This window comes from Leopardus geoffroyi, chromosome A3 (assembly GCF_018350155.1).
Source record: "Leopardus geoffroyi isolate Oge1 chromosome A3, O.geoffroyi_Oge1_pat1.0, whole genome shotgun sequence".
In the NCBI taxonomy this organism is placed as follows: Eukaryota; Metazoa; Chordata; class Mammalia; order Carnivora; family Felidae; genus Leopardus; species Leopardus geoffroyi.
This window is the reverse complement of record NC_059336.1, coordinates 78,555,702-78,697,289: the sequence shown is the minus strand read 5'-3', so window position 1 is coordinate 78,697,289 and position 141,588 is coordinate 78,555,702. Positions and strand designations below refer to the sequence as shown.

Here is a 141,588-nt window from a genome sequence, read left to right as displayed (position 1 = left end):
CATCCAAGTGCTGATTAGAATGTCATCTGCTACGGTCTGTATGTCTGTGCCCCCCCCCCCCACCAGCATATATGGTGAAATCCTAACCCCAAAGATGATGGTATTAGGAGGTAGGACCTTTAGGAGGTGCTTCAGTCAGGAGGTAGAGCCCTCATAAATGGAATTAGTGCCTTATAAATGAGGTTCCAGAAAGATCCTTAGCCCCCTTCCATGTGAGGACACAGCAAAGAGGCCCAAGCTATGAACCAGGAAGAAGGCTTTTACCAAAATGTGACCATGCTGGCACCTTGATCTTGACTCCTTGGCCTCCTGATCTGTGAGAAGTAGATTTCTGTTGTTTATGAATTACCCAGTCTGTGGTATTTTGTTATAGCAGCCCAGTGGCCCAAGACCTCATCCAAATACAAATACAGTACTGAATAAAGGGATCGTGGGTGGTCAGCTGTGGGAAGGATCAATCTGCATTGACCTTTGAGTTACGGGTGAAGACCTCAGAAATGAGTTGATATTTAAGAAGGGCTCTGAAGGTCAGGTGGAATTAGAGCATCTGTGACAAGTAGGATCTGCAGGGGCTTGTTCATCTCCAAACATTTTCAAGAGCCACTTAAAAGTCACAAATCCCTAACCATTTTCCAACAACCCACACAGAGACCTCTCAGCCTCCTATGCACATCTAAGAATAGCCTACTTGGCTGCAGTTGGCCTGAAATTCTTGCTTTTTGCGTCAAAACACTTGGCCACTATTTTCAGGCTGACGCTCCCGTCTACAAATGAGAAGAGGTGCCATTGCTCGTTGGAAGTGTTCTCACTTATTTGTTGTTGGCAGAGGAATGTGTCAGAACCTGGACAGTAAGTCAAAGAGTTTGCTGAAAGGAATCACTTTGGTTCTCTGCCTGTGGGAGAATCTTGATTTCAGTAGCTCAAGAACAGGCAGAAGCAGGATTAAAAGATTAAAAAAACCCAAAAACAACAAAACCAACATTTAGTTTATTTAGCTTCCAAATATTCCAGAAATCTCCAACAGGACTTTTCAAACAAAAAAGCATCCTCACTTATAAATGTGCCATTTTTCGGGAAGCCCATTTCTGCACAATGGAAGACTGGATGAGAAAGAAGGAGGCAGACCCAGTCTCCCTTATTATAAATAAATCACTTGGATGTGTTTTGGTGAATAAATTTAGCACACTTTAAAATTCTATTTAGAGGGGCGCCTGGGTGGCGCAGTCGGTTAAGCGTCCGACTTCAGCCAGGTCACGATCTCGCTGTCTGTGAGTTCAAGCCCTGCATCAGGCTCTGGGCTGATGGCTCAGAGCCTGGAGCCTGTTTCCGATTCTGTGTCTCCCTCTCTCTCTGCCCCTCCCCCGTTCATGCTCTGTCTCTCTCTGTCCCAAAAATAAATAAACGTTGAAAAAAAAAATTAAAAAAAAAATTCTATTTAGAAATATTAGTTTTTGAAGGATTTACAATAAGCAGCCAGAATGGCTGTTTCAAGATTGGTGATCAAATGGATGGTTTAGTTCTGCATCAGATTGTGCTTTCTTATAATCACTAAAGGACAGGGTGGGGGTGGGGGTCCTCGTGATCAGTGCTACTAGAATCAAGGTCGCTTGTGACTTTTGTAGGCCCTGGCACTTTTGCCTTTGTGGACCCCTTCCTCCATTAAAAAAAAAAAAAAATCTATTCTATAACTGCATTGGTATAAAGACAACTATGTTAAGATTATATGTTAAAATATTTTCTTTAACCTAAAGAATTAATTTTTTTCTTCTGAAAAGAAATTAAAACTTTTTTGGGGGGCGGCATGTTAGTTTCTTATCGCTGCTGTTGCAAATTACCACCAATTTAGCAGCTTGAAACAACACAAGTTTATCATCTTACAGTTCTCATCAGAAGCCCAAAATCCATCTCATCACTGGGCTGAAACATCTCTTTCAGGTGTTCGCAGGTCTGGTTGCTCCTGGAGACAATCGGGGAGAATCCGCATCTGCTGTGCTGAGCCTCTAGCGGCTGTCCACATCCCTTTGCTTGCGGCCTCTTCTTCCATCTTCCAGGCCAAGCAGAATTAATATCTTGAAACCTCTGTCTGACGCTGAACTCTGTTCCCATCCTCACATCTCCTTCTCTGACCCCTCCCCTCCTACCTCCTGCTTATAAGGACCTTTTCGATTATTTTGGGCCTACCCAGATAATCCAGGATAATTTCCCCATCCCCAAACCCTTAATGTAATCACAACTGCAAAGTTTCTTTCACTATGTCGTCCCTACGAGTTCTGGAGTTAGGATGTGGATATCTGGGTAGGGGGGACATTACTCAGCCTACCTCTGTCCCTAACATTATGGTGGGGCTGAGGCAGTGTGCCTGCTGTGACTAACGGACAGATTGGTCCTGACCTAACACGCCAATCCACAAACTGTGTGCAGCAGAATGTAAAATGCGCTGCTTCCTTCACTGAGAAAGTCTTGCTGTGAACAAACCACTTAGCGACACAGTGTCTTTACAGTTTGGTTCAAACTCCTCATCTCCTCGCAGACCAGTAACTGGCAATTAGGGGGCTGATAGACTGACTCAGGTGGATGAGGTCTGTGTTAAGTCGCTGTAGGAGCCTTCCCATTATTGTACTCGTTCTCTCTTTTTATACTGGTTTGGGCTATCCTCTGGTACACCTGTGGGCACACTGTGTTTTCTCCCACGCAGACTGCATGGGCCATAATTTAGAATGATGCGGAGCAGGCCTGATCTCTGGTCGGTGCTGGACGCTAATGGAGGGTTTCCACTGAGGCCTGTGGAATGAATGAATGAATGAATATGTTCAAATTAATGGAATTCAAGTATCCAGTGACTCTGGGCCCACCAAGTAAGTGGTCTATTTACAAGTTGGTCCACAGTGGTCTCTGTGCAAATGCCTTAGAGGCCATACGTTGTGGGACAGGGTGACCTTCTTTGTCGCCTGGAGCAGAGGCTTCAGTGTGGTGGTGCAAGGGCCCTGGGAGCCGCTGCCTCCCGGGTTCTGTCTCTGCGCGTGGAAAGGGGCCTCCGGATCCGCGAGGCGCGGGGGAGAGTGATGAGTGGCGGCGGACTGCAGTGCAGGGGGTGGGAGCCCGGAGGAGTGGGCGCGGTGGCAGCGGCGGTGGCCGCGGAGGCCTAACGACACGTAATTTTCTTCTCACTTCACGCGTCCCTCTCCATCTGACGTGGCAGGTGCGCTGAGAAGGAACGGTGTGTGAATCGATTCGGAGAGGGTCAGGGACACGGCAGCGAGCCCGGGCCGCGCCCCAAGCCATCGATCGCCTCCAAATCAATTTGCACACCGCTCCCACTTAGGTCACCTGCCATTTCAGACAGGGACGCAACCGTGAAGTGAGAAGGAAATTATGCCGGGGAGTCCGGGGACCCTCTCTCAAGAACGTGGGGGTCAGCCTTTAGCTGCCCTGGCATCAGCAGCCTTTGGAGGAGACAGAGCTCCCCAGCCCAGGCCCCTCACTGTCACTCAACCCCGCCCTGAAGGGAGGAGAAACTGGAAGGCTGCAGCAAAACGGGGCCACTCCGAAAATCTATCAGCCTTGAGCTCACCTCTGGGGTTTGGGCTGCCACAGTCATAATCCTAAGAGCTATTTCAGAAAACCCAAATTGCCAACAGTAATAATCTCTCCGCCGCGGGACTGGTTTTCATTTGTGCCTCTCAATGCACTTTACAATTAATTCTCACCAACCTCTGCCTCCCACGAGCCAGGAGCCCAAGGGGAGCCCAAGGCAAGGATTGGAAGCTTCATGGCTCCCCCATTGAGAGGGCAAAGGGCTTTCCCACTGGGAGACAGGCACCAAGGCCCAAGCCTTCCTCAAGGACCCAATGACAGCAATCTTTTTTGGAGAGGAGAGAAGGGAAGGCAGCATGGGGGGCGGATAAGGAGCTAGAGGATGTCTCTGGCTCCTGGTGTGTCCAATCAGCCTCCAATCAGTTGAGGCAAGAGGCATCTTAACCACTTACCAAGGCAGAAGACTTGATCGGTAAGCAATTTTCAAGGATGCTGTCCATCCAAACCCTGACTCTGCTGTGGAAATGCTGTCTTCTCCAGAGCTGTGGAGAGAATGGGGTCACTGCCGCCCTTGTTAGGTCACAGGAATCCCAACAAACACAATGGAAGATGATTCCCTGCCTGCAAGTGGTCAGCACAGTGGAGGACACGGAGTGGTACTCAAGAAATGGACCCTGAATCTGAATCTGCTTCCTGTTGACTCGGTCCCCTTTCCCAAGTGGATGGTTTAGATTATAAATACAATCCAGTTGGCTAGGCAGATTTTCCAGGCAGTGGGCTCCTTACTGTTACTAATTCCTTTTGTCCACTCCATAAGAAGCAGGACCAAGGCAGGTCCATGAGAGGTCTTATGGCAGGAGCAGAGAACGTAGAAGGATGCACCCATCTTGAGTTTCAAGAAGAAAACAGGAAAACCAACTAAGCCACCTCATACCTCATGAAGTGCTCAGGTACACCTGTAGTGCTTTCCCTCGCTGGGAAGGAAATGCTGATCATGTTCTTGCCTTCCTGCCAAGCCCCTCCTGCCCGTGCTTCAGATCTGTCAGAGCTCCAGGAGAGGGATGAGGTTAGGTTTTTCATTTTTGGAATTTGTATCCTGGGAATGGCAATAAAGCAGTAGAGACTGTGGCTCAAGAAGGTCTCACTCGCCTGCTCCCCAGATCAGACCATCTGTTCCAAGCAGGTTGGTGAAGCAGGGTCTCTGAGTGCTTACTACCCGGATCCAGCCACACTGGCACATGCATGCATGCATGCACGTGCACACACACACACCCTCTCCTCAGCCCAAGGTCATGCCTTTCCAGCCCAGCTTGAATTTTCTCCTGGGTGAGGCCTTCTCTCTGCAATCCTTGCTCTGTTTCCACTTTGTATGCAGATTTAATCTTCTTTAAAATCAGGAGGGACTCTTTCAGATCCTGCTGCCCACGATACTCCCTCCTCCCCGCCCCCCCTCAACTGCAGGGAAGCTGGTCTTCCTGTCCCATCATTTTCTTTGACCCCAGGGAGCATTTCCAGAGAAAATATAGAAAAAGTTTAGAGTTTAGTTCAATGAAATTAGACTGGGCCTTGGGGTCACCAAGAGGCTGATGGTGTGGTCCCTGCCTGGAAGAGCTTTTACTGGTCTAGTGCATATGCCTTGACTCCTTGGCCAGATTTAACACTCTTGGGGGCCAGGCTTGTCTGCATCCGTGCCACCAGGCCCAATTCAGTAAATATATGACAGAATTAAGGTTTTGGGAATGGGAAGTTTAACTGTAACCAATTCTAACTTGGTAAATGACCTCGTAGGTTAAATTTGTTGGCCTCCATCTTGGGAGACGGAGTTGGGTGTTGAGGAGAGAAGACTGAGTTGAAAGAAGATAGAGCATCATTTTTAAGAGCTTCAACTCTATTCCTGCCTTCTAAAGTAAGTGAGGGGGCAAATGCTCCTTTTCTGCTTATCTTCCCCAGTGAACATTTTCTGAGGGAAAAACCATGTAAGAGGAGTTTGGTCAGGAAAGTGAAGACAACAGATACATTTTGCATCCCCACCAGGTAAGACTGCAAGACTTTCACCTGCTGAACAGGGTCATTCAACCCAAGAAAACCTCTACTTGACCAAGGATCATGGGAAGTGTGGGTTAATTCCCTTTCTGTGACTTGTTGGTTTGTCTGTGTAGACTCAGGGTCCCCAGAGGGCAGGAGACTGGCATACTTAACTATTTACTTAATCTTTGGTTCCAGCAACATTTGCACATGGTATATACCACAGACGCATTTTATTAAACATATCTTTATATTATTAAATGCTTTAGTTTTGAACAGGAAATATGTGCATCTGGCACAAAAGTCCAAAGAATCAGGAGCCTCCCTTTCACATTTGTTCCCTAGACACACTGATCTCTTAGGTCACTGGGCAAGTACTGTAACCAGTTTCTTTTCTTTAAAAAAAAAATTGTTTTTAATGTGTATTTAATTTTTGAGACAGAGAGATAGAGAGACAGAGACAGAGCACGAGCCGGGAGGGGCAGAGAGAGGGAGACACAGAATCCCAAGCAGACTCCAGGCTGTGAGCTGTCAGCACAGAGCCCCGGCCCTGGCTGAACTCACACACCTGACTCATTTGACCTGAGCCAAAGTGGGCACTTAACCGACTGAGCCACCCAGATGCCCCGTAACCAGTTTCTTTTGTGACGTTTCAGAGATATTCCACACATATGCAAGCAACTGTATTAACAAATATTCTTGATCTGTCTAGATTATTTTAATTCATTATACATAAACAAGTATGTCCACTTCCTTCTACTTTTTCTGACATTACCTCCAATGCCTTTATTAGAAGTGTAATCTGTTCACCTAACGCATAGTATACCTAACAACGCAGTTGAAGCAGTCGCCATCGCGATGACACCGCGGTCCCCGTGAGGATTCCCGCCACGCTTGTCGGTTCAGGCCGCGCGAAGGTCGCGCCGCGCCTCCGGGGGTGTAGTGCCAGGCTCCGGTCGCACGATGGCGCGCGCTTCCTGCGGACCCGGCCCTCGGCGGCGGCGCAGACAAAGGCGGGCGCCCGGCCTCCCCCGCCGGGCAGCGGAGGCGGCGGGCGCTCCGGGTGGCCGCGGTCGCCCCTGCGCGCCGATCCGGGCAGCTGCCGCCTGAGCCTTTGTCCTGCCCTGCCCGCCCTTGTGCTAAAGGATAGGCGAGAGGACGCCGGGCGCAGGCGGCGCCAGCGGGCATCCACCCGAGTCCCGACCCGGCTCCCACGCTCGGAAGCTCGGCCCCACTAGAGCTCGGGTTAAGGGCAAGAAGCTGGAAGCGCCTGAGTGGGACCCAAACGCCTGCTCAGGAAGCTTCGAAGCCTCCCCTTCCACCCCTCTGCAAAGAATTTGCCCCAGAATTCCACCCTGTGGAGGATTTTCACCACTGACTCTCCAGTTGAAATGCTCTAGGGCCTGGGTGTCACAAATTCAGAGAAGGTACTGGCATTTAGATTTACCAGGAAACTAGTGAGCGCCTGGGTCTGGCTCCCAAGCTCCTGTCTGCAGGACCCAGTAAAACTTCTCTCCACTCTTGCCCTCTAGTCCGGCAGTCGAATTGAACTTTCTGTGGTGATGGGAATGTTCTGTATCTTCACGGTCCATAATTTGGTAGCCATTAGCCACCTGTAACTATTGAATGCTTGGCGTGTGGCTGAAGAACTGAATTTTTAATTGCATTTAACTTTAATGAACTTGAAGTAGCCACATGTGCTTGCATGTGTGTAGAGGTCCACGGCTACCCCCTTTGGACCATGCAGCTTTAAGGGCTCAAGTTCCATCTGGGCGGTTGGATATGTAGTTATGTTGTTAACAGTAACATTTTATAAAGATTCACCTAAAGGATAGAGCATGTGGCTGTTGCATCTGAAAAGGTGCCTGGAAGTAGGTGGCCTGGGAAAAAGAAGAAGTGGGGAGTTTATTTTGGCTGTTGGGGGAGATGAGTAGGGGGTGAGCTCCGTGCAGGGTGAGGTGGCATGGGAAAAAAGGTGAAGAGGAAAGGAGTCTTTAAAATCCCCTGTTTCTATTGCAAGTGGGACTGGCCCAACTTTGATCTGTATTTAGAGAAAATTGGGGGGCATAATCACCATCATGTGGCTGAATATACAACTCCCACATGCTGGGCTTCCTGGGACAAGGTTTAATCAAACCCAGAAACAACTTGGACAGAACTTGGGTTCTTCTTCAGTCCTATGTGTGTGTTACCAGGCCTGGAGGATGGCCTGGGTCTGCATCACTGGCCAGTGCAGGTAGGGGTTCTGCTGCTGCTGTTTTCCCTGGATATGTGATAAATATTAAACAGAGACTGTATTGCTGTGGGTTAGGAGAGTGTGTGAATGGGGTGGGAGACAATCCCCGATAGAGAAACCAGAGGATTAGAAATGTTTCTTCATGGGAAGAAAGTCTCAGGTGGCAAGTTGACTTCTCACTCTTCATCATCCTTTTACATTCAAGGAGGTATTTAAACATAAAATTCACAAGTTACTTGCAGCAGCAATCATCAGGGCCTCTGGTACCTGAAGACTGCTTAGTCACCTGTCTCCTCCAAGAGTAAACCAATTGACAACTTCCATTTATTTTGAGTGAAAATAAACATGTACACCTGTAGGGTTTCCCTGGTCTAGCTTATTTATTGAACATTTCTGATAGCATTCCAATGATGTGACCATTTTCTAAAATCCGAGGCGGATGCTCCCTTTTGATCTTCTAAATGACATTGGTGTGTGTGTGTGTGTGTGTGTGTGTGTGTGATGGAGGTAAATGGAGGGAAGGGCAAAAGTGACCAAGAAATCTTGTATTATCTTTGCTGATTCGATGTGCCCTTTAACCTGTTCTAAAGTACCCAGAAACCTACCTGTGGACACGGACATCCTGGTAGAGTGGAAGCTGGCTGAAGTGTTCTGGCCGGGGCTCCTTCCCATAGTCAGCATTCAGTAGATATTTGGTGAATTTTTATGAGAATGGACAATGGGCCATGATACCATATCCAAACTGTGTGGATTGTCCATCCCTTTTTTGTTTTGTTTTATTTTTCCCCTGGAGATGTTCCCGACCACAAAGAAAGGACAAGGGGGAAAATAGTTAAGCACACCTAGAGCTGCGTCCAAACAAAAGAGGCAAGAGACTAAACAAACCCAAGGTTTTCTATTTCTCCCTGAGCCACGTAATCCCTTTGATTACATCTAATACCTGCCAAAACCCAGATGGTGTGCCCACCCATCTCCCGTGTGATAATGCCACATTGTGAAATCTACCCATTAATATTAATTGTCAGCTAGAGAATCTGTCTGAACTACTAAAGCTTGAGATTGCCTTGAGAAAGCAGGCCCTGCTTTAGCAGGGATTTTAAGATAATTCTCATTCTTTCATTCTGTATCTCACATATGTAGAATGTTAAATAATAGTCAGAGAATGCTTTTCTAATTTTGGCACATGTCTGCCTCTCACAATCCAGGTCTTAAACCACTGTTCATTTGGGGTCTACACCTGCTGACCAAAATATTACCTTAAACTGCTGTGGGCTTGCCAGCGACATGTAGGCACCCACTGTTCTCCATGTAGAGAGAATTTTAACTCCCTGGGAGCTGTTTGAATTGAATGTGCCCTAGCATGCGATGCTCAACTATTTCCCCTTTATTTTTCTCCCTCTCAGTAATTGACTTGGTAATCCTTGAAAAGTATTACAAAATCTCAGTTTTTTTCAATTTGTGCTTGGGCCTTCCTGAGGAAGGAAGGCAGGGGCAGAGGAGAAGGCCTAGGAAGAGAATTGAAGGTCCACGTACCTTTGGGGTCCCTCTCCTGCCTGATGATCCCACTGTAGTGCATTTTGGACTATGACCCCAAATGTGCCCAGGTCGCCTCCATGATCTGATCTGAACTTCCAGCTCTCTAGCATTGCAGTTTCTGCTGCGTTCACTGAAGTTGTTTTTTTTCCCCCTCAAGCCACAAAATTTTAGAATCCATTTATGCCCGAAATAGATATGAAAATTAGGTAGGTGTGAGATTGAGTTTTTCCTCTGGAGTCTCCCCCCCCCCCCACCTTAATTCTCATGGGTTATGGTACAAACGCCTTTTGACAGTCGTTCTTATAGCCAGCACCTTAAACTTTATGAGTAAATGCAGAATCCGGCCCACACACTGTCTTTGTTTTTTTGCCAGGAGCACACAGGGGTGGTAAAATGAATTAATTCAATATTCTGTGTCCCCTGTTCAAGGAGGGAACTTCCTGTTGCCTTGAACTTGATGTTAGCTCTGGTCAGAGAGGCAGCCATGCTCATTGCTGACTGACTGGGACAGAGGGACAGTGCACAGGTGAAAACTGGCAATGTTCTGTTCTTTTGGGTACATAAATGAATGTTGACTTCAAAGTCCTGACAGTTCTTTTATTAGCAAATATTAATTTCAACTGAAAAAAAAAAAAAAAACCAGAAGACCTTCCTGGAGCAGCATGTCTAAATAGACATTGAGATAATTTTAAAAACACCTATTGGTATGTAAAGCAACCTTCCTCATGAAAAGAAGTCCCTGCACAAGTGGCAGAAGCCAGTTTACACAGCTAAATATTTTGATTATTTAATTTATTGCCACTATTTTACAAAATGTAAAAAAGCCATTGAATTGCAATTTTGTTCCCATTCCTGGCCAGCTTTGTGATTCTATTTTATGAGAATGCTGCTTTTGGAAAGAGATGAGGAATGAGAGAGCAAATGGCTTTCTGTAGAGAGAGGTGAGTCCTCTTGGCTACTTAGGCTTCTGTTGATACAGGACTGGTAGAGGTGAGTTAGGGTCCTAGTGTCATAGACTCGGTCGCTGGGTGTTCATCAGAAGGCATTGCAAAATAGCGGTGGTCCTCTGCTTCTGTCCTGCCTGTGGCGATTCTGCAGATAGTTCTCTGACTCCTTCATGGACAGTATTAGATGGGAGGCATGTGGGCAGGGAGAGGGGGATGGCTCTCTCTCTGTTTCCTCCCCTCACTGATGCCAAAGATTGGGACAAGTTGTTCTAATGGCACTCAGAAGGCAGAAATCAGCGCTTTTAAAACTGAAGGTGAATCAGAAGGCCTATTTCTGCCTCAAGTGTTTCTGTTCAACCATTTAAAACAACCAAAATTAACTTCTGAACACACCCATTCTTTGCACAAATAATAGTGGGAGGTAGACCAAATCAGTGTGCAAAAGAGAAACCCCCCCGGAGAGTTTGTTTCCAGTGTATATGTTTTCAAATGATCCAAATTCAGGTTATTATGGTGTTTGAAAGGATTCACCTGCAGGATCAGACCCCAACATTTCAAGCTTAGCTTTGAGCAAATTTTTATGAGTGGCTTAGAGACCTTTGAAAAATACACTTAATTATAACAAGGCAGCATTGTGCAAACATGCTAGGGTGATGTTTACACTACTCCATTCTTATCAGTTAGAAGAAACACAACAAAAAATATTAAAGAGCAAATAAGCCAAAATCAATGTGAGAAGAGATGAAAGTGTACTTAATTGAAAAAGAGAGTGTATGTGAAAATACTGTAAAAATTGTAAAGTATCACCACACATAAGGTAATATCCTATTATAATTATCTCTAAGCCTTAAGAGAGAGCACAGTGTCGGCACAATGTGTTTCCTCGTGTGCTGGGGCTGTCTGCTGTTTTGTGTATTTATGTATTTAAGCTGCAAGGGCAGTGAGCCATTTTAAACCCCTTTGTAAACCAGTTTGGACCTTCGTTTTATGCTGTGCCTTCTCAAAGGACTTTCCTGAAACCTGTAAGCGTGTCAGATGCCCCTCATGAGAATTCTGGATGGGAAAGCCCAAACAGAACCATGAGTGGTTCTAACGAAATATTCCTTTTTAGGGATATGTAGCGTGTCTTGAGATGAGAGGGTCAATTTGAAAAGCATTATGAAGATTTACTAAAGGTGCATTATGTCTGATGTCATTCAACACCCTCCCTCACCCCTAGGCCAGTTTATTTGATTTCCTCTGTAGAGGTCACCTACAGAGGTACAGTGCTAACCCTTAACCATAGCACACCCAACATCCTGAAGCCAAAGCTGAAGATGCAAAATTCAAATGTCCCGGAAGCCTCAGGTTTTCAACATATTTGCTTGTAGTTCCAACTCTGGTTGGAACAGAACCCAACCAAGGGCCTCTGAACTGACACCCTAGGGATTCCAGGGGCTCCCCCCTCTGGCACGGAGCTGCTGGTATGTTCTTATAAACACAAATGAAAAGAAATCTCTTTGGTGTCTAATCTAACAGCATCTGAAACCAAGTTTTCTTTTGCATGAATAAATTGAGGGGTAAAAACTTTGAAAAAAACCTACTTCCTCCCAAATCAGAAAAACAGACATGAAACAGATTTCTTCTATTCTTCATTGCCTAGGACCCTGACATTTTTAATTGGCTAGCAGAAAGTTATTTAAATATAATGGGCAGGGCAAAACAAATACATAATTTGATGGTCTGTTAGCAGCTCCTTTTACTTATCACATGCAGAAGAACACTTTCTAATTTTCCCTTTGATTGTAACTAGAAATCTAGTTTATTAAGCAGAAACATAGATTATTAATAAATAAACCACTTGATGCCTGTAAAGCACTTTGAGGGTGAAAAACCCCTACTAAATGGCAAATATTATTATTTTTATTGCAAGCTAACGGGAGGAAACTAAGCTAATGAATGCTTACAGAGCCCAGAAGTAGTCATCACACGTAAATTGCCACATACTGTAAACTATTAAACTTGTTTCTTAGATAGAGATGCATTTAGATTTTAAGTTGATACTTTTAAATTTTTGCCAAGGATGAAAAGCAACCCTTATGGGCCTGTAACTTAAATAAGAATAACTCAAGGGATTAATCAGTTTTCACATTTAAACAGAAGTTGCCTAAAACATATAACACTTTTGAAAGTACAGCTAGCAGAAAAAGAAAAAAGAAAAGACCACGGTTAATTTTCTGAGTTAAATTGTTACCGAGGGATATAGCTTTTTATAAGTATCACTTCTTTTGAATAATATCATATCCATACACCAACCTGCGTTAAAATAATACCCTAAACAGATAAAGTGAAACCTGATGTTTTAGGGTTCAGGCTCAATGGTTTCTCATGCTATACTCTTTTGCATTTGGCCTTGACACTATGGTATATATGATATGTAAGATGAATGAAATCTTTTACTATCTGCTATTTGAAGTAGGGAACCATATAAAAATAATACCAAGTCACAACGGAATAGTTCAAAATGGAATTATGGATGTAAGTCTGATCTTCCTCTTAGCATTTTTCAAAAGTCAGATCATAATTATTCACTTTTGATGTTAGTGAAAGTGGACATACTGTATGTTTTAATGTATTATGTTAAATTTGCTAATACATACATGAATATGTGTTTACATAAATGGAATCCACACTTTTTGCTCATTCTTCTTGACAGTAGATTTAATTTAAACCAAAACACATAATTTAACAGAGAAACCGATAATAATTGTAAAGTTTCCAATAGAAACGACTTTGTTTAAATCTCATATAAATATATATTTTGGCTAAATCCTGCAGGAGAAATCCATATGGGTTACTTGAGATTTTCCTCACTGAAAATGTCAAAGCAAGTCTTCATTCTCAAGAGAACTAGGTTCTGATCTGGGATCACAGCGAAGGTGCGCTGAAAGGAAAGCATTTAAAGACAATTTTCTTGTCTCTCCCCCACCTCCACACACACACACACATTCCAGGCATTTTAAAAATGACACCATTATGCTCCATGTCCAGGACTGGAAAACAAAGTCTCCTCCTGTTTGACAAGATTCAGCCTGCAGTGATTTTAGCAGCCAAGATACAAGATTTTTAAATTAGGGCCTTCAGAATGGAATATTAGCAGACCCATATTAAAACAATGCTGGCAGCCCTTATGATGAGACAGGGTAATTTTCTAATTAGCAGAAGGCTATTTGAAATGCAGCATGGTGTCCCATTTTTCATACTGTTATTTTCTACTGGGTAGAGCTAGAGAAGTAAAACAAAAGCCACAAAACCTCACAGTCAAAGTTCTATAAATTGGTCTCTCCAGCCCTGTAAAGACAGAATCTAATTTTAAAGGGTTTTTAATTCACAGAACTTAGCTTTGCTGCACTAGGAGTGTTGCGCTACTCAGAGCACCATCCAAACGGTTAACAGATCACAATAGCTACTCATCGGTTGTTTGATTTTATGGTTTAAAAAGACGTATAATGGCCTGTCTTATTCATCCTTGTTACCTTATTATCTGTGTTTGGGTTCATTTTTTTAAAGAGGGTTTAGCAAAGGGTTGTGTGTACAGTGAATGCCAAATAAATATGATTGGGTGGTTAGAAGGCTTAGATACTTTCCGGCATTTATTCTTCAGAGGTAGAAAAGAAGGGTTTCCTCCATGAGTTTGGGTCGTACTTTTTGGCAAACTGGGTCAGGGGAAGGAGTGAGGGTTGGAGGTAAAAACTTTCGGGACTCACACGGGAAAAGGCAAATTAGATTCTTGACATTAAGATTTCAAATATAGAAGCATTCAAAGAACAGATTTTTATATGTGAAGATTTCGAAAGTCAGTCATCCTGTGCATGTAAATAGAAATCACTGTGGAGAGCATCATCTTCAATTATGAAGGAGAAAGCAACGGTAATGTTCCATCCAAGTTGTGTCATTTGCATATGGACCTCTTCTGCAGATTGGCGAACAGGAAAATAGGTTCAATGGCAGAGAACAACTTGCTTCAAGCCATCCTCCAAATTGCCTCCAGGTTTTATTTTTCCAAAGAACATGTCACCCCCACCCTTCTCAAAAGCCTTAAATGGTTTTCCACTGCTTATAGAATTTGCTCAAGATTGTGAAGCCTGACATTCGAGGCCCCTCCCAAACTTGCCCCAACATCTCTTTCCGGACATCTTGCTGCCATGCCAGTCTATGCTGTAACTACACCAGGTGAACTGCAGCCCCAAACTCATCACCCCTGTTGGCTCAGGCCAATGCTTCCACTCTGAATGCTCTTCCTGCGTCTTCCCACCAACCAAAGCCTTACTCATCCTTCCTCAGCAGCTGAGCAATCCCCTGCTTTGGGGTGTTTCCTTGATCTCTTCTTTATTTCCTATCCTCAGCCTGACTGGTTTTGTAGCCAGATGGGTGTAAATTTCTCCCCCAGACTATGAACCACTTGAGGACACGGGGACATGAAACTTTTTTTTTCTTAACTTGTCTTCAGCCCCCTCCACACCTGGTACAGGAGCCTGGGTGTGGTAGACAAAACACCTGGTATTCCATTGACCCTAAAGAAGGGGCCTGCCTACTTCACATTATACATAGCGTTCGATATTCTATACATTAGAGAGATCGGTTATGAATTAAAAGCAAAACAAAACAAAAGCAACAGCTGCTGTATTCCGGGAATCACACTTGAAGCAGAGAGAGAGAGAGAGAAAGAGAGAGAGAGAGAGAGACAGAGACAGAGGCAATCTCTGTCTTCAGAGATCTCTCTTCAAGAGAGATCTGTCTTCAAGAGAGAGAGATTGAGAAAGCAGCTGATGTTTAGGGTTCTCTGGAGCCATTTCTTCATTCCCTTCTACCTCATTCCAACGTGATGAAAGCAACTTCCACATCCTTCCCAGGGCCCGGGGATTCATGGCCTGGCTTTTACCTGCATTGAAACTGGACAGTTTTGGCCCACTCTCCCCTCTTCCTGGCACAGCCTGATAAATGCAGACACACCTTATAAAGTTTTGGCTTTTTGATCATGGTGCAAATGTTTCTCTACATTTGGGGGCACTTCCCCTCCCACCCCCTGCCCCAGAACAGTCAAGGTTTAAAAAAGAAAACACAAAGGAAAGAAAAAAAAAATACTGTTCTATGATTAACTGAATAGAATTGGAAGTCTTTATTTTTAGGGTGATTAAAAATCAATGTGCTTTTCTGTCATGTCTGAGACTGGGATATGGTTTAAAAAGCAGTATGTTCAACTCTGTATCAGATCTCCTGTTCCAATTCCTTGCCCTGATGATTCCTGCTTGTCTTGTTCCTTGCCTGAATGCCAACAACTTGGTCCATCCTAGATGATTTTTCACTGTTGCTGCTGGTGGAATCATAAATTCCATTGGCTCCTGTTTGCTGGGCCATCAACGATTTTCAATAGCCTCAGATGGCAGATGTCTCTACCTGCTTTGTTTCCCACAAGTAATCAGCTAAATTGTTTATCATACTTGTTTGCATGTCTATCTCTACTCAATGGGTTATGCTTTTTCCTCTGGGTCTGGGTTCATGGAATTAAAAAAAAAAAATTTCTCTGTACCCTCAGAGGATACTGTCAGTGTTCTCACAGGTCTCTGACATGGTTGACGTCTCTGACCACGGTGGGGTCACTGACTGCACTGCACGTTGTCGCAGTCTACCATATCCACCCAGGGGCTTGCTTAGAATCTCCTAGATAGGGCTAAACAGATTTTCACAATATGCAGGAAAAGCACTAGAACCTGCATCTTCTGATAGAACATATGTAAGTAATTAAGAAAAAAAATAATTGCACGTTTGAGAAGGTGGACTCACCAAGCAGTTGTTGAACTATAAAAATGCATTAAGTGTAGTCAGTTTCTTTTTTTAATTATTCAGGAATGTTGTTTATGTTATCATGAAAAAAAGAGGTGAGAAAATATATTCGGCAATTTTTGGTTTTCCCCCATTTGAGCAGATGGCGATTTGTAGTTCAAAATTTGTAACTCAAATTATTTCACATTTTTATTAATCAGTACAATATGTTTTTAAAACAACAAACTGCACTTAGAAATATCAGTGTAAGTTCCCCAATTTGCCTAGTTCCAACAGAGAGCAGTTTAAGAATTTGAGATTTTGTTAGCAATATTGGGAAACAGGACATTCTAGTTCAGTATTTCAATGGTAATTATTTGTATTCCAGTGTTCAGAGTATCTCATATGGGGGAGGGGGCAGTTGAAAATAGTACAGAAAATTGCAATGGGAGCTGTAAAAAGCTGGGAGAATCTGTTTCAAGATGTTTGCTGTTTTGAGAACAAAAAGTGCATTTTGTTAGAGACAAATATTTTTGTGATAAAAAAACATTTTATGTGAAGTGTAGATTGGACTTTTAATATAAAAAAGAAATGTTAAGCCATTCTATTTTAGGAAGGTTTGCCATCTTAGAATGAAAGCTGTTAGAACCGCATAGATTGGAATGTTCTCACAACTGTTGTCATCCTATGTTCCTCTGCAAACCTGTTAAATTACATGAGTGTAGGAATAAGGGATCTTTTTTATTATTATTAATTGACACTCATTTTTAGCTGGCATGTGCTGGCAGGTCTTTCCAGACAAACCTCAGACCGTATAAGACAGAGCTTCAATCTGAAAGTTTGGGAGTATTCTAAAGCTCTGTAATATGGAAGCTAGGAAGTGTAATATTAAAGTGATAAACATCTTATATTCAGTGTAATTCACAGTTTCTTTCATTCTTTTTACTATCTATAGATCTAAATCAAAACAAATTCCATAAAAGAGGGGGTTATTTTCAAGCACATTTTCCTTCAGAGAGCTCTTGAATATTTTATCATATCTATTTCTATACATATGCTATACATTTCTAGATCCCTGTTGAACAAAATCCAAGGTGATGATTAAAAAAAAAAAAAACTATGACATTAGAATTCCCAGGAGACATAAAGTTAGCCTTTGTAAATGAAATAAACTTTTGTTTGGGCAATTAAAGAATACACAGGGATATTAAGTCAAAGAGCAATATGTCTGAACTATTAAATTGTGTTTTTTTTCCAGGAGGTTATTAAAAATGTATTTCAAATTACCAGAGTGGCAGGAAAAAATAAAAAATAACAACTTAAAACGGTTACATTTTCCTTTGCTGTTGAGAAGGCATATTGGATTTCATACGATTTGATTTCCAAGTACAATATTTCCAAATATCCACTTTAGGACGCGGTGAGAGGTTCACCCCCCACATTCCCAACAGTGAGACCTTTTGAGCTGTCACTGCAGCGAACTGTGAATGGGTGGGCACTTCAACTGTCATCTGGCAATGGGAATATATGGATTTTCTGGGCGTCCCTGGAATTGTGCAGAATCCCGGGATTTAGACAAGCTCTTCACAAGGTCAGACAAAAAACCAGACCCGGATCACGGTGCCGCCCAGCATCAAATGGGGCAGGAAGTATAAGCTTATGATGTGAGGAGGGAATCTGTGGTGTCTGAACAGCGTCTGCGTCCTCAAATGGTTAATTCCCCCAGGCTGTCATATTGCATAAACAGATCCTCCTTTAATAAAATTAATTAGGTTCTGAGCTTTATAGGGTGATGCCCACTGACCCTTTACATGCCTATTGTTCCCAGATCCAAGCGAAAGAAAAAACAGAGGCTGCCCAGTCGACAAGAGAGAGTCCCAAGTTGAAAGATTAGAAATCTCAAGTAGGAGCTGCGAGAGGGGGTGGAGGAAGCTAGGTAATGTTTGCTTCTGCACCGAACTTAAAAAAACAAAACAAAACAACGCAAAACCCAGCGCTGTGATGGGGTTTTGTTAATTTCGCTTTTTTGCAAGCGCCACGAAATTCAGGCTGTGTTGAGCTCCTGAGAAACATCCAGAGTCATTGCAGATTGCCGGGATGCGCAGCTTTAGTTCAAAAAAGACCCGAGGCATAGGGGCAGGGTTAGGTGGAGGGCACCACAGGATCTGCAAAAGAAAAGCAGTAACCTGCAAACCCACTTAGATTCCCACTACATCCCTCCCTTTTCTTCTGGCTACCCCCCAGCGCTATCCCGGGCATTTCACCGCACAAGTTGCTTCTGATATTCTTTTAAGTTTGCTAAGGGAACTCCTCGAGGGTGGGAGCGGGCGCTGGGATGGGGAAAGGTGAAATGAGGACCGTGGTCTTTTCTTTTCTTCTTCATCACAAGGGGCTTGAGGTCCCCGTCCTGAGGATTAAGTGAGCGCATCCCGGGCGCCTGTGGTCGAAGAAAATCTGAGGCACGACAGCAAACACTGCCCGATGTTGTTAGAAAAAAAAAAAATTTTTTTTTAAGGGAGGGAAAACAATCGCCGTCGACCGGATGTTTCCAATTACAAGGGAGCCAGAGAACAGAAAGTGTTTGGGCGAGGGGGAGGGGGGGGGGACGTTTAGAGAGGATGGGCCAATATTTGGAGAGGATGGGGGAGGGTTGGAGGTGAGAAGAGACGCAGCGGGGTAAAATCCAAGCAATGAGGCTTCTGCGAGAAGAAGAGGAAAATAGGAAAATGAAGCAGAACTAGAAAAATGACAAAGTGTTGAGTGCTGATTTATTGCAGAAGCCTCTGGTCATTTCCATATATTGAAATGCGCCCAAGCGGCCAGTCAGTCAATTTCTTTTGAGCTGCTGCCGCCGCTGCCCACGGGCTGCCCACGTGACTCCCCCTCAGTCAGCCTCTTTGCCACCCAGCCCCTGAAACAGACAGAAGAAGAGGAAAGAAAGAGAGTGTGAGGCAGAGGAAGCATCTGTGTACTGTAGTGGGTGATTTGAGAAGGAGCCATTTGGGTGGGTTTGGGGAAAGGAGGAATGTGGTCTGGGGAGGGGAGAGGTAGGTTTCAAGCTCCATTCAGGTGTTACATCCAGTGACTTCTCTGTTTGGCATCTTTCCATCTCTCTCTCTCTCTCTTTACTCTCCTCTTTTTTCCTCAGTCTCTTCTTTTCCTCTTTATGTCTACCCTCCTAAGCAGTTAAAGGGGACAGAATACACCGATAGAAAAAAAATCTATCTACAAATACATAATGGGGATGGGTGTGGGTGGGGATGTAGGATATTCAAGTCAGATTTGATTTTGGTGTCTTTGATACTGTCCGTTGCTTTCGTAGATTTTCCTTAAGGAAAGGCGTGCACGCGCGCGCGCGTGCGCGCGTGTACACACACACACACACACACGCACATACACACACGCACATACACACACAAATCCTAGATAAAAGCCAGTGAGTTGTTAAAAATGAATTTGCAGCATTAGAGCTGTTAGCATCATTCAGCAAGCAGCAAGCTTGATAATTTCCAGGTGTTGGGGAACGCCGTTGTCCGGGAGCTCTTACAGAGCTTATAAATCCCTGTTGGGAGGGAGAAAAAAAATCTTTAGAGGTGAATGAAATATCAAATCACAAGACTCCTATGTAGATTTATGATTGCATAAGAAGCTTGATCATTTCCATATACTGAAATGTGCTGTCCTCCTGAGTCTGCCCAGCCCTTCCAGGAGACGAGGCGCTCCGTTCTGCCTTGATCAATGTTGACTATGAAGCAAGAAAGGAAGGGGGGGTGGTGGAAAGCAGGCTGGCACCAGATGGAGCGGGGTCTCGGGAAAGGTCAAGGTTAGCCCAGGCTGCTATTGAGTCGGTAGCAGCCTCACAGATAGATCTCTGCCTCGAAGGCACCCACTGGGGCTTCTCAAAATCAAATCTAATAGAAAAGGCAGTCACAGAATGAAATCGCTTCATCTGAATGCTAAAATTGTTATTAGGCTACATTAGAGAGATATCAGGCACGTGGTTACCAAAAAAGGGAGCATGCCTAGCAGTTTGTGTCTGAAAGAAAAGCTATGAATATGTTGATAACATCAGTAATGGGCAAGTAGAAGAGATGGTTATCTTTTTTTTTTTTTTTTTTTTGGTCTGAAGACCAGATTAACATATTAAATGAACATTTTTCCCCCTCTTTTCTGCAGAACTGCCTTATATTTTGAATTGCTTGGAATTCTTCTTTGGGAGGGGAGTTGTGGAAAAAAGTCATTCAATCCAGAAATAGGTGATCCTACTGACCAAGAAGTTTGACTCGCTTAAGGAATTTTGTTAGCATCTTTCACCAGGTGTGTGCCTTTGGAAATTTATTCCTCAGGCATTACATCAGGGGTTGACACTACCATGGAACTAAGTCTTTCTGGCTTTGGACCACTGGAAATCTGTCAGAGGCCTTCCTCCTCTCCCACTTCTTCCCCACCCTCTTTTTCTGTTTGTATTCTTTTTAGAGACAGAACTGCTTCTGGAGAAAATTTCATCTCCCAGGCAAACCCAGCCTAGGAGAGCGCTTGAGACCAGACACACATAGCCTGTTAGGGTAGCCGCACTAGCATTTTTCAGTCTCTCCCCCCAATTATCATAATGAAACCCACATTAGCTGTTTTTAACCTACAGCACAGCCATATCTTAAAGAAGGATTTAGTCTTGTAAAATAAATGTGGGCTACACTAGATTAAACACGATGACTGCACTCCAAGGGTTAATAAATTTAGAATTAACAGATCATCCCAGCTTGATACAGCTACTATAGATGATTTAATATGCAGCCTAAGTAGGTTGACAGTCAGCTCACAGATGCAGATAAGATCAAACAGTCTCTTGATTCAATAGATTGAATGGTTGTACTGAGTGTCTAGAAGGTGAGTGACAGAACATATATGGCAGGGGTTCTGGTAAAGAGGAGCTTCGATTCCCAACTGCTGTTTTGTGCACTGGTTTTCTTTCTTTCTTTCTTTCTTTCTTTCTTTCTTTCTTTCTTTCTTTCTTTCTTTCTTTCTTTCTTTCTCTCTTTCACAGTTAACCTGTAGCAATAAAAAAACCCAGAGCAGGGAACAGGGGTTTAAAAATTCTCCTCCTCATATAGAATAATGGGAGCTTGTTTAAGTTTTGAGTAAAGAAAAGATGGATACCTTTAATATCAAGATCTATTTCTAATTAGTTCTGCCTGGTAACTAATATCCACTGGTTCCTGTCCTTCTCTCTCCTTACAGGCTCTCAGGTCAGGGCTCCACAGACAGGATGCAGGATTCCTGGATGATGCAGATAAAGGCAGGCTCATTGCTAAAATTATATAGGTAATTTCCTCAGCCCTCTACTGTGCTCTAGCTGTGAAGATCTGAATATGGAAATGAAGTGCAAAGCTAAGGTGAAATTCAAACTCCAGTACATAGCCACTGCAAGATGTTTACACTAGGAGAGAGCTTCCCTGTCTGAAATGGGTGGTAAAAAATAGCAAAACTGGGGGGTGGGGGGCTGGGGAAGCTTGGGGAGTGTCCAACAGAAAAAGTTACGAGTATCTGTGCATCAAGGCTTGCCTTGGTGGCTCTATCTAGAGTTTCTAATACCTAACTGAGCTTTTTTTTCCCCAGTTTAATTTCCTTTATGTATTCTGACTGTACTATTTAAACAAGACAAAAACAGTTTTAAAAGAAGTGTGTGTGACCTGATGTGATAGACAAGTTTATAACAGTTTTATGATTTGATCAAGAGCAAGGGCTTCTCCTAAACCCATTAGATTCTGTCATGTGAATATATATTCAGGCAATTTAAAAATGCATATTATGTATTCAATAGACCGGCACAGGTCTGAATTGTATCATGTTATTTTGTTCTATCCGCCCCCCCTCAAGTCTTAATATGAAAATCTCTAATAGAGTGACTATAGAGCTATGGCAATCAGTTTTCCAATGTTCCTAACTTGCTTGTTTCATTTATTTATTTTATTTCATTTTATTTTTGAATATCAAAATGTCCAGTCCACCACTATGAGGTAATGGCCCACAAGTTTTTCTTCAATAAATAAAGCCATTTGAAACTGAATAATAGCTCTACACACAGTTAACACCTTAACTTTTCCCTCTCTACTCAAATGTCCTAGTGGGTAGCATGATATTCTTCTAATTCAGAATTTATTATCATTAGGTAACCTCTAGAAAATTCTTAAAATACTTCATTCTTTAAAAAATGCGGTTTCAAGTCTTGGTGTGTTTTTTTTGTTGTTGTTTGCTTGTTTTGTTTTTTGGGTTTTTTTTTTTTTTTTTTTTGAGAACTAAAACCTATTTCAATGTAACCTGCATATTTAAAGGTTTTGAGATAAAAGTAGATCTTCCCATTTTAGGCCAGGGAAAGTGTTTAAAGTGTATTTGTGATAGGCAGAAGGAACTCTGAACGTGGGAATGGCTGTTTCTGGAGCAGGGATGGTAGGCATTTATTTCACATATTAACCAGATCTAAATGCCTCCGAATTTTATTTTCCCTTTCTTGGACAACCTGTGATTGCAGCAGGGGGCACTACCAACATACGAATTACTTGGAAGTAGGGAACTCCAGCTCTCCTGTTTCCCCGACTACTTAGAGGCATAGCCACTGAAAACAGTTATCTCTCAGAAATTTGCATATTTATGGTGCCTCCTGCAGGTTCCTGTGATTGCTTTACAGTCAGGAAAGGTAACAGAAAAATATATATCCTCCTTTAAAACATGAAAAAGGATCATATAGGAACAGTGACTCTAATAGGAGACTAATCCTTGCAAAGCCTGTAGCATGAAATTTGTTTCTGGAACATTTTTGTTTTGGTTTTGTTTTAGGATTTGAAGGGAATATTTTGGAAGTTATTGGACGAAGTCCCTGATTCCTTGAAAATAGATATAGGAAAATACTTAACATCTTGAGAAAAAAATTAGCATAGACTTACTTATTCATTGAATGAATACCTCTAAAGAACAGAAAATTCCTTACAGACACAGAAAAGCCACCCAATGGATCATTTAAAAGCCTGGTTCCATGGCATATCTATTTTTTTAGTCCTAGTCATAAGCAACGAACAAATGTGCAGCACAGCTTTGGATATAAAAGTTAATTAGGTCTCAGAAGAGAATAGTTTCATTTTTATTGGCTCTGAGTTCCAAGGATACCTTCGATACACCTTTTCTTTCAGCCCTTTTTGACCTTCTTTGTGGAAACTGTACATGGGCCACTCAGGCGTGTTTCATTCTGGATGCCAGATTTCGGTGACTCTGCTCACCTCTGAAAAGCACTCCACCAATGTAAGCAACACAACTGAAATTACACCCAGAAAGATCTAATGTTATGTTCACCTCAGGACCAAGATGCAGTTCACGTGATCTTTTAGTAGGGGTTTTAGTTCAGGAAGAGATTTCCTGCACTCCTCAGCGGGCAATACCTGAACACAGGAATATGGAGGCTGAGACTTTAATTCTGAGTTGTTCAGTTTCCATGTATCTTCATCAGGGCCTCATCCTTATTTTATCATGAGTGTATTCTGCTTAATTTCCTTCCCTCTTAAAAGGCCAGTGTACAGGGCTCCTAAACCATTACTGCAGTCCTTAGCAAACCTCCTTAGTGATGGCAGAACTCCACCATCCACAGCCTCCTCTGTAGCCCGTCTTTTCCTATGGAAGTACCTATCAAAATCTAGGGGATGAAAATAATTTTTCCTGCAATTAGACTTTACATAATAAAGACACCATGTAGTAAAAATAATATGTGCTATCAATAATACGTGGTGACATAAATGTCCAAACTGTGAGCAGAAGGATTCTCTTATCACACATTAGTCACCACAGCAGTATGTCTACTTATGTACTACCTTTCAGTGCCGCATTAGGCGATATATCTGTTTGTTATTCTGGGTAGGGAAATTCTCATTAAAATAATTACCGCCATCATCTTATTATTTCAGTGCAAGTGTATCCACAATGTTTAAGCATTTGGTATTATGCTGAAAAAAATATAGATCTCAGGATTCATATTTATTTACTTGCTGCTGGTCAATCCCTTGTCTCTAAAAAAATGAAGAAAAGCTACCACCTGAAAATCATGGCTCGTTTGCCCCTCTCGGCTCCCACAGTGGTAAGTGTCTTCCTTCTACAATGTTTAAAAATTGGAAGTAATGAATCACAACTTCTTAGTGTTGTCAGAAGTGTATTCACTTTGAACGTTTCTATGAATGAGATATCATGTCAGTCTTACTGAGGGTAAACTAGCTGAAAACACAAGCCTGGACTCAGCTTAAAAGTGTTCTCTTGTCACGTTAATTTTAAAGAAATTGAAACACTTCAATGTGAAGACCAGTGGAAATAAAACAATCCAGCTTGGAATTCTAAAGATGTTAGTAAAACTAAAGTTATACCAATTTTTTAAAAAAGTAGTTCCTCTTTGGTTTGCAGCTGCTTTTCAGTTTGATTTATTTATGCTAAAATAAAAGAAAAAATTGAAACTTGCAAGTTCCCATGAAGAAGAGTTGACTTCCTGTAAAACATATGCTTTAAAATGAGCATATTTTAAATGTTCTAGAATCTTTAAATCAACACATGCAAAAGAGCTATAATCTTTAGCAAACTCATTTATGGGCTTAATATCCAAATAATTAATATTCAAATAATTAATAATATAATATATATGCTTTCCCCCCCTCGTGCTCAGAGTCCGAGAGGGAGTTTATTTTGAAAATCCACTAACCTTGTGTTTTCTCCTACTAATTAAGCTTGGAGTTCAAGATTCAATATGTCGAGGAGAGGGCCATGATTCTTTTTCCATCTTCTTTTAAGAGCACATGCTGATATTTCCCTTGCTCCCTGAGCAAGGCCACAGAAATCACTGTTTGTAAGAAGTAGTAGGGCGGATGCCAGTATAAGTCTCTATGAGCCTTGCCTCCTTCAAATAAGAACCAGCTAGAACAGGTCTTGATATTTGAAGAAGGTAGTATTTGAGAATCAGGCTCCAGAATTAATCTCTCAGAGTTACTCTGTGTTATAAAGCACTTGGATTTGAGCTGTTTGAATATTTTATTGCATTTCAAAATCTGAGAACTGAGAATGATAAAGAAGACATTTGAATTTATGGTAGAAGAGATTTTGAAGTTCCTGAAAATCTAAGCGGTCTACTTTGTAAGTCTTTGTTCCTGGACCAGACATTTTCCTAAGGTCCTACTCTGTGCTAAGGGCCGGGGACGGGGGGGGGGGGGGGGGGGGGGGGGGGGGGGGGGGAGAGGGGGAATGATGAAAATGGCAGAAGTTCTGCCCTCTAAGCACTGACAACCCAGGACTTGAGTCAGGTAGTGGTGGTGGTTTTTATGACATAACTTATTAAATGAAATATACACAGAGAGACATGCAATTGTTTCCACCTGATACAAATGGGCTCGCGGTTTATAATGTGTCAGATAGTAGTGCAAATGGCCTGTACTTCTTAACTATTTAATAAGTGAAATAATATGATTTTCCACTGTATGCATATTTATTAGTGAGCAGACACAAATACTTGAATCTTTTTCATCTGCAGCAGCAACTGAAAGTGCATCTGTGGAATTCACTCCTTGGTTCAACAAATGTATTAAATGTCCACTATGCATTAAGGAAGTGAAATAGCATCATTTTAAAAAGGCTACATTCACAAATGTATGCTAGAAATAGTCTATAATATTGCCTACAAAACAAATGTAGTACAGAAAACTCACTTCTCAAAAGTAACTATTTAATAACATCATAAAACTGAAAACGATAGATTATCACAGATGTTCATGACCAAACCTTATTATTTACCATTCTTATTTATGGGAAACCAAGTTTCTTTTTCTAGAAAGTAAAAATTCTTGTGTCAGAAGTGACCAGAGCAATGTTCCCCGAAACCAGGTCCTTGCTAAAGGCTTAGAATTATTCAAATCAGAATAGTGAAGCCAGGGCTATACAAAGCAAGGATAATAGTGTGCATCAGGATGGCTCTGGCACGTGTGACTTGTGAACTTTATGTGATATGCTTGTGCCTGTGGACGTGCATCCTAGTGCCTTAAAAATAAAAGCCATATAAGAGCAGGAATCATGTCTCATGACTGCTCAGTGCGGTGCTCCATAAACAAAGAAAGAATAACAATTCTTGGGACCAGATTCTTCCTTTTATAGGAACCTGGAGGTTTAGATAACTGACCTTGTGCAAAGGATTTTTTTTTAAGAGAAAGAGAGAGAAAACAGGCAAACTGTGTACAAGCAGGAATGGGAGACTAGAGAGATTTCTTTATCCTCCACCAAGCTGCCAAAGAAAGATGAAATAAGAATAGGCATTTTCTACCAGAAAAGTTCCCTTTGCTGAATTTGGCAGCAAAAACAAATACTTATGATTAACTATCAGAAGAAGAAGGTGTCTTCGTTTCTGGAAAAAGGACCAGAATAGTCCCAGCTATTTGGTGATCTCTGGGAATGGTTGGCACACATCCAGAGAGGTCGTGGGGCTAGGCGTTTGTGGGGTTTATGAGAGATTGGCAGAAAAGGAACTTGAGCCTGGTGACACGTCTTGATGACTACTTCTCTTTTGTCACCCAAGTAAAACTATTGTGAAGTGAGAATTGTCAAGGCCATAATGGTATATGATGGGCTGGTTTGGTGATCTGATTTCTGTAAGAGAGAACAGAGAAAATGAACTGCTGCTCTTCTTCTGGAAGAGAAAAGGTTTCTAAATGGAGATATGGTGGCTGCACAGTGCTTCGTGGGTCTTCCTGTATGAAGTCAGTGATCTTCCTGTCTCCAACAACACCCAGCCATGGCCACATCTTGGTGTGTGTGTGGGAAGGGCACAGGGGAGCATGCATTTGAAAACTCCACTTGAACTCATCTACCACCTGTTTTTTATGGAATGGCTAAAACAAGAAGGATTGGAGAAGCAAGGGTTTGAGCTTTCCACCTTCATCTTTCATCCTGTTTTTACTGCCCTCTCATGGACATATTCACCCCTATATCCCACTCCTGTGTATATCACTACCATCTCAACCCCCCTAACCTCCACCCCACTACCATTGCCTCTGTTACCGCCACCGTCCTTGTTTTCCTTATCAGCCACATCCTCACCAACAAACATTAATGACATATTATATTGGTGGCATATCAGGTTAATAAAACATATTGCAAAACTCTGGTCCATTAGATAATCCAAGGTACATTCTTCATCTATCTGTGAACAACGTCAGGCAGAGAAATATTTAGTGATTTGTGTGTATGTAGTCCTTGGGTAGTTCATTTTTTTTTTTTCAACGTTTATTTATTTTTTGGGACAGAGAGAGACAGAGTATGAACGGGGGAGGGGCAGAGAGAGAGGGAGACACAGAATCCAAAGCAGGCTCCAGGCTCTGAGCCATCAGCCCAGAGCCTGACGCGGGGCTCGAACTCACGGACCGCGAGATCGTGACCTGGCTGAAGTCGGACGTTTAACCGACTGCGCCACCCAGGCGCCCCAGTCCTTGGGTAGTTCAATGCTGACTGTACCATGCTTGCTGTGACTTTCTGAGCAAACCAAGCGATAGCAGGAAGACTACAACTTTCTGAAATAAGATGTTAATACCTCTTTTTTACCACAGAGTAGATAGACTAGGTAAAGATAGAGGTGCTTTATTTCCTTTTGGTAAATTTATACTTTTTATCAGAATGTGACTTAGAATATATACATCTGTGTATGTATATGAGGCTGCAACATTCCTTGACATATAGTCTGAATTTTGTTTCTTTCCATTTCTCTCTTCCTCCCTCCCCCTCTCTCTTTGTATGCATATTCTAGGATAATAAAATAATAAAAACTTATTAGAACAACAAAGACTACTTGTCCAAATAAAGGACTAACTACCTATAAAATTTCCTTTTAGATAGCGAACTCATAGCTAGAAGTTGGCAATAAGACCGTCTGAAACCACTAAAAATCATTTCTGTGATGTTCTGTAAGGAAGACAGGGAGGATAGGAGGAAAGGAGTGGGGATGGGGGGGGGGGGAGGAAGGGGAGGGAAGAGAGAGAGAGAGTTTGTTCTCCAAAAGCTTTCTCAGCTGAGTTATTCTGTCTTTTATAAAACAACTTCACATCTGGACTGATAAGTTGAATTCCACCCAGTGCCATTTAAATAGCCCAAGTTATAAACCTCTTAAACTTGAGGTTTATAATAGAAACACTGACAGACCCTTAACTATAGTGCCTCTATAGTAATGAAAGCACAACTATTTCATTATAGCAGTGTCTGGCAGGGCCGCTATAATTAAGAGTCTGTCAGCGTTTCCATTATAAACCCAAATTTTAAGAGGTTTTTAACTCACATTGTTTTAAATCACATTGGGCTGAAACTTGCTGTACAAAATGTCAGACCAGATGTGGCGTGTGTGTGTGTGTGTGTGTGTGTGTGTGTGTGTGTGTGTGAGAGAGATATGTTGCTTTTCCTCTTATTTACCCCTCCCCCTGCCAAAATAAGCCAATAGGTGAAGCTTCTTTTTGTGATTGGGTGTGAAAAACATGTACTGAAAAAAATTATTCCCTTGTTAAAAGCAGAAGATTCAGAGGGTGGCAGAGAATTAGGTTTGAGATACTTTTAATTTTTGGTCGTTTTGATCGTATTTTTTCCTTTAAAAGTGCTCTCATTTGGGAAACCGGATATGTTCATATCCAAAAAGCAATGTTAAAAAGTGAATCTTTTGATATTGGATTCCTGACATTCGTTTATTTGGAAGATATCTGATAATGTAGGCTGCTGGAGATGATGGAAATATCTTGCGTTAGTACTCTTAATTTTTCAGTTGCTCTAACATTTGGGATAATCTTTTTGAACTCACCATCTTTGGTGGGAATCACTTTTAGGCTAAAATTAGCTCTTACAATAGGGTTGCCTGATGAAAGCCTTACTGGTCTCTGGGGGAAACTAGTAGAATTTGAATGGTTATGCTGGTTTCACTTACGTGGTAATAGGATTTATTCACTTATTCTCTCAAAAACCATTAATGGAGCATCTACTGTGCACTGGGTATTGAAATACTGTGTATTCACATACTGTGGAACTAGTATGCTTCCATTGCAGTACATTGGACTGGCTTTATTGCCCAACACCTATGTGTCTTCGATGCCAACGTTTGGGAGCTAAACTGAGTATTTTACCTAGCAGTGTTCTAACCAGAACTTGTTGTCTTCCAAAGGGCTTCTTGCTTAAATGGTGAGACTGCTTCCCCCTACCCATACATTATTGACTCAGCACACAGCAACCCAGTCTGGAGGCAAGTATAGACTTATTTAGAGCAGATTCAGCTTTTTCCTTCTTTTCTTCCCTTTCTCCATTCCTTCATTAGTCCCTGTTTCCCTCCTTCTCTCTTCCTTCCTTCCTTCCTTTCTTTCTTTACCTTTCTTTCTTTCTCTCTTTCTTTCTTTCTCTCTTTCTTTCTTTCTCTCTCTCTTTCTCTCTTTCTTTCTCTCTTTTTCTTTCTTTCTTTCTTTCTTTCTTTCTTTCTTTCTTTCTTTCTTTCTTTCTTCTTTCTTTCTTTCTTTGCTTTTTTTGGACAGAAACATCCAGGTATATGAAGTAGCCTGCCTGCCAGCCAGCTAAAGGCCCAGGGAGCCTCTGGAGAAATACCAGACTAACTGCTCCCCCAGGAACCTCCCTGGGGAATGTTTGCCTTTGCATAAGGTATAGACACAGTCCTGGGGTGGGGGGGGGCCTCCTTAGGTCCTAGGCTCTGGATCACACTGGCAGTAGAGGAGGAAGAAATGTTATAGGGAGGTGGGGGCTGAGGGAGGCTGGGGAGAGGAGGGATCAGTGGTCCTTCTTCTCACCTTTCAATTTAGGGGGCCCACTTAAGGCCCACTCTCTTTCTCACACACAACTCCCTTCATTTTTTTAAAATTAATTTTCCTTTGTCTTAAGGACACCCTAGCACTCCTACCCTCAAGAACCCCAAATGTAAAACCTATGCCAAATATTGAATCTAAGCCCAAGTTTTATTTTTATGAAGATGACTGCCCATTCTCTATTTTCTGAATGGCTATTAGGCCAAAAAAAATAAAATAAATAAGAAAAGAAAAGAAAAGAAAAGAAAGAAAGAAAAGAAAAAAGCAAAAAAAAAAAAAAAAAAAGAAAAGAAAAGAAAAGAAAAGGAAGAAAGAAAGAAATAAAAGGAAAAAAAGTAAAATCAAAAGCAAGGTGGAACTGATTGTAACAATTTTTTAACCATTCATTCAGTCATTCATTTATTTATCTTTAAGCCTATAAAGGTGTTTCCCCCTAAAGGCAGAGAGTGAATATTTTATTTTAATCTTGTAGTTTCCAGTGAGACAGACCTTTTAACCCTTCATTCTCCAGCTCAGCCCGAGTTCCCCGCGCCAGGCGATCCTCGGCACGAGGGCTGGGACTGTATTAAGTCTCTCTCTTGGAGCTGTTTGTTGACCACATTCACGTTCTGAGCCCTGAAGCTAAAAGCACTTTACACCATAAAATAAAAGCACTGTCTTTTTTTCTAAAAGGTTACGTCTGGAGGCCACGCGGCTCATACTTCATACCGAAAACTACTGAAAGGACTATGAAATCCTCTATGATTTACACTCTCTCACTGCATTAGGGTATAGATCTACTCGGCTCTAAAAATACGGTGGGTTTCTAACCGACGTGAATATATGTGCATTATTTCAGAAAGTCTGTTAGAAAACTTGTCAACACATTATAAAGCATAAACCAGGACTTGGCTATTAAGTACGGAGATCAGAGGCAGAATATATACTGCAGGAAGTCCTGGGGAGTCTCCTCCGCGGGCAAGATAAAAAGGGGGAGGAGGGGAGAGGAGGGGTCGTCTGTTGCCCTGGAGTTTACATTCAGTGTCGTCACCAAAGGTTTGGGAAAGAGCTCACGGAGCATAATTAGCAAAGATTCCACAGCTCCAAATGAAGTTAACTGAACGGCCAGAAAATAATTTTAACGTTGTCATAATTTATTACTTTCTTAAAGCCACTTTGGTAAAGGTAAATATACTTATTGTGTATCCAAGTGTGCGCGTTTAAAGTGAACTTTCACCCCTCTACAAAACCACCTGCATCATTAATCAATACTTATGTAATATTTTTAAACCTCTTAAAACAACACATTTTTCTTTCTTTAAACACGCATACAAACCCTTCCCCACCCCACCCCCCACTTTTGGGCTCTTTAGCGAGCATCCAGCAGCAAAGAGGGAGGGGGCATCACTCGTAGGGGCGAGCACAAGGGACCAGCAGTGGGGGTGCGCGACGAGGGGGGATCAAATGCCAATACACAGCCCAGGTTTTCTGGACTGGGTGAAATCAGGCTGGGGGAGGGGCGGGAGCGGAGGGCAGTTCCTATTTCACTCTGGGCATTTTATGATGGTGGAATTAAATATATGTTAATGGTGGAAACGTCGCTGCTTACCTCTCCACTGGCACCCAGAGAAAGCAGCTGCAAAACTGGGTTTTTAATGTATGTTTTAAGATGTGGTTTCGGAAGGAACCCCCTGGAATCTGAAACAAGTGCAATAACATAGCAGACCTACTTGTAACTAAGTGCTTAATTTCCTATGATTTTTTTAAAAAAGAAAATCAATAAAATGTTGCCAGTTATTTATTGGAAATAACCACAGATAGCGGCCCTGATGGGGTGCCGGTTTTAGAGAGCACACAATTGTGTAATGAATTGTAATTCAGAAGACTGTTAAATGTGAACCACAGAACCTTTCAGAGGTAATAAAGTCATTACTTTTTACACTACAGCCAACCCTGAAAAGCTTTATACACACCATTATATATAAATCATACATATATATTTCCACAACACACATTCGCCCATTTATATACCTTCTCTATATATAGACTTTCATGGATGGATGGATGGATGGATGGATGGGGGAAATATTTAAATGTGAAAACTCGGTTCCGAAAGAATCTCACTATTGTTACCTGATGAGGCTTTTATCTTATTTATTTATTTTTCAAAGACCTCCCAGTTGCACTTTCTTCTTCCCTCTCTTCGCCTTCCCTCCAACCATTCATTTCTACGCACCCCCTGTCTCTTGCAATGACACTCTTTTGGTCGCTCTAAAGCTAGTTTAAAAAGATTAAAAAAAAAAAAAAAAAAAAGACAGTAGTGGGAGATGCCGACCTGCTCTGAAGAACTCATGAAAAAGGGGAAATGGTGTAACGCACACACTACAGAGCTTTACTGCAAGTGAATCTTCCTGCTTCTTAAACAGGATTTGAATGCCTCCCCCCTACCCCTAAGCTGGAGGGGAACAATAACAACAAAACACATTTACGCAAACCCAGTTCAGCACACATCTCTCCTAATGTTGAACATCAAACCCTCCCTTTCTTCCTTAGTGGGGCCCGAAGCTTCGCCGAGCCAGGCAAGCCAGTCATTTTCCAATAGGTTTGAAACTTTACTAAGACAACACGAGAATAAACAGCCATTTGCCTGTGCGGCAGGGAGGTGGGTGCGCGCTTGCAAGCCGGGGGCTTTAGCTTAAAACAATAAAGCCCCCAGCCGGGTGGGTGAATTTACAGAAACGACGTCCCTTAGACTGAGGAGGGGGAAAGAGAAAACGCGAGGGGTTGTGGAGCCGCTTGGAGGAGAGGGAAGGAAGGCTCCTTGCTCTGCAGACACACACTCACACACGTCCACCTGCAGCTCCGAGTCTCGCGGGCCACAGCGACCCGCCTCCACCCTACACCCCCCACGCCTTCCTTGGACTTGAGTCCATTTGCTTCTCCCACCCCCCCACCCCCAGCCCCCCCTGCCCTTCCGGATTTGGAATCGCAGCTCTGGCTCCTCGGCGGCGGCGGCGGCGGCGGCGGCTGAGGCTACAGGGTGGCGCAGGCAGGCGGGGAGGCTGGGAGGCGGGAGACGCCGGGGGACTTTGCAGACACGTTTCTGAATAAACTTTCCAATCGCAGGGGGTGCTGTTGCTGTACATTTTACGTAAAACTGAAAGTATCCCACGCCAGAGTGAAGCCCGCTTTTTGACAGCGGCAGCACGCGCGCGCGCGCTCGCGCGCGCGCGTGTGTGTGCGCGAGAGCGCGTGTGTGCATTAAAGAGACAGGGGTTTATTTCCAACAGGTCTTCCTTAATTTCCCGGGAACGTCTGTGGAAAGGCCAGAGGGACCTGCAGACTCTAGGGTGTATGCCTTGGCTCTGGGCGCCTGAGCAGCACGGCGTTGACCCAGGGTAGTCACCCCACCACCGTGGTCTCCCCGCTGCTCCTGCGAACCAGTGGCTGTCTCTCCAATCCCCATTTTCTTCCCCCGGGTAACAGCACAGGAATAGTTGTGTCCTGCCTGTAAGAAACATTTTTCTTTCCATTCCTCTATGCTCTAGCAGTTGCTCTAGAGTGGGAGGGGGTGTGTCCATCCCTGGGACCTGGCTCGAGGACCTCCCGCGGCGCCGGGAGCACGTTCCCAGGGACTGGAACTCTCGGGACTGCCCATGCTTTGTCCTCTGGCCCGCGGCCGCTCGGTGAGGTGGACGCCTCGGCGCCTTCCTCGCCCCGGGCCCCGGTACTCCCCTCTGGGGACTGGAACGTCCCCGAGTCTGGCTCCTCGTTCTTTATTCCTTGGCCTCTGTCTCCGCCACCCTGGGGAGCCTAGACTCCGTGCTTCCAGTTGGCAATCACTTGCCAGGGTGCTCAGATCCCAGCACCCCCCCCCCCCCGCTCGGCCTTAGGGGTGCCCTCTGGCCGGGGCCTCTTCCCTTGCCCTTGCTCCCTCTCTCCAGGCTACCCCGGCCGCGGGAGGCCCCAGAGCTGCCTTTCCGGACCCGTAACCCTCCAAACTTGGGCTGGACTCCGTTTTGCCGCGCGCTCCCTCCCGCCTCCCCTCTCCGGCTGCGGAGCTGTAACTTGGAGGCTCAGCTCTCAACTTCGGGTGATTTTTCTTTGCTATCTTCTCCTCAGGCAAAGTTTCCCGAGCGCAGCCGCGGGCTCAGGGCTTTCACTACGGCCCCGGGCATCCGCACGCGGAGAGCGAGCGCGGCCGTGGCGCGGCGGTGAGGGGAAGTGGGTGTGCGCACGGAGGAGGGTGTCCGGGAGCAACTCTACCTGGCTTCCCTCCGCCCGCGCTTCCCCGGACCCGGGCTGCAGTCTCGCTGTACACTCTTGTCTTTTTTTTTTTTTTTAAGTAATCTTTCATTTTAGGGTCCGCGTCCGGGGGGGAGCAGGGCGCACGTCTTGCTCCCCCCCCCGCCACCCCTTTCTTCTCTCCCGGCCACGCTGCCGCCACGGCGCTCGCTGCGGCCACTGGTGAGCCTGCGGCCCCAGCGCCCCCTCCCCTCCGCCCGCCCCTCCCCCGGGGGCCGCGTCTGGCGTCTGCGGAGCCCCCCGCCCCGCACCTCCCCCGCCCCGCACTGGCCATTGGCTTGTCCTGGTCTCTTTTTCATGTCCAGCCCCTGATGTGTGTCCATTGGTGTGAGCTTCCCCTTCCCTCCTCCCCTTCTCTCCTGCTCGCCCTGCCCATGTTTTGTGTGTCTCTGTCCATCCAGACTCCTGACGTTCAAGTTCGCAGGGACGTCACGTCCGCACTTGAACTTGCAGCTCAGGGGGGCTTTTGCCATTTTTTTCATCTCTCTCTCTCTCTCTCTCTCTCTCTCTCTCCCCCTCTATCTCTCTCTCCTCTCTCTCTCTCTCTTTTTTTTTTTTTGCTTAAAAAAAAAAAAGCCATGACGGCTCTCCCACAATTCATCTTCCCTGCGCCATCTTTGTATTATTTCTAATTTATTTTGGATGTCAAAAGGCACTGATGAAGATATTTTCTCTGGAGTCTCCTTCTTTCTAACCCGGCTCTCCCGATGTGAACCGAGCCGTCGTCCGCCCGCCGCCGCCGCCGCCGCCGCCGCCGCCGCCCGCCCGCCCCGCAGCCCACCATGTCTCGCCGTAAGCAAGGCAAACCCCAGCACTTAAGCAAACGGGAATTCTCGCGTAAGTAACCCAATAATAGTAATAATAATTATTAATAATCACGAGAGCGCGCAGGACGAGAAGTAAGAGCGAGGGGGAGAGAGGGGTGTGTGCATGCATTTTTTAATTTTTTCACGAGATGAACCTCCGAGAGTCGGGAGAAAAGAGCTTAAAGGGAGAAAAAACAAACAAACAAACAAAAAACAAACCTCATCCTATCCCGAACCACAGCCGTACGTACACTTTTGGGATAGCACGCACCTTTTATTTTTATTTAATTTACAAAAATTTGACTCCTCCTCTTTCATGCTTTCCGCTGCTTTATTTCGCTTTTAGAAAAGGAACGCAATGATTTCCCCTCCAATTTTGCAAAATAATGAACAATGCTATGGATGCGAACAACTCTCTTGCAAACCTAGGGGAGGGAACTGGAGGGGAAAAGGGGGGTTGCTTCCACTCACCGAAGGAAGGAAAACGGGGCGGGAGGAGGGAGCCCAAGCCAAAAAAACAATTCCCAGGGAAAAAAGAGGTGAGAATGGCCCTCGGACAGCGGCGCGCTCACGGTCAAGTGTGCACTAGGAAGAAAGTAGTCATCTCCACAATAGTGAGAAAGTGGGATTGTGGGAGGGGGCCCCCCGGCGCTCTGGAGTCTGCAGAGTGTGGAGAGGGGCCGCGGCGCCTGGGAGAGCCTGGCGACCGCGAAGGACCAGAGCCTCCGCCGGCGCTGCCGCCTTTTGTTCCGGCCCGAGGTGGGTGTTTGTCCCGCTGCCTTTTGTGCCGGCTCCTCGCGCTTGCCCTTCCGCGCCGCCGCCGCCGAAGGGCAGGAGCAAGGGCCCGGGGCGAGCGGGAGATGGAGGGAGGGCGCTCGGGCCGCCGTCGCCTGGGTTCCCGCTGCCCGCCCCTCCCAGCCGAACCTCAAGTGGAGGCGAGAAGACGTGAAAAATAAAATAAAATAAAAAATAAAAATAAAACAAGGCAAGAGGATGTAAAAATTTTCTTGCCCCAAAACAGAAGCCGAACGCTCGGCCAGCCGTTTTCTGCAATGCTCTCCTCTTTGACTCCCCCACCCCCCCTGCAAAAATCTCAATCTCTATTAGAGGAGGAAAAATACAATTACCCCCTTCCCCAAAACCTCTTTAGTTGCAAACTTAGAGCGCCGGCGGCATGGAGAGGGAGCGAGGAACTCCCTCCTCTTACTATTTTTTGGAAGATTTTCAAAAAAAGTGGAAGTGGATTTTGATTGGGAAAAATCTCGTGTCTGAATGTTTACAAGCACCGCGTGTGCGGGAGCCTCCTGCCAACAAACAGACAGAGGACCGAGCGCGGCGCGGCAGCCCGGGAGCGGGCGGCGGCGGCGGCCGGGCCTCGCCGGGGCCTCGCCGGGCCTCGCCGCGCCCCCGCCCTGCCCAGGATCGCCCACCCCGCGCCAGCCGCCTGCCCGCCGGCACAGCGGCAGGCCGTGCCGCGACTCCGCGCCAGCCGGGTCCACAGTCCATTTTCGCCCCCAGCACAATACCCAGACCTCCTCCCAGCCCACCAGACTTCGAAATCGGCTGGGAAGAAACTCAGCTTTGCGAAGCATTTTTATTTTGTAAAGCAACTGAAAAAGCGCGTCTGTTTCCCCCCCCCGCCCCCCCCCCGACATTCTTGTCCACCGCGCCGGACCTTGGGGAGGTCACCACGTGCTTTCCTTGACCCCCTCCCACCCGGTCTGGCCACTATCCCCCGCCTCCCGAGCCTTGCCAGGCCAGGTGGGGGGTGAATTGGGAGGGGTGGGGGTGGGGTGGGGAGGTGAGCAAGGGAGCAGTATGTGCGACTGTGTGTTTTGGGAGTGCTGGATCCTGGTACTCCTTGCACCCCACCCTTGAGTTTCTGCCCTCTAACCCGGGTCTGGCTCGGTCGGGGGTCGGGGGGGGGGCGGTGGTCCTTTTGAATCTTTATGAGGTGGTGGGTGGGTTACTGTGTCCTGGCTAACCGAGTGCGTCTGGGAAGGCGGGCGGTGGGCACTTAGGAAAGTTTGGCAGCAAGGGAAAGAAAGGCGTGAGAGGGCCCACATCCCTTCCCCTCCTCATTCGTGACCCTTATTTTAAATTTTGATGTAATTTTAAAACACCGTCTATACCCAGTTCTGTATTTATTAAAGGGTTGGGGGGGGTGCGCATAAGGAGTTGAATTTTTCACTGGGCTCTGGAACTTGTCACACACTTCGGAAGCTGCCCCCGCCCCGGCACGTTGCGGGGCCCTCCCTCTCCCCACCCCCGCGGATCCCTCCCTCGCCGCTCTCCCCCGCCCCCCACTCCCCCGGCCGCGCCGGATGCGCAGCAGACGCGGCGTGCGGCGGTGTGAAGTTACAGCCCGGCCAGGTACCGGCGGGAAGGAAGGGCAGTGTTCGCAGGACTCGGGAAAGCCGGAACCTTCTTCGGAAGGATGCAGTGGGGGCTCAAAGGACGGACTGAGGCGTGCAGTCCAGGCTGCTTCCCTATCCCCCACCCACCCCGGGTCCACCTCGGGACGTTCCAGGCTGGGTGGGTTTAGCTGGCCTCTATCCCAGTTTCAGTGCGGGCTTTGGGTTAAGGGAGTAGTATGGAGGGGGTTCAAGGGCCAGTTCTTTCTCATTTTCTGGGTGCGCAGAGGGGGCGGGAGCCATTCCGGTGTTCAGGACCCCCCCTCCCCCCCAATCCTCCGCTTCTTAGGCTGAATGAGCCATTCGGTCGCTAGGAGGCAGAACAAGATCAAGAAAGCTCAGCGAACTTGAACCTGTACCAGAGCCTCCCCCACTCCCTGCTTTGCGTTTCTCGGCCGGGGAGGGACGAGCTTTGCGAGGGTGGGGGTGGGGGAAACGGACGGTTAGGCAGAATTCCCTTTCTCCCCCCATCACCCCTTATGTCTTTGTTCTTCATTTTGACTTTAAAAATGCTTCTGGCCGGGGCTGCGGAGAAGCGCTCGGGAGCGCGGCCGACAATCCCGTGCGCCGGGCGCGGAGTGGGGTGCAGTTTTCGCTTTCTTTCGGGGCGGGCATTTTTGGTAGGGGGAAAAGGGGGGTACGCACTCTCCGCCTTCGAGGCAAGGCCAAAGGGCGGGATCCAGCAAGTTTGCACTCGGTCTTCGGGTTCACTTCTTCCACCCCCACACCCCAGCGCAAAGCACGGACAACGGCGGCTACGTTGGGCTTGCACAGCGGCTCTACAGCCCGACCCCTGGCTCCCCCGCCTCCCGCAGCTCTCGCCTCGGAGCCCGAAATCACAACAATAGTAATAGTTATCATCATAACGATGCGGGCTAGCAGCGTCATTAATAATGAATAACCGCAGCCGCCGCGGCGCTGCGCACACTCGTGCCCGGAATTGCGGGGGAAACGCATTTGCAGAGATCCCCCAAAGTAAAAAGTGTGAGCCTGGGGACACAGAATGAATTTCAGGGCCCGCTCTTGAGGTGTGTGTGAGGATACCGAGACTGCACCAGGTTAACCAACCGAGTTTTCCCAGCCTCATTTCCCATTTCTCCAACTGGCGGGGCCAGGGAACGGTTGTCACCTTGAGGCCGGGCTGGACCGCGGGTGGAGGCGGCAGTCGGGGCCCCTGGCTGCCCGTTGCCTCCCGGCCTGGCCCGGGCCCCACGGCCCGGCAGTCGCCGCTGCACGTGTTTGCAGCAAGCGCGGCCGGAGGCTGCAGCCAGCGAGCTGCTCGCTTTGTGCCTGAGTCCCGGCGCCCAACTTCACTTTCTGCAAAGCCCGCCCCCACCGGGCCCCGGGCCCCGGGCCTGTAGCTTTAGCCTTCGCTTTTGTTTCTTTGCTTTTCCTCTCTGCGTTTCTGACTCGGTTTGCTTCCTTACCCTGTTAAGACAATCAAAAGGAAGGACTTGGAAAGCAAAGTTGAAGGCATAGCTCCTTTTCCCCTCCCCCAACAGCCTTCCTTTCCCTCGCTTCTTCCCTACATTTCTTCTTGAGCTTTTTTTTTCTTCTTTAAATTTATTCCTTTGCAACTGCAGAGAGGAAGGAGATCTCAGTCAGCCGCTGGGGCATTGAGACGTTCCAGTCTGTCTTGCTGTTTGAACGCAGAAGCATTTTATTTTCTATTTTTCTCCTCTTGTAGAGAATTCGTGGCTAATTATTATGATTATTTGCCCACTCCCTTCCACTTCAATCCTGGACTCCCCGCTTTGTAGCGGGAGGTTTAGGCCGGAGCTTAGAAACGTTGGTATTGTGGGGGCGAAGGAGGATGGAGTTGAATTGAGGGAGGGGGTAAAATGGCTGAGGTTAGGAATGTTTTTAGGGAAAGAGGAATTTGCATTAAAATACAGAGAAATTAACAGATGCCCAGAAAGGAAATGTTGATTACCACTGAGAAAAGATGTCAATGCAAATCAGTAGACTACACCAAGAGAATTGTATTTTCATATTTTCTTTGTGCCCCACTTCGTCTTATTTTTAATAATATAGCAGCAATAATAAACACGTTTTGATATTTCTCTGAACATTACTAGCCAAATGTTTTGCAAGAAGCCCGATGTTAGACGTATTTCATACATTAGGATATAATTCTTGTTAATTAGCAATAATTTACGTTAAGAGCATAGAAAATGTTGAGGTTACAGGTTTTATATCTGTACATTTGATCATCTTGTTATTTTCAAGAACTTTGCCTCCTATAAAATTAATTAGGTGAAATGTGGAGGTGTAATCAGCAACCTCTGAATTACCACTTCATTTCCTGGTTTTGATTGTAAATCAGTTCAGTCACTACATTTAGAAGACTTTAACCAAGTCTGTTTTGTACCGCATTACCTTTAACTATTTGCTACCTAGGAGAATATTTCCTTTTGCTCCTAAATAATATTTCCACTTTCAGAATATGTCAGGCCTTGGGGATGAAAAAACAAACAAACAAAAAAATGAATCTTAATGGTGGAGTTTAAAAAATGTTTTTTGGTTTTTTTTTTTTTTTTTTTGCAAAGGTTCCACGTAGTACTAACTTTAATGAAACAAAATATTATTCCTGAATCTTTCTTTAATCTGTAACCTTCAGAACTCGCAGTTAATGCTGAACAACAACAACAAAAAGCCACATTTGTCAATGTATACTTAAAAATCCTTAATTCAAATAGCAGGCATCTTGGAGGATGACTTCCCTATTCAGTGCCTCACTTGGTCAAAATGAAAGCAAATGTAGGAGAAAAATGACACAGAGGCATAATGCAAAAGCACTTCCATTTGTGTCATTTTATTTGAAAAGCATGCATGTGTTTTTTGTATTTATCTTTTGGTCAGTATGTTGGGCAAAGAAACATAAGTGCTTACCTTGCTGTCTTTATTAGTGGGAATATAACCTTCATATTCCTGTGGTGACCTTATGTTAAATTAGGAGGAGTACCAGAGGCTAGAAATTATGACATGTCCTACTTGAGCACAGGTGCAGCTAGGCAGGGCTCTCTCAATATTATTTCACCCAGCACATCTGGGAGTTACTCCAGATCTTCCCCCTCAATATTCAGCCTGGGTAGGGTTGAAATAAATTTAACCTGAGTTCACTGGATTTTTGCACTTTATCAAAATCGGTTCCAATATTCTACACTCAAATTAAAATCTATTTTTTGATTCTCTGTGGCTTTAAGTTCATTAAATGTGAAATTGGCAGCTTGCTAAAGAAGGTCAGACTGATTAACTGTTTAAGACTTGTACATTTTCTGCTTCAGTTTTATTAACTGGCAGCATCCTGGATGTGTTTTGTATTTTGTGATTTTTTTTTTTTTTTTTTGATAGGGTAAGCATACAGTTTCAGGAGCAGATACTTACCAACTCTTTTTTCCCCTTTGGAAGGTTAAAAAATCATAGAAGCTGTTCAAATGAGACGCTAGAGTATTTTGGTGCAAAGTTAAAAAAAAAAAAAAAAGGAAACGGGAATGAAAGACATATCTACCTTGTTATACCATCCGCTGGTGATTATGTGTGTAGAAATAGTCCCATAATGAAGCGTTTTGGAGCTCATTCAGAAAATTAGTCAACTTTGACAACATTAGGCGAAGTATTTCAAGTCTAAAGAAAGGACTTCTCAGCCTTGTTCTGAGATGTGGCATTTGCTTGACCATTCTGATTTTTATGTGATGGGAGCCACCAAGTGCAAACATGTTTAGAATATTTTAGGCATTCCTTTCTTCAGAATGAAAAAATGACTAATTGGCTTATTTTCTTAAGTACTCAAAAGTATCCCATTTAGCTAATGTGTCTGGGAAGAATTGCCAGTGAATTTGGTATTTCTTTGATTTTGTGGCACTACTGAGAGTGAGATCAGAAAGGTTTTTGGCAGTATGAATTATGCTACGTTATGATTATTATTTAGATCCGTTTCACAGGTGAATGCAGTCGTTTGCTTATTATGGCGGTGTAAATGTGGCACATTTTGTGTGTGATATAGTAGCTTTCTAATTTACGAAGCTAAGTCTCTGTATACTTCGAAGTATATACACTGACACAAAGGGTGTGTGTGTTTATTTACCTCTTCTTTTATTCTTTGGCACAATAGACAACTTTGTAGGAAAAAAGAAAGAAATTTGGTTTCAATCCATGTTTTTACCAGTTTTGGGGGTAGTTATTATTTAAGCTTTCTTTATGTCACCTGTGTTAACTATTTACTTAACAGTCAACATTGTTTCTAAACTTGAAAACCAGACAGAATTTATAGTGTGTGTGTGTGTGTGTGTGTGTGTGTGTGTGTGTGTGGTTTCTCAGGAGTTATGCGAGTCAAATAGTTTTCCTTAAATATATGATGATTTGCCTCATTGATAAATTTGCTTTCTTGTTGATAACCTCCATATCCTTACATGTTTTAGGTGCTTACATTTTCTGGGTATTATATGAAGGAGGCTAGAAACACTTTATATAATGTGGTGGGATGGGGTGGGGTTGAGAATGTATTTCCCCTTTCTCTCTCTTCTCTGGTGCTCTAATAATTGTGCTTTTGTTTCTCCAACCACAGCCGAACCTCTTGAAGCCATTCTTACAGATGATGAACCAGACCACGGCCCTTTGGGAGCTCCAGAAGGGGACCATGACCTCCTCACGTGTGGGCAGTGCCAGATGAACTTCCCATTGGGGGACATTCTTATTTTTATCGAGCACAAACGGAAACAATGCAATGGCAGCCTCTGCTTAGAAAAAGCTGTGGATAAGCCACCTTCCCCTTCACCAATCGAGATGAAAAAAGCATCCAATCCCGTGGAGGTTGGCATCCAGGTCACGCCAGAGGATGACGATTGTTTATCAACGTCATCTAGAGGAATTTGCCCCAAACAGGAACACATAGCAGGTAAATGAGAAGCAAGGAGAAAAGCTGTTTGCATGTTTTCTTTTCATTTTCAGAGGTGCTGTAGCCAAGCACTCAGGAGTGGTGAAGAGCTTTCTGTATTTCTCCATGTGACTGTCCACGACAGCCCTGTAATGTTAAAACAGTCATTCCTGTTGCTTACGTCCAGAACACAAAAAAAATAAATATTTTCCACTTCACTGAGTCAGATATAGGTGGAATAGGTACACACACCTGATACCCTCTCTCTGGATCTGTTGATGCTGAATTTCTTTCCTTTTTTTCTCCCCTTCTCATTTTTAAGTGTTGAACCTTACTATACCTGGCCCTGTTTCCAATGTTCATTTCCAGCCATGGTGACAAGTCAGAGGCGAAGTGGCCATATAGGCATTTTGTAGTTTGGCCAATGACCTGTTTGAGTCAGAATACCTGGTCAGACCTCCCTAGGGGTGCTGTCAGTTCTCAAGGCTTCTGCGAAGGAGGGTGGGCTGACAGGGCGTTTGGGACTGGGTAGAAAGAGTTAACTGAGCTTCAGGGCTCGCCTTGGATCCATATTGGCTGTCAGCCCGTATGGGGCTGTAATTAAACACAGCCCCGTGGTGGGATGACACCGTGACCTTGACTTTAAGATGCCATTTTCGACTGGCCAGGCCAGAGTAGAGAGGGCAGTTGCTGAAGCGCACAGACATGCTTACTCGAAAAGTTTAAGGGCATGTTGGAAATTTCAAAAGGTTGGTTTGACAGGAACGGCTGCTCCCTGCAGCCTGCCTCCTCAGCTAAATGATAAATGCTTCTCTGTGCTCTCTCTTGTCTCTGATGTGGTTTTGACAGATGTATCTTGATTTTGTTTGTGGTTTACACAACCACATGTCACCCTTACAAATGTCCAGTCCAGACTTCCACTGTTTCAGCTATAACACAATGTAAAAATTCTCTTGGAAAAATACACACACACATTCAACAGCTCTCCTTCCTTTGGTTAATTTTAGCAGAGAGGTAGTTAGGTGTGTGGGTTTCTCAGCAGCTCATGGGAAAAGGAATTAACGGCTAGCAGAGGGACTTAAATCCTTACCCTAAGTGATAAGCAGCAACACTATATAGTGACCCTTAAGACATTTTTTTGTGAAACCAGAGTGATTTAACACACAAGACAAAGTGAATGCAGAGTCTATGGTGACAAAAATGCTAAGCCTGCTGGTGGTTCCATTTCTTCTATTTCCCCCTGCCCCCTCCCCCAAAAGGCAGAAGGTTTATTCAGTTTTAGGAAAGATAGTGCATATAATCAATTGATTCACTGGAACTTGTCTTTCTGACCTCGTTTGACCACAAAGTTGAACTGTAGTAGGTCAGTGGTCCAGAGGGAATTAAATGTCGTATTATTTCTTCTTCCCGCCCCCTCTGGAATTTGATCATTAAAATCAAACATGGCATTTTCTTTCTTTCTTTCTTTTTTTTTCCCCATGCTTCCTGCAATAACACTCAGATACTTTTCCTTTAGTGAAAAGAGAAATCTGTACCAGGGAAGCTGCATTTACAAAATATTTTTCTAGAATTCACCGCATTTAGCTTATGTGACGTGTAGGTTAACATTTCATCCCCCCCACCACACACACAAGTAGGCAATGGCAGTGACCATTTCCATGTGCTGTCTTGTGACTGGAAGGAAAATGTAAGGCATGATTAATGAAGCAAGAGCAAGCGGAAGGGGATTTGTCGTCTTCGGAGATCCAAAGCCTTTCTAAATCACCAAATATGGAGTAACACTTGCGTGATGTAACATCGTATTTACATATCGGGCCGCTCGTTTAAAAGACAAAACACAGTGTCTGTCAAGCAGGAATTAAAACCACACTTCTTACTGAGGTCCCAAATAGGTTATTCACTCTCGGATTAACCAGCTCCAAAATTCTGTGCTTCTGTACTTAGAAGAGGAATCTAAAAGCTAGGGGGTGGGGAGGAAGGCACTATAGTGGTAGCTTTTTACTATTATAGTTGTGAATGTACATAGAGAAAGAAAAGAAATTTTCCTTAACTTATGGTTGTCATAAAGGTTTTTTGTTTCTAAGACCCAGTATAATAGCAGAGCCCAGAGAAGCACCCCCTCCCTGCCCTGCCAAAAACAAAACACAAAAGAAAGAAAAAAGAAAAGAAAGCAAATTTAAAAGATGTTTTAGAAGGCTAATACTAAATAATTTCACTGAGATGAAAAGCGTTATAAGGTATCTAAGATATTCAATGGGTGCACAAATGTAGCAACCCAGGTGAGGTAAACCTTTCATGCACAAATAATTACAAAGCCTTGATTCATTTCATTGTGTTTAATCACCTGTTCCCACCCTGGAATTGGCTGGACATAAATAGCGTGGTCACATCTCAAAGCGAGATGTCAGTAACTAGAATCATGACTTCTCATAATTCACAGTAATGAATTAAGAGTTTCCTATGGTGAAATTAACATTCTACCATCGCACATAAATTAAGATGCCCTGGCCCTCAGGTGTCTCTGAAGGGAAGTTCTGGAAGACGGCTGTGCACACTACCAGCCCATTTCTCTCAAGCACGCCTTTACAATTCCAAGTCTGCTTTTCTTTTTATGGCGAGGAAGGAAACAAAAAGAATAATCATCCAGTAGATATTTGAATTGTGGTGTCACAAAAAGAAAGGCGAAGCAATGCTCCATATTAGTAGAGAGATCTATTGATGAATCTCTAGAAGAATATGTTTGGCAACCACATAAAAGGTAGTCATTTAAGTGCACTGTGTAGGAAAGGCTTTATTAAAGTGATGTAAGTTGGATTTGAGCTCCCTGTGTGTTCTGTGCCATTTTATAGGCAGGAAGCAGGAATAAAACAGTGACAGATTTTGAGATAAATAAAGCTTAGCATTGGGGGCTTTCAAATAGGAGAATAAGGTAGCGTTCTTTAAGTCTTCAGTAAAGTGATCTGCATTTTGACTGGACATAGGCCGCACGAAGAGGAGTGTGGTTTGGAAAGGGTGATTCTTTTTACCTGGAGTATAGATGGTTACGAGCTTCAGCACTTCACCCATGTACATGTGTGTGTTGATCAGGTTGCTTTTTTCATTTCATTCACATATTCAAAATACTGTGTGGCTGTGATCCAGTGAAACCATTGACATAGTACGAATTTAACTGGAAATGAGCAGGTCATATTGTGTGGGGCCCAGTGCATCTATTTCTATGTCAGATACTCACCATCAGATGTCAGCAGCCTATGACTGGCAGTCAGGGCTTTTAACAGGGCTGTTGCTGTGTTTTGTAGTCTCATCTTTTATGATGGGGGAAATATTCATCAGAGATTAGTGAATGTGAAACTGCTGTTCACTTACAGAAAAGGCCAAAAATATTATCCCACAATGTCAGATTTGAGATTTTGGCTTATGACACATGGAAATCTTTAAATTAGGGTTGGGCTGTCATGAAGTTAGCTTTTTAAGAGAATGGGGGAGAATAGGACCAGTCTTATAAAATGTACTCAGATCTACTACTATTGATACATAATATTTTTTCTCCTTAAAATCATGAACATAGACGTCTATATCAGGATATTTAAAAATTAATCTGCTTAGGCAATATACTTCGTAACTAGATAAAAATATATAAGACATTTACTTTAATGGAGGGGGAAATACTAATTCAAAAACAAACATGTCAGCATGTTACTTAAAGGTAAATCAAGTATAATATACTTAACGCTTTTCGGAACTTAGCAAATCAACTTGCCTTTTCTTTTTGTACCCATTCTAATTCTTTCCTAACTCAGCATGAATTGGGGATGTATTTGTGTACTTCATGGTATAATTGTAAATGAGACTATAAATTATAGTATCCTAATATGACTACTTATTTTTAATTTCTCTTTATTTGTGTGATTCTGAATAAAAACCACTGACTTCTGAAGTGAATTTTTAGCATGGCAGCTGAAAAAGAAAACAACAAACAAACAAACAAAACCCCAATATACTGGTGAACATTTTATTTACCTTCAGTATGCAGAGAATAGAGAATATTGTTTCCTTATATATATATCTAGGATTTTCACTGGGAGCCTGTGTTTGTGAGGCCACTACCCAAAGACTCATGTTCATGAGTCTGGGAGTCCTATATACAAGCTGTATTTGTAAATAAGACCAAGAAAGGTTGTGAACTGGCAGCTTGGATGTTTTGTCAAAGTACAATGTCAGAGAAACTCTCTCTAAGACAAATTGTAAATAGAACTGTCACAGTGATTGCATGATTGAGCCACAGAAGTGTCTTACAATTGTTGGCATTGTCAGAGGACTTTTGAAAGCTTAATTAAACACAGTGGCCCGCATGGCTGCTAAATTTACTTCGGAAAGCCAAAAAGGAAAAAAAAAAAAGTCTAAAATGTGGAAGATTCCCAAAGATCTCAAAGTTCTTCAGACATTACCCTTCCGGTGACACAGAAAAGATGCATTGTGCATTTTCCTAGTTGTCTTTTATAAATAATAGTTTTGAGAATAGGGCCACGTGATATGAAGATCATCCTGTGTGTGATGTGGAGATTGTGTTAGTTTTTCTGTCTCCTGCTGTTACAGACAGTTAATGTAAAAATGGCCTTTTATTGGAAACACAAATATGTATTCACTTCAAGAACAGGAGCAGAGGGGGAAAGTTTCCCTCCCATTCTCTGTGTTCATTCTGTGAGATCTTAAAAAAAACAGTGCTGTAATTTCTTAAATCACTCCATCCTTGTATTGCAAGTTGTGCCTTTTACGTTAAAGAATCTGAAATCTGTTTTGCACACCTTTCTCCTCGTGCATGTGGCATTTAATTGTGGAGCTGCCCATGGGCTGGAAAATGCAACTGGGTGTAGAAACGTGCAGGCAATGTCAGGACAGCGAACCTTAAGCTCAGGGAAGAGGAGAGTTGGATGCATATTAATGGCACATTTTCAAGTCCTGGAAAATCATTAATTTCACACCACAGCCCCCATGTAGTTTGGCTAATGTGGGAGGACTAAATTGGAGCATATAACTAACGTGCAAATCCTAGGGAAGCATTTTTCACAATTTTGTGATTTCTTAAGTGAAAGTGTTTAATAAAGGAGAATGGATGAATGGTGGCTTTTCAACACTAGTCAGGGAGAAAGGAAGAAAGTTTGGCTTTCCTTGGGGGAAAACATGAAATTGAACCAAAGTAGCACAGCTAGGGAGATGCACCGAGATCACGGCGTTCAGTGTTAACTTAATTTAATGGACTTTGGTTGGTCTGTTCACACCCTTTACTGCACAAAGGAATCATTTGACAAAATTTACCCCTAGCCCAAGTCTGTTTTTACATACCGTAGTACCAGCTTTATGCAGTAAAAAGCACTTAGCATCAAACTGGACCCAGCCTGGCACCTTGCCACTTTTTTAGCAAGAGATTTAATCACCAAGGATCTTTAGTACCTTTCTGCTTGTTCAGATTTCATTTGGGTCATGGTTATGTCAGCAGTGTTGTTATTACAAGGATTAAAAAAGAAAAAAGATTTTAACTTAGTGCCCATTTTTAACATTGTCTCAAATCAAGCAGGTTTTTATTTTATGTGTCAATTTGGAGGACATTAATAAAGTTCATAAATATGTTCAGACTATATAATTTAATGGATAATAACCAGTATTGTTATTTGTAATACAAATAGAAAATTGGCCATTGTATCCCTCCCTCCTCTGTCCTTTCCTCCTCCCCAGGTAAATAAGCATCCTTAAACTGCTTCTCTTCTTTACTTCCAGGGTATAGAGGCTCTGGCCAATATCAGTAAATTTACCTTTGTAATTTGCCATGTAGTTTTTACAACAATGACCTAATTAATTTGAGCACGAACCATATTATTGCTACTAGAGTCATTTTCTGTCACAAACTTAATTTCCAGGAAATGTAACCTGACGAATAAGAATGCTTTAGCTCTCCTAGAATGCTTTAGGTCTCCTAGAGACCAAAGGCAGATTTAAAATAATAATAATAATAATAATAATAATAATAATAATAATAAATGCCAGCATTATTAAAGCCAGTATGCTTGATGCCAAACTCACTTTGAAGCCAGTAAACATCAGACTGTATTTCTAATCAGTTTTAGAATGTAACGTATTCCATATTGGGTTCACTGGAATCTGCCTTTCTGCTTTTTACTGGCCAGCTGCACTCCCTATGCATTTTTAAAACATTTCAGCAAAGGCTTTTGCTGTTCTTAGCAGGGTTAGTAACTTGGGGTCTATTTCTGAGCTCATTCGTCATTCTGCGATGGCATTGAGTTAGGTTGGCAAGGGAAGGATTTGAAGCATGGGGGGTGGTGAGGTCACTTCTGACCCCAGCAGGGAATAGGTGAGCTTCATTTGCCTTTACAATAGACGCACAGTTACTGCACCTTGGAGGAGCTCTCAGGTGCCGCTCAGATGGGCGCATGTAAATGCCCTGTCAGATGCGGAGCCGGAATATTAATGCCTCTTCCACCACCGCACCATAATAAAGCTGTACACAGCAAGCTTAATATGCAGCTAGTCTGGGGAATTGTGTAAACTTAGGTAGCCCAGTGTGAAAGACAGCGATGTAAAAATGCTCGATATGCTACAGTTTCCATTCTTGTTCTCCTTTGATCTATGGCAAAATGAAAACATCATCCTTTCCTCCTCTTGGAGTTGTCTCCCCAACTCTGCCACCTCCCAATCCACCACCAGAATTTTTTGCATGTGTGGTATGGAGAAATGCGACATAATTTGTTTCGTATGGTTAATTACAGGCGTTTGAATATTTAAAATTTTAAATAGCCGCTGTTCCAGCTTTTCCTGTTAAAAGTATGTGATTTGAACAAAGGGAATACAGTGTAAATATTTGTGGTGATTTGCAACACCCCTCTTTCCCCATTAAACACATACACACACACACACGTGCACACACACACAGACATTCAGTTTAGATGTAGTGCTGACTTAAAAGGCTTCTGTACCTTCATTTGTACTTAAAAAAAAAAAATCAACTCTCAACTGGAACTCCATTAAAACATTTTGCCATTATTTTTGAGTCCACTGTTGCTTGAGGTTTTAAAGAGGATTTTTATAATGTGTTCATTTAACAGAATCAACAGCTGTCAGAACCAGTTGTGGTAAATCCACAAAACGTACAAAGAAAATACACACGTTTCCTGAAACAAAACACTTGGAAAAACAAGCTGCCAAGAACTGGCGAATGAGAAGTCTGCAGACAGGGAGCCGGAGTGTTTCATCTCTTGGTTCACCCTGGAGACTGATGTGAGCGGATCTGATGCAATGCCCTGGAAGGTTTACCTGACCAGGTGCCTGCTTTGAGGCAATGCACCGGGCAGGAGGGCTGGACGGGGCTGCGAGTTGCTCCCTATTCTGCCCTCCTTTTTTCTTTTTGATCTCTCCACATAGATAAAATACCAAGTTCATAGAGTGCTACACAACAAATTATATCCACTAAAGGTGAGATGATCAGATTTAAACTTCCTGTAAAAGAAGCAAGAAGGCGCCTAACACACACTTTTCCAGATAGGGTTGGCAGCATGTTATGCAGAATTGAATCGGCCCCGCCAGGAAATTCCCAGTGGGACCCTGGAGCAGGCATGTTGATGAAGGGGATACCTGGGGACCTCTGGTCACTCACAATGAGTTTCTGTTTGTATCTTCACTCTTGTTAGCCTTGGCGATGAACAATTACACCTACAATTTGATCTTAGTTTTAGATACAGGTGAGTCCGCTGATTAAAAACTCCCATTAAAATGAAGAATGGAATAATTGTGAAGCCCACGAAGGTGCTTTCAAAACAAACACAGGTGCTGTTGTGTCCCCACCCCCCCCCCCCCCCCCCCCGTACAACGCTCTCTGGTTTCTGTTTTCTTTTTGAATTTTCTAAAAAAAAAAACCAAAAAACCAAAAACCAAATAACACAAGGAAGCCCCATGCTAACCATCAGGGCATTTAAATTTATATTCATCAGTTGTTCATTTTCTTGATATGTAATGATGTATAAAAAAAGCTGCAAAAAAATCACATCTGTCAATTTTTAGAGAAATAAGGTGTAGCTTGGGTTCTTCTTAACTTAGCTGGAGTACAAGGCTCTACATGCCACGACTGATCTCTTACGTTTAAATATGGAGTTCTCTTTTTGGGCCAAAAAAAAAAAAAAAAAAACCTGAAGCATTTCCCTTTACCGACTCAGGGGATGCCGTGATTTCATGATTTATTTACATTTAGGGGGCAGCTCACAATGAGCCATTTACTGCTCATCTTAGCCCCCTCCTCCACAAGTCTTTGAGTTCACAGTTAAAACAATACATTAACCAATGTTAAATTTTAAATCTCATGAGTTTCTCTCTCCTACTCCATCCCATCCTAAGATTAAAAAAAAAAAAAAAAAACACAACAACACAACTATTCTTTTACATTTAAAAGTGAACATTGGCTACTGAAGAATGATTTAAAGACTGAGAAAATTTTTAATAATAAATCGTAACCTTCTCATGTTATGTTTTTGTTATGTTAAGGGGAAAAAATCAATAAGGAAAAATTTAATTCTGATAAAGATACTCTTGGATCTTTGAAAACAACTGCTGTCCTTTTAACTAAAACATTTGAGCAGCTTCAAAGACTATGTATTTCTTCTGATCTTGGAGCTGTGTGACTGGTAGCAAGAAAGAAAAAAAAATCTTATTCTACATACAAGTGGATTGCTTAACAAGTCTGCACAGACACGTACTTGTTTGTACAATAGAGATAAAAATTCCTGTATAAAAATAATTCAGCTGCTGACAGCAGGCATTGTTGTTGGACCTGTCTTTTGTGCCTGTCCCAGCTCTGGGCCCCCTCTCCCCCTCTATCTGCTTGGGACAGCTTGCTGCCTATAGACTCCTGACCAGAAGTTAATTGCTATACATTAAATATATAGGTATTGTATCTAAAGAGGAATATCTTGAGCCTTCCTGTATGCATTCCACTCTACTTTCTGATGTGATTGCAGTACCGCCAGCAAGAGGGTGGCAGGCAAACGCTCTAATAGGGAAAATGACTTGAAGGCAGTTAAGGGAAATTTGGCCTTCAGGTCCCATTTGCTCTGCAGTGTAGCATCAGTTTCTAAACTTTTGTTTTTAATCTAATTCTGATTTACTCTGTCACATCCCATATCAACCCTCATTGAACTCTACTCATGTAGAGTAACATTAGTGTCAAAGGGAATTGGTCAGGACTGTGGACCTGTGGCTCATACAGATGGTTGTGGATGTGAGTTACACACAGCTCTGCGTCGTTTTCTTTCTAATAAACGTCAAAAGGGGGCACATTTCTGAGCACGGGCCGTGGATAAGAGAGCCAAGGAAAGAGGGATAGTACCTGGATTTTTTTTTTACCCCCTTCTCCCTTCTCTTTCCCACTTCCTTGGGATACCTGCATTTTAGGTAGTAAGATCGACTTTAGGAAAACGTCTGAGGCTGGGGGTTGTGGGGTGGGGATGGGGGGAGAGTGGCAGAAAGAAGTTACTCGCATATTTTCAGTACGGGTTCAAACACAGTCACCAAAGCAGAGTCTTCTGGGTCCAGGAGCGGAGCAGTATGCACAGGCACGTGGGCTTTTCAGAGCTGTTTGTTCCCAGTCAGACTTGTACGCCAGCCGAGCTGGGACTTAACATGGGCTTTTCCTGGGGCTGGGTGTATGGGATGGGGCCCTAGGAGGCATTCACTGGGAATTCTCTCACAAGAATTTCTTAAATACCATGAGGTGAATAAGGTGTGAGTTAGCATTCAAGGTGTGAGATAGATTCTCCTCCATACTTGTCACAGGGAAGCACGAGAATCCAAATTCCCACTAGGCTCTGTAGTAACTCGGGTGGGGGGGGTGGCGGTGGGTGGACATCACAACTTTCTGAATGTCAGCTGATGTCTGCATGACCTGTTCCTCCTGAATTAAATGCTGCCAGTGCAGGATCGGAGGGGGGGACCCCCAGGAAGAGAACTCCCCAACGACAGGCTTTTCACTCCCCAGAAGTAAAGCAGATCTCACTCCCCTGCCTCATATCCTCTCCTTTCTTGTTCTTTCCCTTTTGGAAGCAGAAACTTCTAAAATGAATGCCACTCCAAGGCGACGAAAAAGCTGTTTTTATACCACAGTGGATGTTTACACAGGAGACTCAACTTGAGGGGAAAAAGGCTTTTTGGGAGGGTGGTGGGACTCGTGTTAATCTGTTTTGTTGGAGGACTGTGCAGTATATTGCCTGTGAGCAACTCTGGGCTGTTTTTGATAAATTACCATGTTTAGAGATAGGTTTGGCTCTTAAGGGCTTAGTTTTATGAACAAAGTCCGTAACGATGTTTGCATCCTCTGTTTGTCTCTTAGCCCCCTTTGGCTTCACTAGAAGCTCAATGTTTAGTTTAAGCTCAGTCTGGAAGATATAACAATTTTGCATTAAAAAAATGAGGAAATCATAGGAAGAAAAACCCTTTGCTTTTTGGATGAATCTTACTGATAATTTGCTAAAGCTCATTTGAATTTTAAGCACTTCTTTAATCTTCAAAGGCTAAATTGCTTTATGAATATGCATGGTGTGGGCAGACTTCAGTTCATTACCTAGTTGTAAATTCTAATGACCATTAGGTCCTTCCAGTAATTGCGAATTGTTTTGCATTTTTGATTGGCCTATTAACATGTACATTCGGTGCACATCAGGCTGGCCTGTCAGCCTGCTGAAGGAGAAAAAAAAGGTGAAAATTGTTTATAGCACCAAGATTCTTAGATTTTCAATCTTGCAAAATTGATGATGTAAAAAAATTAAAGCAGTGTTTTTTCTTCTCAAGATTGAAAGTTCACCAAGAGATTTGACATATTTAATTTACATGATGACTTTGCACTCCTTCATTAATGCAATTTGCATATGAAGCTGTTGTTAATCACTTTTGATCATGTTTTGTGTATTAGCTGCCTCAGTGGCTCTCCTCCTCGGATGCCCCAGTAGAAAGGAGCAAAATGATGCATCTTCTTGCCAAGTTTCCTTTAGTGAATTGAGGAATTAGAAGTCTAACCTTGAGTAATTACATATGTTTTATCCGTTTTCTTTTAACGTTAAGTACAGTTTGTGGAAGTGTTGGCTGGAAGTCGTTCTCATTTGGGGAGAAGGCTGTAAAATTTAAGTGTGTGATTGAGGCACATCCCGATCTGTACAGAAATATGCACTGCCTGTCCCTGTTCCCCCCACGAAAGTTGTCGGGCAGTTGCATTGTTAAGCGGCTTGGTGGCCGGGAGACTTGAATTTTCCAGCGTATTAAGACATCAGGCTTCTCCTTTGGAAGAGAGAGGGCTACAAAGTACAGACCTGTGCTACAATGCTTTGGGTTTCTTCTTTAAATATGTGCCTAGCACCTATGCGTCTTGGGCCTGGGCTTGGCTGACTTATTTACCTTTGAGCTCGAGGAAGTCTTCCTGTGGCCTCGTCCAGCTTCTGTTCTCAGCTGCTCGGTCTGTGTCCTCCCCTAGTCACGAAAGTCAATCATGGTCTCTGGGCTCCTGGGTGCCTCCCTCAAGGTACACAAGTGCCCTGGTTGTGAAAACAAGGTGCTAACTAACGGTTTCCGATTTTTGAGAGCCTGTGATTTTGGTATTTGCCTTTGCTGTTGAATAGCCTGTGCTGTATTATTGATGCTCATCTTTGGTCTATGAGTTTATCACTGGTTAACAAGCAGAATCAGAACACTGAAACTGATATTCTGATTAAAAGGAATGTTTAATGAAAGAAAATAAATTGTGATGGAAAATGAACAGTGTGTAAGAAACGTAACTACAATTTTAACCTCCGAGGGACCCTAGCACTGCCCTACCGTGACTTCCATCCATACCATGCTAAAAGCATGCTTCAGTTCAAAGTTGTTAATATTCAGCTGGGAAACAGTATCCAGAACACAAATAAATTATTAAGTGCATGAACTTTTTAGGCAGTAAGATGAACTGATGGGGTCCATCTGTGAGATCCAGGGGCTTTTTATTTGTGTGTGTCGAGCGATTCTGCCCTCTCCGACTTCACAGCCTTTGGTCTCCGGCCAACTGCATGCATAATTGATTCCACACGCACTATCATTTTCTTGATGTAATTGCTTTACTAAGATATGATGAAATCTAATGGATAATTTGCTATTTGAAAATGGGCAAAAAAATGTTCATACTTTTTATTGGGGGGAGGGCAAGAGAGAAGGGGGAATTCGGATGACCTGGTATTTAAGAATACAAAACAAAACGAAACCGGCAAAACGAACTTATGCACTCTGCTTCAATCACGTTGGTTTGGGTAGGAAGGTCTTTGTGACATATGGAAGCCAGTGTGTAAATCTCTTTCTATCTCATATCACCCTCCTTCATTCCTTCTTTCTCTGTCTCTCCCCCAAACTTTACAAGCAAGGGATCCTAACAAGGTAAAAAGTAAACAATTTAGTCATCACCAGCCTTATTATTCAGTCTATCCAGGAGTTTTGCCATGTCGGTTTATTTAACTTCCAGGAATGTAAACACTGACACAGCCCTAGAAGCAGCAAGAAAGATTACAGTATTAGAGTTAAAAACCGTGAGCATGGAGGAGCTGTGCTTTATACTCAGCTATAATAACACTTTACATTGAAACATAGTGTTAAGTCAAAACCGACTGGAAACTTGTGCTTATATGGAGTACAAATTTCATTCTAATAGATTGGCATAATCTCATGTACCCAGAGTAGATTGTTATATAATGGAGAAACTGTATAAATGTCAAGTACACAAATAATTCTACAGGAAGTAAATGAGAAGTATTAGAATTTCTTAAATCACCATTAAATTTTGTTGGTGGGACAGTCTCATTGGGTGCCTCAAAATCATGTGTGGCTTTGCATAAGTCTTTTAAAAATGTATTTTGAGGGGATTTACGGACATTGAAACATTGTTTTAATCCAAACCAGTTCATGCTTTAAATGTACCTTAAAAAAAGTGTACTGTTTTTTTTTTAAAGTACTTAAAGGGAGTGGAAGCGTAGTAAGCATATAAAGTGAATCCATCTCACTGTGGCAAACTGTTTTTCAAGTAAAGTCATAATAATGAACAACACATGATCTGAAATTTGATCAGCAAACATGTACTTATGCCAAGGAATTTTCTTTCTTTCTTTCTTTCTTTCTTTCTTTCTTTCTTTCTTTCTTTCTTTCTTTTTCTTTCTTTCTTTCCTTCTTTCTTTTCTTCCTTTTCCTCCCTTCCCCCCTTCCTTCCTTCCTTCCTTCCTTCCTTCCTTCCTTCCTTCCTTCCTTCCTCCCACCATTCACATACCAAGGTTCTGTAAATCAGTAAAGTAGGGGGAGATCATATCTTAATACATGTAATATACAGAATGGCACAGCTAAACTGTCTTTTGGAAGAAACATTAAATTCACCACTACTAACAACAACAAAAAAACCTTTTTACAAAACTGGAAATGACAGAATAGTTTTAAAAAAGAAAAAAAAAAAAAACCCACCCTACCTTCTGATGCTCAAAACTTCAAACTATTAATAGACCACCAGTGAGATAGACTGTCTTTGTGCCTTGAAATGCAAAATGAGGGAAATAATTAGCAGAGGAACAAAATTCTCAAAATTTGAAGAACTTCTGTGATTACTGGGGGTACAGTGAAAAGAAAATGCAAATTTCTTCCTGATCTTAATTAGATTCGATTGTGCGGTGGGTGTGTTGGATTTGGGGGGAGAGGCGGGGGCAGAGAGCGGGGGAGGCTGTGGTGGGGGTTGAGGCGAGGGGCTGTGTGATGTGGAGACAGGTTAACAGGGGCCTGGTGGTGTGGCAGGAGGAAAGGTGGCTTCCGACGCTGGTGCAGTAAACCAGTAAACGGTGTGCTGATGGGGCTAGAATCCTGAGCCCTTAATTTAGCTGGGCTCATTTCCCTTGGGTCTAGGGGATTCATTGGAGGGGAGGGGTGGGTACTGAAATAACAGCTAGGCTGCCTTAGGAAGGGGAAGCAGCCTGTGGGTTACTTTCCCCGACCACAAGGGAAAGCTGTGTGAGACGTTATGGGCTCTGCCTTGGGCTCTGTGGCCATCACTCAGCCTCTTAAGGGGGCATCTGCACAGAACCCCCAACACCAGAGCACCCCTGACCGGCCGCCCTCCAAACGCACTCTTTAGAGTCCACTGGTGGTGGTTGGCCAGAGTCCCGCCAAAGTATGTGCAGCAAGTTTCACTGGCTGGATTTCCCCTTGCGTGAAATAATAAAAGCCCTGGCCAAGGCTTATGAATCTATTTTTGTTTCATTAATATTATTTATTATGTATTTTATTAATATTTTTAGGAGGGACTGTGCTCTCATTTGACCATTTGTAGTTATAATTAATACATTCCGTACTGGTTGTAAAAAGTGTATTTGCATTTAATTGCAAGTCAGGCTAAATTAATGGATATGATTTAAAACAAAACTCACTTAAAATATTCTTGCAGGGAGCAAAAGAAGGGACAGTCCTTGCATTAAATTTGTTTCTGGGTGTCTGTGGTAAGAGGCTTGAAAGGATTGTGTGGGTCTAACAGGAATCGGGTGTGTGTGTCCGAGAGACATGGGGGCCACGCAAGGGGGAGGAGTAAAACCTGGGCAGGGGGAGGGGCAGCCGGGAGCTCCCATCTTTTCTTTAATTTCTGAGGTTACCAGGAGGGGCTTAAGCAAAGTGGTCAAGTCCATCTGCTCCAGGGAAGGTGGTAAAGAAAGGAGGTTAGTGGCAAGAGGGAAGAAGCACAAAGGGAAAATTGTACATTGGGAACGTTGCTCTCGCGGCCGTGGTGTAGACAGACTGGTTTAGCAGACAGAATGATAGATTGTTTTGTCAAGGGTCCCAGGGTGTGCCCTGAACTTGAAGCACTTTGTTTATCTTGAATAGAAAGGGAAAAGAACAGACATAATCGATGTCTAGTTTTTAGGAGCTCGAAAGAGGTAGGAGAACAGAGAGGAGTCGGGGAGGTGGGGGGAGGTGCAGCCCTTGGTTGTGGCTGTCCATTAACAGATGAACTTGGCCGAGGGCCAAGCTTTAGATGAGAGCATGTCAGGGCCCCAGTGCAGCCAAGCCTTTTCAGTGTTTTTTTTTTTTCTTTCTTTCTTCCTTTTTCTTTTTCTTTCTTTCTTTCTTTCTTTCTTTCTTTCTTAAAAAAAAAAAAAAAAAAAAGAAAGAAAGAAAATACCTGCTGACTGTACATCAAATGCTCCCAGGTCTTTGGCTAAAGGCAAGAAAAAAAAAAGACACAGCTCAATTTTTTCCCCTCTGAACCAGTTGAGGCCAGTCTTTTGGCTACACACACAGGTTCTATCATCTTTCCTGGCTTGCCATTGGGAAAAAAAAGAGTTGTGATAACGCCAGTAACCCGAGGGCCTGGGACAGGAAGGGTTCGGTGTGTTCAAGAGACCAGCGTGTGTGAGCGCGTGCGCTGCGGCTAACGTGTGTGCGGAGCCGGGGCGGGGCGTGTGGGCCGGCCTACAGGTAGGAAGTCGGTGCCAACTAATTCCTTTTATTTTTTAATTTTTTCTAATGTGTATTTATTTTTGAGAGACAGAGACAGAGAGTGAGTGGGGGAGGGGTAGAGAGAGGGAGACACCATATCCTTAGCAGGCTCCAGGCTCTGAACTGTCAGCACGGAGCTTGATTGGGGGCTGGGACTCACCAGAAGGGAGATCTGGGCCTGAGCCGGAGTCCTTCGCTTAACCGACTGACTGAGCCACTCAGGCGTTCCCAGTCTCTTGCGTACCCACCACCCCCACACCCGCCTCGCCCCGACCTTTTTTTTTTTTTTTTTTCAAAGAAGTTAAACTCCTTGCTGGGAAAGACCTGTGAACTAGTCTGTTGGTGGCTGGGAAAGAAAATAACACCCAAGCAAGACCCAGGAAAGGCCAGGGATGGGGGAAAAAAGCGCCCCCATCGGAAGCACAGCACTTGCCGTGCAGGGCTGGTGGCAAACCCATGCGTCTGGGGCTTGTTTTATTCTCAATTATCTTATCTCTTTGGTCTGTTTCTGTGTTTTTTAGTTTATTATGACATTATGCATTCACTTATGAGTGTTGGCAAGCAAGAGTCATCAGCCCAATAACTTCCTGACATTTTTAGCTCTTTTAATGTGCAATCTTTGCCCTCCTGCCACAAGTGGCAAGGTAATTGAATTTCCCTGTTACTTACTGGCGGGAGGCATGTTCTGGTTCCCACCAGAGGAGCTGCTGGCACTAAAGCTGGGTTCATAGAATTCTGCCTAGGGGATACGGGGGCTTCCGAGTGGTTTGGGGGCCTGTCCGAAATGCAGTCCACACAAGAATAGATGTGTTTTTTCCCATCACAGACTTGAAAAGGCCCCAGGGTGAACGGCCATATAAAATAGGATAAAATCGTGTTTACTTCCCCAGGCTGAAGCCTCAGCAGGGAGATGGGCTTTTCTTCTCCTTCTCCTGTAGCAAATAGAAACTGGGAAACTTTGGAGGCCTCTGGGCTCATCTCAAAGATAACCCCAAACATTCAACAAAGCCCTTAGATGCTTTTTTCACTCCCACCTATGTGTCTTTGTAACCTGCAGGCTGAAAGAGGGGAAATAAGCCCTTAAAAATACATTTATCTCCTTTCATCTCCTTTTCCCCCCATCTTCAGCCTCTGTGAGTACATGAACTGAAATGGTGCAGAAGCGCTGCCATTTCTAGGTGTGTGAGCTTGGGCAGATTTCTTCATCCTCTAAGCTTCCATTTCCTCATCTGTAACATGGGGGGAGCCGCAGGACCCACCACACTGGGGACCTCATTAGCATTGCAGGAAAACACTTGCCTGGTACCAGGTAAGCACTTGAGAAAAGCCAGTTACTATTATGATTCTGACTCATGGCTGAGCACTTTTTCTCCTATAAGAACTGGGGTCTCAACCTAGTTCCTCACAGTGTGGGGGTAGCAGGTTGGGAAGAGAGGTGAGCCGGGCAGGGAGAGTTCTAATGGGCTCAGAGCCTCTTTCTGCCTCAGGGTGGGCTCCTGTGGGAACCCGTGGGAAAGGGGCTGTTGGGTGGAAACGGCTGAGAGTAGCCCTTGTGGGACTGGTGAGGTGGGGCGATTGGAGGGGCTTCTCCCCACTGGCAGCTCCCTCAGTGCTTGGCCTCTCTCCCTACAGAGAGGGATGGCGTGTGCTGCATTGCCAAGGGAGGGTACCTGGGTATGTGACATAGTCACTCTGGGTTCCAGTTCCTGCTTCACCACTGACTGGCTGGGAGCATTGGGGCAAAACGTTTAACCTCTGGGAAATGGAGATAACCCAGGGCACCTCCCTTATATAGGGTCCATGCATGAGAGAAAGCACATACATTACTTGCCACCCAGGACACGCTGGCAGAGTTGCCGTTGCTATACTATGTATCTGACGCCTTGTTATTCCATCCACAGAAGCCCCAGAAAGGAGATCTTATTAGCCCCATTTGGTAGATGAGGAAATTGGGGCTAACCAAGGGCTAGATAACTTCCCTGAGGGTTCACAGTTATGAAGGGTTTAATCCTTTGGCTTCTAGTCGTCATCCTCTGTCACCTCCTCAAAATATTTGCAGCTTTCCGTAGTGGAGCTGGGCACCAGTTGGGTGGGAAGCGCTGGTGTTGGACGGCTGGCCCTCCTGTGGGTTCTGTGGTCAAGTTTTTTAGTCTTCTGGGAAAGAGAAGAATGTTCTCATCCAGTTCCTGGGCGGCTGTCCTGGGCGTATTGGCGGAGCCTTGGAGCTGTTGGAAAGAGTTGTAATGTGAGGAATTCTGCTTTGCAAGTAGTCACTTCTCCATCTGTCCAGAGTAAGCCAGAAATGGGGTGAGGGTCCTGTGAAGAACAGGAAGCAGGTTTCCTATTTGTGTGTGACTTGGTTAGGAGATGGCAGTAGGCTGACCAAGAAACCAAGCTAGGACTTTTAAGGGCTGGTGAACCCCCTGGCTTTCAGCATTTCTGTTCTCTTGTCTCTCTGACGTTCGCTGCACTGACCACACCTTAAAGGGGGGAGGGGGATAATCAGAATTATACTCTGAGGGGGAGAGTATGGGAGTGTGTGTGTGTGTGTGTGTGTGTGAATATGTGTATGTAGGGAGTGCTGGGGGGTTAATAATCTGCTTCTATGAGGTTTTCATTTCTAGCTGAGCAAGTGCTGTGGTAAGGCAAGTCTGGAAAGCATGCTAGGGGACCTGAGAAAATTTTTGAATGGAAACTACAGTCAACAACTCCATATGATCCACATGTGGCTTTCCCTGAGGCAAGTTTTCAAGTGCATGGTGGCCTCCCCCAGTCACTCCGCAGGCTGCTCTGACACCATTAATATTTGCTGAAGCAAGACCTGAGGTTCATTGCAGAGGGATTACATAATGTATTCCGAAACCAAATGTCAGGGTTTTCCTTTAATTACCCATCCTTTTGAATTGGCTGGGCCACCATCAACCACCATTTATATAGTTTCAGAGTCCATTGGGTAGTTTGGAGGCGCCTACTGTGTGCAGAGGTCCCATGGGGGAACTGAAGAGTTGGCTTCCGCAGTGACAAGGGTTGGCTGGGAGTTCTGCTCACCTGGTATGCTCTTCTATTCTATTTGAACCGAGGGAAGTTGTTCAACCAAGGGGTTGTCATCGGCATGGATTCAGGCCGTCTTCTGAGTTGGGGGTAGGGATGGAGGTGGCTGCTGAGAATACATGTGGGTAAAGAACTCCAAGCCTTACGTTTCAATTCTCATGCTGCCCTGGGACTACTGGATCCTTGCTTCCTTGCCCCTTGCCTTTTCCCCTGGTTCTCCACATTGTCCCTATCTGCCCCAGGTTCAGGACCATAGCGGTATTCCTGATCACCCCAAAAGAGAAGTTCTGAATTTTGTTCCTGGGACTCCTAGATTGAAAAGCAGAAATGATAAAAGGAGTACCATTGCTTTAGAGGTCCTATTTTTCCCCTCTAGTTTTCTCCCCATTCTCTTGAAAATCAGGCCAGCTCTCTGATGGTGGCCTTTCATTTCGTTTTCTTTTTTGGTTCTGCCTTCATTAAGGTAAGCATGAATTTAATGCCCCAAGAGGCAGGCCGGCGACCCTTCAGGCCAAGTGCCTGGATGTGGCAACGCTATAATAAATATTGAATGGTGAGAGCAATGGAAATTTAACAAAGCCATAACTGAGGAGACCGCAGAGGGGCAGCGGACTGGTTAAGAGGCTGTCGGATGAGCTGGGTAGTATTTCTACTTCAACCTGATTGAAATGTCGACTAAAAATCAATGCTGTTGACTAGTGATAATTTACAACGTACCCGGTGCTAAGTAGTTCCCCGCTTAAGAATGCGTTGGCTGGGCAGAGATTAGTGCAGGGAGTTGTGTGTGTCACAATGAATCAGACGCATTATAGGTCAGCCCTTTATTTGTTTCATCATGACTTTTACACAGTTGTCATGTAATTTATGGCTGCTTTCACGTTGTCAAACATTTTCATTGCATCTTCTTCTTTAACACACTCCTGACACCGACGCGCTGTCTTGGAAGGCTTGGTATTATTTCATAATCCGAGAGGAGGCCTATAAACCATCAAATTACACTATCTTCGGGCTAATCTAAATGCGCTGCAGATTAAAATCAGAGCTCATTTGTCCCTGATGCAAATTATTAAGTTCTAATTATAAATATCCATTTAATTACCCCATACATTTTTATTTTGCGGACCCTTTTGAGCACTGCTGTCTGCGGGGGGGGGGGGAGGGGGGGAGGGGGGAGATGCATAGGAGACAATCTGCAGTAATTAATGTACACGTCCCAAATGTAAAGGATAAACATATGCTGCTTTGTTTGGCATATTTATTGATTGATTAGATGTATAGAGACTTTGGCATCGGCACAATCCAAAGTTGAAATCTTTTTAAAAGTGAAAACTATTGAAAAATCTTTCGGGGAAGAAAAAACGAAATAGAGCCAACCAAGAGCTTTCTGCTAGAATACATCATCCTAAACTATGGGATTTTATCAAATTCTGAATTTGAATCAATCTAGATTTTGTAGAAGTTAAGGGTGAGAGAAATCCTGTTTTGCACCTAGAATATGAAATTGTTATAGAAAAAACTGTGACGTTAAAAAAAAAAAGTCATCCTTCTTTCCATCCCTGTTGCCATTTTCTGCTAGGAAATAACATTATCTGCCTGTAATAGGATGACAGTCCATTTGAGAGCATTATGATAAACTATTTTTGATTACCAAACAATAAAGTAAAAGAAGAAGAGAGAGAAAATAAAAATTTGTAAAGGCCTTATAACTAGATGCTTACCCTTCCATGAAGGCAGTGGGGAAATTACCAAAACAGGTTTGAGGGAGTAAGGATTGAGGTCTCTTGGGATTTTTCATTTTTCTAGAGCTAAATTTTGACTTAAAAAATTATTTTTGAGAGAGAGAGAGAGAGAGAGAGCATACACATGAGAGTGGGGGAGGGGCAGAGAGAGAGGGAGACAGAGGATCCAAAGTGGGCTTGAACTCACGACCCACGAGATCCTGGCCTGAGCTGAAGTTGGACGCTTAACCAACTGAGCCATCCAGGCATCCCACCAAATTTTGACTTTTAATGATAATGGAAAGACACTGGTCTGGGAACCAGTATGCCTGGATTCTAACTCTGAACTGTGAAACTTTGGGTTCCCTTCCCCCTTCATTGGGTTCCTTTCATTGTAGTTTCCTTGTCTGTAGAATGAGTAGTTTGGAACTGGTGGGCCTCTAAGCCCCTGTCCTGTACTAGCATCCTCTAAACACTACAGGCAGATTCCCTGCTTCCTCTTCTAGCTGCTCTTTTTGGAATCTAGTTGGTGAAGGGGGCTCGCCTGCAGATAGGGCAGAATATTTTCTTTATTTGCCTCAAAGATAGGAGCTACGGTGGAGATTAAGTCTTGGGCTCGTGATCCCTTCACAGAAAGCTTAAGAGTAACTTTCAAATTGCTGGAAGCAAAATTGAAGCATGGTATAATGGAATGGTGATAATTCACAGAAGTTTCCAGCCTTACAAGATTTCTCTGTCTTTTAATTGTTGCAAGCTGTTTTTTTTTTTTTTTTTTTTTTTTAATATAAACTCTAAGGAGTGTAATGTGTATTTTCTCCAAGCTTGCTTTTTTGGGCAACTGTAGCTGTGTCAAAATAGAAATACGTTTGACAAAGAAATCAGTTGAATTTAAACAACCAGGTATTTTAAATTCAATTAACCGACTGAATTCAGTGATATTTTGCTTCTTCCTCCCCCAAAAGCTGGTTTCTCTGTATGGACATAGCCTACATATGCTGAGTTCTTGGAGTTACAAATTCTTGCTTGTTAAAGGCATCCGATGCAACATGTTTAGAAGAACTCTCCCTCTGTTAGTGTTGAAGACAGCATAAATTGAGGGAAAATGTTCTTTTTTTATTCATCATGTAGGTAAAAGCATATGGCCTGTTCTGGGACATGTGATCTTTGCAATCCATTTTCTAAACTTGGTGTTTACCACTGACTTTTAGCACGGATGTTTCTGTTTTCCAACTGTCCAGCAAATACCATTTATGCATGGCATTAAATTAGGTATAGAATGATGTTTTCAGAAGCATGCTGATAAACAACATTCAGACTTACCCTTTGGATAATGATTATTTAAAACTTTCTTTTATTATCCCACATGCTAAGAATAAGGGGGAAATGAACCAGTTGTGAAATAACGTGTAGGACACAGGCACTCTTGAGATCTATAGCTTCAATAAAAAAGCAATTTATTTAAATTACTGCCTCTTTAATTTATAATGTTTTGGGGATTTTTATTAGGAGTGCTCTATTAGGGCACTGATAATCAGCTGTTTCAAATTTTGCATACTCTTCTGTCTCAGGCAGAAAAACAAAATAAAACCAAATGCTAACAAAAACAAACAGGGAAAAGGAAAAAGTTTAGCCCTGACTCAACCCAAAGGAAGATAATGGGCAGACTGAGTGAATGGTAGCCACCCAGAAGCATTACTTTCCCCCCTTCGGTTATTACCTGAAGAGAAAGCACGATAGCATTCACATGCCAAAGAGATAGGCGACAAAATATGTATTCAGATATGATGTTTAGGATTTCATAGCCCGATAGTCTCTCTTCTCCCCCTACCCTGCATTGTATTGTGCAAATGTATCAGTGGTGTATTGTTAATGTGTGGTAGGATGCTACTGCTGGGACAGTCTGGGCTCACTAATGGGGTCAGCTGTGTCACAACATGATATATGGATTATGTTTACCGTGGCATATTTTGTTTGTGAGCTGGGCTGTGAGATGGGAGCAGATGATAAATGAAGATACCTACAGTTTTCACACTAGGTCCTGTGGTCCCAAGTCTCCAAAACAATCAAACACTGCTGATAATGGAGAGGTATTTGTGGGGACATAATTGACTTCAAAGTTTTAGATCTCTGGCTGAAGTTTAGGATGTGATAGTCCATTAAGTTAATGTCTTTACTTAAAGCTCCTATTTGACTTAAATAAATTATTTAGGGTTTATTGCCAGCACCTTGGTAAACTCATGAACCTTCAGGCTAGTTAAATAACTTTCCAGTGGCTTTTCTGTGCCTTCACGATTCGTTTGCTTGGGCTCCTTCCTGTGTGTTTATATGACTTCTAAATTTCTTTCTCAAGTTTCAGTGGCAACGAATGATTTTTCTTACTGGTGAGGTACACCTATAAAAGACTTTTCTCTTTTGGAAAAAAAAAAAACCCAAATACAGTGAAACTATCATCATAAGATATACCCCCCCACACACACACACATGCTTATATGTATGTACCATACATATGTGCATATATACATACACACATATAATGTGTGTGTGTGTAAATATATCTAGTGCTTGTATACGTAGTGTGTGTGTGTGAATATATATTTGCGTACTCTCTCTGTCTCTATACATAGAGAGAGATTGAGAGAGAGTAGGAAGATCTTCAGATTTACCATGATTCCATTAAGTTAATATAAAAGTTTTAAAAAGTCATCCATATGAATACTTCTTTTCATCAAATTCTGACTTAGGCAAATCCGTTTCACACTGTTTGTCTCTGAGGGTCTGCTATTCACATAGCCCTGATTGAGGGGCAGAGTTTCAAGTTTAGGGACAACAGTTTCAAGCTGAAATCATGGATGGCAGCCTGCACCCTTGGCCTTCACTGAGTTTAGGAGGCTAGTCTTTCTCTTGGTGGCAGTAACACTTGTTGCCTTGAAGTCCTCTTCTTCACAGTTCTGCTGCAAGTATATTTCCTGACCCGCCTCTGCATCTGGTTAAATGGACTTCAGTAATCTGTGCAGTTACTTCTTACTTATTTTATATCCTGAAAGATATTAAGTCCAACAAGCTTTTACCCACTGAGTCTACAGAGAAAACGGCCAGGCAATTTTTGTTTCAATCTCCGTGTCTCTCTGGAGCACTAGTTCCAGAGGCTGATCAATAGGTTTTATTGTAGACCTCACTGCCTCTAAAAGCACTGTGACCTTATCCTGTCTAAAAATAGTATTTGCTCTTGCCTGCAGAACCTTGACCTGTGAAAACCCATTTGGAACATAACTGACATATCTAGTCAGCTGTATATCCAAGACATGCTCTGTGAATGAATTCTGTGCAGAACTGTCCGGGAGAACACTTTCTTTGAAGAAAAATAAATACCAGTTCTGAACACTGGGAGTGTACCTGCTTGCCTAGAGAGGTGATGGGCCACACAGTGGGGAATGAGGAAGACTCAGGAACTAGGGAGCTGTTGAGAGGGGTGAGAACCCTCACAGAGGACTCTCAGAGGGTGCATCTTGTCCCCAATAGGGCAGGGGACTGCAAAGGAACAGGAGGAGTTTGAGCTGAAGGGCCAGGTGGCTTTGAACAAGGTCCATGACCCTTTTTATAGAGAGTGATTCCCTGAATGCTTTCCTTGGCACCTTTTGTCTTGAACCACGGTAAAAGGGATCCTCCAAAGCAGGACCTAGATGCAAAGAAGTATTTCAGAGTTTAAAGTAACTCCCCTATTTAATGATAAGGAATTATTGTCACTGTAATTTTTTGGGGTGTGATAATGGTTTTGTGGTTAAAAAAGAGGTCTTTATCTTTTAAAAATACATACTGAAGTATTTGGTGATGAAATGATGGGATGTCTGGAATCAATGTAAATAATCCAGTGGGTAGGGTTGGCAATAGGGTTATAGATAAAACAAGTTTGGCCATGAGTTGCTAGTGATTGAAGTCGAATGACGCACACTTGGGAGATGATTTATACCGTTCTCTGTACATCTGTATGTATGTGAGATCTTCCTGAAAATAAAGGTGCTGCCTGACTGGTCAAGAGCAAAATGGCCTTGCCCAATGGATGTTGTTTCTTCACTAAGGATTCAGCTCAGAGGTAGTGATGGAGGCAGGTATCCTTTAGGGAAGAAAGTGCTTGTGAGCTCAAGTCTTGTATCTGGAAAGTTCATCGTTAAGGGGATCCTCTTAGAGTCTTCGCTATGCACCGTGCTTCATTCTTCTGGAAGCAAAGGACTGCCCAAATTTGTTTTGGCACGTGAAGAGAAGTTGGAGCTGGAGTTGAATTGAATTCTGGCACCAGTGCCTCCTTTCTTGGTGGGTGTTGGGAAGAGCAGGTGGGAAGTGCCCATTTACCTGGTAGTGTCGAGGAAGATAAGGCTCTTGGGCCTTCCTGTGGCCATCAAGCTCTGGCTATTTGAGAAAGATGGTTTGCCTGAGAGGAGGCTGGCCGTGCTCTAAGGGAGAAGGGGACTGAAGCCCAGCGGAGAGAGTGCTGAGGCACAGCCTCTGGAAGATGGGAGGGCACAGGGCAATGGTGGAACCGCTGTAAAGGGGCATTTGTTCTGTTTAGCAAAAGCCAGGGCTGTCTCAGCTCAGCTTGAAAGCGAGGTCACTGGTGGGCTTCGTGCGGCTGGACACACATTAGAGCCGGGGTGGACCCGGTCTCTGGCGCGTCTACCGCCTGGAAGCTGAGAGCAGCCTCACAGAGCCATTCTCAGGCACAGGCCCCTCTGCTTTCACAAAATGTCCGCTCCTGCTCACTTCATGCAGAGGCTATTATTAGCAAGTGTCACTCGGTTATCTGAGAGTGGCGCTTTTAGCTGCCATCGAAGTGCCTGACACTTGGGTTTACAGCAGATTAAATTAAATTTTAGGCTGGTTTGGCTTCACTGGCAGTAGACAATGGGACCAGCTGTTGTAGAAATGTAACCTGGCACCCTCAAGAAACTATGTGTGTGCGCAGGCGCTCAACGCATGCACCTGTGGGAGTTCTGAGCATGCAGGTGGCTCTTGGGCAATTAAGGACCTGACAAGCCACCATTGTGGGAATGGGGAGAGGGCCATTGTCTGGGGTTGACCACCCCATTTTCTCTTCTCCGCATTTCATCCCTTCCCAAAAAACTGTTTGTTCAGACAGATTGTTTCTCCATCTTGGTTTCATTGTGCTTGTTGACAGAAGGGAGTGTGTGAAGCTGGAATAATCTTTCTGCTGTTTGCACATCCATGTCACTGTTTTTCTGCAAAGGGGTTAAGTTTGCATGAAAACACCAATGGGAACCAACGGAAGGGTGTAGGTGATTTTGGGCTCATTCCAACATGGTGACCAAGTTGACGTGATGGCTGGTATAGGCAGAAAGTCTGGCTGCTCCCCTGTCCTGCCTTATACCTCAGACTCCTGTAGGTCCAGCAGGTTGCGGGGAAATCTTCTCTTCCAGAGGCAAATGTCTTTGCTTTCCTTGGCACTTGGTGTGCTTGTGCCTGTGAATTTGGGACCTTTGTGCTTCTACTATTGAGTCAGAGCAAACTCATGTACGTCAACATCACTTATTTAAGATTCTTCAGAAAACTGTGTGGATAATTTCTCCTTATAAACAGAACACAAATGTGTACGTTGTTGCACCGAAGGGCGATGCTCTTTATTTTTATAATCTGGATTTTAAAAAACTCTGCGGCACTCGATTTCCTCAGACTCCAGAATTTATACTCACTGATTAGAAATGCATTATGCAAATAATTCAGTTTACATATCCAAATACTGTTTTGCATCATTCACACCTCATGTCTTGAAAAAAAAAAGTGAAATTTTCCTCAAAATAAACAAAACCTGCAGAAGAGTTTATTGTAAGGGTGAAAATTAGAGAGGCACCCATTTGCCTGAGAACTTTTGAGGAAGATTCTAATACTTGTGCATACATAATCTTGCAAAGTTTTTTTTTTCCTTCTTTTTTGGCTGCTATGCATAGGACGTGCCGTTCAAGGTATATGATGTTATCTTTGGCTTCCTGAATTTTTCAATGTTCAGAAAAAAGCAGTGGCTACATCAGATCCATATTTGTGCATATGTACATACAGCCATAAGTGAAAAGTTAAGTGGAGGAAACTGAAGGAGATACAAAAATTGCTTACCAGTGACCTGGTTTTGCTGGTAGAGAAAGGGGAAAGGAGGGAGATGAAAACTTTTGATAACTCTTGTCAAGAGAGAGTTAACTAAGCATAGCCATGAATGCTTCAGTTCCAGATTGGCAAATGGCAAGGCCCTGCAAAAGTATCTCTGCTTTCAGTGGGTTTTTATTGTCATTGGAGTAATTCAGGGGAATACAGGATGTGACCTCGAGGCCTTGTCTTTAGAAGCACATTCCCAATGCCCACGTGAATGTCTAAACCAGTGGCTTTGACCTCATGTGTCAGAACAGAATTGGCGTCAGAAATCTGCCCAGGATTCCAGTGGTTCCAGCCTCACTCTCTGGGGCGGTTAACCTACTGCTGTTGCAAAGCCTGTCAGATTTCAGGAGGAATTTCCCTCAGAAGGAAGGAAGGATGGCAGGAAGGGAAGCAGGCAGGGCGGGAGGGGACCTTGCCTTTTCTCTGTGGTCTGAGTGCCGTCATCTTTCTCAAACGATGCTCCACACCCATCTCCCCTAACAGGTTACAGACACATTTTTGGCACCGCATAAAGTAAGCGTTCCAACATGTTTTTAATCTTTAACTTTCACGTCGTTAAAAGTCTGATGTACTGACTTTCAGCTGCCTGCAGATAGTTCAGGGCACAGCACCTGACAGGTGTAATGTTTTGTTTTATGTCTCTCAATATGGAGGTTATAGAATCAAAAACTCTGCGAAATGCTTTAAAGATGTTGATATCCGTATGCCAAACTCTCATGGTCCTTAGGTTCTTTCTTGCCCCACTTTCACACCTACATTTTTTTTTGTAGCCTGTATTTGAAAGGGGCTCTTGGTGTACGTGGGAGACAAGAAATTTCTTGGTTTCGTATTACCTACCAGAGGGTCAGGACTGAGAAATCCCACTTCTCCTCATTTTTTCTCAAGGGCTGAGAGACATGTCCTGTAGCTCTTTCAAAGAACGAACTCTCCTTTTGTTGTGGGTCATAGGGAGACAGATTTGGTGGTACTGTGGCTGCGGGTCGGAACTCAAATGATGGAAGGCCAGGGATAAGTAACCCCGTGAACTACCGCCGTGAACAACCGCATCCTGATCTTTGCCCATCGAGCAGCGGCATGTTGATGGGTCCGTCCAGCTTGACTGGAGCATGAATAGTAACTGCTGGGTCCTCTGCATGCCCCATGGCACCTCCTTTTACATTCTGGTTCTGGAGGGACTTTTAAAGGAACTGGGTAATGATAAGTGGGCTCTTAAAATCTCCTCAGCGTTCTCTGATGGGTTTCTGTGTCGTCTCTCACCCGCCCCTGGTGGGTGGTGATTCTCAGATTGAGTGCGATGCTTCTCGCCTTGTCCCCCCTCCCCCCCATGTCTGTGTGTGTGAGAAACTGACATTCTCATGTGCGATGGCCTCCCATGTGCTGTTTCTGGCTGGCCCCACCTCCTACTCTCCACTTGAGTAAGCATATTGAAATTCAGGTGAATCAGGATGTCGTTTTACAGGAATAATCTTGAGTCTACTCTAACGCGGACACTTTACAACATAAATACATTTTATTAATACTAAGTAATAACAAAATTATTGGGACTCGCTTCATGCTGGGCTGCAGCACACCCATGTGGAAGTAAAGGTCTGATCCGCTGCCTTCCTTATACAGTTGGGGAGCTCTGCGGACCTTGATGGAGGGAACCAGACAAGAGTTGAGGCCCAGCCTTTTTGGAGGAAGTCTGGAGAGAGAAAACCTAGGCCTAATTTTGCTTTTTCACATTAAGATAGCTAATATTTTTAAAGTGTTTTTTAAAAAATGCCTCCCTTTCCCTAAAATTGAGTCTTAGGGCAAAGCTCTTGTTCCTTGCTGACCAGAGTATCTGAGCAATCAGAGAATAAAGTACAGGTTTTTGAGTCTAATTTCCTTCATGAAAGAGGGAAGTAAATATTTACTGAGCATCTTCTTTGTAGACATAGAGTCATGAAGTCCTAGCATCTACCCTCTCATTATACAGACGAAGAAGGTTGAGGCTGAGGAGGGGCGATGATGGGCCTGAGGCCACTCACTAGGCAGTGATAGAATTGGCACAGAGCCCAGGCCTCACACCCTCACGCTGGCTCGCTCTACCAACTCATACAGCCTCTCCTCACCCAGCAGGACCCAGGGTGACCCTCCTGTGCTTCTGCCGAGAGACTCGTGCTGCTTCTGGTGCTTTTATGTGTGATGGCTAGAATGCTTTCCAGAACTGGAGCTTTGCTGAGAAAGACTCCAGACAACGGTCCTGTGCTTTGCCCTTTCCTCATGGCCTCCTTCTTTCCCTGCCCTGTTTTGGGCAGGCTTGCCTGCCATGTTTCCTGATGGGGCTCACACAGTGTGGTAGTTCTGAGGTTTGCACAGTGTGCAAATGGGGCAGCTTGGCATTTTTATCCAGATCACTGGACATGGGGTGGGAGGGTGGAGCTGGGGTGGTGGGGGAACCTGTACCTTGTCAGTGTTAGACGGGTCTCGAGAATTGACCAGCTCAACCTCTTCCTCCTCCACATGTGTTCTATTTTTAAAGACATCTCTCAATAGCAGGAAATCCTTCCTTTTTTCTACCTTAAATCTCTTATGCTTCAGTTTAAACCCATTTCCTCTTCATTCCAAAGAAGACAGAGTATCTCATCACCAGCTTTGGGCTGAAACCCCTCATGTTTTACAGTTCTTTGCTCTGTTCCTTGCCACTTCTCCTTCCTGAATATTCCTGAATAACCTCTGTTCCCTGAACTTGAATTCATGGATCTATTGTCTTTTAACCTGTTTATCATTTTTGTACTTCTCTTTAGAACCTCCTGGTTCTAACCTTCCTGAATCTTTTACTCAAACAGTGGTCTGATTACTGTGCAGTGCACTGGCCAGAGACTTTAGTGTTTTCCACATTCCTTACTCTGAGACCTGCACTCCGGTATCTTGCTTACTTTTTAAAAAAAGAGCGAGCATTCATGTTCAGCCTGGTGTCCAGGAGGAGTTCTAGATCTTCTTCAGCCATCTTTGAGTGCAATTAAACTTTCACTCCCAACTGTATTGAAGCCACATCTCTCCTTTTCCAGACTCTCCTCTCTGTCCTTGTCCATACTGAACTTGGTTCTCCCCTGGTGTCCCAAGCCCCATGGCCACCTCTCTGCTTCACCCGGTGACAGGGGGTTATGATCCTGCCTCTTGGCTCCTCTCCCAGTGACAACTTCATGGAGGCTGAGAAATACAGTGAGTGGCCTTTCTTGCCTCACTTACTGCTGGTGAGAGCTGTTCATAACTTTCCGCTGACATCTGGAGAACGTAGGCTTTGGGGAGCAGAGCCCAGATTCCCTGGGAGCCAGCAAAGCCAAGTCTTTTTTGAGTTTCCAGCACAATCCGTGTTACAGTAATAGGAATTGGTCATTGTGTTTAATAGTAAAACAAAACCTAAGTGCACACGAAAAGCACATCCCTTCTGTGTGCTGGGGTGAGGAGAGGTGACAGCGAGTGTGTAGGATGATATGAAAAGCATTACGGACATGGGAAAGCATTTCAGAGCACACAAACATGGCATGAGTAATGGCAGGCTTATAGCCACGAGGCTAGATTTTCAGCCCTGCCTCCCTTTTATGTACCCTAGTTCAATCAGGACGTATATGGAGTGGTGAGAAGAGGGGTCGCCTGCCCTTCAGACTGCAGGGCATTTGTAGCACAGGACCGTTTCGTGGGTGTAGGCCTGGCAGAGCCCAGAGAACAGCCTCTGTCCGGATCTTTCTCAGACTGACTTGTTCACTTCCCGCTCTGCCTAGCCCAGAGGTGATTCGGTAATCCCCACGGTATGACCTCACAGTGGGTTAAGTGGCTTGGGAACTTTAGCCTTCAGTCTCAAGTCAGGAGCACAAATAAGGAAGCTGGGAAGTTGAGTGATCAAGAGTCGGTTGGCAAGTCCTGCATCCGTTTCAGACCCTGCTCCCAGGTGCCCCTCTCTTCACCGCCATATTCTCCTTGCCTGAAAGCACTGGGCTGTGCTTCGAGGAATAAAGAGGTAGCCTGGTCCCACACACATGCCGAGTGCTTGCTGCTGTGTTTGCCTTTCCCCGAGCTGGGTGGCTCCAAGGCCACTTCCCCAGCTAACTAAGAATGTGTGAGTGGGGACCCAGCAAAGGCCTGACCCCCATCAGGAAGTGGCTGCAGCCCCTCTGCTCCCTTTGGTGGAGGTATCGCCCTGGGATTAGTGAGAGGGCATCGGTAGTATTCATATGGCCTCTTGGGGGTTGGTATTTTCTACTGCCAAAACCATAACCGTTTCGAAGGCAGGGATCGGGTTTTATTTTTTGTATTTTCATGTCTCACATAATGTTGGTCTATAGATGGCGTTTAGTTCGTACTTTGTTCTGGCTGATTAATTGAAAATTGAAAGGCCAGCATTTCGATTGGATTCCTTGGCTCCCTGTTGAGGAAAGGTGCAGAGGCTAGGTGAGTTTACCTTCTTCTTTCTCTCTGTGGACAAGCTGAGAAGGGGTTGGGATGGGTACGATGCCTTCGCGGCCTTCACCTGCAGGCGCGTTTTCTCTTGACAGAGCAGCGAGCTCTTTGTAGCTCTGCCCCTTCTTACCTGGACTTCGGTGTGGGGGAGGCTCCTCAGGGCTGGGCCAACCCTGAGGAGGGCAGCTAGGGCTACCCTGGGAGTGTGGGTAGCTGGGAGCATAGCCTGTGTTCAGAAGGGAGTGAGTCCTGCTTTTCTTCTGGTAGCTCTGGCTGATGCTGGGTTGGGTTTAAATGGTGATATTCTTTCTTTCTTTTTGTGTATGTGTATGCAAGACCTTTGATATTTGAGTAGGGAAATCCTCTCTAATGCATGGAATTCACAGACTCCGGCAGTGTGTTACCCTTTTCAGTGTGTTGTGAAGAGAGTCATCCAGACCAACTAGATTTATTTGTACAACTTTGATTTCTTTCATAAGAAAAAAATTCCAATTTACGTTTATGTTTAGATGGCCTGTTCTCTGAGTCTCAGGGCTGTCCAGAAGTGGACTGCTCAGCAGGGCCAGGCTCAGCACTGGTGTCCCATCAGTGGCCAGGGTGCCTGTGACCTCTCATGGTACTGGAGGTGGTCCAGCATGAGAGCACTCCTCTTGAGAACCTTCGGGAGCACTGCTGGCTGGAAGTGATCTTGGGGAAGTCTAGGAGGAAATGGCTTGTGTGGCCAGGAGTCCCTGTGCTCTGCCTCTGCCCACCTGCCTGCCTGTCTTTCTCAGGCCAGGCTGCCTTCCTAACTCTCTTCTCCCCACCCACCCTCCTCCCCTCCTGCTCCTTCCCCTCCCCTGATCTTTCTTTGGGCATTTAGGAGAATTCAAGATAGTGGATCTAGAATCCAAGTCTTCACCACAGGCCAGAAATCTTCTTTTCCATAGAGGTACCTGTCTGTGGAAGGCATTGAGTCTCTGGCCTGTTGAGATAATGGGTCTCCTGCTCATTGAACTCCAAGGTGTTTATGACACAGGACCCGGTCCTTTGTCAGTGTTGACCCAGCTGTGCTCTCTTCTAAAGCTGGGTCTTACTTCTGTTTCCCAGATACTGGTATGATGGGATTATTAGTTGTGGCAGGAGGCTTTTTCTTTTTGTTTTTCTCTGCGGTGGCCAGGGATGAGTTGGTTCCATCGTGGATGGGAGCAGGCAGCCAGCCCTTAGAGGGAGGTGGGATCTAGAAGGGAGAAGGCAGGATAGGGAAGGTCCTGGCAGAAATTGAAGATGAGCTCCAACAAGAGAGAAGAAGTAAGCTCCAACAAGAGAGAAGAAGCAGGAGTTCTTGCTAGAGACAGAGCCAACACCCATCTCTGGTGAAGGTGCCCCTATGGGTGCTTGGCCTTAGGGCACCTGGACTGTGGCTTCTTCAGTGTAGCCTCAAGGGGGGCATGGAAGCAGCATGTCCCTTACCACCTGGCCTTGAACGCTCCTGGGGACTGAGCCCAGGGGGGCAGGAACTCCATTTAGTGCCACCCCTAGCATGAAATTCCTTGTCCCACATTCCACCATCTTGTCGTGGTGTCGACTGCATAGACTGGGGACTGGAGCATGATAGGGGGTGCCTCAAACCTAATTAGCTTTTGAGTCCCTTACTCTCGCCATCCTCCTTCCAGGGGAGAGCGTTTCAAAGAGTTGTGTTGGGTGGGAAAGACAAATTCACCACCCCTCAAGGCTTGGTGGCCCGTGGAGTTTGGTGCTGGTGGGGCAGGTCCTCGCTATCCCTGAAACTCTTCTTAAACGGTGACTGTCCGGTGGGCCGCCCATACATTGCCTCTCTCAGGGGTAACTAGAGGTGGTGGTGTGGTCAGATGTGACTTGTGAGCTGTGCCCTGAGGTGTCTGTTTTTGGGTAAAATTCATCTCTGCGGTGGCTAAGTGGTAAAACGCCTTCCTCCTGTGTCGTCCGAAAGGACATCATGTGGGTGGGCAATGTGGTCAAGTGTACTCTTTCACTTTAGATGTGTGTTGCAGTAAAACCTGCCTGTTCTCCTACCCCTCCTTCAAGGTGACTCATAGTTGAGAGGCTGAAAGAAAATAAGCCATCTTCACCAGACTGTGAACCTCTCCAGGCACTGAACCAATCTCAAGTGATGGGGATGCCCTGATGCCTACCTCACTGAAGCCTCTTAAATTAGATAAACAACATGGAGTTCTTCAGGGCTTTTGTTTTCGCAGGGCCAAAGAATTAGAGCTGAGGGGAGAGGCAGATACCATCTAATCTCATTTTGCAATTCAACATGTGTTTATTGAACACTTGCTCTGTGCCCAGCACTGTATCAGGTGCTAGACCTGCAGAGGTGAGCAAGACTAGGCAAGTTTCCTCTCATGAAGGGTTCTCATTTGGAAGATGAGTGTGTGTGTAGGCATGGGGGACAAATTCTTTCTGCCTGAGGGTCAGACACAGACATGCAGCCCAAAAATGGAAAGCCCACGGTCCAGGAGAGGACAAGGGACTGGTCCGGGCCACCTAACTACTTAGCACAGCTTAGCCACCATCCCGATTAGGTTTTCCTGAGTCCCCAACCCATAGTTTTTCTAGCACGTCAAGGGGCTGCCTTTGGCTACTCAACATTTATAGGCGGGAATCTAGGTGCCTCTGAATTGCCCCCTTTAAAGCATCCTGCGTAAGTAGGCTTCCTCTTCTCACAGCTCCCCAGGAAAGGTTGAGCATAAAGCTTCCTTTGCAGCTCCCACATCAAGTGTTTCTTAGCCTTCCAAGTTGTCTGGATAAAGTTGTGGCCCCAGGTCGCTGCACACATATTCATTTGGAAGGCCCTGAGACACTTGTGTATCCTGGGAAGACTTACTGTATCTTTGGCCCAGTTAGTACTAAGCACTGAGCCATATCCTTTCTAAGGCATTTGAATGCCTGTCCCAGTTACTGGCAGGCCAGCTTGGTGAGTTGGGGGCAGTGAGTGAAGCACCTCATATTCTTATTTATTTGTTTGTTTTGAAAGAAAATTCTCACTCCCTTTACCGTTCTTCCTGTTCTTTTGCCTCCGTGGAAACAAAGTGCACAAAGCTTGGAAGAGAATTAGTGACACTCCTCCCCACCAGTGTCTTATATTACGAGCTTCTTCTGTGCCTACTGCATTTTCAACTTATTACAGCTTTTCTGTGGCTTGGAAAATTCGTTGACTGAGTGATGATTGTTTTCATGAAACAGTGCAACTTGTAAAGCAATGGTTGTCATTAATAGTGCAGTTATGTAGAGAGTAGCTCTTTAAGCCTTCAGTTTCAAATCAGATTAGCGCTCTGTTAACTTAAAATAGCCCCAAAAAAGAAGAAAGAAGAAAAAAAAGAACTGTCGGAAATCAGAGGGAAATATTAGCATTATGAAACATGTTAACAAGTGGCCATTAGCACTTTATGTCTGCATGAATAGCATCTTTAAGTGTTTTATTGGTAACAGAATAGAGTGGAGTCACATAGAATGGCATTACTTTTCAAATTGGCAAGTTCTTTTAATTCAGACTTCTCCTTGTTATTGCCTACTGGGGAGCATTTATTCACCTGTCAAAATGTACACCAGGGTGGGAAAAGGTACTTTAGCTGTTCTGGCTGATCCCGGGCTCTCAGGTGTAAGGGATTTGTCCCTTTACCATGCCTCCCCCCACTCCAGCAACCCTCCCCACCAGCAGGAGGGTGAGTCTGAAAGCGCAAAAGGTGATGAGTGATGCTATGGAGGAAGTGGTCCAGTGCTATGTAAGTATGTGGCCATATGCATCTCAGTGTGCCCAGGCAAGTGGCTGGCTGCCACGAGGTGTGTGTGCGGATCACTGAGCTGGGGGTGCTCGGAAGAGCTGCTGGTGGTGGGCTCTTAGCTTCTCCTTCCGGAGGCTCCTTTTAAGCCTCAGGGAAAAGACTCCACTTTGGTCTTGACTGGCCTCTCTCAAGAGCCCCCTCTTCCCCATTCTTTTCCCTTTCCCAAACCAGCTGGACCCCTCTATGTTATAATGCAAAATGCTGTTCCCTCTGGGCCTCGGGGCCTGTGGGGAAAATGGAATTTGGCAGAAACTCAAACTCCAAAGCCCAAGTGACCCCAGGTCTGGCTGCCTGATGGTTTTATAGATATGGCGTTGAGTGGCCTCCTGGCAGTTAGGGATTCTGGAGGTTCCCTCCTTCATTTTTCAACACATTTTTTTGCAAACTTGCCATGTGCCAGGAACTGTTCTTGGTGTTGAGCACATAGCAATGATCAAAGCATTCAAAAATCCCTGACCTTGGGGTGCCCCCATTTTAGCTGGGGAGACAGATAGTAAATGAATAAAAATGTGAATTATATAGTGTGTCAGAATGTGATCAAACTGCTTTGGAGAAAAGTAAGGCGGGGATGAGGGATGGGGAATGTGTGGTGGGCACACTTTAAATAGGATGGTTAGGGATGGCCCCACCGAGAAGAAAGGCTCCAAGGAATGAGACAATCGGCCATGTGGATTTCTGGGGGAAGAGAGTTTCGAGCCAAACAAATAACAAATGCAAAGACCTTGTGCATAGTCTGCCTGGTTGTTGGAGGAGGAGCAAGGGGCCCTTGCGGTCTGAGTGGAAGGTGTAAAGGAGGTGGGTGGGAGCTGAAGTCCAAGGGACAAGAGACCAGTGCCTTGTTGGCCATCGTGAGGAGTTTGGCTTTGACTCCAAGGGAGATGGAAGCCACTGGAGGAGTGGCATCATGTGACTTAGGTTTCTAGAAGGTCACTTTGGCTGCCTTTTGAGACTTGTGTAGGGGGAGGTGAGGCAGAAGCATTCAGGAGGCTGTTGCCCAAATCCTGGCCATATGATGGCAGTTTGGGCCATGGGGATGGGCATGTGAGAGGGGACTGGATTCTGGACACATTTTGAAGGTGAAACTAACAGGATTCACTGACAGATTGGACGTGGGGCGTGAGGGTTAGAGGAGTCAAGGTGGACCCTCAGATGTTTGGCTTGGTGACTGGAAGGATGGAATTGCTGTTTACTGGGATAGGGAAGGCACTGGGAGGTGTCTGAGAGGATGGAGGTGCTTGGTCCAAACTGTGGGGCTCCCCTTCCTCTTCCACTTAGGGCCACAGGTGGCTGTTAGACTGTCCTGCTCAGGAAGCGTTGGGAGGGAAGGGAGTGTGGCCCTCATGGGGCAGTTGGGAGACCTCCAGTAGATTGCTTGTAGCTGAGATGACTTAGGCCAAGCTCTGACTTGTAGTTGTTTAGAAAAGGTGCTTTTTTTGAACTGTTTTATTCAGTTTCTTTCTCTAGTGTTCATGAGGTACCAGAGACAACTTGATCTTTTGACTCAGAAATATGTGCTTTGTGTCTTGCATTTCTTTCCTGTAGCTTGTTTTCTCAGAGCTCAGGTCAATCACCAGGGGCTGCTGGTGAACCATGGGATTTGGAAATGGGTATATAAGCTGCATCTTTCCCTGGACTTCACCCTCTCCAGGTGCTGGAGGATTATCAGCACCTCTAAAGAGTCCTTTTCTGAAGATGTCTCCGTGGCTCTGCTCTGCCCAGATCTGCCATTCCGCCCCGGGTTTGGAATTTCTTATGGAAATCTGTTGTCCTCCTTTCCATAGGTCCTCCTCCTCCCTTTCCCCATTCCTGGAAAGAAGTTGGCTGGCAGATAGAGTGTTTTTCCTTGAAAGGAGAGAGGAGAGCCCTCTAATGGAAAAGTAAAATAATTCTTGGAATTCTTATTACACCCAAGCTAGCCAAAGCTGAGACCAAGTAAATTATTTGGAGGTAATTTGCAAGGGCCTGAATCAAACAAATTGCTTTCTTGCACTGACCTCAGCTTGATTCTTTAGAGCAAAAGCTGGCAACGTTAAGAGTTCGGTGAGAAACAAGAGTGAACATTTTTTTCTGAGTCACTTTTGTGTTGAGGGCATCTTCTAGGCTTTAGGGCTCAGAGGTGAACATCTTTTGCCAGCAATAGGTTCCTTATCATAGGTGGTGCTCCTTTGCCCTCAAGTATCAAAAGGCCTCAAGTAGCAGCGTTTTGAGCAATGAGTTTAACGTCTATCAAGTTAGCCTTAGTTTTCTCTTTATCTCTTCCAAGGTGCTGGCTTTGCTACATGTAGCACAGCTCATTCTGGAATACTAGGTGGCTCAAGGGAGAACCCACAGAAGAGTCTAGTCTGCCAACTTAAAGGTCCAGCCTGTTGTCAAAGAGGCTCTAGGGGAAATCCAAAGGTCTCCAGCCTTTCCCATGGTCCTAGATATGGAAGCACCAGCCTCTTCCTGAATCAAGTGGAGATGGGTTCCTGACATCTCCCTCCTCATAGCTATGCCCCTTCTTGACCACTTTGCTGAAGTGCTTGAGATCCTTTGCCTATCGAATATATCCGTCCCATCCTGGAGGAAAACAATGTCCCCTTTAGAAAGAGAAAAGTCCAGCACAGTTCCACATTTGCTGTTCCATAAACTTACAACTGCATTCCTTTACAAATGTGTCTTGGGGATGTTTGTCTCACAGCAGCTGGCAACTGCCTCGTTTTTGACAATGTCAGACTCAGTGGCTAGGCTGCCCTGTTGGCCCCTTTTGCTACTGCAGGGAGAATGGCCTGAGGCATAATTCTGTGTCCCCCCCCCAAGAAGCTTCTCTCTGGCTCCTCTTTCACATCAAGCCTTGTCTGCCACATTCTAAAACAAGTGTGGCTGAGTTTGAGTTTCATCCTATTTTTTATTTATGTAATTTTTGGTAGTCGTTGTTTGGATGGGGGGTTGGTAGATGACCCTAGGGTAGTTAGCATGTTAGGTTGGCTCTTTGAGATGAATAACTACTTAGCTGTTGCTCAACTACTTTTGTTTGTGAAATAAAGGGCAGCAAGCACCACGACCTGAGAGAATCTTAGGTTTATTGTGATGTCTTTTTTGTGTTTGTATATGCCCTGCTCAGTTAGGGTATTACCCGTAACCCCATAGAAACTAACACCGAAGGCCATATGATTTTATTTGATTTTAAAGCTTTAGAAATCTGCGTGTGTAATATGTCTTTTGCGATTTTTTTTTTGTTCTCTAGCTTTAGAAAGTGTAATAATAATCCATAATAATTATCCCATAGTATGCTGTCCTTTGTTACAGGAGCACTGGATTAGTGTGAAAACGTGTCCTGTATACAGTTTCAACAGCTTGATTTTGCTTCTTCCTTCCCCCTTCCACCCCCCCTCCCTTTTCTGTCTTGTGCTATTTGGAAGACAATTTCCACATTTCTGCCATATGTCTTAGAAAAGCTAAGGACTAAGAGGCAGTAGCAGACTTAGGACAGCGAGCTTAGTTCAGGTGGGGAGGCAGCCCTGTATGGCAGAGACTGTTATGCAGACAGAGAGCTTTTCAAACAGCTGCATTTGGAAATAGTGCTTCCCCTTCCCTGCCCTCTTTCTTGAGAGACTCCCAAACATCTGAAAATGCAAAAGCACTTCACCAGGTTTTAACTTTTCTGGCTCAAACAGGAGCAGCTTCAAATCAACAAGAGCATAGCAGTCTTTGTATATCTTGTAGACATTTTTTGAGCTTCTTAAGCAAAACAGGCCCTCTCTTTTCTTCCTTTCTTTGCATCCTCCTTTCCTTCCCTTCCTTTCTGCCTTTCTACCTTCTCTTCCCTTCCCTCCTCTCCTCTCCTCTCCTCTCCTTTTTCTTGGTGCCTTGTTTTGCATTCTGCTGAACTGGAAGAGTGTTTAATCCTTGGCCTCCTGTCTGTTGAGATATTATGTTTTTTTAATAGTGCTTGTTTATGACTAAGGTCAAAGACAGTATTTCAGAACAAAAATTAGAGTTAGTTCATAATTGAGTACATATGTATGTAACTGTTTATTTTTATAGTTTGCTAATTTATTTTTAAACCGCTCAGTTATGCCAACATGTTTATTGCTCTGTTCATCACATGCCTTACCAGTCAGGGTGTTAAAAGGCACATGCTTTTCAATAGTTTGGATCCCAAGTTAAATTAGATAATGCTATCAGGTAGCAATTTAATTACATTAATTGAACGTTTAGGCGGAAAGGTAGTTTTGCAGAGGCTATAATGAAATAACATTTATAAGTACCCATGTATAAATCTCAGCATTATAGACATGATTTGAGGTTGCTGACAGAAAAATGGATATATATTGGGCGTTTAGGAGGAAACGTGAGGGGGCTCTATCAGCGGTGGTGAGTGCTGCCTTCGCAATTTCGGAGGCTGCTGGGCACGGCCATTTCCTTCGTTTCCTTCGTGAGCTGCCTTTATCATTAGTCTTCTGAGCAGAGACACACAAAGGCACTTGGGTGTGTTTGTATAGCCAGGGCTTTCCTGGGAGGCAGCATGCCAGCTTGGGCTGGCTCACTGAGCCTGAAAAGACAAGACACAGTCTAGTGAGGTCTTTGTCACCTTGGAGGGTCGAGGCTTGGCACATTTGGCTTTATCTCTGTGGCACTCCCAGCCGGCTCCGTCCGGGATCTGAGGAAGGCTGTCTGAGGGTTCCAGGGGATTTTAACAGACTGGAATGGAAGCCACTGACAGAGAGAGCCCTGGGGCATGAGATGTGGCAAGTCAGCCCACAGCTCTTGCCCGTGAGGGTGGCTTCCTATGACGCAAAGGGAGTTAATTAAATGAGGGGGCCAGAGCCCCAGTCCGTGGTCAGCTGCCTTCCCTCCATGCCCTTGGACAGAATGGGAGCGTTGGCATTTGGGTAATATGACAAGCTGTTTGGGGGCCCAGGTGTCCCCTCCCACCTCTCTGATTTCGTGTGGTGGGTGTCAAATGGTGGCTAGCAAAAAGGGATTTTTAGGTGTGCTAACAACAGATTCTTTGCCTCTGAGTAATTCATTGTCCTCTGACACCATCTGCTTTTACCCCAGCTGCAGAGACTAGTGTGGTGGCCCGTATGCCCCGCAGCACCCTTTGTGGGTTATATTTACCGAATGCCACCCTGCCTCCCTCACAGTGTCTGGCAGATAAATCAGGTGGGCCTGCCATTGCTCCCGGGTGTTCTCTGGATGTGAACTTTCTCTGCTCACCGTTGTTTTGGGGGACACCGGCCCCCTCCCTCAGGTGGAATTGTTTCTGGCCGTATCTGTAGCCCGCCCTTCCCCTTGGGAGGCAGCCACGAATGACTTCATCTAAAATTAAAGACCCAGATGGAGGATTACCCTCCTCATCACAGACTGGCCATGTTGGGGCCTTGCCTCTGGGAGGGAGGGGTGGATGGGACAGGTTATAGTTTCAAAATACTCTTGCTTTGGTGGCTGGAAGGTCTCAGTCCACTGAAAGAGAGCTGAGGGAGCTGGGAGGAAGGGTGGGCAGGTGTGCCTTTGAGGAGAAGGAGGCCTGCTGGTTGGGACAAGAAGGTAAAGAAGGGTTGATCTGGCCCCCAAGGGAAGGACAGAAAAGCTCTCATTCCTGGTTGCAGATGCGGTGTTTGTCCAGCTGAAAGCAGCCCCACTTGGTTGACTACCCGATGAGTGATTTTCCCCAAGTTGACAGCTGCTCCAACACATTTCACCTGCAAGTCCTGACAAAGTGGTGTGCTCTTTTGGGGCTGTTATTACTGCAGTAGGCATTTGGAAGAATCTGGAAGAATGGGGTTCCAAGGGACGACCTTGAAGCAGTTTCTGAGTATCTGTTCCTTCCCTTCTTGCCAACCCTGTAGCTTTTTTGTTTGGTTTATGAAAAACCGGACCTATCCCTTTTAAACATCCACTGTGCTATTAATAATGTGAATAGAAATTAAATCACAGTATGTTTTTATGGTTCTGGAAAAGCCCTTTGAGGAGCATTGTCGGATATGAGCCTAACCTCATGAGTGACCTTGTGAAGAGGCAGGAGAGGTGGTATGTGAAGCCCAGAGAGGTTAAAGAGCATGTCTGATCTCACACAGCTACAGGATGGACTTAGGGTTCAGACCCAGGCGTCCCCCCTCCCGGCTCTCCATCCGTTCCACAGCCCGCCCACAGGGCAGACGGTCGGGGCTTGCAGAAGGCTGCTCTTTGGTGGAAGATCTGTTGGAACAGTTGGGAGCAGGGACGTCAGTGGGAGTGCTCACTGCTCGGGGAGGCAGGTGATGGGAATTAGTATGATATTTGAGGGTTTGCAGGGGCAGAAATGTGCCTGACATTCAGCCTTTCTATATACTTTCAAGAATTTATTGCCATAGCCCCTAAGCACCAGGGGAAATGTTAACTTGGAGGAGCTTCTCAGCAAATACCTCTGGTACGGTTCCTGGTGAGCAGCAGTACCTGTTTCTTGGGCTCACACCTGCCTCTCTGCAATGGCGAGAGAAGGCTCTGAAGAGGAGGGTTTGGGGAAGACAGACATGAACCTGGTTGTTTTAGCAGACTTGGTCTTCCGTTTGCATTTTCTATTGACTTGACTTTTCCTGGGTTCCAGGATGCTGAGCTCCCGTTGCAAGGAGAACATTAGTGTAAATATGAAAACCACAGGTAGTTAGAGGTTGACTTGTTTGTTTTATTGTACCTTCCTCTTTGGGAAAGTGGGCTGGCAAGGTGGAAGGTTCAAGTGTGTGTAATACTCTGGCATTCAGATCGGTGGCCTCGTCTCCCTTTGCAGTGGGTGGCTGGGTTGGGTGAACCCTGAAGCAACTTAGGAAGGGAAGGGTGGACCAGACAAATCTCTGGAAGGCTGTGTGCATTCATCATCACTCCTGCATGTGTGCCAGCCGGTAGCTGTGCGTGATGTCGGGGAAGCTGCTGTGCGGTGTGAGCCCTGGGTCCTGTTTGCTTGTGTGAAGTTTCAGTGGGCATGTCTGTCTTGTCCTGCTAAGCAAGTGTAAGTCAAAAAGGAGACTGGAGCCCTGTGGTACAGGGGTGGTGTAGGCTGAATGATGCTTTTTCAGAGTTCTTAGAATGTGCCACCTAAAGCCGTGAATGCTTCCAGTAGGCAGTGGCAAATGTGGGGTTTTGGTCTGGTTGGGTCTTTCATTCAGTGTCTTTCATTTCCTTCCTTCTTTCCTCTCTCCTTTCTTCTTCTTCTTTAAAAAAAAAATTTTTTTTTTAATGTTTATTTACTTTTGAGAGAGACGGAGACAGAATGTGAGTGGATTAGGGGCAGAGAGAGAGGGAGACACAGATCTGAAGCAGGATCCAGGCTTCTAGCTGTCAGCACAGAGCCCGACGCGGGGCTCGAACTCACGAGCTGTTGAGATCATGACCTGAGCTGAAGTCAGCCGCTCAACTGACTTGAGTCACTCAGGTGCCCTGTCTTCTTTCTTTTTTAAATCGATAAATAGTTGATAATCAATATTCAGAAGGTTTAGATAAATGCAAATTATTGTTTAATTTAAAAAACTTTGCAAAAAGAGGGGCACCTGGGTGGCTCAGTCAGTTAAGCATCTGACTTTGGCTCGGGTCATGATCTCACAGCCGTGTGTCAGGTTCTGTGCTGACAGCGCGGAGCCTGGGGCCTGCTTGTGATTCTGTGTCTCCCTCTCTCTCTGCCCCTTCCCCATTTGCATTCTGTCTCCGTCTCTCTCAAAAATAAATAAACATTAAAAAATGTTTAAAAACGTTGCAAAAAGAATTAAACTCTGATGAAAGATCCAGAATACTGTCCCTCTCAGTGGGTGTTGGGTTTGTATCTTATCTCCCAGATCTTCTGGCAGGATAAATGAGTCCTTACAAAATGTCAGTTTTCCCCGGCAGAGCCACCTGGGTGTTTGATGAAGTTTTTCAGAGCTAGGTTGGAATTCCTGGGTGTGGAAACCAACCATAAACCCTGAAAAGCCACTGGTGTGGGAGCGTGGATGGCAAGCAGGCCTGAGCGCCACACATTCCTTTCCCGCCTTAGGCAGTGCATGAGAAGTCTAACCAGTAGACAGGAGGCTTTTGCCCTGTCCTGGGAACAGACGGAGGAGAAGGTATACAGGAAGTTGTTAATAGCACTTAAAGGAAGCAAGAGTTGGCTGTCTCCAAGGAGAAGTCTGGGCCCTCGAATGGCTGCCCAGGCTGGGGTGGATGGTGAGAGTCAGAATCCCTGGAGGATTGGGGTTCCTTTGCAGCTGCCCCCCTTTTGTCTCTTGGTTCTCCTGGTTGAACTTCAGTCTGTGCTTCCATTTGCATGGAGACTGCCGAGACTTCAGAATGGGGCCAACGTGATGAGGGTGCTGGGGCCCCTCCCAAACCTCGTTTGGAGGAGGTGGCCCCCACCCCTGAGGCAAATGCAGTGAGTAGATCTGGGTCTGCTCCCTTCCCTACAGATACCTTCATGACTAGCTTTGATCCTTATTTAAACACATTCCATGCATATTAACATGACAGACACATTGGTTTTGCTCCAAGCAAGTAGCAGGCTTCCCTAGATGGGCCCGGGCCCTTAAAGACAGGTGGGTTTGGAAGAGAGTAAGCAACAGGTCTCACTGTTCTGAGAGCCCCGGACGGACTAGTGTTCTCTCTGTGTCTTGCTCCCCCTGCCTCCCCCTGCACACCAACCCCCCTCCCCCCGTACCCCCCAGCTCATTTTACCCATGAGAAACTTGACTCTCTTAGAGATTAAGTGCCTCCTCCTGGTCACATAGCTTCTTAGTGACAGGACTAGAATTTATGTCCTTTGGTTGTCAGTTGAATGCTTTTTCTGCTCTACTGTATTACCATGAGCAGAACCAAATTTTTTTAAATTGGTATTTCTTAAACGCCTATTTTAATATAAGAAAGCACGGGATTGGATGTGAATAATATTTTTTGATGTAGGTGGAGGATAAGGGGAGGAAGCTGACTGGGGACAATTCCAGAGCAATACCTGAGATCTGGGAGTTGTGTGTACAAAGTGTGTGATGGCCAAGCGTGAATATGTGCTAGCAGGAACCCACTGTGCTACTCTTCTGAATTCCACGAAGAAGTTATTCTGTCTGTAATTTTATTAGGCTGAGACTTTTTCCAGTGGTTTATTTTTCCGTTTGCTCACAGTCCACAGAGGAGAGCCAGGGAGGGAAGCCAGTGCGCTTGCACTATTTACCGACGCCCTGACTTTGGAACTCAGCAGATCTGCTGTGTGTTGCTTTGTTGCACCGACTTTCACAGATCAGGACAATAATAGACTGTAAGCACATCAGCTCACTTGGATGGACCTGATAGCTGATTGTTGCCTTGATAAATATCTATACAAATATTTATATGATTCTGATAGTCTTGAGTTGTGTTGTTACAACATGCAAAGCTGTCAGGTTTCCAGGACCTCTGGTGGTAAAGCTTCTCTGTGGAGCGAGGCTTATTTTTGATCTGGCCTTTCCTCCCTAAAACCCTGGTAGCCTGAGATCTCACCTAGTGAGTGCAACACGAGTTTGTGGAAAGAAACGTGACATTACCCCCTTCCATCATTCACTGGTAAAATAACCAGATGAGGCCATTCTGGGATGCAGAGAGGCTGGTGTAACATCTCAGAGTTCTGTCTTCCTGCTCCCTTGCTTAAACTTTCAGGTGCGAGGAGCCCGTTGCTGGAATTAAGGAAGCAATATAATATTTTGGAAGGCCTTTAGCTCTGGCCACCCAGGTGAGCACCTGAAAAAGAACTTAGAGACCATTTGGAAGTGACTAATTCTCTTACAAAAGCATCCATTTCCCTGAAGTATCCATGGCTTCTTGGGACACTTGAATGTCTGTTTACAGATCATTGAGGATTAGAGCCGCTAGACTGTGAGCTCTTTGAGGGCAAAAAAGGCAGCTATCTTCCTTTTGTTCTCCCTACCATTGACAACACATGTGTGGAACAAATGAATGAAATTGGCTGCCCTTCACTCTCAAGCAGAATGAATGTAGCATTTTCAGAACAATGATGTGAGTAAGTACAAAACTGGATAGTTCCTGACACTTTTCCAGAAACAGGTCTAGTTTTGGAAGTCGTGTACCAAAGGCACCTTGTATGGGAGAGGCTTACGTGGTGGCTGGAGACCACTACTGTTGATTGAGTCAGCTGTGATTGGGCCAAGCAGTCCAGGTTTTCCCCGTGGCTCACACAAGGATGTCGAGCCCCAGAGGTGCTCGTGAGCCCCCTCTGCTAGGTTATCAAGCTCCAGAAGCTCCTGAGCTCCAGACACTGGTTTTTTTCCTAGGCAATTTCACCATAAACATCTTTGCCTAGACATCATTGTTGCTGCAAGCATTTTTGCTGCAATAACTAATTGGCCCTAAGGCAACTTTGCCATAAAAGGTAAAACAAAACAAAACAAAACAAAACTGGTTGACAGTTTGGTTTCATTTCTCCATTGAGACAGTCCTCACATTTTTACACGATATAAATCTTAGCTCTCATAATGGTCTATATGGTGGCACAGAGTTTTGAACCCACATTTCCCATAGAACTTTGGAATGTCATCAACAGACAAGTGACAATATGCCAAGAACAAACAGCAGTGTAGAAGGGTTTCACAATGCAATGCAAAGCCCAGTTATACATAAGCATCCTACTATTTGGATACTGATGCCTCTCTTAGTGAAGGAAGAAATTTTAGCAAGAAAAGAAAAAGATGGGATGGTACATGAGATGAATCAACAAGCAAAAACATGTATAATGCTATGAATGAAAGACATTGAAGAGAAATGTTTAGGTACAACCCACAAAATAAAATCAGTTACTTGCACAGTATTGCCGTGAATCAACACTATACATTTTGAATGTATTCAACTATTTTGTACATTGCAATAAAGTCTTTTTAATTTTATTATTCATTTTCATGTTTCATTATGTCCTTCTAAATGAACGTCCCTTTTTTATTTTTTGTGATTTTGTCTTTTATGGCAAGATCTGCCTTACGGCCAATTAGCTATGGGGTGAAAATGTTTGCCAGCATGGGGCTTATGGTGAGAATACGCCGCAACCCCAGGAGGCTGGCAGTAGTGTTGTCATGCACATTTTACCGATGGAGAGACTGAGGCTCAGGGACCTAAGAGAGCTGCTCTGGATTACACAGCCAGGAAGTGATTGGAGGTGATGATTCTGGAGCCTTCATCTACCTAGTTCTGGGATCCTGAGTGCTCACCCTGCCCCGCACCCCCCCCCCCCCCACCCCGGGAGCTGGGACCCACGTGCCCCACTCTGAGCTCCGGGTTGACGTTCCAGGCCCAGCAGCCTTACACCTCTATGGGTGGCGTCACCAGCCTGCCTCTGGACTTGGTCCTGGGGGTGGGGAGTACTGGGGTACCCTTGTTCCTTCCTGCTGTTCCTACATCCTTCACAGGGCCTCCCTTTCCTTCTCTTCCTACCACAGAGACTGGCTGCCTGGCTCTTGGGTAGGCTGCCTGTTCCGATGTGCACTCCTGCCAGGGATTAGTGCCCTGGCCAGGCCGCGGCTGCTCCCCCACCCTGCTCTGAAGGCATGTCTGTCAGCCCACAGGGGTGCGGTTCACAGGCCAGAAGTCGGAGGCACTCTGCCTGAAGGAACTGGTCCCAGGGAGCCTCATCTGCCCTCCTCCTCCTCCTCCTCCTCCTCCCTGCCCTGGCTGGACTTGGGAGTTTGACTGTCAGGGTCACCTCTCCCACACCAGTCCCTCTACCACCCAGGGGTACCCCCAGACCTTCCCCGGCCTCTGGGTTTTCCATCCTGGGGAGAGAAGCAGGACTGTGGGAGTCCCAGCCCTCAGTGCCCTGGGTATAGCCCTGACATGCAATCGCTCTGGCAAGCAGCCTCAGGCAGGCCTGGGCAGAGGGCCGAAAGGAGAAGGAGCAGGGGAGCCGCAGCAGACCAGAGAAGAGACAAAAGCCAGCTCAAGCGCAAACTGCCTGGCAGTGGGGTGGGTGCCCTGGCTGGAGGGCTGGCCCGGGCTGGCCTGCCCTGGGAGGAGTCAGGTTGGCGCCTGCTCTCTCTGAGTCTCAGGCCTGCTGGCTGCCGGCCAGCTGCTGGAGCCGTGTGTGGGCGGCCGACACAGGGTCTTGGAGTCTTGAAGGTTAGGGGTTGGGAAGAGGCGGAGAGAGAGAACTGAGATGGCAGAACTGAGATACGTCCCCTTCCCCGCCACATGCTGGGGCCCAGGTGTGGGCCCAGAGCTGTTTCACAGCAGCTACCCCCTTTGAAGTGGAGCGGTTTTCCTTACTACAGTCCATGCTTTGGTCTTGGGGATCTCACAGTCCCTGGGGTTCACTGACACCTGTGAGTAGGTGCAGAGTGGTTAGCAAATGATGTCTTGAGAAGGCCACACTTTGAAGGCGTTTTCGCTCTAAAGCCAGGTATATCTGAGCTCGTTCAGCCGCTGGTGGGGTGGCCTGAAACAAGTTGATCAACTCTGTTCAGCCTCAGGCTCCTTATCTGTAAAATGGGGATAATTAGGTTTCCTGTCCACTGGGAAGAAATGTTCCGCTTGACTCTCTCCGAGGTGTTAAAGAATGTGTGTCTTCCCCCGCGGGTCGTGTTCTGGAAGGCACGAGGCATGGCAGTCTTTTGACTTCAGCTTCAGCACTGGAGGGCACTGTCCGCTGACCATGTGCTGCGTGGCATCTGGCTGGAGTTCCCCCTCCTCCCTCAGACTCTGTGACCAGACACTGTCTCTAGGTCATTGGTTCGGGCCCACAGATGGGAGAGGGTGATGGCAGCCCCGGGAAACTGAGTCCCAGGGGACAGGCCACAGGGTCATCTCCCAGAAAAGGCAAAGATAAATGGGATGGTTGCTATGGTGTTCTTCCCTTTCAGTGCCCATTTTTGGAGAGAGTTGAAGGAAGGGAAAATGGGGAAGAGACGCTGCTCCTGCCTCACGCCCCTCACCCTACCTGCTTCCTGTTCTATTAGAGAAATGTAGTTTCTGCATGAGTTGGACAATCATCTGAGTTTGATCAAGGTTTATTGATATTGATATATGTGTAAGATACATATGTATTAGTACATAAATTTGAGAGGACTCCCTTAGCAACAAAGTTGCTCTTCAGAGGCTCTTCAGGGAATCAGCAGCCTGGACAACAATAGGGTGGGCCCGGCACAACTTCGGTCCTAGAGATGACCTCTGCAGTGCGCTGGCTTCTGGCCTCCTTGTCCCCATCAGCCTGCTCCCCTCTCTTTCCTGTTCATACACATAGGGGAATAGATGGGTAGGTCAGATTGCCTCTGCTCATTTCTCTTCAGCATACTCAACCTATTTGCTATAAAAATTCAAAAACATGCAGGTGTCAGAGGCGGCTATGTTATGAATGTCCCAGGCCACTTCTAGGAAGGGAAGGAGGTAGAGGGGAGCCCAGTGCTTTGTGGTGCCTTCCCGCTATCAGGATGGTGCAATGCTTCAGGCCGTCCCTGCCCATGTCCTCAGTGCACACCCTGCAACCTGGTAGGGACCCCTGTGTCCAGCCCAGCCTGGGTGTGCATCTTGTGTGCTTGGTCGGCACTGATAGGGGGTCGCCGTGGGGAGGAGATCTCCTTGGAGCACACTGCCACATGTCCTGTGAGCTGTCCCTGAGGCTGTGCCCAGTGTCCAGGGTCTCTTCTTCCAGGGCCCTGCTGGTTATCACTGTGGGCATTATCTCCACTCACCACCTCTGCACTCAGGGCTGCGGTGTCCCCTTGAAGAACCACACACCCATCTACCCAGGGGCCCTTCTTGCTTAGAATCTGACTCAACTCCCCTCACCCCCTCCTTCAAGGACTTCTGACTCACCCCGGCCTTTCTCCGAGCAATGTCTTTTCCCAAAGGACCAGACCTGACTCTCTAGGGTTGCTCTGTGGGTCCCAGTCCCTCACCTCTTTGGACTTGTCAGGTTTTGTGTACAGCAATCTACAATGCCCAAACCTTTGTGGGTTCTCATGATGGCCCTCAGCGGATGCAGTAGTTTCATTAGGACTGTGCACAGGACCCTTTTGAGCATTTTCTAGCAGATGATTGTCCCATCATCAGCAAAGGGACAAATGGAACAAAAGAGGTCATGGGGTCCTCTGGGGGAAATGTGTGGTGAAGGTAAGGCTGTAGCACAAGGAAAGGGGGAGTAGAAGACTGGTCTGGAAGGCCTTCAAAGGAAGTAAAGTTTGTTAAATTGCTCCTTAAGCTGCAAAGAGCCATTCAGGGCAAGCTGTCAACATCATCATCATCATCAGCAGCAGCAGCAGCATTATCATCATCATGGTCATTATCATTACCATGCCGAGGAGGTAGGTGGTAACTGACCAAGTCTCTAGCTGATGCCTGATTTTAGAGGCCATGTGTTTGTTTACTTGGAACATTCCAATTCAATTCAAGAGCTGGCATTTGAGTCTAGATGTCCAAACTCTCTGATATTCCCCTGACTTACAAAATTGAGGGCTAGTTTCTAGGGTTTGACTTGAAGATAGTTTTTTTTTTAATTTATTTATTTTTTTATTATTTTTTTTTCAACATTTATTTATTTTTGGGACAGAGAGAGACAGAGCATGAACGGGGGAGGGGCAGAGAGAGGGAGACACAGAATCGGAAACAGGCTCCAGGCTCTGAGCCATCAGCCCAGAGCCCGACGCGGGGCTCGAACTCACGGACCGCGAGATCGTGACCTGGCTAAAGTCGGACGCTTAACCGACTGCGCCACCCAGGCGCCCCTGAAGATAGTTTTTATATCCTTGAATACTAGTTGTCTATAGTGTGAAAAATCTGAATGTATATAATTGAGCAGTAAAAAGGTGATACTTCATTTTACGAAAGATTTTTTTTTTTTTTTTTTTTTTTCAATTTACAAAAGGATCCACAGTGGTGTTCCTTTCCAGGGCAATGTTTCTCTAGCTGAGTAAGTGTTTACAGGTCATTAACTACTCCATGGAAGGACTTTGGTAGGGAAAAGGAAGGCTGCAAGGAACTTGACTCATAGCTCTAGCTTAGAGATGATGATTCAAGAGAATTAGAATCTGCTGGCCAACAGGTGTCTGCAGAGCAGATAGATGTGCGTGCTGTATTGGGAGAGAAGTAGAGAGCATGCTTCCTTCCCTCTGAGAACTTAGAGTCCTTTTGGAAGGAAAGACTTCTGGTGAAGTAACTATAGAGACACTATGATGAAGACAGAAATTAAGTGCTAAGTTGTGTTCACTCACCTCTTAATCACTGTTGATAGGAAAATGGGCCGTGCTTTCCAAAAATTCCGTTTACATACTGCTTTTCAGGACTCCTGCTATTGCATACAGTGAGGGAGGTTTGAGGAAGGACTTGGCCTAGGACTCCTCCTGGGAGCATGGAGAGAGCTCACGATGGAATGCAGAAGGTTGGCCGTCCTGGACTTTAATTCAGAGTTGGCACTCCAGCAATGGCCCAGGCCCCTGATGGATGGTGGGAGAGAGAAGGTGGTGAGGAGAGAGGTTTGTATGAGAGGGGAGAGATGGACTCAGCAGGCTCTTCCAGAAGTGGTAGCTGGCTCAGATCTGTGTCTCCAAACAGTGGCAAAGTGGAAGGGGGCCGTTCTCTTTCTCTCTTCCTATTCTGCCTGCTGCTACCCTGAGCTCACTTTGGCTGTGTGTGCAGTGTGGACCAGGGGACAACAGCAGATTTCTCATCAGATGGTCAGCAACAGCTCTGTCTCTGCCTGGGAAATGGTTTCCAAAAGCTCCTGGTTGTGGCCTGGACACCTGCCTCACAGGGCTAGCCTTCAGGATAGTCCACTTTCGCCCTTTCCCCCATCTGTGGCAGCCTGCACCACCTTGCGGGGCAAGGCATTCTGTAAATGGGTTTATTGGACCTCCACTGTAGAGGTCATAATTTGTTTCTCCGGCTTCCAGGGACCCTCCCTGGTCCTAGTATTCTGGGATTTCATGAGCAAGTGCATGTTCCGCAAGTATTCCCTCACATACGCATACTGTTCATTCATTCCCTACCCCCCACTGTGTGGTCCTCAAAGCCTTCATCATCAATCAGGTTTTCACAACAGAGGGTGGCCCTGGCCTCCTTCTCTAGTTTGTTCCTCACTTTTCTATCAGTCTTTCTTGGATCTGTAGTGTGTTTCTTAGGTATTAAAAAAAAATATTCTAAGAAGAACGAAAACGTCTTTGTAATGTGGAGACTCTCAGATAAGTGGCAGTACCGTTTAGACCCTGGAGCGTGCAGTGTGCCACCTCTGCCCCAGGCTCCCACAGCGGCATGGGCTTTGGGGCAAAGGGAGAGTACTGAATTGCCCATTCCTGAGCAGGAAGGGAATTGGAGTTTGCCAAGCATCTTTTATGTAGATGTGCCAGTTGAAGTTCCCTTTTGAACATTTTGACCTTCAGGGAAGTCCCAGACTCTCAAACCACAGGGGGCCGCATCAGGCACGTAATGTCTGCTCCCCAACCTGGAAGACAACCTGACTGCTTCCACTAGCTGAACCAGACTCATTTCTAGGGGGTTCTGCTTTGAGGTACTGATGGATGAGCCACTGCTATGAGAAGAAAGGAAGCTAGGCAGGACTTGGAGGTTAACTAGAGTGATGTGGCTGAAAAGAGATACACAGCTGGTGTGTCCCAGGTGCATAAGTAAGAACAGGTAGCTGATGTCAGTGCAGAGACCCAGCATCGGCCAGAAAAGAGATATGGCATCCACTCTTAGAAAGTACGCGCTGTAAGAATTGGTCTGGTGCAAACTAACAGTTGCTTTTATCAAAGGCCCCAAGGAAGGGTTTGGCCTCTGATTGGGGTGGGGGTGAGGGTGGGGTGGAAGAGGAGGGTTAGATCTCCTGGTTTGTGGCTGTTTGCTCAGGTGGCCTCTTTCGGAAGACTCTCTTGGTGGTGGAAAGTTAGGTTTTATTTCTCAGTGGGAATAAAATGATTTGTATGCATTGCCAGGTGGACTAGATCATCCGTCCCAAAATTCTAAAGGAGGTGAAGGCCCCCTTGTCTGTATCCTCCCCACTTTGTCACTGTCCATTCAGTTTTCATCTGTCTGTCTGTCCATCCATCTGTCATATACAGGCACCTATCAGGTTCCAGCTACTCTGCATTCTCAAATGACCCTGCTCGCCAGCTTTACATGGTTTCTTCTGTTCTCTCCCTCCCTCATCCTTTTCTATTACTCTTGGGAAAGGGGCTGATGACCTCATTTCTGCTGAGGTGTAACTAATAAATACCAGGAGGTATGTGTTTTCTTTCACAGAGCACTTACTCTGTTGTAAGTGCTTTCCAAATATTAACTCATTTTCTTTTCATAGAAACTCTATAAAGCACATACCATTATTATTCCCATTTTTCAGATGAGTCAATTTTTTATTCTAGCTGAAGAAATGAAGTGTGGTGGTACACCACTATGAGCCAGGAATTATTTGCCATCACAGAACCAGCATCCATCTTCCCAAGTCTGGCTTTGGCTTTGCCAATGGAGGTTAGGTAGTTGGAATGAACACTTCTCCTTTTTTATATTTCATCTCAGCTAGGGCTGTTTTTACTCTCGTCTTGTGTATCTCTGCAAATGTGGCATGAGAGTTGTAAGACCTTAAGGAATTAGAGATCATTTATTCCAACCTCCTTGTTTACAGTGGGGTGATTGGGTTTCTAGAGAGGTGATGAGGCCAGGCATGGTCACCTGGCTGGGTGGTGGCAATGCATAGATGAGGAGCCAGGACTCCCAGCCCCCAGCCCCGTGTCTTCCACTAACCCATACTACTCTGTCAGCACTACCGTCTCCCCACCTCACACTTCCTTAGTCTATTTAGCTAAAGGATCTATTGCCCCAGGAATAAGGATTTGCTTGGGTGTCTTAAGTAACGCAGGTAAGGGTCACTCATGGGGCTTCATTTTCTCTTTCTCAGTTTATTGCCAGGAGCAGTCTTTGTTCTATTTTCTTCAGCTTCTTCTTCTTCTTGAGTTGTTGTCTATTTAAGATGGCTTCCCCCTCTTGTCCACTTCCCCCTACTCCCATGTCTTCCCCTAATCTGCTTCTGCCACTGCCTGGGGCCATGCGGTTCCTGTTGTGAGGCTCTAGCTCCTTCATGGATCTTTCTGCTTCCCGTTCACCCATTGTCCCCCAGCCCTGGTCTGTTACAGCTGATGGGCGTGGGGGAGGGGCGAAGAGGGTGAATCTTCATTTCCTCCTTTGGCTTTCTGTTGTCCACAGCACTGGGCAGCAGCTGTTTCCCCCTGGGCTGTTGTCTGAGAGAGGCCTTGATGTTGTCTTTCTTCCCAGGGCCTTTTGGCAAGGTATAAGTTATCTCCAGAACCATTGGCTGCTGTTCAACTATACAGTTAATGGGGGAGGTCAACCACCTCCTTCTCTAACCTAGTGGGGGGCTCTTAGGCCACTCAACACCACATTTAATTGTTGCCCCTGACTCAGAAGGGGCCTCTGAAGTTTTGAGGTCTCTATCACTTCCTTAGGGTAATGGAGAGGTTTCTGCTTGGAATAAGGTGACATTTGGTAATTGAGCCAAACAGATGGCTGGGATACAGGCTTTGGAGCTGAAGTCCCAGGGGAATGGGGTAAAGGTGGGGCTGGCTGCAGGGTGATAAAATGGGGGCTCCCTGGACTTTCAAATTCCAAACCTTATCTCTGTTCTCAAAACCTGAGTTGCCCTAGGTATTTACCTAAGAGAAATGGAAACATGCATTCATATAAACACATACACATAAATGTTCATTGTAGCATTGTTCATAATAGTCAAAAGTGGTAACAACCCAAATGTCCATCGGTAGGTGAATGGATAAATTGTAGTACAGCCATACAATGGAATACTCAGGTATAAGAATGACCTACTAATACATTTCAACTACATGAAGCAGTCTCCACATTATTCTGCTCAATGAAAAAATTAAATACAAAAGGTGATATACTGTTGATTCCATTTATATGAAATTCTAGAAAAATCAAAATTATAGTGACAAGAAGTAGGTCAGTGATTAATAAGGGTCAGAATTAGGGGAGGGGATTAAGGGGAAGGAGGAAACATTTCAGAGTGATGGGAATGTTCTCTAGCTTGATTTTGGTGGAGGTTATACAACTGTATACAATGAGCAAAATTCATTCAACTGTACACTTAAAATGAGTGACTTTTGTTGTATGTAAATTATGCCTCAATAAAGATAAAAAATAAAAACTCCATTTGAGTTGGACCAGCATGGAAGGCTGTCTGTCTATCTCTAGCCTTTAACTGTTTGCGTCTTCTCAGGACTCCAGCTGTCTCTGAGTGGGGCACCAAAGTACATTTCATGGAAATCATAATGCTCTTTGGATTCTGGGGAGATTTCATAGGAGTTGATAATGAGTGGGAGAGAGGCAGAGGTAGACAGAGATGGTGTTACCCACCATGAGCAGAGCATGTGTACTTGGGTGAGAAATGCATGAGCACTTGTGAGTGTGTGAGGAAAGGAGTAAGTAAAAGGTGGGTATTTGTTGCATGGAATTCCATTGGGCTTTAATAAATAAAAAGAGGAGAGGGTGTCCAAGTCCGTCTTATTCATTGATAGATCTTCTCCTTGGGTAGAGATGCTAACTGTGTAATTGTCTGGGGAACTCTTGTAAAGTGAGAGTTTTTATTTGTTTTTGATATCCATCTTTCTCTCTGAATTTGTCTCTCATGCAGAGTTTCCAAGGTAGCATAAATGTGATATCTGAACTTATTTATTGGCAGACTTGTATGGAGTGTGTTTTCTGAACCCAGCTTGGTGCTAAGGCTGCATAGATTTGGGTCCTTAACATGGAATACCTCCGTGCACGCATACTGTTGGGCCCTACCTGGCCACATGGCCTGACTCTGGGTCTTGGCTGTTAGGATAGAGGGAGGATGCCCAGGGTACTTTGATACGAACAGCCTGCCCAGCCTGGAGAATTATGGGCAACATTACAAATAATAGTTACATTAGTTGCTACCTTAGTTTTTTGCCTGGCCTCCCCTCTACTACACCCATGGCTAAAGGAAGCCAAGAATGTCCGTGCTTGCTGTTCTCTGGCATCAAAATGAAGTCCTTTTTAGTGATGCTGGATTTAAAATAATATTAAAAGTATGTTTTTGGAACTTAGCTTTTTTCATGCAGGATGTGCTTCTGCTGAGCCTTACTTCTTTGCAGATGACCATGGTTAAAATACAGCTGGAAAGTGGGGTGCCTAGCTGGCTCAGTCGGTAGAGCATGTAACTCTTGATCTCAGGTCATGGGTTTGAGCCCCACGTTGGGGGTAGAGTTTACTTAAAAAACAACAACAACAAAACACGGCTAGAGAGTTGTACAACCTTAAAGTTGGTTTTCACATTGCGAAGATGTTATTTTTTGCTAACTCTGACAGCCAGACTCAGGTTGACCTGGCACATGCTCTGGTTGGCACACATACTTCACTTCTGCTCTTCTCCAGGGTGTGGGGTGGCTGTTTAAAGAGGGTGGATATTAATGCTAATCTTTGTGTAGCATAACGTGTTACTGCAGCTTGCCTTTTTTATCTGGAAGTTCAAGCAGATATCAGAAGGGAACTGTTTGTGGGCACAGAGATGGTTAAAATTACTATTATGGCCAGAAATGACATTTGGAAAAATAACTTCCCTTTTAAGAAGGTAAATCAATTATTTAACCATTATTTTTTGAATTCCTAGGATATATGTTTATCAGATATCACAGGCTATCCTGGGTACTTTGAAATTAAACTAAAAGAAGTAGAGAATAGTGTCCCTGTACTTAAGAAGCACTTTGGGGAGACATGGAGTTAAGTAGAATCGTAGGTAAGCAGCAATGTAAGGACTGGACATGAGGCCAGGGTGGTGCAGGAAATGAGTGTTCCATGAGGCTGAAGAAGGAAGAGATTGATTTTTATGCTGAGGTGATTAGTAGACCTTTAGCTGGGCCTTGAAACATGAGCAGGATTCCAGGAAGTCAGAGAGGAAGAAGAAAAGCCAGAAAGGAAATGAGAATGGAGAGGATTTTTACTTGAGCAGAGTATTTTCACTGGTGGAAGAGAGGGAACCAAGCCTAGAATAGAAATGTGAGGCCGGATTATGGAGCTTTGAATGGTAGCTTAAGGAGCTGGACCATATCCTGTTGACCATGGGAGACTATTGAATTGTTCTGAGCAGAGGACGAAGGCAGCATTCTAGGAGACATGAATTGAGGGTTCTGTCCAGAGGTGGGGTGGGCAGGTTGTTGGAATTCTTTCTGTAATGTTCTTCATCCTGAGTTCTCCTATGTTGATATATATGTTCTAGAGCATGGAGCTGGTTGACTGTAGGGTTTCCTTTCGCAAGCAGAGTAGAACCAAACATTGTAGGATACTAGCGAGTGGGTCTGTTCTTAATGTAGAGGAACTTTGAGGTCTTGGAAAGTTTTCATTGAGCCCACATTATGGCTAGGGACTTGAAAGGAATAAAGTTTAGAAGCAAAAGCCCATCAGGTTCCATATTGTTCTCTTGTCCCTCTCCTCCAGACCATCCGTTTTGGGGAATTATTATTATTCAGGGCATGGATAATTTTTCATGGTGGCATTTATCATTTAGATGTGAGGAAGCAAGGTAGGCACCAAAATCCATATCCTTGAACTCTCTTTAATAGCATCTTCCTACTTTGGGTGTTAGTAAGCTAGCCTGAATTTAATGAACTTTTTTGGATAGAGTAAGAGGAAAATTGAGAAACAGGGTAGTAGATAGGCATTTGGAAAGGAAAGAAGGTCTGTGGGCTTAGGAGATTAGCCAGGGAAGCACAGAAAGTCCAACTTGGAAAAAGCAGAAACCCTAGTGAGCCCAGAATATTCTGTAGGAAAACTAGCCTCTGTTCAGATTTGAGATGGACAGAACATCTCTTCAGCCTCCTTCATGGTACTTCTTCCTAGAGGCAAAATTTTCTTTTGAGACAAGCGTTAGTCAAACAAGCTTTTTTTGTTTATGGTTGATCCCTTGGCATGCAGCATGGCTCCTTGTCCTGGACAATGAGGAAATCATTTTAATGGCAGTCAGGGCAGCTGTGCGTTTCACTGCAAAGGAATAACAGCTTCTAGGAGAGTTTGGTGGCTTTGGGGAAAAACTCACAGTGGCAGAAGTTAATTGGAAAGTAGAGTAGAACTGACTTCCAAAGGCTGGTATTATGTGGATTTGGATGTGCTGTGGGCAAAACGACATAAAGGAAATGGAATGAGAAATAGTGTAAGTGACTGGCAAGGACCCTATTGGCTGGTAGACTAGTGTTGACCGCTCCCCCAATGTGAATTTAGTGAGGTGTTTCCACTTTATCTTCCCCAAACTCTCGGAAGCAACAGTGTTATTGGGGTCTGAGACATCCTTCAGAAACTTCTTGGCCACCTATTGTTTATAACCAACAGCAATTTTTTCTTCTTTCTTTGAAGATAAATTCATTTTGGGTGGTAGTGACTTCAGGCTGTTTTTGAATCTTTGGCTATGGTTTGACATTCTTTTATTTTTTATTTTTTTTAATTTTTACATCAACCAAAGCTAGAAAGTTTTACTGAATCCCCTTGCAGTATAATAAGTGTTTCCTTTCATTGGGGAAGCAAACTATTTACAGCCCTAACAGGGTTTACAATGAATTGTATAAGTGATACTGACTTCTGTGTCAGCAAAAAATGAAACAAAAACTGATCATAGATGACATTACCTAAATGACAGTACCTACGTGTGTCCTTTCTTTCACATCTGCTGTAATCCTGTTATGGCATTGTCCTATTACCCCAAGTACTGTCATCTTTAAATGCTGTCAGATTGTAACTGGATTGCCAAGGACAGAGGAGGGGAATCAGAGAGAACACAATGGCATTTCCCAACACACCACAGAGATGGCTCTTTCCTATCCCATAGGTTGAATTCTTGGAGAAATTGTTTAGTTAAAATGATGACTCAGATGTCTTTTACAAGCTTTGATGAAATAGCCAGATTCACTCATCATGTTCCTAGAAGGAAAGAAAGAAACATTCTCTTTTAACAGCTAATGAGACACACTCACTCTTCAAGGGGAATGTTAATGTTTCTGCATAACGAGAACTCCTTATAAGTATTATTATTGTGTTTTCAAAACCAGGTCAAAAGTAATAACAAAGAGAGGGCTCTATCTAAGAATTTAAAATCCAATCGTTTCTCATCATGTTTTCCCAGACTTGAGTAGGAGACTCCATTTTAGAGATGGGAAACTGAGTCATAAGACATTGAGAGGCAGATGTTACTGGACAGCTGGAGTTGGGAACATTTGTGTTTTGGATTTGTGCCACGTGTCCCTGTTCTTCCTTATATATTTAGACCAGATTCTTATCCATAAAACGTTCATAAATTTCCGGTACTCACCTTTCTGCAGTGTCCGTAGGTAAATGGGTTGATGGGAAGTTGAGTGCATTGAAATTAAGCCTCTTGCTTTTTGCATGCCATTGCTCATAAATAAGGGAGTGAGAAATGGTTACCCAAGCACCCTTATTCAGGCTAGCTTGGCTGCCAGAGAATAGGGCTAAATTTAAGGGGACCAGCTAACACTTCTTTCTCATGCCTCTTTGTTTTTTTGTTCTTTATTATTATTACTTTTTGCTTTGGATTTTATTACAGTATAATGTAGTCTTTCCTTAATCTGATTCTGTATTCATTTTTTAATATATAATGTTGATTAGTATGTTCTATTATTTATAGCCCTCCAGAAGGATCCCAGGGGAAGATAATCTCCATTTGAGGAGATGACTTCCCAATTTCCATACAGATGATGAAACAGTAACTGCCCACTCCATGGCCTCCCTCCCGAGTCTTCTTCTTACACTCTCGGTGTGTGGTGTGTGGGCCGCAGACACCCGAAAGCCTGACTGGAGGTGCAGCATGGGATGTGCTGACATTAACGCGAAAGGACTGGCTAATTGACTTGCAAAATATAGGTTAGGGAGTTTTATGGGATATCAAATTATCTTACTCTTTCTCTGATTAAAGACAAAATATTATATTAAGTAGATCATTACATGGGTAAAAGGTTAGGCCTTCACACACTTAGAGGTGCGGCGCTGGCTTCCCCCACCACTGCCATGTGGCAGAGGCCCGTGGCAAGTAGCGGACGGATGGCAGGGAGACTCACTGTTCACAGAAATGTGAAACGTCCGAATAGAGACGTTAGATTTATAGGAGGGGCGTTTGCCTTAGCTTTGAATGTCCTGAGTCTTTTTGATTCTGATAGAATAGACTCTCAAAATTAAATATTAATTTGTTCTGATTCCATTTCTGTTAGCAGGGAAAAGGGCGAAGACATGAAAGAGAGAGTGAGTGGTGGCCAGAGCAGTGGCCACGTTTCAGAGATGGGTCACTCTTCCCAGTCTGCCCACGAGTGGCGTTCACAGGGCATTGAGTGGACACATTCTGTCAAGGGACGCGATCACTCTGTGACTGTCACGCCACAATGCCTTGGTCAACCGTCTAATGTTATAAAATTCTTCCTGAAAGAAATTTCAGTCCTAATCCTGATGTTGAGTTGGAAGCTCCACGCGTCTGATAATAATCTGCCAGCTAATCCATCATGCCTCTCATTTCTGTGCATTATTTATTTCAAAACCTGGGCTTGTGGTTTGTAGAAAGGGACAATTTCAAGGCTTTGCCGGTCAGGTGTATTGCAAATGGGTAAATCTTTAGAAATTATCTCTTAAAGTGTGTGTGTGTGCGCGTGTGCGTGTGCGTGTGTAGAGTAAGTGTAGGTTTCTTGAATTTCTTACTTCAGTACTTAATACGCATGTGTGTGTAAAGCACAGCATTTGCCACTCTGTCTCTCTTGCTGTGTGAGAAGCCGTGGTTGCCAGGGTGGGCCAGTAGAGCTGTGGTTGGTGTCTTGATTTGATGGGTGGGGGAGAGAACAAATCACAAGTTATTCCCTGGAAATGAGCCAAGGTCCACCTGCAGAGCAGTGACCCTGAAAGCCCAAGCACCAGCCTCCCCAGGATGTCTTGACCTTCAGCAGCCTTCTTGTCAAACCACTTCAGAATGGAGAACAGCTTGCCTCTGTGCTGTACTGTTGACCTGCTGATAGACAGGAGTGTTAGAAACTTTGGGTAGATATGGAATTAGATCCCTAAGTACACTAAACAGACTTTGTGTGTTGCTGGGGGTGGGCAGGAGTGAAAGGTTGGAGAAAGAAAGTAGAGGACACAATAAAATATGCAGTCTTACTCTCTAGCCTTCCTGGGATGTATCAGTATCTGTTTCCGAGAGAAGACAAAGCCATCTGTTGGGGAGATGGAGTTTGTCCGGAAGACCTGGAATTGCTGTGTGACCTTAGGGAAACACTTGCCTTCTCTGGGTCGAGCTCAGTCCTTGGTTCACCAGGGGCAGTGCTGGTATTTATAGACCATGTTTGACAGTCCCGAGTGAAAGGCAACTGCACTTCTCACCTCAGAATAGCAAGCCTTTCTTATATCTAGGTTGCTGGGACAGCTTCCTAGGAGCTTGGTGATGTTGGATGAAGGGTTTTTCTTCTGAAATGAGTTGATTGGTTTTTGCCACTTTCCACGTTATTTTCTGGGTCTAGGTGTTTTCTTATTTTTTTTCCACACAGGCAGTGTCTAACGGAATACAGAGTCTGCCGTGGCTCACACGATCCTGTTTTGTCAGTTAGCTTTAAAGGCCCTGAGGGTTTTCCTGGGACTGGTGTCTGGAAGCCAATGGCCAAAGTGACAACAACAGGATGTGGGTGGGGGCGTGGGCCCCGTTGGGGTTAGAGGCCCGCTGCATCTATTGGGGATGCTGTTCTTGGGAATCTTGCTGGGGTTGCCTTATCCCACCCTGCCTGGTTGCTTTGACATTATCTAATTCTGGGTTTGTGTGAATTCATCAGTCTAGCCTATGGCATCCCACCCCATCCCATTCCGTTGCATTTCATAAGCTAGCAACTGCAGGGCCAGGCTTCTGTTACCCTTAGCTGCCTGTGTTTGTCTGCAGGACCTCAAGGAAGAACTGGGTCTTCTTAGGGAATTGGGCCCAGTGTCAAACTTGGAGTCAACATGGGAACCATGGCAGCAAGGGATATTGTTCTTCCAGGGCTGTCCCTTGTTCTTGGTGGGGGTGTGCAAATAGTTTTTATGTATCCTATTTTGACTTAGATAGTGGTTTCTTTTTTGGCCAAGTCTTAGGCAAGTGCCACACAGCATTCCTTCTTGGCCTAAACTTGATGAAATTTAGATGAATTTGATGAAATAAGCACAAATTTACACACACATGGTCATGGACTCATCACCCATCCCCTTATCCACCCCAGCACATACCCCAAAATGAACTATTATTCCTAAGTGAGAATTCCCGGAATTTTGAGGTCTTCCATTGGAATGGTGATAGGGGCAGAAAACCTTAGCCCCATATGCATTTTTGCCTGAGTTGCTAACCTTTCCTTACTTCTTCCTCCTTTTCTCCTCCCCCTTCCAGTTCCCCCTTTCCTTAAGAAAAAACAAGTAAGCCATGCTGAAGTACAGGCTTGACCTCCACCTCACCAGGTGCAGCTGCTGACCAGCGCAAAAAATAGGAAATATTTTTTTAAAAGAAGGTTGGGGGGTGGCGGGGGGTAGTTTCTGTTCCACAATCACTGCTGTTTCAATAAAAAGCAACCTGGTTTATTTGTAAAACCTACTTCCCTTTCTGTGAATGTGACCGTTTTCAATAGCAGAGGACCCTGATGTGTGTGTGTGGTGGGGGTAATGGGAGGGAAGGTGACAGAAGGGAGATGCTAGAAAGAGGATGGAAGGAAGAGAGACGAGAGGTTGCAAGGAGAAGGAAAAGGGGAAGAGAGAAGGCAAGGAGGGAGGCAGGAAAGGGGATTGAAATTTGAGCTATTTTTAGCTGAATGTGCATGCAGATTTCCTCAGGCTTGTTGGCTGTGGGGAAACACTGTGTGGGGACAGTCACCTTGTGTGTAACTTCCTGCATAGCGGCCATGGTGACTAAATTTTCTGACACTGTCAGAGTTTGGACAACCCTGCCAGCTCTTGGAAGGACAGCACAACAACTGTCACAGGCAAAGCATCAAAAGCGTGAGCTGTCAATAGTGACCTGCATTTGCAGAAAATCTGAGGGCTTTCTAATTAACGGAGGAGCTCTAAATTAGAGTAAAGCTGTTCGACAAGCCCCCTCAGATGCGGGAAGTGTCACGGCGCAGATAATCATTACATCTAACAAGCTTCTGATTTTTAACAGAAGCTACGAGGTGAACTCGCTTATCATGGTTCAGTTTCAAGGGGAAAAAATGGCACCCCCTCTCCAAAAAGGAAGCGGGAAAGAAAGAAGGGAAGAAAGAACAAGAAGGAAAGAAAACGGGAAGGGGGGGGAATGAAAAGAGAGTCTCATGTGGGTACTTTGGGCAAATGCTCAGATCTCATCCCTGAATTCTTGCCTTTGTTGCTAGCTGAGGCATTCAGATACATCTTCTGTTTTAGTTTTCCCTTACTGTAATCTGTGTCTGCTAATATGCCAGCACGTTCAGTTGAGGTTTCCCAGAGACAAGCATCTTCTGTGAGTTATTTCTGACCATCGCACATTCCATGGGGTCTGAATTGTTGAAAGCAGTGCCCCAAAACTAAACAACTTGAACATTACAATCAAAACACATGATACAGACAACAACTGATTAGGGTTCTACCTTGGATGGAGAAACAGACTAGGGGCTGAAGGGGACTGCAGCTGGACCTGGGGACTTGCCTGAGATCACTTGGGGTTCATCTGAGCTCAGGCCTCCTGATCCTGTCCAGTGCTCTTTGCACAGGGCAGGGGGATTTGAATTCCAGTTTGAGGCATTGATTTAAACCAGCTTTGAGAGGCCTGAATGGAGCTGATCGTTTGTGTGCCTTCCTTTGGGGGTGCTTCCCTCACAAGACCCTTTCTCTACCATGGGATACACATTAGAGGAGGAGAGGGCCGTAAACCTTGATGGTTGGCTCCCAGTTGTTCAGGAAGTGTTGCGTTAGGAGCAACACTTCTTTTGCTCGTGTGGCTCCCCCCAAACCACCCACACTATCCTTGCAATTATTCATGGGCAATAAAATAATGTAAATCACACTGCCTGATTCTTCTCAAACAGCTTACAAAGTAATCACAGGCTGAGGTGCAGGTTTTCTTGCAGAGTCTTTATCAGTAAATCAGATTTTGAGCCTTTATCAGCAAAAGTTAGATTTAAGCATCATTCCTGTAATGTTTGAAAGAAAGATTTGTTTCGGCGGGGACTCTGCCAATCAGTGATCTTCCAGCTTGACTCTGCTATCAATTATTGCTGCAATTATTTGTCTAGTTGGATATTTAAAATGTCATCAGAAAGAGATGATTACATATTCCAGAAAGCAAGGCACTGTATAATCAGATGAACTGAATCCTGTTAAATGTAGTGTGGGACCAACCTGTCCTTCAAAGTATGATTGTTGAGCTACCACCAGAGCAGCCGCCTTCTGCCTGGTTTTCAGGAAGCTGATCTTAACCTTGGGATGCAGTGCGCTGCTGGGGTCGGGTGATACTCAATTATGGGAAACTTTCCAAGTCCGAAAATGGAATTGCTCCTTCAGATACACGAGAAGTGCATTTTGGTTATCTCATTCAGTTCATCTGCAAATCTATAAATAAGAAGTCCCTCTATTCTTCTTGCTTCCTGTGGATTTAAATGCCAAATCCTGATTTGTGGCAACGTTGTCACATGCCCCTTTTCCCACTCTCTATGCCTGGTGCCCAGGATCTAAGCAGTGGCAGTAGAAATTACAACTGTTTGGAAGCCAAGAAAAAGCTCCATTTCTCACTTTTCTCCAATTCCGGATATTCTCGGCCCTGCTCCATCTATCAGCCTTCTCCCCACACACCTCCTCCACTGCACACCCTCCTTCTGTCCGCTCCACCAACAGGAAACAAATGCAGCTTCAAATTTATTTTTTATTTTATTTTTTTTGATGGAGGAAGAGAGAACACAACCTGAACAAACAGCAACAACAACAAAACCTCCAACCAAACTAAACTCTAGACAGAATGGTCCCAAATGTCCCAAATGTATAGAAATTCCTCCTTAATAGTCTGACCCTGTTTTGGGGCACCAGGGGTGCCCTGATGAGTAGGATTTTCTGTCTGAAAGCAACAGCCAAGCCTTCAGCTGGGAAACATTAGTTCATCCCCATTCTTAGACCTGACTCTAGGTTGCAGAGGTTTCTCTGTGTCTAGGTGGGTTTCGTGAGCTAGAGAACATGGTGGGCTGGCTGGCAGGGCTTTTCCCAATTCACTTCCTACTGTGCAGGCTGAGCTCTTATGATTCCATGACACGTTGGTGGTCAAAAGACTCTCCCACCCGAACATAAAATGCCCTGGGGGGTTTGTTAAGAAATTAATTTCGTCTGCGAAAATAGAAAAAGCACCTTTTAAGACATTGGAGCCTTGGGTTGTGTGCGCTTGTGGGAGAGAACAAGATGTAGGGGGTGGAACATCAGGAAAAAACATGACTTTAAAAAAGTCACAACCCATTAAAATGGAGAAAAAGCACTGCCCCTGCTGTGATCACTCATAGCCAGGAGCTGGCAGTGGACAGTCCTGTCATCTTTGTCCCTTCTCCTCCTTCACTGGCTATGCTCTTTACCTGGATTTCCCTGCCAGGCCCTGTAGCTTGTGGCCTGGGTGGCCTCAGTTCCAGCCCGAGGTGACAGAGGTCAGCTGACCACACTGCCCTTTTGTGGTGGCGGTGGGGGTGGGGGGAGCAGATACTGCTTTGACCCTTGAAAGTGGGTTATCTGTTTGTGGTGGGTGAGGTGTAGTGTATTAAAACCACACAACAAAGGTGTGAAGGGCCTAGTTTAGCTCTTGAATGATGGAGAGAGGGCCTAGGTTCTAAATGTTTTTACCGTTCTTGGGATTCCTGTTCTATGTCTGTTTTTAGGGGGTATGTTTTTCTCTTCATGCCGTCCAGCATGTCCCAAGCAGAGGTGGGGGCCTGGGCTTGGGCATGGGGATCTGGGTAGGAAGGGAATTTCTGCGGGGTTGTCTCCTAAGCCCATGGCCATGGTTTTACACTCCACGGCCCTTGCCAGTCGCTTGGCTGGGAAGCCTGGGCCCCATAGAACACAGGCAGGGCTTTGCCTTCTTTGTTTCCTGGGCCTCCGCTGGGCTGTGCTGGGAGATGGTGCAACTTGGGTGATAGGGTCTGGGTGGCTGCAGGTGTTTTCCTGCATCTGAGGCAGGGAGGCATCCGAGACCAGCCAGCCTTCAATGCATCTTCCATGGCTAGCTTCCTAGCCTTGTTTAATCCCTTTTAGTGGAGCAAAACCAAGGGTTCTAAATAGAATTATTTGAACTGAAGAACTTCACACTGTTCTTTCTCTTGGGGCAGAAAGATAGGGGTGTAGGTGGGGGATGAGAATAGAGGGAAGTGTGGGAGATTACTAAAAAAAAAAATTTAGAGAGGGAAAGGAAAGGGACCCAGATTAGGTAATTGGGGCCAATTCACCAGAAGACTTCAGAAAGGTTGACATCGATTGTAACTCTTCTAACTGTGTAATTACACAGCATTTGGAAGGTGAATTATTAACCCGATTGTCCATAACAACCATTGAGTAAATATACAATTACAGATTGCCAAAATTGTACAGTGAACCGATGGGCCAGCAGCCACTTTCAAGGGGCTGTAATCATCTCGTGGGTCAAGGCTGACCTGGACGTTCCTTGGTTAATGAATCATTTACTGGAGAGACCTCAACAGCCTCAGGAAGAGAAGGTTCCCTTGGTCGCTGCTGGCTCCATGGCAGCTCCTTCCAGCCAGGTCGTTGGGAATAAAGAGCTCTCGAACATGGGGGAGTCCACTGAACAGCGCTCAATTTCTGAGTGCTTATTGAGGGACTTTTCTTTGCCCAGAATGGTGTCGGATCATGAGAGGTGGACAAATACCATCTTGGTTCTCAGAACCCTGGGGTTTAGTTGAGGAACCAGTGCCGGTGGGTACGCGATGATCTCATGGAGTCCTGGACCCAAGAGAAGTGTAGTGTAGAGCTGAAGACACAAGAATGGCGTATCCTTTGCATTCCCTTCCATTGTCTAACCAGGGGCCTTTGTGCCCCAGCTCCGTGAGCCTCAGTGCCCCCAGCCCTAGGTGAAGGGGGGCAGTAATCCCAGTGGGGCCTCCTCCCGGGGAAGTCCACAGCCCTCTCACACTGAGGAGCCAGCCTGTGTCAGCCAAGAGCCTCAGGCCATAAATGCAAAGTATGGTTGAACAAAAGCCGCTTTTGAGTGAGAAAGCTGAGTGGAGTTGTCCCAACCTGTCAACTTCAGGTTTCTTTCCTCCTCCCCATAAATCAAAAAACGGTTGGTGGAAGGGAGGGACAGAAGCGTTTCATTTTCAGATTTTGTAAGAAAATAAAATCAAATCAAAAGAACCTGTCCCACGCTGATACCTTACATGCCAGGTTTGAGCCTGAGGCAAATTTTTGTGGCCATGTAATAAGCCTCTTTAAAATGGTGACAGACCCTTGACTCTTTGCCTTGAATTACACTGATAAAAGACATTTTATTGCGTTAGAGCTGGGGCAGGAGTACAGGACGGTTCTTGCCTGGTCGGCCTCTTTGAAACCGTGTCAGCCCTGCTGTCCACACTCCCCACCTCCTGACAGGGTTTGAGAACCATGGCGGCGGAGATCTGTGGGCCTGTGACAGAGGGGGCTTTCTGCCCAGCAGTGGAAAGTTGAGGCTCTGGACGTAAAAGGATTTCAGCCTGAGGGGCTTGTTAGGGAGAGGGGAGTGTGTCCGTTCTTAGTAGACATGAGAGATCTTGACATTGGTGGTTCCAGGTCATTCTCATGGTTGGGACTGCATGGAAATAAGAGCATGGCTGAGAAGGCTAACCCTCTCAGACCTATATTTGCTAGGCAGTCTTAGAGAGATTCCAAAGGCAAAATGACTCTGAAGTGGAGGGTCCCTTTATCCCCCTCTTGATCCCTATGGAATAAGGATACAGGGATTGTGGCCCCTTGGCCCAGGGAGGCCAGGCGTCCACAAGCTGAGCTCCCAAGTGAACCTGCCCACTGGGTAGAAAGGAGATGAGATGGTGTGTTCTTGGTTTGAAGGGCTCAGAGGTGTCTGATAACTTTGGGTGTTACCTCTGCTGAATCAACAGAATTAGTAAACCCAAGAACAGCCAGCAACACCCACTCTGTGGCTGGATTGGGAACTCTTGAATGAGTGCAGATGATACATGTGGGCATCTCTTTTTTATTCAGGAAATTCTTTCCAGGTTGGTCAGTGGTATAAATGAAAGATTAGAAATTGGGTAAAAAGCCAGGAAAGTAACTATAAAGCCAAGAAAATAGGCCTCAGATAAATAGGCTGTGTCTGCCTCGCCTTCGTTCTGTGGAACTCTGTCAGAGAGGTTAGGGCTGAGGCTACAGCTGGGCCGCTCTGTGCCCAGAAGGAGGGAAGGTGCTGAGGGACTGGGGAGACAGTAGCAGAAGTCGGAAGAGCTTGTGGGCGGGCAGAGGCCTGTTTCTGAAAGGACTGGCTGCCTTGGGATGAGGCCTGGCCTCACAGGACCAGAACCCTTGATTCAATCTCACCTCAGGCGAGAGGGCAGCCTAGTTTTGTTCCCGAAGAAATGTCAGAGCCTGACCTGCTAGACCATTTTTTTTTTTTTTTTTCGTTTGTAGAGCTTTGAAGTCTTAAATTAGTTCTCACAATTTCCGAGCACTTCTGTATTAACCATAGGACATAACAGGTTTTCATTCTGGAGAATGGCCAATTCTGGTTCTAAGGATCCCTTGGCCAAGATTGTCGCAGAGCGTTTGGCCTGCAGAGTCTGCCTTCCCCACTGCCTCAGATGCATGCACACACCACTTTATAGTCCCAGGAAGGCAAGTGATTGCCTGTGAATGGCATAGAGATTTGTGTCTAAGGGCGCCTGGGTGGCTCAGTTGGTTGAGTGTCCGACTTCGGCTCAGGTCATGATCTCACTGTTCATGAGTTCGAGCCCCGCATCGGGCTCTGTGCTGACAGCTGGGAGCCTGGAGCCTGCTTCAGATTCTGTGTCTCCCTCTCCCTCTGTCCTTTCCTGGCTCATACTGTCTCTCTCTGCCTCTCAAAAAATGAATAAATGCTAAAAAAAAAAAAAAAAAAAAAAAAAAAAAGACTTGTGTCTAGACAACACACTCTGCCTTGGCTCACCTTGAGGGTTCCTGAAGTGAGTGGTGATGAGGGCCATACTTAGTGCCCAGGAAGGTAGACTGGACTCTGACTCCCAGCCCTGCCTTCACGACCTGCAACAGGATGCTTTTGACATCTACTGTGTCCTCGCTGGGGAGGTGAGGATAATACCTTCCCTCATCCGCAGGACCACTGTGGGGCCAGAATGTGAGGAGGATGCTTTGGGAAGAAGAGGAACATCTCCAGAGAGGCCAGGATATACTTCCTTAAGAAGGGGCTGGGTTTGGAGGCCTGACACGGCCTTCCCGGGGCTGCCTGTTCTTTGGGGCCCTTTTCCCTTGAATGGTTGCACAGATCAGTTCTGGAAGATAAGACCAGAAGACTCTCCAGCTCCCTGGGTGGTCAACCATGCCTCTCCCCTCCCTTGTCTCTCCAGCAGCACCTCTGCCCCACCCTGCAACACCCAAGAACACCTGAAAACGTCAGGGATCTCCTGATAAGTGCCAAGCTTGGGTTTGCTTAAATTTATTCTGGTATTTGCTTGAGACTCATGAAATGGTGGTATAGAGGCATAAATTACATTTGTCATGAGCTGACACCGATGAAAAGGTTCGGGGTGGCCTCTTCAGAGTAATTTGGGAGTTGTGTGTTCTGTTGGCTTTGATAGACCAGTCCTCTGCTCTGGCTGGTGTCATCAGAATTAAATGTTTGCTAAGCAAACGGTCAGTCTCATTGGATCCATCTTTATACCCCAGATGCCTTTTCCTCCCCTCAGGCATCTAATACTTAAGCCAGGAGAAACTCAAGTGCATGGTTTTCAAGGCTTTCTGGGTGTCTGGGACTATGATTTTCCACCCTTTTCTTCATTTCTCCTATGGGTAGCGGGGCGTGAGTGCTATCTGTGAATATATTTGCGTGAGGCTGGACAGTTGGGGTGGTGGAAACAAACTCAGAACAGCTTCTTTTTATCTGCCCCCTTCTAACCACAAAGGTATTGCAGTTGAGCCCCACCTTAAGAAAGCCCCAAAACGCACGAAATCTCATCAATGGCAACTGATAAATTAGAGGGTGATTTTTCACATTACAGAAAGATTGTTAACTTTTCAAAAGGTTTCGCCACAGGGTTCCTTTAAATAGTGAGCTCCCCCACTGAATTTAAAGTGTTTGTTTACAGATCATTAACTACTTGACAGAGAGGTTGGGGAGGGGGTGGAGGAAGAAGCACTTAAAAGGTAAAATGTTAGAAGCCCTGCCAATTTTCGATAGGCCTGGAAGGGTGATGAAACATCTCTGAAATGATGTTGGTTAGCAAATGTGATTCAGTTTACAGAAACTCACTTTACACATGGCTTTCCAGGAACCTTTCAAGTTGGTTGAGGGCAGGGATCACAGGACACTGGGGCCTTGCCACCCTGGTTTGAGGTGGCCTGGAGAGGACTCTGGCCTTCCTTAGAGCCCCGTGGGTGCCAGGCTCTGGCATGAGGCCGAGCTTTGCCACTGGCCTTCTGGCACAGACAGCAGAGACCTTTTCCCTTGACATTTAGCCTGAGTTTGTGGAAACTTTCTTCCTGGTCCTCTGTGACCTTCAGTCTCTTTGGCTCTGGACCTGCCTTGGTTTCCTCCTTGAAGCTCAGACAGGTGAGATTTGCAAGATTGTGCCCCAGGAAGTTGAAATCCACCACCAGGGCCTACTTTCTGAGTCTAAGAATTAGCCTGGCAGCTGGACCCACCCACACTGGCCTGGAGGTTCATCCTAGTCCCTGCAAGGTCACTGGGGCACAGGCCCATCCTGGCCGGCTTTTAAGATGGCCCCTACCAGGTCTCTTAACTGCATCCCAAACTCCTGTTCCATATCTGGTCTCAAGGAGACTTTGACTGGCATGGGAAACAGGAGGGAGAAGTCATCATGCATCTGATCCAGTCTTCTCTTTTTAAGGATGAGAAAACTTAGGGTCAGAAAGGGGAAGGGATTTACTCAAGGTCATGCACAGCTGGTGCGTGGCAGAGTTGGGACTGAAGAATCTGGATTCCTGACTTTGTGCCAGCAGCCTCTCCAAAGGCGCGAGTCCCTGACATCCTAAAGGAAAAGAGTCTGGAGAGTGAGGGTCAGTGGTGTTTATAGGGGAATGCATTGGGCATGGGCATCGTTCCCAAATTCTCCCAAATTCTACCTGAAAAAGACCCCAGGTAGAGGCAAACATGCATGTGTGTGCAGGTGCATGCGTGCACCTGCACACACGCGCACACACACACACACACACACACTCGTATACTCACGCATATACTCTCACAGTCACGCACACCCCACCACACACAAACAAAATCCTCACATTAGGACTCAGAGGAGGGGTGAGGGTAGCCCCGCCTTACCCATGGCTTTGAAGAGAAGAAAGGGGGGAAATTTGGAGGGCAGGTCAAGTTGATGACTGAAGAGACAAAGCAGTGTAGGAAAATCTGCACATTTCTTGCACAGTCATTTGTTGAGAATGTGTCAGCAAGTACAAGCCCATCTGAAACTGGCAATGATACATCTGAAATAGATTATTTAAGCCAGGGAGGCAATATTGCAAAGAAGAATGTGGCTATCAACACTTGTTTGTCTGACTCAGAGGAATAAAACACACTGAATCCTGCTTCAGCAGACCACCCACCATTCATCAGGGCACAAAAATGGAGGTGGGGGAGAAGCAAAACAGGACGGATGAACTTGCATAAAGAGTTTCTCAAGCATCCGCATGGCTATGTCCCTTATTTTAAGAAAATGTGATATTTGAAAATAGGAACTTATGAAAGCTGAGGACTTCACAGACGTCCTCAGAGGGTTTATTTAGACGAACACATCCTCCGTTGTCAACTAAAGGAATCGGTGTACAATATTTTGATTTAAATGTAACTACCTGTTGGGCCCCCATTTGCTATGTGCACACCTTGGCCTTTGCTCCTCTGAGCATCTGTACCTGCTTTTGCTTTTGTCTGGAAAGTCCTTCCTCTTGGCTTTCCAGGTGCAGTTCATAAGTTACCTCTTCCTGAAAGCCGCTCTCCTGCCTTTCAAGTGGAAGTAATTTCTCTTCCTTTGAATTTTCATAGCGGCTTATCTGTGCCTCTCTCATGACACACTTTCTGCATTGGAGGAGAGCAATTTGTGTCCAGGCCTTCTCTTCTCTGCCTCGTTGAGGGCTTTACTGGCAAGTCTGTCTGGGTTTTCTTTGTGTTACCCCCAGATGCTGGCCCATTGCTCTGGGCATTACAGGCCCTCAGTAAATAGTTGTTGAATCAACACATGAAAGAGTGAATGAATGGCATTAACCTGAATAACACATTTTGCATAGTGAGGTACACAGTTAAACAAAGAAAAAAAAATCTGTCCTAAGACAATTTGTCTTTATAGAGTTGCCCTTCCAGTCTCCTTGATTAGTTCCACCATTATAAGGCAAAAGCTTAAAGTGTAATAAAAATTTATCTAATTCACAATCAAGTGAAAATACTTTGGGCCCAGAGCCAAAGAATATTATTGGAGCGCACTTTTTTCAACACCCTAAATTTAACCAGCTGGAATTCTTTTTTTTAAAGTACCATCCTATTCAACCTTTTTGAAATGAAGGATTTGCCTTTTAGTGGGAAATCTGCATTTCAACACAAAGATGGAACACAATGTCTTTGGTTTAGTTATTCTTCAGAAAACTAAGCTCTCTCTCTCTCTCTCTCTCCCTTTTTGAATTACATGCTTTGCTTAAGTTAAAGACACAGATTGCAGAAAATTTTGTTTAGGCCTGACAGATTGGTGGCTTGCATTTTTTGCATTTTTATAGATAAAGGGGCATGAAAGGTGTCATCTCTCCTCCCTTTACAGAGTGAATTTCTAGGAGAACTCAAAAGGTGAAATTAGTTTTTAGATAATCAAGGTTATGAGAGAATAGAATTGGTCAAAAAAGAAAAAGAATTTTTAAGTGAGTGATTGATGAAATTAGAGTCACCGACGAAGGATTAAGGAATATAGAGATCATGAGCAAATTTCAGCAAAGAAGTTTTGTTAAGTGTGATATCTCCAGAATTCTTGCTTGCTTTCATCTGTACAAGATACACTTTAAAAAAATTTTTTTTAACGTTTATTTTATTTTTGAGAGAGAGACAGAGCATGAACGGGGGAGGGTCAGAGAGAGAGGGAGACACAGAATCGGAAACAGGCTCCGGGCTCTGAGCTGTCAGCACAGAGTCCAACGCGGGGCTCGAACTCACGGACCGCGAGGTCATGACCTGAGCCGAAGTTGGACGCTTAACCGACTGAGCCACCCAGGTGCCCCAAGATACACTTTTTAAAGAGCATCACAATATGGTAAAACCATAGCTAGTAAAACAAAACAAAACAAAACAAAACAAAAAAAAAAACGATGGAAAAAAATGCTTATTTAAATGCTCATTTTCTAGAACAAAAGGGAATGCAATTTTGACAATATCAGAAGGTTAATTAAGAAGTCTGTTAGCAATGATAAAGCTGGCACATTTTCAGTTTAGATTGACATGACTCAAGACATAGGCATAGCTAATGTTTGCTGTATAATACTGTGTTAAGACAGAATCAGAGAGAGAGGCGCTGGTATCTATTGTAAAGGGAGGGTTAAGAGCTAGAAGGGCATTTGGTGGACTTGCTTTCCGGTTAAAGAAGCCTGTATCCCAGACTAGCTGCACTCGTTATTTTTGTGATTTGGATCCAATAATAGTGATAAAATTGGAATTGGTTCATTCAGGAAACTGTACAAACTTTCAGGATGTGTTTTAAGTGTATTCTGTAAGTTGGCTACTGCCTGGGGAAGAGGGGATTTGAGGATCTTGGAGCTGGAAAAGAGTGTCAGGGTCCTTTATTTTGGCCTATATCATCAATATAGAGATCCTTCCCCATTACGGCGGGAAGGATCATTCGTTCTTTTCTTGAAGACCCAGAGTGAATGGGAGGTTATGGCTTTCCAGGTGACCCGTTCCACTTGGGGACAGTTGTACTCCTTTTGTGCCCTATCTAATTGGAAAAACAGGGAAGTTTTCTAAAAACATATGTTTAAGAAAGGAAATATATATACACCTATATACATTTCAGGAAACATCAAACACCTATATGTCAGTGTTCTCCTCTAGAGAGGCCTGGGGATTTAATACCTGAAAAAAGTTGGGCACCCAGAACAGTCTCTAAGTGTGTTGGAAATGATGCTTTGTGCTTAGCTGTTTCGGCACATGTGTAGATCAGCAGTATTACTTGTCGATGAGAAAGACTCTAATGTGGCTGCATTACATACCCAGTGATTAATTTCAGAAACAAACAGCATGTCAATAATAAAGGAGTCTTTGAGATGTTCTTGAGGAAGCCTAAAACTTGACTCAAGGACCTTAAATTCCAGGGACATCCCACCCAGCTTAGAGAGCTCTGCATCAAAAGTCGGTACCCCACTGTATATAGAAATGTAAAGTGACCAGTGTATAACCTTAAACCAAAACCATTCCTGATTTACTGCAGGTTTTTAATGAGACCTGAAAAAATAAGATTCATTCTTTTTCATTCAGGTGTCAGGAAACATTGCAACCTAATAATGCATAAGGCATTTCTGAGGAGATACCCAAGTGGAGATGCTGGGTCTAGAGAGACCTTTATGAAACAGAACAGGTTAAAACACCTTTCACCAGAAGAGCACAGGCATTTGAAAAGACTGATCCAGAAGAGGGCAACACATCACATTTGTGAGCCCAGACAGGGAAACAGAGGCCAGGTTTACCCCACCCATGCAGTGTGCCACAGCTGCTTCCTCAAACATTTCAGCTTTTATGAAAGTGGTGAGGACACCATCTGTCTGACATAAACTGGTTTGGATGTTGTCTAGTGCAAAGAGCGCCCCGTACTTGCCTGGGTCTGTTCCCTGCCCTGTCAGTGAGGGAGGTTGGAATTCCACATGAAGGGATTCTTAGGGATGTCCTGGGCTTGCTCTGTTTTGGACAGTTCTTGTCCTGAAAGAGGTGAATCTCAGAAGGGACAAAAGTCTCATCGCCAATCTGGCTCTCTGCCAGCGGAACATGCTTCCAGCTTCCGTGCCTCCTCTTACCCCAAGACAGCATTGTCTTAAACTGGGCTGTGTCCTCAAACCACCTGGGGGACTTGTTAAACATAGATTGCTGCATGTCTCCCACCTCCAGGTTTTTATTCAGTAAGTCTGAGAATTTGTGTTTCCAACAAGCTCCAAGCCATGCTGATGTGCTGTGCTGATGCTGGGCCTGAGGCTGCCCTAAGAGAACCACCAAGGAAACAAAAGAGAGCAGAACTAGATTTCCCACTTTCCAGCCAGCTACCTGAACCCACCACTCCCTGGGGGAAATGGAGAGAAAAGGCCCTCAAAGGGGGGGGGGGGGAGGCAGGCGGGTAGAGATGCTCCTTGAGTGTGATGCTTCAAAGCATTAATTGTGAGACTTTGCCTAAAACATGATGAAATCACTGAAAGCATCATCGCAAGAAGTTAAACCCTAGGGAGGCTATTAACAACTTAGCATTTCCAGTTCCTGTGGGAATGTCGACAACTTACCAAGGAGAATGTGTGCAGAGGCTGCAGAATCAGCTGGGGTTCCCCATTGCCTGTGCTTTGACAGTCTTCCTGGAGGGAGAGAAATTCAAGTATGAGTCTCTCAGAAAGACAATGTCAATAGCTTGTTAAGCTGATAGGAAGGGGTGTGTCCCTCTTCAGCCGGCCAAATTCTGCAGGGGAAGCAGAGGTAGTGGGTGAAAACAGTGTGTGGGGGGGGGGGTGGGGGGGTGGGGAGGGGGGAGAGCCAAGAGGCTCAGGAAGCAGGTCAGGTGTTGTTGTTTTCCAATTTTGAAACCAAGTCAGTTCATTTGGACCCTTTGAAAGGCCCACTCAACACCCCTGGGTTGGACTCCCTCCCGAGAGGTTGCAATGAGAAGTTGTTTCTCCTAATGGGTCAATGAGCGCCTCTTAACTGTCACTCCTTGGGCAGGAACCAGGGGGAGGAGATAGATGGATCTCCCAGGAAAGAGCACTGGTGGGATGCCGGAGAGTAATTCTGATCTTCACTTTGTGGTTACCTATCAACATAGCTTGTGGGCTAGTCACTTAATTTCAGAAGCCCTCAGTTTCTCCATGTGTAAAATGAAGGCGTAGACCTGATGATCTTGAAAGTTTTTCACAATTCAAAAACCAAAAACAGGTCATGGTACCAGATACCCAGATAGTCTCCTCGAAGAGCCCTTGCTTTGCCATGTGGCCTGGCCCACTTCCCCACAGGGCCCCTGGAAACTCAGCCATGTGTAGACATGGTTACCAACCAGACATAAATGCAAGTGGTCAGGCCTCGGTTAGGTTAACATTCCTCTCATTTCTTGCTGGAGGCCTATCAAGGCACCTCAGCTTCTCCTCTCAGACTAAATGGCAGGGAATTTAAAATCAGACTGTCCCTGTGCAGGTGTCCAAGTCCGTTGTCGCATTTCTGCTAGGGTTACGGAGTTACCTCAGTTGTGTGGGTCTCTAAGAAAAGGATCTCAGTCTTGGTGACAAACCAACTTCTGAAATGGCTAAGACGAAAACAAGTGCAAAAATGGATTCTCAGATTTCTTGTTGAAAAACACAATGACTAAATCTGTAGTTACTTTTGCCCTATACTCTCAATACCCTGTTTGTAATATACACAGTCAACTGAAGACGTGCTTGTTTTTTAAGTCCAGTCTTTGCACTTTTGCTGGTTCATTTTGTGTCATTAATTCTGTTTGGGGCTGGAGAGAAGGACATGCCTGTGTAGATGGACTCAGGCTAGGCAGGGCCTCCACAGCAGCCTCCCTTTGCAGGCCTGGTAACAACATAGCTTAACAACAGAGCATAAGAGCTTCCATGAGCAATATGCCATTGTTACCCACCATGCTTCTCATGAAAGGAAACCTTGTGCTGACTGCCCTGGCTGTTCTTGGCAATGTGAATCTATATAAGGAGAACAGGATGTATTTTACACTTGGGACCTGCTATCCTAGAGTATAACAACAACACTTTCAAGTGCTCTTAATATTAAGCTAATGGAAAACATACTCTGTTTACTCACCATCAAAGTCTGTTTTTCTTCTCTCCCTCCTCCCCCAATCATCACAAACTCCAGGCCTCTAGAACACGCTGGGTATCTCCTGCTCCATCTATCCTACCCTCTGTCTCAAGGTTGACCTCTACATGCTTGGTTAGCTCAAGGTGGACTTGGAAAAACTAGGAATTTACCACACAAACCATATAATCCCCAGGTTGCACAAACCAAACATTTCCTTTTTCACCGAAGTCTCAGAGCTAGAAATGCTTGATTTATTGCTAGTATTATGTTTATTAGTGTGAGAAGTCATTTCTCCTCACCAGAGTGCAACAAAATGCAGTAGAAGGGAGAAGGTGGGCCACTTTTTCTGGGTGCTGCTATTATCAGAACGCTGGTCTATCCTTGTTATTTAATAGTGGAATTCCTCACCCTGAAGATGGGGACCTGGCCAAAGTTATCGTAACCCTAGAAGTCTAGTATTTATTCTCCACTACTTTGTGTTGTAAGAAGCCATGTCTATATGGGGTATTTTGCTGATGGGATTCTAGAGTGTGGCCCAACCAAGTCCCGAATGTCTAAGATTTCCCTGTCTTTGGAGGTGCTATCTGAAGTACATATTGTTTTTTGCTTGGGCGTGTCAAGTAAAGTAAATGTATGCATGTAAACCAGCCTTGCAGATAAATCCCTCCATTTTACCAGTCTACCCCATAATATTGCCAATTTCCCCCTTGCTATTTACATATCTCTTATTATAAGACAATAAACAATAACAATCAAGCAAAGGAACCAAAGACTCCCCCACCCTCGCCAAAAACAAACCCCTTCTGTTTTGTTGAAAAAGACTAAAATCAAAAACAAAACAAAATTGTGGAAATAACTTCATCACAGTTTTTTTGGGTTTTGTTTTGTTTTTTTATTTATTTTTTTGATATAGGCCTTGGGCCTGTTAACTATCTGCAAGGCTGTTGTAATGATGTTAATCTATTTTAATGGAATTGAAATGTGATATCCTGTGGTTTACGATGCACATTGTTTATAGCTTTGGTGCTTGATTTTGGGTTTCTTTCACAGATAAACTTCTGCACTGGAGGGGCCTCTCCTCCCCTCGTTCTGCACATGGAGCTCTAATCCCCACGCCCGGGATGAGTGCAGAATATACCCCGCAGGGTATTTGTAAGTTGAGCATTATTTCTTCTACAAATGTCCATGTGTATAGAGATGAGAGTTTCTGGAAATTACCCTTACTTTTTAAGTACTGAAAGGAGTTACTTCCAAAATAGATTGACATCCACATATGTACTATTCCATTACTCACTTGGCACCCTCTCCCTGCTCCACTCAACCCCCTCCTCTTTTTTGTGTCATTCCCATGGAGCTGACAGTAGCTCATCCCTGTGGGTCTCCTCCCCAGGGTCTTAACCTGGCTCCACAGCTGGTGACCATAGATCTCTGTGTGTCCAGGGCCCATTTTATTGCTGGACATTCACTTCCATGGCCTCATTTAGGACTTTGAGTGTATTCCATGGCGTACCTGTTAGCAGAGGCCAGAATCAAAAGAGGTCAGTTTAGAGTTACTCTACAGTTATTCTCATGCATGTTATAGATGCATTTACATGTGTATTTAAACATGGTATATTTGTATATATACATGGCGTGTTATATATGTGCACACACAGACGATTTCTACGTGTTTTTCTCCTAGTTTTAGAGAAAAATGCACAGCATTGTTGCTTAAATTCAAAGATACCACTACCACCGCCATCACCACCATTAACACCATCCGCTTATGTGTGCAAACCGACTTTTATCTTTTTATGAAATTCAGATTTATATGTTTATGAAAATGTTTTTGAAAGATGTTGTTCTAGAAGGTAATACAGTTTGCTTTTCTGTGTAGTAATAAATGATATGAGTCATGCATGGCTAAAAAGTTGGGTGGGGGTAGGGGTCGATTCTGCCCCAAACATAAGAAAGCAGGTTCAAGGAAAAAAAAAAAAAAAAAAAAGAAGTGTGACACCTACCTCATTTTTATTTAAGGAATTAATTTTTATTTCGAAAGTCAGTGCAAGGTTACCTGTTGTGGAAAGAAGAAAAGAAAGAACATAAAGAAGAGCATAATGGTGGGGAGTTCAGCCATACAGGGGACCTGGTTTTAGATGGGAGAGATAAAGTACACCCAGCCATCTTGTGAATGGTGTCTGCCTGCAGGGCAGGGCATGCGCCCTGAGACCAAATTTGAAGCCAGTTGTTTATTTTGTCAACTCCTAGGTAATCCTAGGTAACAAAGAGTTATTGTGTGAATTTCACAAGTCCTCAAGTCCTGAGGGCTGGGCGGTGCAGGGGTTAAAAGCACCTCTTCTGCCATCCCCTCCCCAACACGAAGCTGGGCCTAAGCCTGGGTTAGGTCACCGATTGCAGAGTTTAGGGGGTTGGACTCACGGTTTCGAGTCCCTACATGCTGGCTGGGTGGGGAGAGCTCTCCTCCTTTTGCTGGGGGTGCCTGGGGCCCCGCACTGGGCTGTGGGAACAGAGCCACCCCCTTGGAGGAAAGGGATGAGAAGGGAGTAGGGCAGCAGAGAGGAGGGTGGAGCTGAGTGGCCAAGGGCTGCTGGCCTGGGAATCAGTTCAAGGTCTCTGCCTCTTCCGCTGACCCTCCTGAGGGCAGGGGTGGGAAACTAGGAGCCTGCTGCAGAATCCATGTCTTCTCCCCCTCTTCCTGCAAAGGGAGGGTACCTAGTTTGCTGGTGCCCATGCTGGCAGGACCAGTTTAGGAGTGACCCGACAAGGTATGTGGAAATGGGTTGTGGAGTTCCAGAAAGCATTCAGCAGAGCTGACCCCCAGGCCACTCAGCTGCCTTAACCAGCTGCCCTTGGCTTTCAGAGCACTGAGCACTTAGCACTTCCCTGTGGCATCCCTGCTGGTGGACCACAGTCATGGGCCTTAAAATGGCCCCTCCTGCCACCCTCTAGCCAGGACCTCCCTCCCTTTGGCCTGAGGCCTGGATTCTAGATTCTGGATTCCAGCCTTCTTCTGGAAGCCTTTCTGGGTGTACAACCTGGTCAGTCATCATGCTAGGTAACTAATCAAGCCTGGGAGTAATGAAAACTCACATTCACCTTGGACCTGGTAGTTTACAAATGGCTTTTATACACGTCTGTCATTTGAACCTCACAATTCTGTAAGGTACTGTTTTTATGCTCATTTTGCAGATAGGAAACCTAAGGCTCAAAGAAATTAAGTGTCTCAGAGCCCGTAAGCTGGCAAATAGTAGAGCCAGGCCTCTGGTGTCAGACTTCCTTGTTTTTCTCAATCCTGAGGCTTAGATCACATGACTCTTTAGCATTGGTGACAAACTAAAAATGGGGTTATTCCTTCCCATACAACAAAATGAAATAAAATAAAAGCTGGTAGGTGAACTAATGGCTGATTTTAACTATTTGATGCCTGGAGTTCCTATGCTTGGGGCCAGGACTCAGTTTATTGCTCTAAATCGAAACAATTCCCGTGAATGCCCAATGAGGCTCTCAAATTGAGAAGTTGATTTTCGTCAGAGTAAATGAAGAATATTATTATATTTTACACGTCAATAAATCAATGTAGCCCTAATTTTGCCACGCAGGAAATCAATTCTGGTCTTTCTAAACCATCAAAGATGTTATGAACAAAGTAATTTCACAAATTATGGCAAGTAACACATTTATTGATGACTGCAGTTTAGGAATTGAGAATCTGTGCGCACTGTAATATAATATGGTGCACTGGCATGAGCTGAGTGAAATACAGATTATATGGTGAAACTGTAATGCATCATTTGCTATTAGTGGACTGGTAATAATTACCAGTTTCAAAGCAGCTCTTTTGATGTAATCTTTAGTCTCAATCGTAACAGCCCTTCTCATTGACATTATGATTACACTAGCTGCCCTCATGATCTAGAATATCTAGTTGATAGGAATACTAAAATGCAATAGTGAAAACTGTATGTTGTATGCTCATTATAAGATAAAATGCTATCTTCTCTGACCTGATGTCTGAGAGGGGAGGGTAACAGCACAGTGTGAACATAGTGTAACACTATCACATCACTGGCTCTGAAAACAAAATTTTAGGAAGTTCAGAGCAGCAAAATAAAATGGACTTTGCTTGTTTAAGCCTTTTGGAAAGGATACAGGTGAGACCCTTGATGCAGGGCTGTGCACATTTTGGCACTGATCCGTAGCCGTGGTCAACGTGCATGCAAAACCAGATTGCTAATTATGGGTCCAGTCCTGGGATTCAGTAGGATATCATAAGCGAAAATATGATTTTAAGGCATTTGGAGTGGTGAAAGTGTTAAGGACTTGTTTCAGCTGACAAATCTCCTCTTTACTTACCCAATCCGGATTGTCAGGCTAAATGTATGATAATAACACAGAGTCCTAGAGAGGCAAAGGAGAAAGCCACAGAGGGTCATGTTAGTTGGAACCAGATAGGTTTTTTCCCTGCCTATTTAGAACCCAAGTCATTGTTCAACAACAACAAAAAATTTATGAAAATACTCTCAATGATGCTTTTTATTTCCCTTTGAAGAAAGGAGGCAAACAAAAATAGGCAGATAATGTGATACTAATGTCAGCGTTTTCTTTCAAAATCTTTCTGCCTTTTTTTTTTCCCTCCCTCCACATTAGGCAAATGTTGGAAACCTAATTTTGGTATCTTATCATCTAATCTTGTTAAAGAGATTTACCCAGGAGTGGGATATATTGAGTGAGATTATAAATGCATTGTAAAGTAAATCACAAGGTCAGGGCAGGGAGTCCATTATTCAGACAAGTGCTCTGAGCAAGGCTGGCTTGTTTGGGAATGCAAGTGTTGGGGCTCCTGAGAAGACCCTGCCAGCTTTTCTTTCTGACTTGCTAAATGGAGGAATCGTCGTAATTGATTAATTCCTCATTCCCACTCTTTAGCTCCATGGTGGATTTTTTTTTGCTTTTAAAAAAGTTACTGACAAATACTAGCTGGGGCCTTAAGCGACTCCTCTAGTCCCCCCTTTTAAAAGACTGGCTAAAGTTTATTTCTCATTTGTACTTTATGCACTGGCTTTTTGAGAATCCCTGGGAAGTTCATCTATTTTTTCCTCAACCTTGTCCTTTGGCCACCAATATTTGGGCCCTTTTTAATGCTGTAGTTGACTGGTAAACTGTTAGTTAGTCCCTTGGTGTATGTGTGTGTGTGTGTGTGTGTGTATATATATGTATATATATATATATAAATTTTTTTTTTTTTTTTAATTTAGCTATCTCCAAAAATGAATGATCGTGAAGTCAAGCTGGCCCCCTCTTTGCCAAAGTGGCATTTACCACTCTCGGGTTCTTTTCAGCGAGAGAGAAATAATGTGACTTAAGCAGGGCCCCTCTCCAGACGGCTTGGCTACTGGCCAAAGAGTTGACTAGCTGAACTGTATCTTTCTGTTTCTTTCTCAACTGGAGCTGAGGCTCAGCCGAGGGCGCAGGATGTTGTATAATTTGGTTCTCGTTGTTAGCCTCTCAAAATAATGAGGAGGAGGATAGTGTAGCATTTCTCAGCCTGCTGCCCGTCATGGTGCTGGCTGCTTTAACTGTTCTTAAACTAGGATGCTGTGTCTGCTTAAGTTGGCACCAGCCGCTCCTCCTAACTTCTCCAGACTTGCATTTGTTTGACTGGGGGAACAACTCCTAAAGATTTGATACGGCCTGTTGGTTAAGTCCAAATTAAATTTCTCTTTTGAGATTTTTTGCAACATCCCTTGAGATAAAAATGGGAGTCCCCATAGGGTGTTGTGGAACCAGGATTGGGACTCACTGATCCTCACACAAGGCTAGGATGTGAGAATGTTGCTAGTCTCTCTTCCTTGGAATTATTTTAGGAGTACCTTCCCATTTTTAACAATATCAACAATTAGTGTGTTTCAGGCTAAGATTAAAAGCATCTCCAGAGCCATAGAGAATTGTAACGAGTTGACCTTCTCTTTTTTGATATCCCAATGAAATGATTGCCTATTTAGAAAGTTCACCTGCCACCCAGGGGAGAATAGAACGATGGGATTTAGGAAGCAGAAAAGTTTCCCTTAGGTCACCTTGTCCAAGGCCCTCACTTAACAAATGAGGAAACAGAGGCACAGAGATGAAATAGCTTGCCCCAAACCACAGCTGGTGACAGATTGGAGAGTTCAGAAGAGGTTTGCTGAGCTTCCTTAGAATGTAGGGATCCTCATTCTCAAGCTTGAATTGGTGCAGATTTTTCTGCTTTGGAGATCGGATTTAAAATTCTTAGAACGGAATGAAATGGCAGAAAGACCGATTCGACAAATATTTATTGGGCACCAGCCACCAGATGAACCAGGCACCAATTCTAGGCACAGGGAATATTATAGATCAGTGAGGGCTTAGGCCTGTGGGGTGGAGGGCTGGGGGTAGGGAAGGCTGGAGGTGAACCATAAATAAGCAATTGCTAACGTCCTCCTCCGCGATTAAACATTGATGTTGGTGTTGTATTATTTTGCAGGTAAAGATGAGCCCAGCAGCTACACATGTACAACTTGCAAACAGCCATTCACCAGTGCATGGTTTCTCTTGCAACACGCACAGAACACTCATGGATTAAGAATCTACTTAGAAAGCGAACACGGAAGTCCCCTGACCCCGCGGGTTGGTATCCCTTCAGGACTAGGTGCAGAATGTCCTTCCCAGCCACCTCTCCATGGGATTCATATTGCAGACAATAACCCCTTTAACCTGCTAAGAATACCAGGATCAGTATCGAGAGAGGCTTCCGGCCTGGCAGAAGGGCGCTTTCCACCCACTCCCCCCCTGTTTAGTCCACCACCGAGACATCACTTGGACCCCCACCGCATAGAGCGCCTGGGGGCGGAAGAGATGGCCCTGGCCACCCATCACCCGAGTGCCTTTGACAGGGTGCTGCGGTTGAATCCAATGGCTATGGAGCCTCCCGCCATGGATTTCTCTAGGAGACTTAGAGAGCTGGCAGGGAACACGTCTAGCCCACCGCTGTCCCCAGGCCGGCCCAGCCCTATGCAAAGGTTACTGCAACCATTCCAGCCAGGTAGCAAGCCACCCTTCCTGGCGACGCCCCCCCTCCCTCCTCTGCAATCCGCCCCTCCTCCCTCCCAGCCCCCGGTCAAGTCCAAGTCATGCGAGTTCTGCGGCAAGACGTTCAAATTTCAGAGCAACCTCGTGGTGCACCGGCGCAGCCACACGGGCGAGAAGCCCTACAAGTGCAACCTGTGCGACCACGCGTGCACGCAGGCCAGCAAGCTGAAGCGCCACATGAAGACGCACATGCACAAGTCATCCCCCATGACGGTCAAGTCCGACGACGGCCTCTCCACCGCCAGCTCCCCGGAACCCGGCACCAGCGACCTGGTGGGCAGCGCCAGCAGCGCGCTCAAGTCTGTGGTGGCCAAGTTCAAGAGCGAGAACGACCCCAACCTGATCCCGGAGAATGGGGACGAGGAGGAAGAGGAGGACGACGAGGAAGAGGAAGAAGAGGAGGAAGAGGAGGAGGAGGAGCTGACGGAGAGCGAGAGGGTGGACTACGGCTTCGGGCTGAGCCTGGAGGCGGCGCGCCACCACGAGAACAGCTCGCGGGGCGCGGTGGTGGGCGTGGGCGACGAGGGCCGCGCCCTGCCTGATGTCATGCAGGGCATGGTGCTCAGCTCCATGCAGCACTTCAGCGAGGCCTTCCACCAGGTCCTGGGCGAGAAACACAAGCGCGGCCACCTGGCCGAGGCCGAGGGCCACAGGGACACTTGCGACGAAGACTCGGTGGCCGGCGAGTCGGACCGCATAGACGATGGCACTGTTAACGGCCGCGGCTGCTCCCCGGGCGAGTCGGCCTCGGGGGGCCTGTCCAAAAAGCTGCTGCTGGGCAGCCCCAGCTCGCTGAGCCCCTTCTCCAAGCGCATCAAGCTCGAGAAGGAGTTCGACTTGCCCCCGGCCGCGATGCCCAACACGGAGAACGTGTACTCGCAGTGGCTCGCTGGCTACGCGGCCTCCAGGCAGCTCAAAGATCCCTTCCTTAGCTTCGGAGACTCCAGACAATCGCCTTTCGCCTCCTCGTCGGAGCACTCCTCGGAGAACGGGAGCTTGCGCTTCTCCACGCCGCCCGGGGAGCTGGACGGAGGGATCTCGGGGCGCAGCGGCACGGGAAGTGGAGGGAGCACGCCCCATATTAGTGGTCCGGGCCCGGGCAGGCCCAGCTCAAAAGAGGGCAGACGCAGCGACACTTGTGAGTACTGTGGGAAAGTCTTCAAGAACTGTAGCAATCTCACTGTCCACAGGAGAAGCCACACGGGCGAAAGGCCTTATAAATGCGAGCTGTGCAACTATGCCTGTGCCCAGAGTAGCAAGCTCACCAGGCACATGAAAACGCATGGCCAGGTGGGGAAGGACGTTTACAAATGTGAAATTTGTAAGATGCCTTTTAGCGTGTACAGTACCCTGGAGAAACACATGAAAAAATGGCACAGTGATCGAGTGTTGAATAATGATATAAAAACTGAATAGAGGTATATTAATACCCCTCCCTCACTCCCACCTGACACCTCCTTTTTTCACCACCCCCCCTTCCCCATCGCCCTCCAGCCCCACTCCCTGTAGGATTTTTTTCTAGTCCCATGTGATTAAACAAACAAACAAACAGAAGTAACGGAAGCTAAGAATATGAGAGTGCTTGTCACCAGCACACCTGTTTTTTTTTTTTCTTTTTCTTTTTTTCTTTTTCTTTTTTTCCTTTATGTTCTCACCGTTTGAATGCATGATCTGTATGGGGCAATACTATTGCATTTTACGCAAACTTTGAGCCTTTCTCTTGTGCAATAATTTACATGTTGTGTATGTTTTTTTTTTTTAAACTTAGACAGCATGTATGGTATGTTATGGCTATTTTAAATTGTCCCCGATTCGTTGCTGAGCAAACATGTTGCTGTTTCCAGTTCCGTTCTGAGAGAAAAAGAGAGAGAGAGAGAAAAAGACCATGCTGCATACATTCTGTAATACATATCATGTACAGTTTTATTTTATAACGTGAGGAGGAAAAACAGTCTTTGGGTTAACCCTCTAAAGGCAGAATAGACAGCACTGAAAGAAAATCTCTATGAGCTAAATGTCTGTCTCTAGAGGGTTAAATGTATCAATTGGAGAGGAAAAAAAAAAGGCCTTGAATTGACAAATTTTAACAGAAAAACAAAACAAGTTTATTCTATCATTTGGTTTTAAAATATGAGTGCCTTGGATCTATTAAAACCACGTTGATGGTTCTTTCTACTTGTTATAAACTTATAGCTTAATTCAGCATTGGGTGAGGTAAGAAATCTTAGGACCTAGCATATAATTCTATATTGTATTTCTCACAACAATGGCTACCTAAAAATATGACCCACTATGTCCTAGTTAATCATCATTTTCCCTTTAGTTTAATCTTATAAGCAAAACTGATTATACCAGTATAAACGCTATTTTGCTCCTGGTGAGAGCTTAAAAGAAATGGGCTGTTTTGCCCAAAGTTTTATTTTTTTTTTTAAATGATGATTAAATTGAATGTGCAACGTGCAAAAGCCCCGGAATACAATTAAATACATTAGTAAGGAATTCATTTTATGAAGATAACTTAAATAATGTCTGTTCAAAAAATTCTGGCACCAAAAGAAATAGATCCAGATCTACTTGGTTGTCGAAGGGACAATCAAATGATAAACTTTAAGACCTCGTAGACCATATGAAAAAGAAGAGACTGACAATAAGGTTTGACAGGAGGGTAACAGAGGAAGAAAATACGTGATCTTTTAGCACAACGTGGTACTATTTGCCATTTTAAACTAGAACAGGTGTATAAGCTAATATTGATACAATGATGATTAACTATGAATTCTTAAGACTTGTGTTTAAATGTGACATTCTTAAAAAAGAAGAGAAAGAATTTTAAGAGTAGCAGTATATATGTCTGTGCTCCCTAAAAGTTGTACTTCATTTCTTTTCCATACACTGTGTGCTATTTGTGTTAACATGGAAGAGGATTCATTGTTTTTATTTTATTTTTTTAATTTTTTCTTTTTTATTAAGCTAGCATCTGCCCCAGTTGGTGTTCAAATAGCACTTGACTCTGCCTGTAATATCTGTATCTTTTCTCTAATCAGAGATACAGAGGTTGAGTATAAAATAAACCTGCTCAGATAGGACAATTAAGTGCACTGTACAATTTTCCCAGTTTACAGGTCTATACTTAAGGGAAAAGTTGCAAGAATGCTGAAAAAAAAAAAAATTGAACACAATCTCATTGATGAGCATTTTTAAAAAAAAAAAACTAAAAAAAAAAAAAACTTTGCCAGCCATTTACTTGACTAATGAGCTTACTTACTCGGACTCAACATTGCAAGCGCTGTGAATGGAAAACAGAATACACTTAACATAGAAATGAATGATTGCTTTCGCTTCTACAGTGCAAGGATTTTTTTGTACAAAACTTTTTTAAATATAAATGTTAAGAAAAAAAATTTTTTTAAAAAACACTTCATTATGTTTAGGGGGGAACTGCATTTTAGGGTTCCATTGTCTTGGTGGTGTTACAAGACTTGTTATCCATTTAAAAATGGTAGTGGAAATTCTATGCCTTGGATACACACCGCTCTTCAGGTTGTAAAAAAAAAAAAAACATACATTGGGGAAAGGTTTAAGATTATATAGTACTTAAATATAGGAAAATGCACACTCATGTTGATTCCTATGCTAAAACACATTTATGGTCTTTTTTCTGTATTTCTAGAATGGTATTTGAATTAAATGTTCATCTAGTGTTAGGCACTATAGTATTTATATTGAAGCTTGTATTTTTAATTGTTGCTTGTTCTCTTAAAAGGTATCAATGTACCTTTTTTGGTAGTGGAAAAAAAAAAAAGACAGGCTGCCACAGTATATTTTTTTAATTTGGCAGGATAATATAGTGCAAATTATTTGTATGCTTCAAAAAAAAAAAAAAAAAGAGAGACAAACAAAAAAGTGTGACATTGTACAGATGAGAAGCCATATAATGGCGGTTTGGGGGAGCCTGCTAGAATGTCACACGGATGGCTGTCATAGGGGTTGTACATATCCTTTTTCGTTCCTTTTTCCTGCTGCCATACTGTATGCAGTACTGCAAGCTAATAACGTTGGTTTGTTATGTAGTGTGCTTTTTGTCCCTTTCCTTCTATCACCCTACATTCCAGCATCTTACCTTCATATGCAGTAAAAGAAAGAAAGAAAAAAAAAGGAAAAAAAAAAACAAAAACAATGTTTTGCAGTTTTTTTCATTGCCAAAAACTAAATGGTGCTTTATATTTAGATTGGAAAGAATTTCATATGCAAAGCATATTAAAGAGAAAGCCCGCTTTAGTCAATACTTTTTTGTAAATGGCAATGCAGAATATTTTGTTATTGGCCTTTTCTATTCCTGTAATGAAAGCTGTTTGTCGTAACTTGAAATTTTATCTTTTACTATGGGAGTCACTATTTATTATTGCTTATGTGCCCTGTTCAAAACAGAGGCACTTAATTTGATCTTTTATTTTTCTTTGTTTTTATTTTTTTTTTTTATTTGGATGACCAAAGGTCATTACAACCTGGCTTTTTATTGTATTTGTTTCTGGTCTTTGTTAAGTTCTATTGGAAAAACCACTGTCTGTGTTTTTTTGGCAGTTGTCTGCATTAACCTGTTCATACACCCATTTTGTCCCTTTATTGAAAAAAATAAAAAAAATTAAAGTACACAATGTAAGCTTCTTGTGTCCTCATTTGACACACTCTGTAAATTACTTTCAAGAAAATAACAGGTTTTAAGAGAAGGCCAGTCAGTCTTTTTCAGGATTATTTCTATGGGCATTTTGATGCGTGCATTATACCCTAAAGGAACATAAAGTGCTTACTATATTAAAATAGACATATCTCAAAACATGGAAATAGTTTTTAGATTTTATAGTTCTAGAATAATTTTCAAGAAATGGAAAGTGTTTTCAGTCTGATGTTAAAAACTTTCCCTTCATGTCTTAACAATAATCCATCTAGATATAAATGAAAAATTGACTGGTAATAGCATCTTAAACTTTTGTTTCCTTTGGATTTTTTGCTGTTCTTGTTGTCTGAAAGTTCTTTTCTATTCTCCCTCCCCTGCCCTATCTTAGAACATAATGTAAAAAAAGATTTTTTAAAAAGTTAGCTCTTTCATTTCCATATGAGTCTTTCTTCATACCAAAAATAACATCACCCTCCCCCCTCCATAAATATCCAGAAACAAAGGCATCATGTTAACGAAAGAGAGAGAGAGAGAAGTAACCAGTAGTTCAGCCAGATTTGGCAAATCTGTGGAATCAGCCACTGATTTCCTGAGATATATGGTGGTTTGCCTTGTGATCGTGTGATCTTAGGGACCAGAGATGGGACAGATCTTTTAGAACTTTTTATAGTGTCTTCCTGACTGGTAGCAAATGAGAGGGGGGAATATGCTTCAGTGATCTTTTGCCCAACCAACAGATTTATGAAATGAAACATAGCCTTTGAAAAGCAAGTTAGGTCCATGATAAAAACCCCTCCTTAGAAATCTGTGTTGTCAGTTTTACAAATACTGCATGCTGCAGCATCTATTTGCTTTATTAAAACACATACTTCTGTGATACTGTCTCCCTGTTCCCAGTGTAGATGAATGGATACAACGTTGTTCTTCTTTTTGTAAAAACCAAAACAAAAGCCGTTCTGTTGTCTTCTTGTGGTAGCATTTTCGTTGCTCAGTTCTTATGCCCTGGTGCCTGTGAGGTGGCCTTTTCATGTAATGCCTTTTATCTGAGACAGGAATAGTTTTATCCTTCTAAAATACACAGAAAGTAGGTGTATTTTTTTTAAAGCCAGTTTGGGTGGGAAGCAGAGAGTGGAGGCAGAGAGGAATCCCGAGAGAGAAGATTTGGGGTTGGGTACAGGGGCTGGGATCAGATGGATGTATCTCGCAGAACTTGATAATTGGCAGTGACCTGAGAGGAGATATTTGTGTTTTGAATTAGGTTACTTCACAACTGAATCCAGAATGCTATTCAAGATAGAAATATTCTCCAGTGCCATGCCAGTTTGCGATGTGGTGACTTCTGCTCCACCGTATTAAATGTCCATAAAACCACTGTGTGTCCCTATTACTCTTTTATTAGGAGCTATGAGTGCAGCTGTGCAAGTTTTATATACAGTGTTCATTTTAATTTTTCAATATATGATGCTCTTAGCATAATTAGGTTTTGCATCCTGACAGACAGAATTAATGGTAGATACTGTATACTTACTTGTATGTTCAAATTTCTTAAATCAAATGGGGAATGGGGAGGGGTGCAAACATGTGGTGATAAATCACAGATTATGTTTGATTTACATGGTCCCAAAGTTAAATAAATTTATCGGGAGACACGTTCTTCAGGGTACTCAGTCTCCTGGCTTATTGAAGCCCTCTTATAAAATATGATTTCTGAAGCTGAGTGAACAATACGAGCATGAAAATCTAGGCAATAAAAATATAACTTATAACTGACATCTGTATCTGGAACCCCCAAATTAAAAATCTTAATGCAAAATAACAAAAAACATTTCCAACAGAGGATGAATTCGAGATTTTTTTTTAAATGAGGAAATGCTAAGGATATTAACAGTTTTCAGAATTCTCAAGTTTATGCGACACCCCAGATGTGTTGATGCAATGTTCTTTACCCACCTGAACTCTTAACGCGTCAATGTTCCTTTTTATCTTCATTTTGAGAACAGCTTCATAATAAACAGGAGTACAGCAAATACTATTTCTCACAGATTTTAACTTAGAAACCCTCCCAGTGCGTGGGCTCTCCCCATCCTGAGACCATTTCCTATCTTCTCTTTGTTTAGGACCCTACAAAAGGACCGAAGCCAAATCATTGCAAAGGTGGCTAAGAAGTGGGGTGAACACTTGTTTCTTCATTTGTACCAGCCATGGCAGGAAGTGTGGAGTAGTTGAGTTTTTCCCAGGGCATTCTGTGCTAGAACTGTTTATTTAAATACCATTTTTGTGTGTGTAATAAGTCCATACTGTATATGTTCATGATGCTGGAAGTGAGGATTTGAAAGGCAGTGGCAGTGGGAGTTAGATATCGTTTCATTTGGAGAAATAAGGAAATGAGGAGGTTTATTCACAGACACTAAAAGTTTGTTCAAAGGTGCTGGGATATTTCAGGCTTTCCTGAAAAGGAGTTGAGGAGCCTCAGGCCCCATCCTGTCCTGCTTCGAACACTTTACTCTCAGAGTGAGAGGGAGGAAATACGGTGTTTTCTTTCTTTCTTTCTTTCTTTCTTTCTTTCTTTCTTTCTACCTCTTTCCCCTGCTCCGCGCGTGCACACACTAACATGAGTTCTTAGGACTGTGTTGTAGTCGTGTTCTCTTCATTAAGATTCTGTTACTCCATCGTCCCTGGGCCTGGTGTGTTCAAGAATGTACCCATCCCATTCTCTTTTCTTTTTCAGACAACTTCCCATTTAAAAAAAAAAAAAAAAAAGAGAGAAAGAAACGAAAGAAATGTGGGAATTTTGCCAGTGTGAGGATGGGATTGTCAGTGTTCTTTAAACCTGCTTGGAAAAATATTTTTTAAAAGACCGTTAACTTTTTAACAGGCACGAGGCACTTAGCAAATTTTCCTAAGTGTCTCCTAAGGCCCTGCCGCTTTCCCAATTAAAACTAAATGAACCCATGTTTAGAGCAACGGACATCAGAACACACAGCCAGAATTGGGATTCTGGACGTTTATTCCAGGGCTGCTCTAGCTACAAATTGTAGACATGGGTTGTTGGGTGTGCACTTTTCCTTGCTGTCATCTTGTTATCCCATTAGCCCTCTGTTTCATTGAGTAAAACACATGGCCAGTGAATCAGCCTTTAGGGGGGATGGGTCTGTTTCTCTCTCTCTCTCTATTTCCCAGTGTCATCTGTGGTCATGGGAAGCGATTAATTCCTCCCTTCCAAAAGGGGAAAGGAGATCAGTACAGTTCACCTGGGTCATTTGTACTCAAGATCCTAAACTTGCCTGAACAACTCCAACGGTTGATCCAAATACTGTTTTTCCTTTCTGTAAAGTGGCAAAGACTACTTAAAGGGAGCATATATATTAGGTCCTTGTGATTCAGCAGAAAGGGCAAATTAAGCGATTTCCCCAATGTCTCTCCTCTAACGCAGGACCCCCCCCCCCCCCCCCCCCCCCCCCCGCCAAACCCATAGGGGGCTGTGCTTTTCAATAACGTAGAGCGTGGTACATGCCCAGGCCGTATTTTGTCTGTTAGAGCTTTCAATACTGGTAGCAGGTCTGACAAAGGGGTTCGATGGGGGTATCAGCCAGAGGGGCCTCCACGACAGTGGCAGGGCTGGACTGGGAACGGGGTTCCCCAGAGCCCACCTGGACACAGGAGGCCCCTCAGCCCTGGTCTCCACTGCGCAGGGGGCATTCGAGAGAGCAGCTGAGCTCCAGACCCTGGGCCTCCTGCGGCGCCAAGTCGGGGGAGAGGAGGCCCCAGGCCCCTGCTTCGGGTCGCCATGGCAACGAGCCCTGGAATGCCACAGTGGTAGCCCTCTTCCTCGGCACATCCGGACTCCCAGTTCTGCTGCTTCAAGTCAATGTAACACAGCAAAGGGAGGAACCCCGGAGGAGAATAACCACTCCCTTCTTCCCTTCACCATTGCCTTCCCCCTTTACCAAAAAGAAAAAAAAAAAAAAAAGAAAAGAAAAGAAAACTGCATGTTTGAAAGAAACTACAGGCAGTTTTTGGTGCAATTTGGGAGCAACTATTTTGGGTTCTGGTTTCCTCTTCAGGGATGTGTTCGCCTCTTGTAAATCGTTGGCTGCTTTGACGTTGAACTTGATGACATTTCATGTTTTCGTTGTGCTGCTTTTACATCAATTTTGAGTTTTTGTTTCTTTATAATTTTATTATTATTTTAAGGAAATGTCCCCCTTCCCTCCTCCCTCCCCTGTTCTCCTCAACCAAAGGACTGTTTCCTACTCAGTTTTCTCAGTCATAAGGGAAAGTGTTTCCTTCCAGGTGTGTCCCAAGTTTATTAGGACTACCATACGATTGGGTTCGGGTAGCGGGTCTGGGTCCTCTGCGGGGAAGGCAGGGAGGGAGGCATGGGAAAGGTACTCAGGGGGCAGAGATTTGGGGGGAGGGGACAGAGTTTGAAATCATGTTTAAAGATGCCAGTGGCTCAACCTGTGGTTGATTTAAGTTATAATTTTAAAGAGCTAGTTAGAGAACAGAAAATCACTGGGCCAAGTCACACCTGTACTTTTTTTTTTTTTTCCCCTTCCTCTGTCTCCAACCTCCTTCTAGGTTCTTCACACACCCCCATTCGGCGTAGTACCCAGAGAGCTCAAGATGTGTGGCAGTTTTCGGATGGAAGCTCGAGAGCCCTTAAGTTCTGAGAAAATTTGAAGTCCCCGGGGCGGGGTGGACGCGTGCTGCCCAGCCGACATCTGCGTGGCCTGTCATCCTGCTAGTTTGTGATGTTTTCCGACAGTAGCCTCCAAGAAGCCGTTGTGCGAAGACAGAGTCCTGCAGAGTCCTTCCTGCCCAGGCCTGCAGTGCCATTTTATTTATATTTTTTAAAAAAAAGTAAAAGCAAAAAAACAGACCCACATTGGAACGGTGAATCAGTCCCATATAGAGGGCCGATGGACCATCGCTGTCCTGAGTGACGTCCTGGCCCTTTTGAAACCAGCCAACCTAATTACCTGTATTGTGGAATCGAGCATGAGTCCCCCAACCCCTTGTTTCTATACACTCTATGTTGTCTTTTAAAAAGTGTGCTTAACATTGACACAATAAATGTTGGAGCTTTAGGTGGTGTTTGCTTGTTCTTTAATTATTGATGCTTATAAGACAATGCAGCTGCTTATGACTTTGTATTTCTGTACCCGTTTCCTGCAGACATCCATGGGGTGGGTAGGAGGAACAGATTTGAGGAATGGGTAGGAGGTGTAGGAGGGGAAGGAGGTTACTGCTTATCAGATGGCATAAATTTTCAAGGAGAATCAACATGCAAAACTTGGGAATAAATCATAGCAATATCATAATTAATGTAGTAGTAGTGCTGCTGTTTATTAATGCTGAAGTGTGGTTTTCCTAACTGTCTGACTTATAATTTGCATACCATTAAATAATGCATAATATGGCACGCTGAATTCTGTTTTTCAAATATATGCTTTTGGTGGCTACCATGCAGGATTTGAATTTGTCTTTTAATTTAGCTCAAGAAAGATAACGTCACTGGGTTAGTGGTAAATCCCAAAGAAGGTGATAAATGTCAGTAGCGGCTTATTAAATATTCCAATTTTAGGTTCCCAAACCTTTGGCAAATATATCTTAATACAGACAAACAAACACACGTAAAACTTCTTTATTACTTACATTAACTAACACCAGGAAATTTGGGGCAGATTTTATAAGGGGGAAAATTGTAGGAGGAAAGAGGTTCACATCAGAACACACGATTATAATTGTGACGTCCATTGCTTGGAAATTAGTGACACGAATAAGTTAGGTCTACAAACAGGTGATAAAAATCCCTTCTGGTCCAGTTAATTTGCAAAGAACTTTTCTCAATTTGGTGTTTCCTATTGCCTGGAGAACCAGAAGAGAGCTAGAAACAATATAGCATATTAAAATAGGTTTATAAATAATAGAACTCAGACACCTGTGTATTATAGATTTACATATTGGCTGTGAACGTAAGTGAGGAAAATCTTACCCACTCACCACCCTCTGGCTAGATTGCCTAGCCTCATGAGAAGTTAGCAAGATAATTGGCATCTGGATTCTTTCCTGCTTATTCATCATAAATAATGACTTCTTACAGTACTCTATTGCCTTATACTTTATATAGTGCTTTCATGTACCTTATTTCATCTGATCCTCGTTGGGACAGACCTCACAACTTGCACTCTGTGGGTGAGAAGATCGAGGCCAGGACAATCAGGGAGGAGAGGAGGGAAGCCAGGTGTTCTGGTGTCTAGTCCAGAACTGATTTCACTGAACTCTATAACTTATCAAAGAGCGTGTCTCTCCCTGTGTTAGCACACAAGCCATAGATGTTCATGAACATACCCAAGTATGGCTTACACACACACACACACACACATCAAGGATGTCCATAGGTAAGGGCACACAAAGTTGTCTCTTTCTACCAACAGCTGTGTGCACTGCAGGAGGGGCTGGGAACAAGGGTCCCTCCTTGCCATCTCTCCCTGGTGTCTTTTCCACGACAGATAAATAACCCTGATTGACTAGGTGGCCTTGATGAGTTTTTGAGAGTTCCTCCCACCTAGGTGAGATGGGACTTCCAGACAAGCGTCATTTCATGGAGCAACACTCTCCCTGCCCTATGCTCTGCCTTTGTGTTGCTGAAACCTGAGACCAATAGGGGTTCTGTGACAGCATCCTCCCTGAATGTGCTAAGCTCCTTGCTGATACCTAGAAAAAGTGACACCTTCAAAAGGGACACCCGACTGACACAGAACTATCAGGTGTTTTTTTGGACAACTAGGCCTTGGGAACTGCAGTTGGTGTTCACTACACTCTCATTTCTGGTCTATGTTTTTACCTCTGCCTCTTATTTCTTCTCAGAGTCAGAGAGCCACTGGGTAATTGCAAGTTACTGGATAATTGTAAATAACTGGACCCATTGTAAATAAATGGATATTTCTGGGAGTGGGATTTTTGTTTTTTTGAGGGGGTGGGGGAGGAGTGAGGGAGTGGGTACAGGGTATCATTCCTTCCTCCCCCTTCTGGAAAAGCAAGATGCTTCACTAAAAAAAGAAAAGACCGTCTCTTTCTCCCCTATCTTTTTTAGCTGAAAGAGAATAAGAGTTCATTTATGAGATTCATTATGAAATGACCGTGTTGTGCTAGTGCTAGAACTTTTGAAAACCCACACAGGATTGATGATTTGGGAAGACATCTCCCTGTGTGATATGTCAAGGTCGTGGTTATCCGTGAATGGTGGAAGCCGAAGAAAGGACTGACAAATCTGATCGGGGTCCTCACTGTGCCCTCTCCTGAGAGTGAAACTTCAAACTGCAGAGAGATTAATTGGTTGCCCAGCATGTACTGAGCACGGATTAGAGGACACAGTCTCGGGTGCTCGGGAGGGTGGGGACCAAATACGGGACATTGTGCTTACCCTCCCAAGCCTGGTCTATAAACATTAATTCTGTGGTCTGTCCAGACTGTCACACTAAACAAAAAGGTCTGGTTCGGCTTCTGAGTCCGTGATGGCAAGACTTAGCTCCCACGACAGCACCCAGGCTTTTGAATACTGGCAGTGTTGGAGAAATAAATGATCGTATCAAAAACTGGTGGTAGTTCAAAGAAATTAAACTAAAGGTAGTTTAATTTAGGCAAGGAGAGCAAACGTGGTTTCTACTGAGGTGTCACTGAGTGCCCCAAACTTGGGCAGAATGTTTCCTGGGCACTTTTGCTTAGAGTTTTCAATAATATTTGTATCAGAGTCAAGTCTTGCAAAAGGTGAGGGATGTCTTTCAAGTTTTGTGTGCACTGACATGATTTTCCTTTTTTTGAGGCCTGGTTGAGATTAGATTGAAGAAGATGATTATTAACATTAACATACTTTTCCTCTGTGTTAATGTTTATTCTATCAAGAATTCTTATTTTACAAATCAATGTCTCTAGGAAGTAGTGGTAAAGAGGATCAGAAGTGAAGTATTTTGTAGGCTGTTGTTTCTCTTTTCCCATGCCATACAGCTATGGCTCCTTTTGGGATATAGTGTGAGGAAACAGATTTGAGGAATTTGCATACTGGCTGTAAAGTCAATATGAGGTTCAACTGGAAGTTACAAGCCCGCCTTCCTTCTCCAGGGATCCATCCTGTCTGAGTTCCTAACCAACAGGGAAACAATAATGCTATTTCTTTTCTCAGAGTCTCTAGCAGAGACCGTACTCTTCAGCTCGCACTTACATTAAGATGACGAACTTCACACATTCCAGAAAAATCCAGAAACATAATTGTTTTCCTTCCTGTCTTGCTGTAATTAAGATACTTCCTTGTCAAATCACATTACCTTTCCCCTGATTTTTATTTTTAAAAAATGCTCCCAGAAAATACCTAAGGTTTATAGAACACTTTTATACACATGGTAGAATTAATTTTCCTAGAGATTCTAGAAAGGTAAGCCATCAGACTAAAGCTGAAAGGAACCACTGCAATCATTCATTTTACAGATCAGAGCAAGAGAGTCCCAAAGATTAAATGATGGCTCTAAGATCACACAGCTTGGGGAAAAATAATAATAAATAATAAAAAAAAAAAAAAAAAAAACAACCTCGAGAGCCAAGCTCCAAACCACCCAGTTAGTAGCTGAGTCAGAATTGGAACTCAAGTCTCCAGCACCTTTGGAAAGGAATTCAAGCGGCCAGTCTCTCCCTTGTGACCTACTAAATTCAGAAGCAAGAGTGGCAGAAAAGTGTGCATTACAGAAGGTTTTAAGAATAAAATCGAAAGCTTGTTTTGGTGCCAGTCCTAGTGGGGAGCATGTGAGCATGTCCCATATTTCAAGGGTTTCTAAGCAGCATCCCGATGGCAGAGAACATTTAGGTCACTACCTGGAAGCCTTCCTTCTTCATTTCACCCCTCCGATGGTAGAAATAAACTTAGGGACCAAGAATTGCTGCAAGACAGCTTTTAAAGTTAAAAGGGCATAAAAAAGAGCTACTCATCAAACCAAATTCATCTCAAATGACTTAAATAGATTTCACAATCTGTTCCATTCTCGACAGGATTTAAGAGAAACACCCACTTAATTTGAATTTCAAGTCCGCATCACATCCTGTTAGAGAATCCAACTAGCCAATAGCATGACCTGAATCTTGTTACTGGGGATATTTAATTTTGAGTTCAAAGGTGGTGAAATAGCAATGACCTACAGGGAGGGTTGACCGAGATGGTTTACAACTCTGGGTTGTGAGGACTGATCAACTTCCTATGCTATTGAGGCCGTACATTCTTTTTCTGTAAAGATGAAATCTTACTCCCCCCTTTGATCAGGGGCTCCTGACTGTTAGAGATGTACAAGTCCTGCCTCACCCTTTTATTAGATCTGCCGTGTTCAGCTCTTCTGCCGCCATTTCTTTTCTTGCCAGCCACCCTTTGATTCACGTTCACTCCTTTGAATGGACATGGGTTGACTTTGAATGTCTCTGGGCCTGATCGGGCTGCAGTCGTGTGCAGCAGCTGTTTAGAGCCCGCACGGACAAAGTCACCTCTGAAACAGGAGCAGGATGGCGGGAGGTCTCACAGAGCAACAGCAAATCAAATATCCCTGTTGAGGATGGTCTGAGATGAAGTAATTTGCCTGGTTTTGTTTCCCCCTGGTGATAGTTCCCTGGATTTCCTGAAATGGCGCTGCCAACAGGCAACTTCTGCTGCCTTCACCGTCCCTTTCTGCGCCTGTGTCTTGGCTGACTTGTTCTCTCTCCTCAGACACATAGAAAGCCTGCTGAGATGACCGAGGCGATTAGCTTCCACTGGACTCTAAGATTTGCAGAGTTGCCCTGCCCTATTTCAGAGTGCCCGATTTTTCACCTGTTGCTTACCTCACCACATGAAGGGGAAAAACCAAAATGCAAATACTCCTTCTCAGAAACTCACTCAAAGCTCAGAACTCTGAACATGAGAGATTTCCCTTTACAGTGATCCCCTTTGTGTGGATTTGCCTGTAGCCACTACGCCTTATTTGTGGAGTTCTTTTTATTTTTCAGCTTCTTTGAGAGTACATTTTCTTCTCCCTCTGATGGGATGATGTACCGAGGATGGACTCCTGGGGGTTATAGTGCAGGCCAGCAAATGGTGCCAGTCTCTGAGTCGGCATCTCTGGGCTGTGATCTCGGCTTTATCTTTGCCGTGTTCACCCACCTGGTGTCCCCTCTCTCTGCACTTGACGTTATACAAAGCCCATTCCTCCCTCTGAAAAAGGAAGGGCACACCCTGCCTCCTACCTCCTACTACCCAGCAGCACGCACCGGTCAGTTTTATGAACCACCCAAATGCTCTAGACTCCATGTAAGAATGGGGGTATTGACATCCGGTCTTGAAGACTATGGGCAAGTGGGGTTGTAGTCCATCTTAAAGGCAGGCTTTTCTTTGCTTTTGGTTAGTAAGGCCATTTTCTTTATAACTTTATGGCACAGATTAAAAAAAAAAGCTGAAGCAATTTTTGTTTGGAATCTAAAGCTGTCATCATCTTTCAAAAATGTGAGCATTTTTGAAATGGCTACATTTGCAGTGCTCAGGGTGCATTTTATCACTTGGGTACCCCTGAAGGTTGGAGGTCTCTCTCTACCCCTTACCCTGCTAATGGATAGCAACGGAGGGCCTTGTGTACCTACTGAAGGTTGCAAGGCACCACACATCTGTTGCCTGAAGATAGAGAGCCAGGACGTCTGAAATTGATCTCTATTGAACACCAAACCCATCTCAGCTGGCAGACTGCCGGGAGCTGGAGAAAGAGCAAAATAGAGGTTAAAATAAAAACAATAAGGGTGCCCGGATGGCTCAGTTGGTTGTCTGACTCTTGTTTTCAGCTCATGTCATGATCTCACGGTTTGTGAGATTGAGCCCTGAGTCAGGCTCCTCGCTGACAGCATGGAGCCAGCTTTGGATTCTCTCTTTCCCTCTCTCCCTGCTCCTCCCCTGCACTGGCTCATGTGCTGTCTCTCTTTCTCTCTCTCAAAATAAATAAACTTTAAAATAAATCATCATAATAATATTAGCTAATGCTTATTCAGAATTTACTATGTTCTAGGCATAGTGATAAGAGGTTTCTATGCCCATTCTTATTTCTTCTTCATAACCATCTTGTGGAGTAGCTGCTATCATTATTCCCGTTTTACCAAAGCCTAGAGAGACTAATGACATGTCCACGGTTGAACTACTGGCACTGCCATGATATGACTCTAGAATCCTCACTCTTAACCTCTACATATTGACTTCCAGGTTCTGTCTCATTCTAGAATTTTGTCATCATATATAATGCCAACGTGGAGGGTCCCCTATGAAAAAACAATGACAACAGGGCAGCGCTAATTAAACTGATTAGAAAGCATACTCAAAGGGGCCATGCCTTTAGGGTTTTGGTCTTGTTAACTCTTGAGCAAGGTTGGGGCGTGCATTTTTGTCTGTCTTTGGCATTGGGAGAACCGGTTTGATTTTGTGAGGCATATCTGAGAAATTTACTCATGCATCTTCTCCATCTGCAGTAAGACTCGTTCATTTGTTCAGTCAACAAATATTTATTAGGTCCCTGCTATATGCAACCTACTGAGCTTAGTGCTGAGGAAAGGAGGCAAAGAGGTAAAGGACACAGTTACTGCCCATCAGAAAT

General features: G+C 44.5%; 1 protein-coding gene across 8 annotated transcripts; it reads left to right on the top strand.

The window, feature by feature from the left end:
- Positions 1-34,315: 34,315 nt before the first annotated feature.
- On the top strand, positions 34,316-135,033 carry BCL11A (BAF chromatin remodeling complex subunit BCL11A). 8 transcript variants are annotated; one of them, XM_045446128.1, is made up of 5 exons: positions 34,316-34,373; positions 34,864-35,048; positions 41,999-42,328; positions 119,212-119,313; positions 124,664-129,923. In XM_045446128.1, exons 2-5 carry the CDS (start codon positions 34,994-34,996, stop codon positions 126,682-126,684), a joined length of 2,508 nt encoding a protein of 835 aa, XP_045302084.1. In that variant the 5' UTR covers positions 34,316-34,373; positions 34,864-34,993; the 3' UTR covers positions 126,685-129,923. The 8 variants fall into 8 exon arrangements, with proteins under 8 accessions (XP_045302084.1, XP_045302088.1, XP_045302086.1 ...); XM_045446129.1 differs by lacking the exon at positions 34,316-34,373 and adding an exon at positions 134,525-135,033 and having other exon boundaries at positions 34,454-35,048; positions 124,664-126,558; XM_045446134.1 differs by lacking the exon at positions 34,316-34,373 and adding an exon at positions 134,525-135,033 and having other exon boundaries at positions 34,455-35,048; positions 124,664-126,406.
- The last annotated feature ends 6,555 nt before the right edge of the window (positions 135,034-141,588 follow it).

What these genes read in the sequence shown, in the direction of transcription:
- BCL11A (XM_045446128.1), top strand. Translation starts at nt 34,994, where the DNA reads ATGTCTCGCCGTAAGCAAGGCAAACCCCAGCACTTAAGCAAACGGGAA. An exon ending in CAAACAGGAACACATAGCAG is followed by an intron (nt 42,329 to 119,211) that starts GTAAATGAGAAG and finishes TTTCTTTCACAG; the next exon opens with ATAAACTTCTGCACTGGAGG. An exon ending in ATATACCCCGCAGGGTATTT is followed by an intron (nt 119,314 to 124,663) that starts GTAAGTTGAGCA and finishes ATTATTTTGCAG; the next exon opens with GTAAAGATGAGCCCAGCAGC.